This window comes from Aristolochia californica, unplaced genomic scaffold, assembly GCF_029961685.1.
Source record: "Aristolochia californica isolate CCGP_79_NKW_82.1479 unplaced genomic scaffold, dmAriCali1.0.hap1 SCAF_3, whole genome shotgun sequence".
Taxonomy (NCBI): Eukaryota; Viridiplantae; Streptophyta; class Magnoliopsida; order Piperales; family Aristolochiaceae; genus Aristolochia; species Aristolochia californica.
Window position 1 is genome coordinate 11,900,334 of NW_027181992.1, and position 112,413 is coordinate 12,012,746.

Sequence of the window (112,413 nt, forward strand, 5' to 3'; positions counted from 1 at the left end):
AAGTGATATGATTTCAAAGTAATGGTAAAAAATACAGCTCTATGCAGAAATGGCTTTTCAAATACACGAATCTAAACTTCAAAGAAAATTTTATAAGTAAGATGCACCTAGGAGTGGCTATGAAGGCCTTTGGAGTCCAGTTGTCATTCTTCATGGCAACACCAACTTTAATAGATGAGATCTCAATGTTCTAAAATTAAATTATTGAGCGCAAAAAGAATATTTTATCCTTATGAAAATTTGATAAAAAACATGAATATCATCTACATACATAACAAATAGTGCCACACCTTTATTAGTATGCTTGACATATACAGAATGGTTCACAGAGCACCTTGTGAACCCAAATCAAAACATAACTTGTTAAACCAAGCTCGTGGAGATTGTTTTAAACCATATAAAGATTTCTATAGGTGGCATACCAACTCCCCCTCATCCACATATCCAAGTGATTGCTTCATATAAATCTCCTCCTTAATATCGCCATTGAGAAAGACATTTTTCACATTAAGCTGATAGATATACCATCGAGAGTTAGTAGTAAGAGATAATACAAGACGTACTTAATTGAGCTTGGTGATAGGTAAAAAAGTTTCCTCATAGTCAAAACCATAACGTTGAGTATAGTCTTAGGTTATGTGTCAGGCTTTAAGGCAGGCCATAGAACCATCTGGATTATGCTTAACAGTAAAGACCTACTTATAGCCCACTGATTGTTTATCGGATGCAAGGAGAACAAGTCGCCAAGTTTTATTCTCATATAGGGTTGACATCTCTTCATCCATAGCTGCTTTCTGTCCTAGATACCTAAGGGCCTCCTGGTAAGACTGAAGAATAAAAAGAAAAGAAATAGAGACAAGGAAGTGACAACAAGATGGAGAACCAAAAAACACGAGGAGGAAAAGGAGAACTTACCTTAGTAGGATCTGGAGACTCCACATGTTTAGTATCAACCAATGCTTCAGGGGCCGGAAAGATAAGTCATCACAACCATAAACTGTTGAGTCGTCAATACGCACAATAGGCTTAGGAAACTCATTAGCAAGAGAGAAACCAGGCGGGGCACTAGTGGACAACTAAAAAAGTTGCTCTTCAAAAAATGTCACATCTCTGGATACAAGCATCTTCTTGAGAGAAGGTTTGTATGACGCATATCCTTTCTGAGTACGAGAGTGGCCCAAAAAGATACATTTAATAGTCCTTGGGTCCAATTTAATAGTATGTGGAAATGTGACATAAACAAACCAAGTATACCCAAAAACTCTCACAGGAAGGGAAAACATGTCGTCACCAAGAAAGAAGTGGGAGCATGATGTCTTATCCTTAAGAACTAAGGAAGGCAACCTACTGATGAGAAAATAGGTTGTAAGGATAACATGTGGTCAGTATAAATGAAGCATATGCATATGGTGTAGAAGAGCTCGGGCAACCTCAAGGTGTCTATTTTTTTTCAGCCACACCATTTTGTTGTCGTGTGTAGACACAAAAAGTTTGATGAATGATTCTTTTATCCTTGCAGAAGGATTGAAATTATTCCAACATCTATTCTTTTGCAATATCTTATCGAATAACTTTTAAGGTGGTATTGAACTGAGTAGAAATCATAGCACAAAAAGATTTAAAAGTAGGTAAGACCTCTAATCTATCTTTAAGTAAAAACAACCATGTAACCTGGGAAAAATCTTCAACAAATATAATAAAATAATTTGAATGAGAAGCATTAGAGATGTTTAAGGGTCCCCACACATCAATGTGAATTAAGGAAAAGGGAGCAACACCTTTAGTTTTGCCTCAAGGGGAGTAAGTACTTTGTTGGTGTTTATTCAATTGTCAAATTTTACAATTCAGACTAGAAATGGAAAGTAAGGAAGGAAACATATGTTTAAGATACTGTAAATATGGATGGCTTAATCTATTGTGCCATTGAAGAGCCTTGTGCTGAGAGCTGGATGTGGTTGTGACTGCTGGCAGATTGAGATAGTAGAGCCCCCCTTGTTTACAGCTTCCACCAATCACCTATTTTGTCTGTAGATCCTAAAAAACACAAAAAGTACAAGAGAAGGTAATGGAACAGTTAATTTTTTTTGTTAATTGACTAATAGACAAAAGATTAAAGGAAAGTGGGGTACAAAAAGAACTTGTAAGTGAAGTGTATGTGTAGCAAATGTGGATCTCACCCCATCTACCATTGTTTTGGATCCATTGGCTGTAGAAACAAACTAAACAGTCAAAGAATGAAAGATAAAACTCAAAAGATGGAGAAGGTGAAGTAGTCGAGACCATACTTATTATAGTAGTAACAACAGTAGAGGGAGAGGCCTTGTTTGGGGCAGGTACCATCATATGCTTTATCTTCTGAAGTAATTCAAAGTCTTGTTCAGAAATGGTCTTCTTGCCTTTAGGGTTCTCAAGTTTCACCTCATTTGTATCCCTATTAGCTGTGGACACTTGATTTGTTGTAATAAAATCTGGTCTACCATGAATTTTCCAGCATGCATCAACTAAGTGGTTTGTGCCCCCAGAGTAAGTACAAATTCAGTAGTCAAGTCTGGTGGAGTTTTGTCCAGTCCTACCACCTCCCTCCGTTAGTATTTCTACCACGTTCCCTATTACTTGAACCTCTACCTCTCTTACTGGAGTACATAACTGATGAAACATCAGTTTGTGAGGTGGAGGATGGATATGGGATTCATATTAATGTAGTCAATATTTTATCAAAAGAGGGAACAACATCGGAGCTAAGAATTTGAGATTTAGCTACCTCAAAATATGATTTGATATTAGTAAGGCAAATAACGTCTGATAAAGCTATTCTTTTGTTTTTCGTGAACCGCAATATCAGTGTAATAGGGCTGAACAATTTCCCATTCTTGAATAAGTCCCCTAAATTGGGTAGTATATTTTGCACATTCTCCCCATGTTTAGTATTATACATTGTTTGAAAAACATCATATTATTTTTGTAAGCTATTACCACTACAATATGACTTTGCACAAGTATCCCATACATGTTTAGCCGTCTCAAAATGAACGACATTATTTGCAAGACTTTTCATATTGTTAATCATCCAACAAAGAACTTGTGTATCTTCTTTAAGCCATTTCATGTACACACTATCTTCTTCATCCACCAATGGTGGCAGCTTACTCGAGTGACCTAGTAAATCTCTAGTAATAAGGAACCATCTAACTGATTGAAACCAACTTAGATAATTTGATAACCCTTTCAAAGGAACCCTAGTGATTTTAAGAAAATACTTTTACCAACCATTGTAAAACTTTAACTCTTCAGCCATATATGAGCTAAGAATAACTGTCAACTTTACACTCTTGTCTTCTTCACACATGGGAGTATAACTGAACCAGATAATAGTAACTCATGTAGACTCTTCTTCTTGTGGAATAATAAGAACTCAACCAGAGAAGCTTTAAGCTAGGTTGATGTCAATACCGGAACGGAATGGATGGTAATACTTTTCTACTGTAATGAATTGCAACCTGAAGCTTGACGACTACTGCAAGGACGTCTAAAAAAATATAGAACAAAAACAAGCTCTTAAACTTAGCCTATGTCAAAATCAACTGCAATATATACTTAGTAAAATCAAGCAATGGCAAAATAAGTAAATTTTGTTTGGGAAGGCGCCATAATTCAGAATAAGGAAATATCAACTTGACCAAGGGATCTCAGTCAGTTCAAGGAAAGTTTCTGAAAATAAAAGTGATCTTCATATTTAAGGAATTCTTTCCAAAAATAAAAAATGAATAAATACTTTAAGTATAAAACTGAAAGACTCAACTTGTTGGAGTTTGTTTTGATTTCCAAAACTCAAACTTCTTCTTTTCATGCAATGAAGAATAAGAAGAAAGTTATTATTTCTATTAGTCTTTCTTCTTCTTTCTTCCAATCACTCGTCATTCCATATTACAGTCACTTAATGCAAGTTTATGATTAAAGAAGATTCTTCAGGTAGTAACAAATCAAGTGACTGGTTCTCCAAGCACAACACTCTCAACCAGCCACAAGTTTCTAGAGAAAAAGAAGTTGCAAGAAGTACTGTAAAAATAATAATATTGGTCTTCTTCAAACCAAACAACTAGTCGTTATTCTCAAGAATTGAGCTATGCATGCATGGATTAGGATAACTTCAAACTTTTTCCTCATAAACCTTATGAAAGAAAAAACATGATTTCTGGAGCATTCAAGTAGAGAAAAAAACCTGGGAGAAGAGTACTTAATTGTCCCTAACCATTCCAGCACAAAACCAAGGAGAAGAGAATCCAACATTAATCCGAACACTTGATCTTCAAGTCCTGAAAATACTACTCTGATATCATATTATTTTCAGGAATCGATAACATTAAAATCTTCAACTTTAAGGTAACGAAAGAGAAAGGAGAAGAGAGAAGATGAGAGATAGTGGACGGCTGAGAAAGAAAAAAAGAGAAAACAAGAACACATTGAGGAGAGAAAGAAGAAAGGATTAGAGTTGTGGACTTAGAGCACTAATCCTCTCTCTTAAGCTTTATTTATAGAAGTCAATAATATAATAAATACAAGTATATCTTTCACCCTAATAAGTATGAATAAGAGATAAAAGATCATAAGATTATTACATCAATGCCTCTCAAACTTGTCCATATCTTCTAACATATGGTCCATAATTTTAGTTAAGAAAAACAATACAATAATAAGGCAAATTCTTTTCTAAGCTATAGTTTAGTACCAATAAAAATCAACTATTTGAAAAAAGCTATTTAGCCTTAGGGATGGCCGCAGGGCTGGTTATACAGAACCCAACTCTGCCCTTGCCCGAAACGTCATCTTTATGGCTCCTAACATTTAGCCAAGTTCCCATTGCCATCTCTATTCACCATGGGGAAAATCTTCCAAAAGTTAAGAATATTAATTGATGTAGTGTGTGACCTTTGACACCAAAAACTTGTATTTTCCAACTATTATTATTTATTTAAAATTATAAAATATAAAAAAAATCACAAATTAATAAAAGCGCGTAACACCAGGCAGGAGTAAAATTTTTAACATAAATATAAAATTAACAAAAAATAATTAAAGAATAACGATATAGATATTATAATTCATTAAGAAGATAATTAAAAAAATGTTTAAAAAGGAATGCTAAGTAGAATATGACTAAAAACTGATATTAGAAACACATACTTAGGTATAGAAGTATAGATCAGAAGAGATAATAGGAAAATGAAGGATAGAATTCTCCAAGTCTTGCCAACAAAGGTAAACAAAAAGTAAATCTAACAAGGTGATAAACTAACAGAAATATCAAAAGAAAACTGCAGAAACATCTTGGATATCTTTCATGTTCTTTTTGTCCAATACATAAGAGTTGCAGCTCAAAGTTGCTCCTTGTAATTTGCTCTAATCTCATCGTAGTGAGCATTGTTGGAGCTGTTAGGCTTTAAAAACCCAGGAATATTTGACTCTTTTCCCAGCAGTTGCCCAAAAGAAGATTTACAACACTATTCCCAGATTAGTAACAGGTTCCATTATTTTCATATTCACAGTTGTACCTACAGCAAACAAACAAACAAGGTACTGCAAAGCCAAACACTTCTATACATATTTACATGAGCTCAAAGAATATAAGATTGATAACCTGTTGTCATCCTCAATAATCCAACTTCTAGAAAGTTTCTTCAGGCTTTAAAAAGTTGTAGAATTCCAATCGACTCATTTCTCCCCCATTCACTGGATCAAATTGACAACGGTAGAAGCTGCAGAAAATGGCATAGAAAAATGATATATTTAGGGATATCGATAGAAACAAATTACTCAACCATATCCAACAGAGGAAAGAAAAACATACCTTCCATCCATGCCAAGAATTACAATAGTATTCTGTTGCCCAAAAGCAACAATGTATTGAACACCTTCTTGCAAGCGAAACTGCGCAACCGACCATTCAGAACTGAAGTACTTTGGTAGCACGCCTACAAGAGAACAAAAAGTGTGAGGAAAGATCCTGAGGCTGTAGAAATAAATGCTAGTGGAAGCTCTCGGTTACGCCATTCTAGTGGTCCCAGGTTACAGCTTCAAAACCAATATCCAATCAATCTTGTAACTTTTCAACAAATAGATGGACTGTAGAACAAATTTGCTTGGTGTTTACCCCAAGTATGCAGAAAACTTATCACTTTCCCTCAAGAAACAGAAAACAATGACTGACTCTTTTATTCACTTAAAACACAAAAGCAATGGTTGACTCTTTTATCCACTTAACAGTGAATACCTTTAATAAATGAGAGAGATGATGAACTAGTTGATGTCACCAGGAGATTGGGGTCAGAAGAAGTGCGTGATTGATCAATTCCTGGTAATCCCAGGTTAACCTTGAGATTAAAAACATGGACTGTGCCCTTGTCACTTGATACTGCTAGCCACCGTGCATTAGCAGAAAATGCAAGACTGTATATCTCAGCCCTGTCAGCACCTCTTCTTACCTGTATAAAACATCCAGAAAATATTCTAGATATCATATAGCATTCATAGTTTAATACCGTATCTAGCTCACAAGTAAATCAGTGTATCAGATATGTTAGCCGGTTCTTCCTCCCCTTGTAATGTTGATTAGGTTTTTCCCTCCCTCGTTTGTGTTTGACAAATTCTTTGTCCTTTTCAAGGAAGAAACCTTTGTCTTAGTGAGACTCATACCCCAGACCTCCTAATAGAAACACCCTCCCATGTAGCCATTGAGTTAAAAAAAAACCCAATTCACACTTCAAAAATTCATTAGTCCAAAGCATATCACTATTTCAATTTCTTTTTTTTAAAAGTCCCCAGTGGTTTAAATGTAAAACTGTTTAAGAAAGAAAAAAGTGGTTTAAGAGTAAAGAAAGCCAATAGACCAGTGCCATAATTCCACAAGATACAGAATACCTGTACCAAAACGTTTCAATTTGAAAGGAATCATATAAATATTTTTTCACTCAATCCATTCCCAGTTCTACATATTTAACCAATTTACTTTTGGAAATCAGGTTGCTTCAGATTAAAAAAAAAAAAAGAAATCAAAGACTCTTGAAATCCCATCACAACAACAAATACACCTAAGAAGGTAGATAGCCTTTCTATATTTCCACTCTTAACCATTTCACTCAACCTAGAACAATGAAATACAGAAAAACTTAAACAGGATGAGCAACAAAATGAAGAGAACAAATGATCACATATAATCGCAACACTACAAGCAAACTATGAAATGGAAAAACATAAAGGTGAAAGAAGTACAATAATAAATATTCTCCACCAGATTTGTACAAGAGCTCAAAAGTCATCAAGAGTTGAGAATAAAGATATCACATCCAGTGTGTCAGCAGAAGTATTATTCACAAGTTAATTACAGTATAGCTAAACAAACAAGAATTCCCAGCACATTAAGGATAACAACATGAAACTTCTCTAAGCTGCTAAACTTCTGACTCCCAGCAAATAAGCACAAAAACAGTAAGTGTACTGTTACATTGATTCATAACAACAGCAGGAAAAGTTAAACATCACTGGTTGCCATTGTTTTTGGCACAAGCTTATCTTCAAATAGGTTTTCTTAACTCGCTCTTGACTTCTTCACCATATGATGTACTCAAGATCTTAAATATTTGAAAATTTTCTTTCTAAGAAGAGACTCCTCAAAGCCAATATAAAATAAAGTTCAGATCATAGCTTCATTTGTGCATGTTCTGCAAAATTGTAATGCCATGATGATAGAAACTAGAAAGACCATGTGTCGAGAAGAAAGGCAAGTTCCTATCACAGTAGACTTCAAATGGATTGTTCCTTAGATGCCATAAGGAACAACATTGTGTGCATCTCACAAGGACACCAGGTAAACCTTTCATAGTATTTTCAGTTTCCTGGAGCACAAAAAAAAGCCCCTTACACTCCATAACTTTTGCATCAGAATACCACAAACAAAATAAAAGGACAAAAGGAATATACGTGTTACTATCAGCTTATGTTTACATGGAAGTAATTGAGCTTCCTCAGCCCGGGAGCATAATTTGTTTGTCCAAGAGAGCACAGCACCAAATGATGAGGTAGACAAACTTGTCCTCCTTCCCTCTACCCTTTTCTATTTAAATCCACTTTTTTTCCCATCTACCATTTCTTTTTTTGTCCCATCTTTTATCTTCTGTTCAGTTTCATATACAGCTAGCTTTTCAACAATCTTTTGCAAAAAAAAAAAAAAAAGTTTGTAACTGAACAAACATTTAATAACATTTTTGCAAGTATAGTTGTTCCAAGAGAGAGAGAAAGAGCTCAACTTCTTCTACAAAAGTGCACCACAGAACACACTCAGAAACAAAATTTTGCAATATCACATAATGCCACGAAAGACTAGTACTCATATCCAAACAGAGGATCCCTTAAAAGATGTAACGAGAAGCTTTAGCCTCAATGCTACATTTCAGAAGGTACCTCTACTCAACCCAATAAATCAGTTTATACCAGAACTCTCAATCACTACAATCTAAGCAAGATAACCATTACTATAACAAAAATCGAGTCAACATCCCCCACTACCCACTTAAACATACCCTAAATCCTACACTTCCACACCCAGAGCATATTACAACTAAAATCAAGGAAATTAAAGCATAAAAAAGGGTTCTTAAAGCAGAAAAGTGAATTAGACAATATCTCATGCTATTCTGCACTACCAAGTAAAATGCATCTACAAAATGCTAGGAGTGCATAATCGGTACACATACATGACTGTCATTCTTTAGATGCTTCCCAAAAGGCATCTACTCTTTAAAGATAAATGTCATTCTCCAAAATAGAATAATCAGCATCAAGTCCATAGAATGCTTCATAGTTTAATCATTCTTAACTGTTATGATATTAGTCAAGTTGGTATCTGACCAGAATAATATACCTACATGGGAAGGAAATTTAAAACAAAAAAGGAAATCAAAGCTAGGTAAAGTTCCAAAGATGTTTTTAAAGAGGCACATTTTTTTAAGAATGTTGATTACACAAAAATCACACTCAAGACTTGAATCCCAAAACCTCAAATACAATAAAATAAATTAAAATCAAAATTAAAATTAAGACTAAAAAAACTAAAGCTCAAGAGCTTAAATGACAAAAGGCATATATTTTTTTTTTGACTTCATCCCTTGAAGAGGACCTTCTGTAACCAATAAATAGTTAGTTTGGATTTGCAATGTGTTTCATGAGAGAATTTTTTAGACCATATCACTGGATTTTATTAAGTGTCACCATTACATCTAGAGGTTTGCTATCACATTAAGAAGGTGCAGGGAAGGAAGGCAATTGGAACATTTTTTTTATTCAGATGTAGGCGTATATGATATAGCCAAATCACAATAAAAGAATGAGTTTGAATAAAAGGTCTTCAGTGAAAGAGCAGCAGCGAAAAATTACAGATGATCATTTGATGCATCTACAAAGACATTAAAACGGAGAACTTCATAATAAAGGGAAACATAAATCCCAAACACAGACTTTTGGTAAAAATTAACTTCAAATATGAATATAGCCCAATTAAAAATTCATTCACGAATATCCAGGACAAAACTGCTTTGGTTAAATGACAATCAACCTTTCAGACACCATATTCTCAGTTAGCAAAGACTATGTACAGCAAAGACACTAGAAGGCAGCTAACTGTAACCAGCGGATAAATTTTTAGTGACATCCTGTGTTAGTGACGACAATCCCTAGAAATACCAACATATGGAAGCGTTAATTCGGTAAGAGCTGTGCTTCAGGAGTTCCACTCGAACTCATAGCCAAAACAGCATTCAATAAAAAATGTACAGGCAGGCGGGAAATAAGATGACATTAATTAGCAAGCAAGTTCGCCAAAAAAAATTGGAGAGGCCAAAAGAGCATAAAAAAGCTGGAATAACTGCGTACCTCTTGCAGCAGCGCCCCATCGAGAGTATGGAAAACCCTAACCAAAGTCCCTTTAGTGCTTGCCGTAGCAAGTAGCTTGCCATCCTGCGTGAGCGCAAAACATGCAATCCTAGAATCGTGGGCCATAATAAATTTGGTTCTCCTCAACCCGTAATGTTCTACCCTAATCTGCCCTTTCTGCATACCAGGGCAAACAAGTACGAGCGACCCAGAAACCTGTGAAACGGCGCAGAGCCCTTTGGGATTTGGAATCGTCTCAATTTGGTGCAAGAGCTTCAGATCCGCAAAATTATAGACAAAAATCTTCTGCTCAAGAACAACAATTATGCGGTCCCGCCGCAATCTCACAGCCCGAACCTCAGAGCGAAAAGAGAGCTCCCCAATGCATCGGCTTTGGTGGTCGTCCCAAATCATGACCTTATTGAGAGGGTACTGCGGGTCGGGCCCACCCCCCACAAGTGCGAGGATGTTACACCGGAAGAGCATCTCGACGACCCCGACACCCCCACCGCGGTGGTCAAAGTTCCGACGGAAGATCTCCCGAAAGGGGTCGCAGTTGCAGATGCGAAAACCGTGATCGGTGCCCGCCGCAAAACATCCCTGGTCCTGATTGAAGGAGAGATGAAGGAGAGTCGGAACCAACGAAGACGACGAGGGAGAATTATCAGAAGTAGGATTACGACATTCGGGTTCGAAGGGAGATGTTCGAATTGGGGGTGGCAAAAGAATATTAGAAGGCGCAGATTCAGACTCCTCTTCCACGGGGTCCTCCGGCGCAGCAACAGTCGAGTGGGGAGATTGAGGTTGGTGATCGAGGTGGGGGTCGGGGACGAAATTGGGGGAGGGAGTAGGGTTAGTGTCCGAGTGGGACCACGAGAGGGGAGGAGAGGAGGAGGGCATGGAGAGGGCAGCCATATAAGGAGGGGAGAGGTGAGCTTTCAGGAAATTTTACCGGCAACAACGAGGCATCGGAAGAAAATGGAGAGAAGGATTAAGGGAGACGGAGGAAGGTTCCGGGAGGAAGAAGGGAAACGCAAAAATACTGGAGGCGTGAATGACAAAGGGATGTCTCCCTCATGATCAAAGCAAGGTAGGTACGGGGAGAAGGCCGTTTTGGTCATTTGGCTTCAGTACTTTGAGGTCAGAGCCGAGTGGAAAGTGGAAGCATGAAGGCTTTTTTGGTTTTTATCAGCTAAATGATGAAGAATTAGAGAGGAGATTAAAGAAGAAGGTGGGTAAGCGAATCGAGAATTCGTCAAACCCAGAGTGAAAGTCTCGATTCCAGGCAGCGCCGCCTTTACGAATTACGATGAGAGGGTTAGCTACTTGTCGTTAAAACTTAAAAAAGATTAAACTGTAATTGCCCCTCTAAATGTCAAATCACGGCACTCTCCCTGCACAAAACCCTCACCAATTTAGACATAGAAAACGCTGAAAATGCATTTCTAAATAGAAAAGGGCTTATCATTGCCCTCATGGTTTTTCCCTCTCCACGCCCTCTTCCTCCGCTTCTGCCAACGGCGTCTAACAGGCAACTCTTACTCCCTCTCCTCCCCTCTCCTCTCACTCTCTCTATGGCTGAACCTGCTTCTTAGACTCGGACCTTTGCAAGCTTCGCAAACGTACCCGATGTTCATATATCGCAGGACCTGTTACGACACTTGTCGTATTCCTCGATCTCTGCTCCGCGTAGTGCCCCCTAAAAATAGTGCTTCACGGCGTTTCTCCGGCATCCATTTTCGAAAGAAAATAGCTATAAATACAGACGTAGACTTCCCATAGGGGGACCTGCAGAACCAAACTCGCATAGTCGCACTAGAGGCACTCAACAAACTCGGATCTCCAGTCTCTACCCCCCCTCTTCCACCTTGTTCATATCGTCCTCATGCCGACGCCCAACAGTGCCGCAACTCCCCGACGCCTCGCTGACTTTTATAGCGAATTCTAAAAAGCCTTAATTATCCCCTCCCTTCATCCGATGTTCTGAAGAAGCCCTTTCAAATCGTCGACGGCCAGCCTAGTTCCGCCGCTGGAACCCTAAACCCTAAACCTTGGTTGAGCCTCTCTAAGATTTGATCTGTAGTCCTTCTATACTTGATCCAGCTAGTACCTAATTCCTTTTTTGTTTGCTTTTATCTCTCTTTACAGAAGAAATCGCGAAGATCCTTTCCAAACTAACGGGGAAAATGATTTTTCTCTCGATGATTCTCATACTGCTAAAACTTTCCAAACAGGCCCTAATAGAATTGTTACAAGAACAAAGATATTTTCACCATTTTATATCGATTCAGGTATTGTGTTTTTAATTGCAATTTGTTCTTTCGATAACTTAGTTTTTCCTGTATTGGAACTTTTAATTTTATTAATATATTTATAGTTATATCTAACATTTAAGTCTTAAAATTTTAGGTTACGTTAGTGCTCTTAGTTGGAAATTTATTTCTCAAACAAATTATAAATATTTTTTTTAGGATTCATATGAGAAACCTTTATATAAAATCCTATTAGTGATTTACTAGAAAACTACATGGAAAATTTTAGGATTTTTTTTTATGAATAGAGCTGCTTTTTTCAAGAAAATAAATAAAAATTAATAATCAATCTTATACATTACTATACTTATCCGATAAATTTTTAATAAGATAAAATTTAAAATAAAAAATTACCATAAAAATTACTTTATGTTGAAAGTATAACAGCATCAAATGTTAAATATTTATTTAAATTTGTTTATATGGTTTTTCGACTCTATCTTACCTGGAAAATTATATGATTTTTTGGATTTTTGTGGTAAACAATTCCAGTTAGAAAAGTGTTTTTAAAAAATATGATGCACTAATAATCCCTAGAAACGTATTTGTGCTAGAAATGCCTTTCTAGCATTTCTTGAAAAAGGCACTAATAAGGCCTTATTTACCCCTATTTATTCAATTTATCCAATATAAAATGGAGCATATACCAAGTAACAATATAGATATCAAGTAATCGAGGGCTCATCCAATACGAAACGCCATTTGGTGCAAAACATGTAAAACGTTATCTCAGTCGTTCGATCATGATCAACGGTGAGAGTCGTTTCGCATGTTTCGCACCAAATGGTTTTTCATATTGGATCAACTATATCAAATAACCAATGCAAGTAATTAAGTCATTCTCACACATTTTGTTGAACTTGCATTAACTATAAGAAGCAAGCTTGTTTCTACCACTCAATGGGCACCTTGTGAAAGCCCTTTTTGCTAAAACACCATCCCAAAGGGTAGTGGTGGCTTCGAATCAAGTCGGCTCGCGAACAGCTCGGTTCGATTCTATATCCCTGGATTTCGAGCCGAGTTCGAGATCCGGGAAAAGCTCGTTTAAATTAACAAGTCAAGCTCGACCGAATCTAGGTTCGGCTCAACAACTCGCGAGCCGACTCGTTAACAGCCGAGTCGGAACCGAGAGCGGGGGCGGGGCTCTTCCTCCCCTTGTCACCGTTTAGCCCTCCCGTCCGTTGTTGTCACCATCGACAGCTGCTTGTCGGTCGCCTCTGTAGCCGTCTGTTCGATTTTTCCATCCCCTTGTCTTCGCCTCTGTTTCCATCGTCGCTGCTTCCATCGCACCTGTCATCCCCGACGACAAGTCCTCACTGGCGCCATAACCCCCTTCCCTCCACATCGTCTCGGCGGAAAACCAGAACCAGGGAGAAATAATTTCTCCCCCCCCCCCTCTCCCGCTACACGAAGATGATTTTGCACGTGCGAAGAAATTGAAAATACAGTTTAGTAGAAATAAGTTTTTAGGGACTATTAGTGTCTCATGTTTTTTATAAACATTTTTCTAATTGAAAATTTTCATTAAAAAAATCATATAATTTTCTAAGAAATATTTTCCTGCCAAGATGGGCTAGAAAAGCTTATAGAAATTTTTGAATAAGTATTTGACAGTTGACGTTGTAATACTTTTAGTATAAGGCAATTTTTATTGCAATTTTGTGTTTGACATTTTATTTGATTAAAAATTCATCAATAAGTATAGTCATATATTAGATGGATTATTAATTTTTATTTATTTCCCTAGAAGAGGCAACAAGAGATCCATTTAACTTTCCTAAGAAAATTTTAAAATATTTCTTGTAATTTTCTAATAAGTCACTAATAGTAATAGGATTTTATTTAAAGTTTTTTTCGGAAATATGTATCATAGGAAAAACATTTCTAGTTTTTCCTAGAATATAAATTTTCAACTAGGGGCACTAAGGAAGTCATAGTAAATTTATGGCGAGATTCAAAAATTACAAAACAAGCTAGACAATAGTTGGAGTAAAAAAATTAATATTGGTGAGTTTTAATCCATTATTGAAATTCAATCCTGAACCTCCCCTATCATTCTTTTTTTTTTAAATGTATGCATAATTTTATGTATAATTTATTTGACATATATTTTATATAGAGTATTAAATGTAGGTTAAGCACGAACTCGGCTAGAGCTCGAGCTCAAGCTCGAACTCAGTTAAAATTATTAGGCTCGAGTTCGATTACAATTTTAGGTTCGAGGCTAGGGTCGGCTTGAGATCGAGTTCGAAATATTTAAATCAAACTCGGCTTAAACAAGGTTCAAACTCAACTGGATTCGATGCCCTTATGCCCAATTTTAAGTAGAGGTCATTCCCAATTTTATGTGAAATGTATGCATAATTTTATATACAATTTATTTGATATGTATTTTTTGAAAAGTTTTAAATGTATGTTGGAGCACAAACTCGAGACATGTATTTTTTGAAAAGTTTTAAATGAATGTTGAAGCTCGAACTCGATAACAATTTTAGGCTCAAGCCTAGGCTTGACTCGAACTCGAGTTTAAAATATTTAAATCAAACTCGACTTGAACATAGGCAGGTTTGGGCTCGGCTCAGCTCAATGCCACCCCTACGGCAAAGGGACTTGTATATAGCATATCTATGTCGAAAATCATTAAAGAGAACTTGCATGAATTATTGTGTTACATTCTCATATACATGCAACAACTCACATGGTTAGGACCATTTGGACATAATGTGTGTAGGGAAAGAGGGAATTTTTATGTCGAAGTTGGGACAAAAGATTGGGACAACCATGGAGAAAGAAATAGGGCTTTTGGTTCATTTGGATTGAGGGACAAGAAAGAAGTGGCAAATTGGGGTTTATGTGCTACATTGGGTCACACAACTAGGGTTTGCTAGGAAGAGAACTTACTCTTGGGAAGACTAGAGAGAGATAGGCTCGATTAGGGTTTTGAGATGGAGTTATGGGAGTGACTCAAGAGACTATAAAGGATAGGGGAGTTTAGGGGTTTTTTGGATTGGGAAGAGATTATAACATAATTTAGGATAAGTAGGAGTTGGGAAGGATTCAGGACGCTTGGGAGAAAAGATAGAGAAGTGGAGAGGGAAAATAGGGAGGATATGGCTAGCTTGTGAGAGAAGAGGGAATAAAGGAAAGGTATTTTGGGTAAAGAGGAACCTATGAGACTCTAGGGAGGGTAACTAGCATGGGGGAAGGTAATGAGGGAGGTAAGGACTCAACTATAGAGAGAGAGAGAGAGAGAGAGAGAGTAGGGACTCTTAAATGGACTAAGATTCTAAAGGTTAAGGTGGTGGAACTCGTGGATGGAGAGGTGTAGTTTAATTGTATTAGACTACGGTTTGAATAGGGTGGCTGACTAGTGATGAGAGAAGGCTAAGGTAATGAACGAAATCAATGGAAGATGAACCTAAGATAAATACCTTTGGCATAGGGGTCTTCTCCTTGGGTGGATGGCATAATGGGTGCTGAAGGTGGAAGGTGTTGCCAAAGACATGCATTTGCCCAAGACCATCCTCCTTAAAAAATTGTATTCAAATTGGATAGCTCAATGGCTCAATAAGCTTACATTATACCTACTGACGACTAGATCGATTAATTCTGATTTCTATCACTTGTGGGACTAAAACTAGAACTTTGTTTGCTCCTTGCTCCACCTTCTTGATTCCCCAAATCTAGACACCTCTTGAGAAGATAATCCACGTGTCGTTTCTTTCTTGGTCCTCCACTCTACATTTAGACTCTTCTACCTAACTTATATAAACTCTGACTAAACTTTCTATAGTTAGACTTGATCCTACTATTGGGCCCATGCAAGGGCAAATTAACTGAGATTAATGAACACAATAACTTGACATTGAACAGTTCACCAAACTCAAACCTGTTGGTCTATGTGGTTTTTCAAGAGGGAGATGAATTGAGAATCTATGATAAAAAATTAAAGCACATGTACTGCTAAAAAAAGTTTGACAAATAATAAACAAACACACACTATAGGAGGATGATTTTTTGTTCCCAATATTTCCCTAATAGTAGTCACTGCCTAAAAAATCTTTCCTCAGGAAAATTCCACTAATTGCTCTATGAGCTGAAAATACAAAGATATTCCATGCTCTTTTTAAACCACGTGTAATCCCTAATTACACAAATTGATAACTCCCAAAAAGATTCAAAATAAACTAGATTCGACTCTAGTAGGCACACCTTTTTTAGATTACAGGCTCAAGAATATCAATTCTTCTAGCTTTAAGGTATTAAAAAACCTCTAAAAAATGTATAAAATATAAAAAAACTAACTTACAATTTTCTTTTCAAAGAGATAGCCCTTCTCCAAGTGAGATCCAAGCTTCAAAATCTTTATGCATGTACAACAAATTGTTTGGAGTTTGATGGAACTTTCAATCCAAAGAGATTTAAGAGAAAAAGATTGTTTTAGACAATTTTTAAAGGTTATCTCTTCTAAAGGGAAAAATCAGAATTTTAGGCTCAAAAAAATATTTCATAGGTTTGGTATGTCAATAGAAGTTCAACTCTTAGTCCTTTATGAGTTTGGGGCCCTATTTATAAGTTTCCTAGTCAAACTAGTTATCTTTTATCATTTTCAAAAGGCTACAAAAAGTGTTACTCGATCACTGAAAATGTACAATTGATTAACCATGTATAACGACTACATTTTTTAGTTCCCTAGGCTTGTTGATTAGACAAAAATTTCAACTTATAAAAAATAGCATGCTGATTGATCAATCCAAGTCGGTTGATTGATCATGGTTTATGGGGTTGGCTATACAATGCTTGGGATGATCGATCATAAAATAGGGTATGATTAATCATGTTTTATAGCTCATATTTAGCAGCTCTCAGGATGTTCGATCATAGATAGAGTATAATTGATCATACTTTATGCGCTCTACTAAACTGCGTTTTGTATGATCGATCATGACACATGCATGATTGATCGTGCTTTATGCCAGAATGATATATTAAGTTTTAAGCATGACGATAACATGGTTAAGGGTTTTGCAAGTCTAAAAACATTTTGATGCATTGATTAAACATGGTTTTGAAACATCAAATGCCCTAAAGCTCCATAATAAAAATATATTTAAGAATCAAAGTTTGGTTGGATATCTACTTACATGCTAGAGTTCTTAACATTTCCTATTTGACTTTTGAATCTAGTCTTCAAATCTCCGCACATATCTTTTGTGTAAGTTCTTTACAACAACAATCTTTAAATGTGTTTTTGCTTTGGGTCTTGACTTGGCAACTTGATTGAGTATCTTTTTCTCTTGAGCCTTTGCCATAGGCCTCATAATATATGTGTTGGAAAGCATGTGTCTAAAGTATATTGATAAAATTATTAGTAGCACACTTTCGAGGTACCCATTTTATTATCATCAAAGTAATGGAAATCAATATGATTGTATTATTGATTTAACAAACCATCCTCAGTGGATAAGCTTTTAAATTTCTGCCTATTGAAAACCACTATATCAATGGCTAAATATAAGTGACTTACTATATCAAACACAAAATACACTTACCCGAGTGTTCGTCTACTAAACGAAGAAAGGAAGTCATTTTTTCTCAAAGTAACAAGCTCCTCAATGCTTTTTATGCAACCAAGCAATAGGAATACCTTTAGAAACAAACAGAAAAAATAAAGAAGACTAAGTTGTAATGAGAGGAATTGACTATAGGAATTACCAAGAGAAAGAGATTCACAAACAAGAAAACCACATTCAAACATATCCACAACCTGATGTCTAGTTCAATGACCAAGTAAGAACTCAATTTGTTTCTCAATAACAAAGCATTTTTTACATTTTTTTCTCAACATTGGAGCATTTTTTCCCAAATGTTGAACCCCATTCCCTAGAGAGATTTGAACTCAAAAGCCTCACAATGGAACCCTCCCCCCACTCTAATTGAATTCATTGGGTGACCTTAGTAAGGCAGCATTTTATAAAAAATTTATTCAAAACCGATTACTAGATAATAATTTAACATAGATTTCTTTAACTCAATTACTAGATGGCTTAAACATAACATCTTTTTGATTCACCCTACATGATCCTATTTTTAGGAACTATCAATATGTAAAAATGAACTTGTTAAAAGAGAACTAAAGTGCACGCAGAGAACAAAGATGAATTGGCATGGCAGTTATGATATATAACAATCTTGGATATAAATATTCCCGATAGAAGTTTCTATCCAAAGCAATATATTGTCAATATAATCATCCTCATCTAGGATAATAGAAATCCTTTTGTCCTGCATAATTGTTGCTTCCAAAAGCAATCCTAAATGTTCAATTGCACTCCTTAAAAGGGAAATGAATGAGTAGCTTACTTGATTTTTCTCAAAACTCCAAGAACCTATTTCAGACCCCACCATGATGTTGTTAGGAATTGGACACCCTAATTTCAAACTAATGAGAACAATAATAATAATTGCGAAAGAAAGAAAGAAAAACAAGCACGAAAAACACATAACAAGATTTATACAGTTTTGCCTCAAGGTGAGACTACATCCTATCTTCCGTCGTTGTAGTAATCCACTATGAAGATGAAATAGTTTATAAGAGAGATCGCACACACTTACAAGTGTTTTCTCTAAGCTCTCTCGGGCTGCAACTCCATCTCCATCTCGGTGATGATGATCGTCAAGGTGATAAACCCTAACAATGGTGCCCTCATATATAAAGAGAAAATTAGGGCAATCGGATTACAACTGTGAAACCCCCAAACTATCCTTAATGACACAACAATCAATATATCGTGGACCTACCCGAGGGCTCCGCCCCAGAACCCCCAAGAGAGGGGCTCCTCGCCTCCCTTCTAACCCCACGGTGACCTTACCGCGAAGGTCGATCCGTGTCAGAGGGTAAGGTATTAATTAGGCTCCACAACTTAACAATCTCCCACTTGGAGACTAATCCTTTATCAATACCTCCTCTGCAATGACAATAACCTCTCAATCCTTGGAGAGAAGTTCAACTGAAGTTGCACATAACTTTAGTTTCTCAATTGTAACAGTCTTTGTCAACATATAAACTGAATTCTAACTTCCTTGAGTCTTCTCAAGATATGACTCCATCCTCTAGAGCCGATCTGATGAAGTGATAACGCACCTATATGTGCATTGTTCTAGCATGATAAACACGATTCTTTGCTAAATGAATAGCACTCTAATTGTCACAATACAACACATTTTCCCCATCCTTAAGACCTAATTCTTCCCAGAAAGGCTACAGTCATACCATCTCTTTGTTGGCTTCGGTCACGACAACATATTCTGCTTTAGTAGTTGAAAGAGTAACTATCTTCTACAACTTAGAGACCCAACTAACTACTGTAGCACCCAATGTGTATACATATCCAGTGGTACCCTTCCTGCCATCAATGTCTCCAGCCATGTCAGCATCTACATAACCTTGTAATCACAAATCTAACTTTCTGACATATAAGGTTGAGTCTACAGTGCCTCTCAAATACCTAAGAATCCACTTCACTGCTTCCCAATGTTGTTTACCCGAATTACTCATATATCTACTCACAACTCCCACTGCATGAGCTATGTTTGGCCTAGTGCACACCATGGCATACATGAGACTACCAATAGCAGAAGCATAAGGTACATTGGCCATGTTGGCTAGCTCCAACTCTATAGAAGGGGACTGCTCCTTAGATAGCCTATAGTGACTAGCCAAATGAGCAATCACTGGTTTTGCATCATTCATCTTGAATTTGTTCAACACCTTCTTCACATATTCTTCTTGTGACAGTTTTAAGACATCAATGTCCCTAATAATCCTCATCCCAAGGATTTATTTTGCAGCACCCAAATCCTTCATTACAAACTTCTTGGACAACTTCCTTTTCAATTTATCTATTTCCTGTTTACAAACACCTACTATCAACATGTCATCAACATATAGCAGTAGAATGATGTAGTAGTCATCAAGCTTCTTGACATACTAGCAATGATCCATTTGGCACCTCAAGAAACCATTATTACTCATAAAGGTGTCAAACTTTTTATACCATTGTCTTGGAGCTTGTTTAAGATCATACAAGCTCTTTTGAAGTTTGCATACCATTTTCTCTTTTTCATGTGCTTTGAAACCCTGTGGTTGCATCATGTATATTTCTTCCTCCAAATCACCATGAAGAAAGGTTATTTTTACATCCAACTGCTCTAAATGCAAATCATCATTTGCCACTAGTTCAAGCACTATTGTAATTGTAGTCAATTTCACTACTAGAGAGAAAATATCAGTGTAGTCAATGTCTTCTTTTTGTTGAAAGCCCTTTACCACCAGTCTTGCCTTGTACCACTTGCTGCAATCATGTTCATCTTTTACTCAATACACCCATTTATTCTGCAAGGCCTTCTTCTCATTTGGTAACTCGGTCAACTGTCATATCTGATTGGATAACAATGAATCCATCTCATCTCGCATGGCCAACTCCCACTTGGTTGATTCATCAACTTACACGGCTTCCTCATCACTCTTTGGTTCAGCTTTATCAATCAACTGAGTATAATTCAGTGAAGGGGAGTACCTTTATTGTGGTCTACTAGTTCTGGCAAATCTCTTGAGTTTAGTCATATGAATGTTCTGATTTACTTCTGGGAGTGTGTTTTTTAGGTCTTCATGAGCAATATTCTCCATCTCAAAAGTTGGAAGATCTCTCAACTAAATCACTTCAAACTTCTTGTCTTCATGACTTGTGCTCTCAAACTTTGTTCTCAACTTGTCTTTATATCGGGCACCTTCATTCAAGATCACATCCTTGCTTCTGATAACCTTACGACTTTGGTCATCGTGACGTTGGTCATCCCATAAGCGATAACCAAACTCGGTACCACCATAACCAATAAAGAAACATATTTTAGATTTGGCATCAAGTTTACTTCTAACAGCAGAATCATTGTGAATATAAGAAACACAACCAAACACTTTCGAAAAAGAAAGGTTTACCTCTTTGCCGCTCTAGACCTCTTCTGGTATTTTGCAATCCAATGGTGTTGAGGGACCTTTGTTGATCAAATAGGTACCGATGCTAATAACCTCAGACCAGCACATCTTTGGCAATCCCACATGTAATCTCATGCTCCTAGCACTCTCGTTCAAGGTCCTATTCGTCCTTTCATCCACACCATTCTGTTGAAGTTTTCTAGGAATGGTATTCTTCATCTTGATTCCATTATCAGCACAGTACCGCTTTAATTCTTCAAATGTGATGCCACTGATGTATTTTCTGTCATCTTTAAATTAAAAAGTATTTTCATGAGATGTACCTTATTATTTGTCGAAGTCTTATCATAAATGTCGGATAGAATCTTCATTATCCCCATGTGGTTTTCTCCGACGCCATGTTGTGAGCAACATTCTTCAACATTGTTAACCAGACTACTCCCAACACCTATCTATCAAGGAGATTCCATTCATTATCTTTCATACTTTATGGTTTCATATCCAGAAGTAGTGCATGCAGCTTTTTACTATACAGATAATCTTTGATCTGCATCCTCTAGAACACAAAATCCATTCTATCGAACTTGTTGATTCCAAGTGTCGATCCTTCTCTGCCAGCAATTGTTCTCAATCATGAATCAAAGCTCTGATACCACTTGTTAGGAATTGGATGCCCTAATTCCAAAAAAATGAGAGCATTAATAATAATCGCGGAAGAAGGAAAAAAACACGAAGAACACACAAAAAGATTTATACAAGTTCACCCCAAGGTGAGATTACATCCTGTCTTCCGCCCCAACAGTAATCCACTATAAAAATGAAATAGTTTACAAGAGAGATCGTCCACACTTACAAGTGTTTTCTCTAACCTCTCTCGAGCTGAAAAATCCAGCTCCTTATCGGTGATGATGATCATCAAGGTGATAAAACCCTAACAATGGCACCTCCATATATAAAGAGAAAATTAGGGCAATCGGATTATAAGTACCAAATCCCCAAACTACCCTTAATGACATAGTAATAAATACATCGTGGACTCACCCAGGGGCTCCGCTCCCCTAACCCCAGGAGAGGGGCTCCCCACCCCCCCCCTTCCAACCCCCAAGGTAACCTTACCACTAAAGTCAATCCATGCCAGAGGGTAAGGTGTTAAATAGGCTTCACAACTTAACAAATGTGCTATTCTTCATGAACATGGAAAAGGCTAAACAATTCTCTAGTATATTGGGAACCAACCACCCATAAAGATACATGAAAATTCAAATATTTTAAAGTTTTGTTGGGCATCGCTGTTGCATTTCAAACAATTAGTCGAGGGCTCCTGTTGGTGCCCAATATGTAATGGCACAAAAGTGAGACATCGATACCTAGTGCTCATATCTCAAGCAGTTGAACCAATTATTATAAAACCCAAAGTGAACCAATCAGTTGGACCAAGTTTACTTAGTCCCCTATGCTTGTTATGAGTCAAAAGACCTGGAGAAAGAAAAAAACCGATTGATTCAACCAGATTTGCCAGTTCCACTTGCAAACTTGGAAATCCAGCCATGCAACCAAGCCAATACCACGTAAGGGACGAGCAAAGGTAAATCCACCTTTAGAAATACAAACCAAGCAAGGCTTTTTAACTTGGAAGATATTAAAAAAGACCAAAACAATCTAAAATATCAAATTTATCTTAGTAACAAAAAGTAATATATAACCAAAAAGTATAACCATGCAAGCAAGATCCAACCTATTACACCTACACCTCTACTTACAAACTACTATTGGTTGGTCACTTCCTTGTACATTTTCAATAATTTAATATGACTACTGGGGACAAACCTCAATCATCAAGTAAGATGTTCCAACCTTGTTTGTTGATTTAAGAATGTTCTTACAATACTTACAAGTTATTGTACGATTTGTCTCATCTCTACCAAAATCACCGCATACTTTGGACCACAAGTTTCTTCTCTTACTGAAAGGTGTCGATGATGAGCTCGCCATGTTACTCCTACCATCAACATACCCAATACTCTAAGAACCTACTACTCGGGTTGAAAATTGGTTTTGGTCACTTACACATTGTCATTAATTGTATGTGGCTATTGGGACAAACCTCAGTATGCATACTCAAGTAGCATCTTTCAACCATGTTTTTTTTTATTTAAGAGTCTCCTTACAATACTTACAAGTTGTTGTCCCATTTGTCTCCTCTTTGTCAAAACCACTTCATACTTTGGACCTTAATTTTCTTCTCTTACTACAAGGTACCGATAATGAACTCATTGTATTACACCTGTCATCATACCCAATACTTCTTGACATTGTATGAGAAACTATATGAGAAATCACCATGTAAAATAAATAGATATAAAACTCAATCAAAACCCATGTGGTGGATTCTAAACACCCGAATCTCCTCGCCACATGGTTATACATTCTCATGTCACTCCAACAAACTAGTGGAAAAAGAAAGAGAAATATAAACAAACACAAAAAAGTTATTCCAAGACATTATAATGAGCAACTGCATAGGAAATAAGATTACAAATAGAAAAGGAGAATGAGGGTTAAGCGCAAAAGAAACAATGGTTAAAAACTGAAATTGATCGTCATAAAAAAAAAAAACTATTCCCTTGCCAGAGAGACAGGAGAGGAGGCACTAATTGAAGCAACAACTAATTTAACAAAAGATAAATGAGAAAGATTGTAGAGAATCAAAGCCAAATCAACAGAAGCATAATTGATTGAGAAACATAGCAAATAGAAATGAAAGCATGTGTAGAACATAAACAAAAAAATTTAAACTTAAATGAAAAAGAGAACAAAAATACAAAAAGGCAAATGAAATCAGCAATCAAAACTAAATCAAAGTACAGAAAAATGAAATCATAGTTGGAAAAAAGGAATATTTGGCAAATGGATAGAAGATCTTGCTTTACTAAATTATAGAACTAAAACTTTTTCTTTTAGATTCGATACTGCCAATAAAAAAAGAAATTGGACAACTTTACAAACAAGTCACATTGAGAGCAAGAGAGAAAAAAAAAAAGAGTCTTCAACATTAGTGGTAGTGAGTTCTTTTTCAATGGTAACGGAAGTGGGAGCAACAAAGGCCAAAACAATTGATTGGACAAGTTGGGAAGGGAGAGGAGGGTTGGATGACAAAGAGAACATAAGTGAACAGGGAGGAAAGAGGAGAATTTGGTCATTACATTAGCTAGAAATTGGGAGACAAAGGGAAGACCAATGGGTGAACTTCCATGACTTCGACAACAATCTACTCGGAATGGAAATGAACTAATAATCAAATTTTTTATTTTTACTAACTATTTTTTGAAATAATAATAGTCAAATTCTCATTTTTTTTTCTTTTCTAGGGGTTCTCAACTTACCCTAAAGATGGCTTTCGAGTTTAGAATTTGCTCCATTGGCCTTTCACAAAAGTAAATGGTGTCATAAGAAAATTGTAACAGACGAATATCTAACATCTAATTTTAGGAATTGGGAGACTACCATCCAAGTTGTCTAGCATATGGAATACTCTTGTTATCCCCTTCCAGACCATATTAAGAAGAATATGGATAGTGGATCCCTTGACGAACCCCTCTTGTTTCCTTAACCCAAAGGAGGCACCATTTATGATTGACATCCAAAATGTCCATGGACAATCAAACCCCACCTTTTCAAGTATGTGATCAAGGAAATTCCAAGAGAATCAAATGTTTGTCATAGTTGAATCAAGGCCAGACCACAAAGGCATTGTGGATGAAACCCAACTTGACCTCCAAAATCTCCAACTACAACCAAACCCCCACCTTGGTCAAGGAAATCCCAAGAGACATAATCAGATGCTTGTCATAGTTGAATTAAGGCTAGAATAAGGCTAGAATAATAAAATAAGAATACGAAATATAGTGTGAAGACACAGAAGAGAACTAAAACTAGATGAAAGAGAAGCTTTTGTAAAATTGTGATTAAGAGTAATATCTGAATGTCTGAAAGGTCAGGAAAGTATTTAGATTTGTTGAAAAATAAAATCGAGTCAGACGGATACTGCAACCAAACAAAAGAAGATGAAGCAAGGTATATTCGACGACGGATTCCACAAAATTCGATATTCTCTGTCTAGGTTTACAAGTAATTAATAAAGCAAATGAACAGAAAACGGAGAACGCATCGATCAGAAATCAAATCCTCCGGCATCATCGAACCCACCATCGTATCCATTATCATAGTCGGCGGCGTCGGAAACCATGTCGCCGATAATCAGCCCTCCCAAGGCGCCACCAAGTAATCCCGCACCAAGCCCCATCCCAAATTTGTTCTTCCTCGGTGGAGCCTGTGGTTGCACCACCGGACCTGGGTACCCGTACCCTCCTTGAGGCGCCGGATTCCCGTAACCATACGGAGGAGGAGGAGGAGCCCCATAATTGTAGCCAGCAGCATGCGGCGGCGGCGGCGGCGGATAACTGCCAGTCGGAGGATAGGGTCCGGCAGAAGGCGGTGGGTAGGGGTACGCAGAACTGGGACCAGGCGGGTAGGCCATAACGGGCTCGTCGCTCTTCGAAACATGGGCGGCGGTAGGCGGCTGCTCAGTCACCGGAGCGGTGATCTTCTCGCCAAACTTGTACGAGAAATTCAAAACCCCTTTAGGCCTGCCAGAGGGTCGCCTGACTTGATAACTGACGAACTGCGGAACATTGCCGCTGCCCGGAGAATCAAGAAGCTCTTTGATCTGAACATGAACCTCACCGACGTCGCGATCGCCAAGACCCCGTTCAGCCCGGATCAAGATACGGAGGCTGAGGCGATTCTGCTGCGCCGCGGCCTCGTCAACGGAGTACTTCATGGGGAAGTTCCATGTAGGATTCTTGCCCCCTTCTTTATCGGTGAGCGTCCGCTGAGTGGTACGAGGATCGCCGCCGAGGGAAACGACGGCGTAGACTTCCATCTTGGAGATCAGGTTGACGTCTTTGAGGTCTTTGGCGGAGACCAAGGTGATGTCCAGCGGCCTGTATTCCATGGTTGCCGAAGAATTAATCAAAATCACAGTTTACTAATCAGAACTGGATCTGTGATCGAGTCAAAATCAACCGAAACGAGAGTGAAGAAGGGAGGAGGCAGAAAGACGGGTTTGTGAATTGAAAAGCACAGCCGCATACGAAGAAAGGGAAATTTTATAGGCGTCTGGTGAAGAAGAGGGGAAGAGGTTTCGACGGTTCTTGAAACCGACCTGGGATTCTGGGAACGCGTTTCTCGTCTTCATCTTCTAGATTTTTATTTGTTGGTTTAAACCGCGGCGTCCGGCTTGAAATCCCTAAAATGCCCTTGTTTGATTCTTTCGGACTAAGGCGGCAAACGGGCAACCGACGGGCAACCGGGTATTTTTAATTTTTTTTATCCATTTATCTGCACGTAAATTTATTACTTAATATATTATTTCAAAATTATATAAATATAATTTAAAAAATTGAAATAACATCTACCTATCTCAAACCACAGTTTTCTACCCAGACTCAAAGCTCAACTCAGTGTCCAAAAATTCCAACCAGAGTTGCCGACTCACCAGATGAGGATCTCACGAGTCAACACAGTTTGTGGAATAAAACTGTAACCCAGGAGACGAAGGAAATATTACTTCAATCAAGGAAAACAATAGAAAGACCCAATTAGTTCTTCCACTTGATATACAATAACAACAACAGCAACAACAACAAGAACAGGGGGCCATCGTCGTATTAATGAACCACAAATTGGGTTTTGCGATTTTACACAAAAGACAGGGATTCCACAATCCAGACGTGTTGGCATGTCGAAGTCTGGATTCTCACAAGCATTTTTCTGATTTCCTATCCTTGTTTACAAAGGGTGGTAAGGTGCATATCCGAGCGAATGCTTGACATTACTTACAATATCACTGCACCTCACCATAAGACTCAACATCTGGTACGAAAAGTCCTCTTTATTTCCTGCATCCTTAATAACATGAGCTTTACTGTATTGAAAGGTTCCACGATTCTCACTCAAGGAAATTGTAGTAGTCTCAGGTTGCATTCGAGGAGGATTCGCTGCTGACGTTTTTGTACTTTTACTACTACTGATATTATCTAACGAACTGGTAGAAGCTATCCTGTCTTCACCACCACCCACCACCGTGGGCTCTTCCCTACTGCTACTGTCTTCACCACCCAGTAAGAACTTTACACGCGGGCTCTCCTTGGCCATGGAAGGCGTTGTGTCGTCCCCAGTTGGCTTCTTTAGGCATGATTTTAATTGCACTGCTGGACCTCGTTCTTGATATCCCATAGGCCTTGCCTCCACAGAAAAATCATCACTGCCACTATCCTCTATCCGCTGTTTGCCTGCTTCAGGTGGCTCGGCAGCTGAGGCTTGTCCTGGCACCTCATACTCTTTCAGATTGTAGGTCACCTTCTTATGGCCAAAGAGAGTATTGTTTCGGGTAGCATAGTTGAATGCTGCTTGAGCGTCAGACTTGTGCTTGAAAACTACACGACAGGTTGAAGATTTCCAGAAGATTCGCATCCCAGATAGATCCAGAGGCCCAAAACGAGCAAACCTCGCCTTCAGCTGTGGTACTGATGGAAGCATTGTTCGAGGGGGGAATTTCAACACCAACGATATCGGATCTGCTGGCCTCACAGGGGCGGGATCTTGCTTCCTAATCAAGTCCTTCACAGGCTTCACAGTGGTTGGTGTTGTCATCTCTTTCCTCTCTCCTTTCTGCCCATCCATCACCTTCAAGGCAGATGCCTTCTTTTCAGAGGCCAATGCCTTCAGTTTATTGAGTTTCTTCAATCTCTTTGCCGACATTTCTTCCTGACGATCAGAGGGGCCACGCTTCCGCCCCATTTTGGTAGGGTCATCAGGCCTCGGAGGATGTTTCAATAGCTTGGAAGCAGAAGATGACTCTTGCTCTTCTGCATTCCCAACAGCAGACTCCTGTTGCACTTTCTCTGATGTTTCATATTCACTAGCTGGTTGTAGAACTAAACTTTTCTGATAAATAAGCGAACGGAATTTAAGAAAAACGCCACGAACAACAGTAGGGCTATTACATTCAACACCATGGAAAGGGTCAAGAGCAAGGGCTAACAGGTCTTCAACTAGTTGTGGGAAATCTAGATTCCCCATATCTAGCACCAGCTGTGGGAGGAGAGGACTGGCAGAGCTTGAAGTACCAACAACCTCATCTTCTTTCCTCAAAAAGTCCATCTGAAAATGCGCTCCATTGTCTAAACCAATACCAATGGACTTCCCTGCTCTTTTCTTCAATGATTCCTCATCCACCATTTTAGGCTGCTTCTGACGATGATCCATGTCTACTTCAAACCCTTGACTTTTCTTTTTCTTTTTTTTCTTCCTCTCCCCCAAAGAAGCACTCTCAGAAGGGAATTTCTCCAGAGGGCGTTTAAGTGCTGTCTTTGTCAAAACCTGCACATTGCCTGACGTTTCAGATACCTTTGTTCCATCCCCTTCTTTTGGCTCAGCTACACTATCTGCAGTACCAGATGATTCTGATGGACCCACAATTGAAGAGGTACTTTTCATTCCAACCTTCACTGGATCCGTTGTTTCCAGCTTCAAATTCCCATCCATTACACTTTCTTGCAATACAGGATCACCAGCATAAGGCAACGCCTGATTTGCCTGGAGACGACCCACACGTACAGCAGGAATATTCACCTGAGACGTGTTCAGCATATCTGAGGAATTGACATTAGTAGCAATCAAGTCATTTCCAACAGTTTGAATTTCTTGCACTGTTGGTACTTTAACCAATACATTACTTTCATGATCTATAGGAGTTCTCTTCTGAAGAACATAATCAACATTGGCTTGAACCACTCCTTGCCCATTTCGCACATCTCTACGTTTAAATAAGTATTTATCTTTCTTCAAAGCATCCTTCACTTTTGCAGGCTTCAAAGAGTTCTTCTTCTCGTTCAATGCTTCAGCAATTACCAGAGGGCCACTTAAAGGAGCTGCAGAAGACAATATGAAATATTACTTAGTGAATAAAATTTTTAATTTCTTTCAACATTTTGAAGTGACAAGAGCTCAATAACAGTTAGATATGCATATGAAATTCAGTTAAAAGAGTTAATAAACCAAGCCTTCAAGACAAGGGTGTACAAAATACCCTCGAATAAATTAGGTTCAAATATACCATTTAAAAAAGAAAAATATGAGCTAAAATGATAGAGAGCCGCATATAGCTTCGAAGTGGTCAATTTAACTGACCTGTCTTCTGAACCTCACAAAGGCAGTACTAAGGGACCAGGACAGATTGTTTTCACATCCAAAACACAAGAACCTAATGCACTCAGAGATCTTTGAAAACTATAAATACGTAATTATGGGTGATATAAAATGGAAAAGGTGACTTCTGGCCACATGCCAATCTGGTCAACCAAGCACATTGCAGCTTATGCAGTTTACACACGAACAACAAGCAAATAACAATAGTAATACTAACAGCAATTACAAGAATAATTACAAGATTGCCGCTTTCTAAAACAAGCAGAAACTATATAACTTTCTCAATGAAATTAAAAGTGACATCTAATTTCCCTTAGCTATTCTAAGGGACAGCAAAACCCTAGCCATGCTCAAGCTCAAGTGTTTCAATCAAGATCAGCTTCCATTTCAAAAGCTGTCTACTAGCATCACAAGCAAAGCAAATAAATCAGTAAAGTCTTCTTTTACACATGCAAGTAAAGAAAACACATCAGCTTAGCAATACTTCTCGAGCACAACTATATGTGATGTCATGAAATCTCAAGAATCATTGAGATGAAATGTACACCAGGTTAGACCATACCTTGAAAATAAATCTATAAACCATATATAGAATATAATCTGACTATGTATAGAGAGATACATCAACATATCCATTCTAAAAAAGTAGAAATTCCTCTACCCCCATAACAAATTGCAAATCACTCTCATCCCCCATGTTTCAAAAGTCATTACATACAACGCCTTGGACGAATTTACGGTAAAATTGAAACTTATACCCTTACTTTTAAAGACAACTACCCTACTTAAACCCACTGTCACAGTATAATAATGTCCATTCCTCAATATACAAATTTATCTGAGTGAGCATTAGATCTTACATATATTATCAATTTATTCAACATGCATACTTTTTCCTATGCTACTTACTATCTATTTGAAGCTGAAAATTAATTAAATCAGTGATTTTTTATTGCTTTAAAAGCTCACGTTTTGATCATCACTTCGGATTTATATATACTCAATCAAGTGGTATTTTTCTCTCTCAGTAATATATTCACACCATTTTTTCAAAAAAAAAAAAAAATAGCTGTCTAAATCGCTTCAAACATCATTTTGATGGGATAGTTAATTTAGTGATGTCTTGTATATTGTAGTCCCATAGGTTGTTTAACAAACTTTGGTGTCACATAAGAACCTCATTTTAGCCTGCATGGGTGTAGCCCTTAACAATAGCATGACATAAAGTTTACCATGTTAGTTAGAAAATTGTAAATGACAACCTAAAACATGCCAAGTCTCGGACATGGTGACCACTGAAACTTAGGATTCAAGTAGATTCAGGGTCGAGAGCAACCTGGTCCCTGCCTGAATGATCCTTGACACATATTCGCACCTTGAAAATCGGAGACAACTCCGAGGATATGCTTTCTGTAACATCTGAGTCAACAAACCATGATAACCGCCAAAAACTTGTGGTATGGAAAGAGTCCATAAACCAAAGCCCCAATATATTAAGAAACACTCCAATCCCAATGAATTGAGTCTATAAAAACTAATATCATATGGAATGTAGAGTAGTACAGAACCCAGTATAAGAACTTGGCCGCTTCACTCAAGCTCCCCCCCCCCCCCCCCCCCCCCCGCAAAAGAAAAAAATGGCTGTAAGGCGGGCCCTCTTTTGGTGTCAAAGCACATTTGACAGGCCACCACCGTTAGCTGGGTCTCCACCCAAAATTATCCACAAGTACAAATCAATAAAAAGGACTCACATGTGTGGTATAAAAACTTGGGCTGGACCTGTCCACTCTAAACCTCAAATACAATTACATCATTTCTACTACAGTCAGAAAATATATTAGTCAAAGTAAAATAGGAAGCAAAACAAACACATCTGCCAAGTTCAGTGCATTTTAACTTTTAAATCCAATCAATTCCCACAATCTGAAAATTTTAGCCTTTTTTTGGAAAATGGTATTTTTTTCTTTGAAAAAGAAACTTTCTCATTTAACTCAAGCTAAAACTATAGAGCTAAAAGTAGTGATTGTTTTAAAAAAATCACTTTTCTTCAGATCAATTTTGTTAACTTGCGGATCTAGTCTCTTTAGTAAATCTGAACAATGAACAACTTTTTTAAATGGAACACTGAATAATCTAAGTGCTGATTATTAAAGAATGCCAGTTTGGAACATATAATTCATAAAACTACTTTGTCATTTATTTATATAAAAGGAGCTGGTTAGCTAAAAGTAAGTTATTATCCCCATGAGACCAAATACAAGAAAATTGAGAAGTAATTTCAAGAATTCCCCGAAGAGAATCCCAATGCCGCCACAGGGGTGAGGACACCTTTTCGCACCAACCAATTACCACCTTCGAGTCCCCCTCAATGTGAAGAGGACCACTATAATGGTCTTGGAAAATGCAAAGCCCGTTGAGAAGACCTTGAATCTCAGCTGTTGTTAAGTCAACAATGCCTAGCATACCAGCATATGACAAACACTGATTGCCTAAGGAATCTGAGATAACACCCCCAAAACCAGCCATTCCGAGAATACCCTAAGAAGAACCATCAAAATTTAACTTTAGGAAACCAGGCTCCGGGGAGGTCCATTCCTGCATGACCGGGGTCTTGGTTCCACACCGCATTTTTGCAATAATGCTCCCATTATCTCGGATAGATGAACCAGCAAAGGAGGAGAAAGGCTTCTTTGAAAGGAGCCATGTAGAGATCTGACCAGAAACACAATCAACCACCCTTATTGCAGAATTATTTCTAGCATCAAAACGCCTCCAGTTACGTTCATTCCAAAGCCCCCACGGCATGAAACTAGTGCATGTGGATATCAAAAGCTTTCCAAGCCCAGGGAGGGGAGTACCAATGAGCATCTTGCTGAAAGAAATCAAATCCACTGACGCACAAAATTGCAACCCCGTCTTACTGAGGATGGAAGTCCATACCTTCCACGAAAAAGAGCAATGAAGCAGAATGTGATTGACTGATTTGACCTCAAAATATAAAGGGCAGAGAGGGTCAATAGTTGGGTATCCTCTTCTTCTGAGCACGTCTGTCGTGAGTATCTTTCCATGGTAGGCACTCCATACGAAAAATTTTATCTTTGGTGGGGCATAAGATGCCATGAAAAAAGAATCTCATGATCCCTTTGTTTTGTATGCCAACCATTGATGAAGTTGTATGTCGAGGACACTGAGAAAAGACAGTTTTTATCAGGCCACCATATCATCTTGTCAACAGCTAAAGGCCTTAGACTGCAGGATTGCAGAGATTCCATCAACCTACTTCCCTCCAAAGCCTCAATATCAGAGAGACCCCTTCTAGGGTGTAAGTTCAAACCATTCTCTTCAAAAGCATCAGCAATCGATATTTCCCTTTGCAAAGATAGGAGGAGGAGGAGGTTCTTGTACGTTGACTGTAAAGGCTCTTGACCTGTCCACCAGTCCTCCCAAAACTTTAAAGATCTTCTGTTACTAACATAGAATCAGGGATCTGCTCGTCCCCCCCCCCCCCCCCCCCCACATGATAAGTTTTTCATTTGGTCTACTTGCAAAAACAAAATTTGGTCCACACGAAGTTGTATGTCGAGGACACTGAGAAAAGACAGTTTTTCTCAAGCCACCATATCATCTTGTCAACAGCTAAAGGCCTTAGTCTGCAGGATTGTAGAGATTCCATCAACCTACTTCCCTCTAAAGCCTCAATATCAGAGAGACCCCTTCTAGGGTGTAAGTTCAAACCATTCTCTTCAAAAGCATCAGCAATCGATATTTCCCTTTGCAAAGATAGGAGGAGGAGGTTCTTGTACGTTGATTGTAAAGGCTCTTGACCCGTCCACCAATCCTCCCAAAACTTTAAATATCTTCTGTTACTAACATAGAATCAGGGATCTGCTCGTTCCCCCCCACGTGATAAGTTTTTCATTTGGTCTACTTGCAGAAACAAAATTTTAACCTCTGATGCTTTAATTTGTCGGGGTACCACTATCTTGGACCCTCATTGCACCTTTTATACAAATACCCCAGAAACAGCATCACATGTCCTTCTTTCATGTCAGTTTGCCTATCGAGTCTGGACATCCCTCTTAAACAAAATTGGCCTTCAATTCTGTGCCTCGGGAAACATAGCTGACACTATCCTCTCCCTAACCAGTTCAAAGCTCCCAAAACTAGGGAAAATGATCTTATCTTGCTGTATTGGTCATATTATTTGGGCTCTCTGGAAAGAGCGAAACAGAAGGAAATTCAACTTCAAATCTTGTCCTATTGAGGTTTTAACTGAGCAAATATCCAATCAAATCTTTGTCTAGCTCTTAAGCAGAAAAGAATTCAAAGTATTCAGTTCCTCCAACTTTAGAGGAAGTTGGAAATCTATTGCTGAGATGTCCTTGCCACTCACCCCCTGCTATGGCTACATTGACCCCCCCTCCACCTGGCTACACAAAACTCAACTTTGATGGCAGTGCTTTAGGCTGCCCAGGTCCTGCAGGTTTCGGTGGTGTTATCTACAATGAAAATAGTGATCTCCTCTTCTCATATGCAGGTCCCCTTGGCATTTCAGATTCTACTACTGCAGAACTATCTGGCCTTCTGCACGGGCTAAAAGTCTTCACTAGCCCCCGTGGCGTCATTGGGATATGTTCAATGAAATTTATAATTTACTTTCTGGTTTAAACTGTAATTGGAACCATATTCCACGTTCTGCTAATCACTTAGCAGACTCTCTGATTGCCTCCTGAAGTCCACCAAGGAGAAAGACAGCCAAGTTTCGCAGATACCATTTCCTTCCAGAGATTAGAAGAAACATTGTTGAACTTCCAAATCCATTTTAAAATCATGGCTTGGTTCATATCCTTCAATTTCTGAATCCCTAAACCTCCCATATTTTTTGGCATGCAGACAACCTCCCATTTGACCAAATGATACTTAAAATTATCACTCGATCCTCTCCATAAAAATCTTCTTTTTAACCTATCCATGGTATTGCAAATAGAAACAAGACAGGGCATAAAGGATAAAGCATAATTTGGAATACTTGCGAAACAAGACTTCAAGAGAATGAGTCTACCAGCTTTGCTAAGAAATAGATATAATGATCTCCAAATTGGAGATAGACATCTCTGATTGCCTCCTGAAGTCCACCAAGGAGAAAGACAGCCAAGTTTCGCAGATACCATTTCCTTCCAGAGATTAGAAGAAACATTGTTGAACTTCCAAATCCATTTTAAAATCATGGCTTGGTTCATATCCTTCAATTTCTGAATCCCTAAACCTCCCATATTTTTTGGCATGCAGACAACCTCCCATTTGACCAAATGATACTTAAAATTATCACTCGATCCTCTCCATAAAAATCTTCTTTTTAGCCTATCCATGGTATTGCAAATAGAAACAAGACAGGGCATAAAGGATAAAGCATAATTTGGAATACTTGCGAAACAAGACTTCAAGAGAATGAGTCTACCAGCTTTGCTAAGAAATCTGCCTTTCCAAGTTGCCAGACGGGTCCCCAATTTTTCCACCACAGGATTCCATAGACTTTGGTTTATGCGGCCATTGAAGAGAGGAAGGACAAGGTAGGTTGATGGGAAGCTAGCGGTTCGCCAACTCTAGTAATGTCGGGCAAATATTGAAGCCCATAACAAAAGTTTTCCTCCAATTTACGTTTTGCCCCGAGGCAAGTTCAAATAGGCCCAAGACAACTTTGATCCTTCTAGCGCCATCCATATTTCTGCTCCCAAAAATGATAGTATCAACTGCAAATTGAAGAATGGGGATTTTGAAAACCTGTTGAGTGCTGGTTGGGGGGAGCCACCCAAGATTCACCGTCGAGTAAAACATAGAGGAAAGAAATTCCCCAATAATGTTGAAAAGAAGAGGAGAGAGCAGCTCCCTATCTAATCCCCCTTGTCCTTTTAAAACAACCGCATATGGAGTCATTAAGAATGAGAGAGTAGGAAGCCGAACCCACACAACTCCTAATCCAGAATCTCCATTTTTGGCCGAATCCCATTTTTTACATAAGTTCATCTAGAAAAATCCAATTAACCCGATCAAAAGCCTTTTCCAGAACAAGCTTGAGGGCAATTCTTGGCTCTTTGCTACGAGTGAAATGATCAATGAGCTCAAGTGCAGCCATTGTAGAGTCAAGAATTTCTCTCCCCTTGAGAAAAGTGCCTTGCCCGCGGTGGATGACGATTGGGAGAAGGGCTTTAGCCGATGTGCCAGAATTCTTGCAATGATTTTGTACGCACTAGTGACCAAGCTGATAGGACGGAAGTCTTCTGGCTTTTCAACATTGATATTCTTCGGTACCAGAGTGATGAAAGTGGCCCCAATGCTGTGAAAGGTGATACTATTCCTATAGAAACCAAGCAGCATAGCGGAAATATCCTCTTTGAGCAATGGCCAAAAAAATTTTAGAAAATCTTCATTGAAGCCATTTGGGCCAGGTGCAAGATCACTTTCCATTCCCAATACAACACGCTCACTTTCAGCAGCAGAGAAAGGGAACTCCAATAGGGAAGCAGTCGCAGGAGAGAGACAAGAGAGGCTGATGTGTTGAACTTTTGGCCTATCTGAACATTCCTCCGAATATAGATCTATGAAAAAATGAATCAACACATTAGTTATCGAGGTCTGACATGAAGTAAGCTCATTATTAACACATAGAGAGGTAATTCAGTTAGACCTCCATCTTGCCGATGCGACAGCATGGAAAAATTTTGTATTCGCATCACCTTCTTTCAGCCGCTTAAATATGGCTCTTTGCTTCCATCTAATTCTTTCTTGATACAAAATTTTATTTAAATCAGAGTTCGGAGAAATTCGGGAAGCGAACTCAGTAGGAGATAAGTACCTTTGCTCCTCCACCTGGTCCAGATCAGCAATCTGAGAGAGGAGAGTAGCCTTCGTGGAAGCCTAAGAGGAACCACGACTTGTGGCCCATTCCTTCAATTTCCCTTTTAGAGATCACAGTTTTAATGGAAAGGCCCACTCTCTCGGACCTTCACCCCACCAACCATCAATAAGGGATTCAAAGTTTTACACAGAGAGCCATGAGTTTTCAAAATAGAACGGAAAAGGCCCCCATTTCTCGAAGGAGGTAGATAGCATGATAGGCCAATGATCTGCGCCCGTCTTATTAAGCACCCTTCCAGAGACGTTACCAAAAAGTTGATGCCAGTCAGAGCAAGCCAAAAACCGGTCCAATTTCGAGAGGATGTGTGGTCTCTGGCTGTTGGAACAAGTATAGCTTTTCCCGGAGAGAGGAATCTCATCAAGATTACACCCACCAATGAAATCCGAAAACCCCTGCATAGAAGCAAAAATATGATTTGACGGGGGTTTCTTCTCATTGCAGAAACGGATGGCGTTAAAATCTCCCGCAAAAATCCAGGGGAGATTGATTGAGATCCACAAGCTCATCCCAGAAAAATCTTCTCTCCCGATATCTAGTCAGGCCATAGACTCCACCTAAACACCATATATTGTCGGAGGAGTTATCTCGGAACTGGATTCCAATAGAGAAAACGTCCTCGGTAATATTGATAGCATTCAAAATAGTAGAACCCCAAGCTACCAGGATGCCACCAGAGTGACAAATGGAATTGACAGCCACCCACTTAACTGAAGGGCATGCCCACAACTCCCTGGCAATGGAGCCTGTCATCTCCTAACATTTCGTCTCTTGGAGAATCACAATTGAGGGCCTATACTGGGAGAAGAAACTTGAAATCAAAGTGCGCTTCCGAACAAAGCCAATACCTCTAACATTCCATTATATCAAGATCATTTGTTACCTCTTTTTTGTACTCCATAAGTGGAGTTGTCCCCAGGCAACTGCCCCTTAAAAACTACTCCCATCAGTCGTGCCAAATTCATCATTTGTTGTCATGTATCATCATCATATCTATGACATTCAACTTTCATCCACGAGTCAGGATGAGCGCTCACATGAAAAGGGTGGAGGAGGAGGTTTTGTGACTTGGAGGGGGGGAGGAGGAGGCTGAGTCCTAGCCGGACTGGCTTCATTGTGAATCTTGGCGATGTCGTTTCCTTAGGTATGTTGCTAAAACAAGGGGAGAAGTACAGAGCTTGGGAACGGGGTTTTTGAGAATAGACACAGGATTGAGATGGTCAGGGTCTCTGGTTTCCAAATTGGGAGGTAGAGTGCTACACCATTTGGACACGTTGAGGAGTTGACTCTTGTTCAACAAAAGTACCGAGGTGGCTGTATTTGGGATTTTGGTTCTCTAGGAGTTGGGTGTTCCAGTCGCCGAAGGAGGCAGAGCTTAAAGAAAGGGGGATGCCATTAGGCCTATTTTCGATTCCCATAGAGGGATTTATGTTCCACGCCAAGTGATTCCCCAAATGATCTGACCCTTTTGCAGAGGGACAATCTAAGTTCGAGGTCTATGACCACAAGATCTTGCCAAATGACGCATGAGCTTCCTCCATTATCTCCTCGATATTGCGGCCGACAGGGGGGTTGATCTCAGGAAAAGGGTTTAGAACAGTTATCTCACCGATTTGCTGATTTTTCCCATCATTTAGTGGCTTGAGGCGCAGCTGACATTTTTGCAGTGAGTTCGAATCCCGAGCAGCAGCGCCTTGGGCGGAGATGAGGGGACTGGGGGTGGGGGGGACTTTTTTGGAAAAGCTGGCATTTTTGCAGTGAATGTAAATCCCGAGCAGCTGCGTCTTGGGCGGAGAGGAGGGGACTGGGGGTAAAGGGACTTTTCTGGAAAAGGGGTTTTGTGAGTAGGTTGGTGATGGGACTGAACGAAAGGTTTGAAAATAGAGGGGGAGAAAAAGTAGACATTGCCATATAGGGATTCGGGAAAGCCTAGGTAATGTATTCATGCATTACAAAGGATATGATAAAAGAAATATGGAAACATAACCACCATGGACAAGTGAAGGGGAGAAGAGGAGTTGGCCACCAGTATATTACAAGGTTATTTTGCCTGTCTCAAACCAGAAAACATTATTATCTCTGGGCACCCTCTCGCACAACTTTTAACACGACCTTAAAATATCAACATCGATCATTTTGAGAATACTGAGGTCAACTAAGCAAAAACCTTTACTGATGAACCTAGATAACTGTGTTAATATGAGGTACACAACAGAGAACTAGTTACCATGCAGAGTTGGAAAAGAAGCTTATCACTATGTTATGATTCAGTAAAGTGCATATCAACCATTGCTGACAACATGAAGACTATTGTCATGTCACTCCCTTTGCAAAGATGAAACTATATTTCATAAGTGAGAAATTAAATACTAACCTACTTGAAATATATTTTCTGTATTCAGCTAGACCAATATCACTGCCTTTGCAACCTCCACAGTTCTAGCTACTCCTAAGCCCACATAATATTACGGAAAATTTAACAAAACCACAGTCAATCATATTTATTTGACAAACTAGTTTGCCTAAGCTAGAAGACCTGCCCACAAAGTCAGTTCACAAAAATTAGCCCACAACAGGATGTTATCATTTCAGGATGGGAAGAAGTTATCTTTAAACCTGTAGCACAAAAAGCCCATGGGCTAATTCCATCCTGAGGTAGTTTAACATACTAGTCCTGGAACAAGGCTCAGACCAATTTAAGTAGAACTAACTTTAGGGATGCTTTTTTGCTTTTGCTATTTTTTTTTAAGGGTGCAAGAACAGATTACATTGAGTCATCTCAAAGTATAAGAACATAAACAAGATTAGCACAAAAGTGTTCGCCAAAAAAGATTAATTTTCTCAAAAAGATGACCCACAAAAGACAACCACATTTTCATAGAATCTCATCACAGAGTATCGGACTACATTTTTTTTTTAAAAAGTTATAGATAGCCACAAAATAACTGCACATAATGACATCTTGCTATTGGCCTAAAGCAAGTAAAACTACGCTTACCAGGTCATCCAATATAAAGTGGCAGTAAGATCATACAAAGATCTACTATACTAAAGCAAGTAAAACTATGCTTTCCAGGTCATCCAATATATAGTGCAGTAAAATGATACAAAGCCCTATTGGACTAAAGCAAGCAAAATTATACCTCGAGGTGGCACCTTGTCAGGCTGTTCCAACACCCCCAGTGAATTGCGAGGAGGTCGAACTGGCTCCATCCCAAATGCCTGTGCATAGGTTTCATCAAACTCCTCAAACACAGCCTTACGATATGCACGAAGTTTGGCCATATTCTGCATCCAATCAATACTCCTTTGCTCAGAATTTCGAGGACACAAAGCCAGGTCTTGCACAAACATAAGTGTTTCACTCGGACAAAAGCTGTCTCTGGCCTTCTTGATTTGTTCACCTGAGTAAATCCCACCAGGTTCATAGTCATCCAAATCAACAACAACATATCCATTAACATCCGTGGGTCTAAAATTGAAGGGCTTTCGACACCGACAAACCAAACCAAGAGCTTGTCTTCTACATGCTTCATCCATGGCCTCTTCGACAGCCTTCAAGAAGTTCCTAGAGTTTGTTTGATGAGACTTTTCAGCATAGTGGGGCTCAAAGGGGACAAGCTCAGCTGGGTCAAACCAGCCATAACTACTATCGCCAAAGAATGCAACCAAGACATGACCCGCTCGTTTAATACGGCGAACGGAATTAGAAGCAAAAGCCTCACTTAAGATGTGACCAGGCCACCAGGGGTGCGATTTTACCTTGCCCCACACCATATCACCAGGTTCAAACCCATGGGTCCAGAAGTTAGAACCCGTAGGACTTCCACTAAACATGGAGCTCGAACGATAGGAACAAGTTGCTGCAGTTTCCATATCAGTCTCCATTCTGTATATCCTTAGTGCCACATTTCTTGATTCATGATTAGTATCCGCGTCTTCAATTATAAGTCCAGTTTCAAAATTTTCATGGCTATAACAAATATCCACATCCTTAAGCTCAGAAATGGTACCTTCAGGTTTCATGAAATCACCTCTGACATCGAGTTCCGTAGCAATCACTGTCTGATTAGGTACTTCTCCCTCGTTTTCTGGAGTTATAGCTTCCATGTCCCTCACGGATGAAGCCCTAACTCCTCCAGTTTCCATCTTAGAACTTGAACACTCCGTTTGACATTTTTCCAACCTGAGTTTGCCCTTTTCTGGCCCCACGACACCCTCCAGCATCCTATTATCAGAAGCAGCAGACTTCTCAACTGTCTCGATTCCAAACAGATGGAGATCAGCTGCAAAGCCAGATTTTCTTTCGATTTCGCAGTCATTCATCACCGATATCATGGCGAAATCGACGTAGGCATTACAACCCTAGGGAACAATGGGCCAGAGAAGCCCACCTATAGCAAAGCAGTTGGAAAGGAGGAAACAAAAGAAATATTTCTATCTTCCAGACTTGTCTCATCTGACGAAATAGAAAACCTCGCGCAATCCAAAAGGGGACAGGAAAATGGAGGTTACCGGCAAAAGACAATTTGATATCTCAGAGTGAAAAGAATGGGGGTTTTCCTCAGCGAGGGTTTGGGAGCATTACAGGAGAAAGAAGGGGAGTTATCCGCTGGAGGCAACTTCTAAAGAGAGGGGCGGCCCGCCCACGCCGGAGGAGGAGTCGAGTAACTCGACTCAATGGGTATGAGCCGTGTCCACTCACCTCGCCGGTGCTCCGTGCGCATTTGCTCTCTCAAATGACAGGCTCAACAACCCTATGCACGTGACCATGGTTCCACGACCGGTATCAAGATCCGATTAGGTCGACCCATGAAACGAGTTGAACCAGGCTCGTACCGGTTAAGGCCGTTCTGGCTCAGATTCAAACCAGGTCAGAGGGCTCTATGCAAGGGAGCTAGAATAGGTGTGCGATCCGATCCTAATCAACTTAAAGGTTCAAACAATTACCAGTTGAACCTAGGAAGTAAGTAGAGAGGGGTACCCTCCCCACACTATAAGTGGGCTTCTCCTCTCCTTTTCAGATAAGAGAGGCGATGGTCCCTCTTATCCTAATGGAAATGTGGGAAAAGCCCTATAAGTGGTTATAATTATTAATTACATAATGCCTTTGACCTAAGTTAAGTTGTGTTTGAATGTTTTTATTTTTTTCTGAATAGAGTATTTAGATGGTCATATTTAGAATTATTGTTTCCTTCTCTCCACAAATGGTTTTGCTCTTGCTTCGTGTTCTTTCCGTCCCTTCCATAGAAAACCTAACACTCACTCCCTTTCTTTGGGAATATGTCGATAAAAAACACAGTGAGAGAGACCTTGGTTTACTTCATAGCCTTCTTCATTGCTGAGTCCCAAAAGGGATTTTATTTAGTAACCTAGCCGGCTTGCGAACTGAACTACGACTGTAGCTCGATTACTTAAACGAGCACAAACCTAAAGTTTGAACTCGATTCAAATTGCTTTCAAACCGAGCTGGTCCGAGCCAAACTCGAGTCATTCGCGAACTGGCTCGATTCAATACCACCCCTAAGTGTTGGGGCCTCCCCCTCCCTCTACTACAAAAGTGTCAAGTCACTACTATGTAGAGGGGAGGGAGAGACCCTCCTTTTCTCTTTTGTCCCTAGTAGGGAGTGTCAGGCTTCCCCCTCATTTCTTTGCCTCTTAAATAAAAATATCAAGGTAATTAATAAAAATAAAAGCAAAGGCAGTGTACCTTTTTTTTTTTTAGGCGAAAAGACTAAATGATCCTTTATAAAGTACAAAGTTATAAACACATGACATTATTTAAAAAAAATGGTCATTTAAAAAAATATATTGGATCTATCTTCAACCAGCGAGTCAGTCAAACTTTTTGTAGTTTGAATTGTTGCGGTTGTTCACATAAACAAATTCAAAAGCATGCTTAGGTTTACATAAAAAATTAAGCGTAAAGACCAAAGAAAGTTATTTCCCAATCAACTTCTCCCACATCATCAAGTCTACCCAAAAGTGAAAGAAGGGGGGTTAGTGCACTTTGTAAGTGCTGGGGGAAGTGGGAGGGAAAGTGTAAGTACTTTCCCTAGTGAAACTGAGAGGGAAAGTAAAGTACTTGTTTGTGTTAGGGTGCACAATGGAAAGTGCAGTGTAAAGCACTTGTTTGTGTTAGTGTGCACAATGTAAAGTGCAGTGTAAGTACATGTTTGTGTTAGTGTGCACAATAGAAAGTGTAATGTAATGTGCAGATAGATTATTTATTAAATAAAATATTTTGATATATCTGACTTTCAAAAAATTATATTAATATTAATTAATAAATAAAATATATTAAATATAAAAATTAAACAAATGTTTACTTTTATATTATTAAAATTTTAAACAAGTTTTAATTTTGTAATATCTAAATATAAAATAATTCTATAAAAAGGATATTATAAAATATTTATTAACTTAATACATATTAGTAATATCAAAATAATATTAATTTATTAACATAATTTATAAAAAGTAAAATATTTACACAAATACTTACTTTTATAATATCCAAAAACTTAATGCAATTATTATATTAAAAGTGTTTAAATTCTCACTTTTCAACTAACGTATATACATACTTATATTTATTTAAATTCGTTACCCAGTGTACAACACAAACATCGTAATAATAAAAATAAAATAATACGAATATAACTCAATCACCTATTTAATATATAAAAAAAATACAATTGTACATACAAAATACAACACAAAAAATATTTAATGTCTTTAAAACATAATAGTCAATAAGTTTGCCACATCTGAATTGCTAATACATCTAAAAAATATGATGTTCTTGTATATTGTACTGCAGATTCCCTCTAAGTACTTTTTTGAGTGTCTACATCATCCTCAACATCATCACCACTATCACTGTCTTCATTTTCATTTTCATTGTTATCTTCACAATGTTCTCCACCAAAATCATCACTTGAATCATCTTCTTCATCTTCAAATAAATCCATGTAATCTTCTATGCGTATATAATTATGCAATATACAACAAACAATCACAATTTTTACCTGGACATCAAAATCAAAGGAGGAGCATCTTTTAATATCTTGAAACGAGCTTTTAAAACCCCAAATGTAAGCTCAATAGTGTTCCATAAAAGATGAGTGTCTTCGATTAAATAATTATCTTTCATCCATAGGAGTATTATCTCCAAATTCTTGCAAGCAATAACGAGTCCCTCGATAGGGAGCCAAAAACCCTGGAAGATTTGCATATCTAGCATCTATCAAATAATATATGCCTACAATAAGATATATATATATATCTATTATAATCTAATAAAAATAATAAATTTAAATAGACTATATAGAGAGAAGTGATGCTTACCTTCAGGAACATAAATTTTATCTCGTTTGGTTAATGCTGACTTCAATACACGTGAATCAGCTGTTGATCCCTCCCATCCAACAAGTATATATGTGAATTGCATGTCAAATGTACATGTTGCCTTGACGTTATGTGAGAGGAAACCCTTCCTATTCCAAAATCTTGTTTGTTGATCAAACGAGATATGTACTTTAATATGAGTATGATCAATGGCACCAATACAATTCTAATAAAAAAAATTCATTAATACAAAGATATATTTGATAGTAACTAAAAATTATTCATCAAACAACTTTATATTTACCTTAAAATATGGATAATAGATATCATTGTTCAAGATCTTTAAATATGGATAATAGATATAACTGTTCAAGATCTTTGAATGAGCATGTCTTGAAGGTCATTTAATGTAATAAGATTGTAGTTTGATAATAACATCTAACACTTTGTTAAAATATGTATTAATTGTCCAATTTGATCTTTCAAACTTCTCTGAGGTGAGATTGTACGATTGTAGTTGACTAACAGTGATACAAAAATATGCAAGTTGTTCTTCCACATATATTGTCCTTGTTGTAAACCGTTTTTATGAGAAACGGTTTTCTCAAACGTGGTCTCAAATTTCTGGCAGTTGCAACTCCCTCGGTAACACGAAGCCATGAACCTTGATGGGAGGTTGGCTTCGGTTAAGAATGGTCTTCGGTCCCCTGTCTCATCACGCTCATTCCCCTTCAGTTCAGTGCCATCACCGTGAGTGCTCAGAGATCGGAAGCGTCGAGAAAACAGAGAGAAGGAATTTGAAGCGTATGGAAGGAGGTACGATTTATCTTCCGTTTAATTCATAATGAATTTCATATTGTTATTAGAAATTCATGTTTAAGACTTACACTTGTATCAAATAAGAGTCCTCTATTTTTCAAGATTCCAGCCAACTTGAGAAAAATAGTTTGATTCATCCTATACACTTTTTGAAATTTAATAGGTGATCTTTGTAATGCTTTCTTTAAATATCGTGGATCACCCATATGATAAGAATGTTGTACTTGCCTTTATATTCATTTAAGTATGAATTGACAAGGACAGGTACAACTGTGTAAGCTGCAATACAAATACATATTTTCTCCCTATTTGGTAGGTTATCCATGGGTACTTACAATACTAGACATTCAATAATGAAAACATGGTTCAAACACATTCAATTATTTATGTCTGAACATGTTAACACAACCTGCATCATTAAAAAAGTCTCAACATCTACATATTGAACACAAATAATAATAATTTTCAACCATTTTGTCATACAAAAAACACATTAAATTTTTACCCACATTTTTTCATACTACATACACATTCACAGTTTACTACAAATACTCAATAATCAACGTCATTCATACAAAATCAAATGTGTCTCGTTTATATAGGTTAAAATTCTCAACATCCATGTAAGTCTATTACATTGCATTGAATTTAACAATCAACCAGTCATACTAGTCTTCTTGTTTCATCTTGACAAACATATACTTCTTATCTTTGGTGTCAAGTAACTTTGGGGCACAAAATTTGACTTCTCTGGGCAATAGCTTCGAACCATGAATGTTGTGCATCGACATGTACGTGACTAAAGATATACGAAAGGGTTGATGACATATTGTTAATGGCCTCAACGACTATGTTAGTATTTTCAGCTAATGGTTTGGATCTCTTCCTACACCTAGTAGCAGAAGTTCTACCCTTAGCATTTCTTTGTGTTTTGCTTCTCAGAGTAGCCTCACTTGGAGACTCTATACTGTTAGGTATTGGAATCTCCCTAATTGCATCATCTTCATTTATGCCCTCAATCATTTACCCTTCTGCAGTATTTGAAATATTGTCTTCTGACTCAACACTTGTTTGACTTGTTGTCCCCATGATAATAGAATTTCCAACAACTAAAGCCAATTTTTCATATAGTGGACAACCTGCTGCCTATACTTATCGACTTATTTGTACGCCTACATGAAAAGTTATCACTAAAATACTTAAAATCCTGATTAATAAAGCAAGAAACGTAACATTCTATATTACGTTTACAAAACTTTATGTAATCTTGCCACATTGTCTTACTTGCAGTGACTTTTTAGGTTGTTGGATCCCACCCAAAGTCGCTAGTGTTGAGGCATGTACTCAAGATCTGGTAGATTTTTTTCCAAGTCCACATGTAGTTTTTGAACTGTTCAAGTGTCTTTTGGTTCATTGTGTCCAAATTAAACATACAGACACAATCATTGAAAACTTCATGTTTTCATACTCTATTGGGTAATTTGTTACCCAAATTGACTTGCTCAATGAGCAAATCAAGCATTTTACTGCCTTCATCGCACGTCCATGTGTCGTATTCTCTCTTTGTAGTTTCATCCATACTATTTTTACCTTTCCTCCTTCCAGCCATCTAAAACTCATAACAAGTAGACAATGAATCAAGAATAACTTGTAAGTGCTGAAAAAGGAAAGGAGAGGAAGGAAAGGTTTCTGGTCTGTGGTTTGTAACCGAAATAATGCATCATGTTTGTTGGTCTGTGGTGGGACATAATTATTTGGAGGTGCTGAAATGCACATAATAATTCAGCATTCTCTTGTTTCTCCACTGATCACCTCTGATACAAAATGAGGTTGTCATCTTGACTGTATCTACAACATCTCATGGTTGGACCTTATTGGTTTTGCCTACTGAATATGGAAGTACTGAGTGGACCATAAAAGGATAGTGCAATTTAATAGAAGATAAATCTAGTCAAATTCCTACTTGATAGAATTAGTCCCCACTTAGATGTTAATTTGTAAATTGCACATGATCCACTTTTCAAATTCATGGAGGGGCAGCATGATCGGCAATCCGGTTGCTAAGAGCCACTGAGTCACCCTCAATAATGGGGAGGCTGAGAAGGAATAAAGCCTCAAGCTATGAAAGAGGGCATGGATTTCCATCTGAGTAGAATCAATTGAGCCAAGTGGGGTACAATATACAAGGTTGATCTCCCCAAGGAAGTCGTATAATTTAATACTGTTGATAGAGCTTATTGCAGTATAATGAATTTTATTGGACCGAAAGAGAATATGATGAAAGCTGGAAAACAAAAAAAGCTAGAAAGCATCAAAGAATTTGGTGGAGAAAAAAAATAGAATTTACGAAGGATACCACTCCGATAACTTTATTTTTCACCCCAAAAAATAAAAAACCAAACCAAACCAACATTACTCCACTCTAAAGCCTCAAACATAGAAACAACAAAAGAAAAAGAATGGAAAGCATGAACCGAATAACATGGAAAGCAGAAAAAGGGAAGATTTCCAGGAAATGTATTTGAGAAAAAATTCCCGAAAAAAAAAACTATGGAATTTCAAATAGCAAGCATTGAAAGGAAGATGAACTATTCTGAAAATGGAGCCGAAAATTAAAATGAGAGGCAGAAGAACGATTCAGAAACAAGAAGAAGACTAACCTTTGATTTATAGGAAGAAGGGTTTACCCTAATTTATTTCGAATCGAGCCAGAAAGGTTGCTGAGGGGGGAGAAAAGTCGCTGAAGGTTGTCGATGTCGGGGACGGCGAGAGGAAGAGAGGTTCAACGAGTGCCGGGGAGAGGTTGCAGGGGGGGAGGATTAAAATTGCCGAAGGTCACAAGCGAGAGGTTGTAGAATTTTTTTTTTCCACCAGTTTCCTTTCGACAGCCCGCCCGACAACCCGATGTAATTGACTGAGGGAAAGTGAATTCAGATCTTGACCCGAGTAAATTTATTTTCCCTCGGGTTATGCCTAAAACGAGAGAAAGTGAATTACATTTGTAATGTACTTTTCCTCCTAACTTATAGAGTATACTAACGGGTTTTTGTAGAGACCATCGTTTTCTCTTTTGTCTTTCATAGGGAGTCCCACCTTCCTGCTCCTTTCTTTGCCTCTTAAATAAAAATATCAAGGTAATTAATAAAAACAAAGGGAGTACACTATTTTTTTATATTCGGGGGAAAAGACTAAATGCTCCTTTATAAAGTACAAAGTTATAAACACATGACATTATTTAAAAAAAAATTATGGATCTATCTTCAACCAGCGAGTCAGTCAAACTTTCTGTAGTTCGAACTAGGGGTGGCTTCGAACCGAGCCGGTTCACGAGCCGCTCGAGTTCAGCTCGGTTCCAGCTCAATTCGATTAGTTTTATATCGAGCTCGAGCTCAAAAATACGTTCGTTTATATTAACGAGCCGAACCCGAGCAGAGCCAGGTTCGGCTCGTTGGCTCGCAAAACGAGCGGGTTCGGCTCGTTGGCTCGCTAACCGGCTCATTTTAACGAGCGGCGATTCGGGAATCGGGGGAGCTCTAAAAACATTTTATGGACAGAAAGTCCCGTCTCTTCCCTTCCGTCCTACCCCGTCTGGAACCCATACTTCTCTGCCATTTCCATGCCGTTTCAGCGTGATTTTCTCGCAAAAATCATTGTCTGTCGGTGGGTATTCATGGGAAACGGGGGATTTTGGTCTTCATATCCCTCGTTCTCCCTCTCCCTCTCCGATTCTTCAATCTCTGTCAAAGACTTCGATTTTTTGGTCTTCCCCTGCAATTTCTTCCTATTCTATCTTCTTCCTCTTCGATTTCTTCATCCGAAGTTCTTCCTCGCCGACGAATGAAAGCCACGGTCCAACGGGAGGTAAGATTTTTATTTAATGTTTTTTTTTGCGTCGCCGACCTAACCCTATAAAATCTCTAAATCTCGTTTCATTTAAGTAGTGATTCTTCATTCTTTGAAAGGTTTTGGAGATATCCCCGAACGGTGAACACTCTCTATTTCTGTAAGTGTTGATTTTATTTTTTTTCATTTTTATCTTCTGTATGTTTTCTTCCTCAGCAATTTTGGAGTTGATTTTTTTTTTTTCATTTTTATCTTCTATACGTTTTCTTCCTCTGCAATTTCGGTGTTGATTTTTTTTTTAGTACGTTTTTTTCCTCTGTGATTTCAGTGTTGATTTTTTTTTTTTCATTTTTATCTTCTGTAAGTCTAGTTACCCTTTGGTTGACAAAACTCTGGGGTTCGTTGTATATGTTCCAGATAAAGTTAAATACATCATTTTAATCAATTTTTTACCTTTTTTCCTCAATCAATAAGTTTATCTCGTATCGTTTTCTATCATGTCATTTTTTTTAAGCACGAAGAGAATTTAGCAGACCATGTAGTTAATTCTTATCTTATTAGTCACGGGCCTAAATTTTGACCTTCCAATTTCAATCTATATTGCTATCAGCGGTATTGGTTTTAAATGCATAAAATTTTTGTTCTCTCTTTAGAATTTGTTTAAGCTGAAAAGGATCATTCATCCTTTGCTCGGTATTGCATTTTGTACAGTCGTCATTCATATGTTGTCTTATATTTGGTATCCTATACGATTTTCTTGTGGACAAAGTCTCAAAACCCTTCTTCTAGTCACATTATGTGGATTATCAACATTTTCAATGTACAATGCACATCTAATTTTGCTAGTTCACTACTTATATTGATCTCTGTTCATATAGATTGTGTCCATATTAATTATATTTTATCTGGTAGTGGACTTTTTTTATCCAAAATGCAATGACTAGTCTTTACCTTTTTTCTGCAGCTTTTATTGTGACTTGGTGCTGTTTTTTTTTTTTCAATAACTTGAGAGAATTAAAATTTCGATAACATGCTCTTTGAATCAATTGTTTAGACAAAAATCATGTCCTAACTGCAAAATTGTAAAAAAAAACCCTATCTGGTGTGATCAGAGCTTGTTCTTTCTTCATGTGTCTTTTTCTTATTCCTATGGAACTCTTCCTCTTCCTAAATATAATATTGTGGTCCATAAAACAACCATAATAATTAAATTGTTGTTCACCAAAACAAAAATTTTTTTTAGGCATATGGAACTCAACCCAATTATGTTATGTTAGACTAGTAACAAGTCTTGTAAGTATGTATTCATCATACATATTAGATCAGAACATTTCAGAATACAGTACATAATTTTTATTTTTAGACCCAATATTTCGTTGAATTGATACGTTAGATACAGACTGATGTAAATTATCTCTCTTTTTTGCAATCGATTTGTATACTTCCTCTTCAATTTCTTCATCCAAAGTTCTTCCTCGCTGACGAGACGAAAGCAACGGTCCGACGGGAGGTAAGATTTTTATTTAATGTTCTGTTTTTTTTTCGTCGCCAACCTTACCCTACAAAATTTCTAACTCTTGTTTCGTTTCAGCAGTGCTCCTTCATTCTTGGAAAGGCTTTTGGAGATATCCCTGAACGGCGAACACACTTTCTGTTTCTGTAAGGTTCGATTTTTTTTTTCATTTTTATCATTAATTTCTTGTTATTGAGGTTGTATTTCATCAGAATATTAGAAGAGAATGTTGGTATGCTTATTTCCTTCTCTTATAAGTTTTTAAATTTATATATAAAAAAGGATCGGTATATTGGACTGGAAACTATTGGGTGCAGGGCTACTGGCTCAAAGAGACCCCGCTGCATTGAAAGACAAGGGTTGTTCCCGATTGTCACAACGTCACGTACCTTCCTCTACGAATAGACAAGTATCTTAAATTATGTGTAGGATCTTTGTTGTTTGGATAACTTTCTTTTCTCTATGTTTTTAATTTGTAATTTTGTTTTTTTGTAGAAGTAAGAATGTCAACACCTCCTCAATTGACATCAATAATTAACACTAGTTCTAGTGTGACTATAAATAGTGACTCAACTCCACCAGAGTCACTACCCTCTGTCATAGAAGTGGACCCAGATGAAATTACCATAAATGAGGATGAAGGTGACTTTACCCATACTTCAAAAAGACAAAAAAAGTCTCATGTGTGGTTGGAATTCAAAGAAGTATCACTTAATGGTACAAAAAAGGCTCAGTGTGTTCATTGTAAAATTAATTTGAGTGTCATTAGTAGTGGAGTGACCACACATATGAGTCGACATTTGAAACGTTGCACTAGTAGAAAAGTGGCAATGAGAAAACAAAAAACCTTAAACTTTCAACCAGTGGGTGCGGGATCTAATGTTGTTCAGAGTCCATCTGGACTTCCTTTTATGGATTTTGGAGGAAAATACGATCAAGCTAAAATGAGAGTACTCCTTACTCATTGGATTCTTATGCATGAGCATCCATTCATGATAGTAGAAGAGGAGGGATTTAATTTTTTAATGAAGATGGCAAATATGAATTATGAGAAAATATCCCGTAAGACCATTAAGAAGGAGTGTATGGAGGTGTATGAGGCAGAAAAAAAGAAATTGAAAATTTTGTTAAAAGAGATTAACAAGATTAGTCTTACCACGGATCTTTGGAAGTCCCAAAATCAAAAGATTGAATACATGGTTATTACTGGGCATTTTATTGACAGTAATTGGAAGCTACAAAACGAGTCTTGAGTTTTGTGCATGTTCCTCCTCCTCGTCGTGGCGTTGATATAGCAGATGCTATTTACAAGTATTTGAAAGAGTGGGAGATCGAAAATAAAGTTTTTAGTATTTCAGTTGATAATGCTGCATATAATGATGTTTGTATCAGAGTTTTGAAACAAGATTTTTCAAGGAAAAAAAAATTGGTGTGTGGTGGAAAGTTGTTTCATGTACGTTGTTGTGCTCATATTTTGAACTTATTAGTCTAAGATTGTCTTGTTCAGATTAAGGATATCATTGATAATGTGCGTGAAAGTATCAAATTCATAAATCTGTCTGAGGCTAGACTTCGCACTTTTTCTGAAATTGTACAACAATTAGAACTTGGTGAAAAGAGGTTGGTTATTGATTGTCCAACTCGTTGGAACTCCACTTATGACATGTTGTCTTCTGAATTAAAATTCAAAGATGCATTTTCTAGATTTAAAATTAGAGAACCAACTTATGGTTGTTTGCCAAGTTTTGATGAATGGGAAAAGGTTGACATGGTGTGTGAGATCCTAGAAGTTTTTAATACAGTTACTAATATAATTTCTGGGAGTGACTACCCTACTTCTAATTTGTACCTTAGTGAGGTATATAGGGTAAAAGAAGTTATGGATTTTCATTCTACAAATGAAAATATTTTCATTAGGATAATGGTTAGTAAAATGAAAGAGAAATTTGAGAAGTACTGGGGTGAATGCAATTTATTGATGGCTGTTGCTTCAGTTTTGGATCCAAGGGTCAAATTAAAGTTGATCGAAGTGTGTTTTCCAGTGATATATTCTAAGGAGGATGCTACAATGAATATAAATGTAGTTCGACGCACCTTATATGAGATCTACGATGAATATGTATCTTTTTATAATGTGGATATTAGAAATGAAAAGATTGTTTCAAGTACTAGCTCTATGGGTGTTTCCACAAGTCGTAGGCCTTCATCAAGTTCAGGTTGGTCAAAGTTAATGAGTTATATGAAACAAAAGGATATAGTTAATTCACCAAGGTCAGAATTGGAAATTTATCTTGAAGAAGGTGTATATAGTTGTGAGGAAACTTCACAATATGATTTTGATGTTTTAGAATGGTAGAAAATGAATCATATGAAATTTCGGCTATTATCTAAGATGGCAGCAGACATCCTTGTAATTCCCATATCCACAGTAGCTTCAGAGTCTACATTTAGTGCTAGTGGTAGAGTAATAGACTCATATTGTTCTTCCTTGGCACCAAATACAGTTCAAGCTTTGATTTGTGGCAGTGATTGGGTTCGGGTTCTTCACGGTGTAAAAAAAAATCAAAAGGTAAATTTCTTTGATTAATTATTTATTATAAAAAAATTTAGTTTATTTTTTGTTTTATTTATTAAAATTTTGTTTTATGATTACAACCTGAGAAGAAGAGTGTAAAGATAATGCTACCAGCTACATGATTTTTCATGTTCCTCTCATCATGGTAATTTTAATATTTTTACATTAAGTAACTAGTAGTGGAACAATATTTTTTTTTATCTGACAATATCTAATTTTATTTTTTTGTTTTTGTCATAGGTGGAGATTTTGCTCATGCAGGGACGCATATTATTATTTAGCATTAAGAGAAACAACTATAGTTTGTAATTTTATAATGGATTTATAGTTTTTATTTGGGTGATTGTAAATTGATAGTGATATTTCATTTAATTTTGTTGTGTTTGATTATTGTATGGAGCTTATTTATAATGTTATGCAATGTATGAAGTGTTTAGACTAGTTTATGGAGTGTATAAATAATTTCATGGAATTTATGGAATGTATAGATAATTTGATGGACTGTTTATGGAATGTATAGATAATTTGATGAAGTGTTTATGGAGTGTTTATGCAGGTATTATTATACAGGTTGTATATATATTGATTATGCCCAATTTTAAGTAGAGGTCATGCCGAATTTTATACTGGTATTATGTACATAGATTATATTCAATTTTAAGAAAAAGTTATGCCTAATCTTATATATGTATTATATATATAGGTTATGTTTAATTTTATGTAGAGGTTATGCCCAATTTTATGTAAAATATATGTATAATTTTATATATAATTTATTTGATATATATTTTTTAAAAATTTTTAAATGTATGTTGAGGCTCGAGTTCGGCTCGAAGCTCGGCTCGAGCTCGGTTAAAATTTTTGGACTTGAGCTCGATAATAATTTTAGGCTCGAGACGAGGCTCGGCTCGAAGCTCGGCTCAAAATATTTAAATCAAACTCAGTTCGAACATAGGCAAGTTCGGGCGAGGTTCGGCTGGATGCCACCTTTAGTTCGAACTGTTGTGGTTGTTCACGTAATCAAATTCAAAAGCATGCTTAGGTTTACATAAAAAATTAAGCGTAAAGACCAAAGAAGTGTAGGCTTCTTATTCGTTTTGTTTTGTAAACTTGCCGCCCCAAATCTTCTCGTCCGAACAGCATTGCGAAACCGACCGACTCCTTCAGAGGCGGCGTGGAAAGGAAGGTGTCTTCTGTTTTCTTTTTCTCCGCAAAAGCTATATCCTGCGTGCTTCTATGGGGGTTCGCCTTTTTCTCTCCACGTCTGGCAAGGCATCCAGGTTTCCCTTCCTTCCAACTCATCCCTTTCTCGTGTGACCTGAACAGCAGCCTGATTTTCTCTTTCGTTTTTTTTTTTAGTCGAGTCCTTCTTGCTTTTGTATGCCGTATTTTATGGTCCGTTGTATTTAAAAAAGTATCCAATTGATGGGAATGTCTTGGATATTAGTATCTAATGTTGTCGGTTGCGCAGGATATGCTCTTCACTTTAGAAGGGGTTCACGTTAGAAGTTCTTCAAGTTGTTAATCTTTCCTATTTCTAATGGTTTTTCCGAGGACTTATTTTTATTTATTCTGCTTGCTTTTCCTTTCCTATACCTTTTCTTTTGTGGGCTTTTTGTTTTGAGAGGCCTTTTAACGTGCCTTGTAGATTATAGTGGCAGTGCAGGCGGCTACGGTGGTGATGGAAGAACATGGACAGTGGAAACGCGCATTTATAGATGCCACCGCGGGGGCCTTCTCTGGCGCTATTTCTCGGACGGTGACCTCACCTCTGGACGTGATCAAGATTAGATTTCAGGTCACATTTGGATTCTTTTCTCGTGCTATTTTTATTTGCATCGTGAAGGGATAATTTTTTTGGCAGGAAATTGCATAAGTTTGATGAATAATAGGGAGAATTTAATTTCTCAGTGCGAAAAAAAGAAGTAAAAACTGGTTGTGGAAACTAAAGTGAATTGATAATGGTGGGAATCGTTTCCATCAAAGTATCTCGGTTACGAAAATAGTATAATAGCAGCAAAGATTTCATTCTCCTCAATGTAGTACTTTTGCTCTTAGGACATGAACTTGGACGCTCAGATGAATTATTGAAACCAGCGTTGATTATTGAAGCTTTTAAGGCAGACAAGTTATTAGGTAGTTATACTTATAAGTATAGAAGCTTAAAAATTCATATCCATCTGTTTACTTTTATAGTTTTCATAGGCATCAGTTGAAAGCTTCTATGCATTTATAGAAATCTTTTGCAGCTGTATTGCTTTTAGTCTGTTTAACATGTAAGTAGTCTCTAGTTGTGTTAGTGCACAGCTGGACTTTAAGATGCTTTCTGTCTCTGCCCATCAATAATACACTTATTTATGTTTCATGCCTGTAGCCTAACATATGGTATAGTTTTCTCTCTTTCACTGTCATTTTCCTCTTACTGATTTCTTTAATCTACTCTCTATTACATAGCTTTTTAACTCTTTACCCATAACTGTTTACAGGTTCAATTAGAACCTACTACTTCTTGGGCTTTGCTACGCAGAGATCTATATGGAACATCAAAATACACTGGAATACTGCAAGCAACTAGGAACATCTATAGAGAGGAGGGTTTGGCGGTATAGTCTTCTGTTATGCATTTATATGGTTTGAAAGATTGTCAGGGCATATTGTTTGGAAGATTTTCTATTATAGGAATACCGTGCACTCTGTTTGGAGTACCTTGCAGTATATAGTAATACATAAACCAGCTATAATGAGAAATCAGCTTGAGAGATTCTTCACACCAATTTTACACAGTTCCCATATTTCCACATTTAAACAGTTTCTATGTTTCAACTTTGTTTAATTATCATACATATCTTTTTGTAAAATAAGGTAATAAAGAGTGTTGAGAGAGAGAGAGAGAGAGAGGAAGAGAAGGAGAGGAGAGAAAAGGAGAAAGGGTAGCTGCTGCAAGAGAGCAAGAAGAGCTCTCGTTAGGGTTCTAAATCACATATATAGCTTAAGTGAAAACAGGTACAAAGACTAATATAACTCTCATACACTTAATCCCTGATAACTCCTAGATTACACCTCCAAATTACGTGAAACTCAAACTACCTAAAACACTCGAGTGTGCTGAACTAGATAGGACCATATATAGGAGGTGTATACTATGTGACATTATCAAACTACCCTTTGCATTGTTTTCAACTCAAGTTGATGCATAAATATCCATAAACTCCAACTTGTTACAAAAAGTTCCAAATTCATGTTTTTCTAAGGCCTTGGTAAACATGTCAACGACTAGATCACCAGACTGAACATAGGGAGTAACTACTTCCTTTATCATTGCATCTCAAACAAAGTGACAATTGACTTCTATATGTTTGGTTTTCTCGTGAAAAATTGGATTTTCTACAATGAAAATAGCAGCTTAATTGTCATAGTACATGGTCATGTGCCCATTGCTTTGTAGGTTCAATTCGTAGACAACTAATCTCACCCACATCAATTCACTAATAGTATGAGCTACAACTTTATATTCAACTTCAACATTGGAACAAGCCATAACATTTTGTTTCTTACTCCAACTTATCAAGTTTCCACCTAAGAACACACAATAACCAGTAATTGACTTTCTATCCAGTTTAGACCTAGCATAATTTGCATTTGAGAATGCTTCTATCTTTAGGTGATCATAGGGTTTAAAGAACAATATTTGACCCTTCAAATATCATAACATCCTCTAAGCGGCTTTGAGATGTACCTTTTTGTGGGTGATCCACAATAACTGTAGTATAGAACAATTTCCTAATTAACTTGCGATACATGGTCTAGTCCTTTAGTTCATCATTGTTCTCAGTGTGAAGATAATGACCAACTTCCATCTATAGTGCCTTTGTCCCTGATAGGTCATACTCCTGTAACATATCATTCACAAATTTTCTTTGTGTAAGTACGAGTCTTTCCTTGCTTCTAGCTACTTCAATTCTAAGCAAATGCTTCAAGGAACCCAAATCTTTGGTTTGAAAATGCTCTAAGAGATGCATATTTTATTATTTCAATATATTTTGTATCACTCCCAGATAAAATGATATCTCCCACATATGCTAGCAGGACAACAACAACAACAAACGATCTCTTCAGGACAAATAGAGAATAATCATACTGACTACGAGAGTACCCATAAGACATAACAACCTGGCTGAATTTCTCAAACCATGCCTTTAAGCATTGTTTAAACCCATATATTGCTTTCTTGAGTCTTCACACATTTCGAATCTCCTCTTGAGCAACATATCTAGGAGGTTACTTCATATACACCTCTTCATGTAGGTCACAATATAAGAAGGTATTTTCTATGTGAAGCTGAAACAATTGGCAATGCTTGTTTGACAGCAATAGATACAAGAATGCATACTAAGTCAGGTGAGCAACAAGGAAAAGGTCTTAAATACATCAACACCATATGTCTTGAGTGTAACCATGAGCTGCCAACCGAGCCTTATATCGCTTTATTGACCCATTTGCCTAGTATTTCACGTGTATACCCAACGAAATCTAACCACGGTAGCACCCAAGGGCAAGTCACACAAAACCCATGTGCCTCTATTATATAATGCCTCCATTTCAACATCCATAATTTCTTTCCACTGAGAGGAATAAAGAGCATCCTGCACAGAAGAAGGAATAGTGCATGAAGACAAAGACTAGGCAGAATACTTTTTGTACTGGTGAGACAAGGAGTCAAGAGACAAAATTAGATAATGAATGTCTAGTGGACTTACGTACACCTTTTCAGAGGGTAGTAGGAAGGTCTAACTCACTTACCTAAGGATTTTTAGATGGGGAAGATTCTGGATTAAGCGGGAGAGAGGGAGCTGCTTGGCACTCAATAATATGTCTTCTATGATACTCTTGTAATGGTTTCTCTGGAATAACAACTAGTGAATGGGTAGGATCATCCTCTACAAGAGTTGGAGCAACAATTTTTGGATGTAAAGAGGGAGGAGTAATCAATGACAATTGTAGAAAAAAAGGGGATATTTTCCAAGAATGTGACATCAACATATACAAATGTTTTCCTAGTGGAAGGACAAAAAAATTTGTACCCCTTTTGTGTACGTGAGTACCCGAGGAAGATACAGTTCACTGCACAAGGAGAATTTATCTGTGGAGGAGCCAAACACATGAGTGAAATATACACACCCAAAAACATGAGGAGACAAGGCAAATAGAGTAATTGAGGGCATGAACAACTGAATGGGAACTTTTCTCCAAGAATAGAAGATGGCCGTGTTAAAAATAGAACATGCAGTTTGAATTGCATGACCCCAATATGTCTTGGGAACATTCATATGAAGAAGCATTGCATGTGCAACTTCCAATAGATGACGGTTCTTGTGTTTAGGTATCCCATTTTGTTGGGGAGTGGAACACACGCGAAGACTGATGAACTATTCTATGATTTTGGTAGAAAGTGTCGAACTTGTGATTCATAAACTCCAAACCATTATCAGTACAAAAAACACAAAAAGATGCATCAAATTGGGTCTTTATTTCGTTGTAAAAGTTTTGAAATACAGTAAATATTTCAAACTTTTCCAGGAGGAGATACACTTAAGCACATTTACTGAAATCATCAATAAAGGTAAGAAAATGCTTGTGACCATTGGACACATAACATGGTCCCCATACATGTGAGTGGACAATTTCAAATAAACTTGTGCTTCTTGTTTTGATAAAGGCAAACACATTCTAGAGATGCTTGCTTGGTTGATATGAGTTGTCTGAAATGATGAATTGGAAGGCAAATTGGGAAATAGTTGAATCAACTTTGCTGGAGATGGATATCCTAACCATAGATGTCACTGGAGTGGTGAGACTACAATATGAAGAGCATGTGAAGGAGCCTGTGAGTGTTCCTCTAGATGATATAGTCCACCTCTCTCACATGCAAAACTAATTGTCCTCCTTATCGTGAGATCATGAAATACATAACGAGATGGGTAAAAAGTTATAGAACAATTCATAAACTTAGTGAGATGACTTACTGACATCAAATTAAGAGAAAATTTGGGAACAAATAGCATTGATTGGTGTGACATAAAACCAAATTGAACAAGTGTACCTATTCCCATAATTGATGACATTGACCCATCAGCAAAGGTGACATATTTAATGTCAAAGGACTCCTTGAAGTCAAAGAACAGGAAGGCATACCTGACATATGAGTAGCGGTTCTTGAGTCCAGAGCCCAAGTCGATGAGCGAGACACATGTAGAGTTGATGTACCTGAATTGGCTAAAGTGGCAGTGGGTGGTAAAGGCTGAAACTACGAATGTTGTAACAAGGGTGGTAGCTGGCAATTGTGCTATGCACTGAGCTTGTTGTTGCATCTCAATAGATGCCCTAACAGAATATTCATCCGCTCTGTAGTACTATGTGTAGTTGTCCCTTTTGTTTTTTCAACTCGCTTTCAGCAATAGTGAAAGGATGAAAATTGCTTATCTCCTACAAAACTCCAAGCAGCCCAATATAGCTTGTAACTGAACGTTCACCTTGCTTGAGACTAAACAATTTAGCATACAACTCATATTCATAGAACAAATTGATCTCTTCAACATACAAAGCTTCTAGTGACAACCACATTTCTTTTGCAGTTTTGCAGTTCATAATTTAATTCCTTAAATTTAGAATGAATACTATTGATTAGTCAAATCATTAATTGACTGCCATCTACTTTCCAGTTATCATTCCAAGGGAATTGGAGGGTCTTCCCTGATGAATTTAGACCTCCTCTTTGCCTTGAGATAAATCCAAATGGATTTTGACCAACTGAAATAACTTTCCATTCAACCTCTCATAAGCAATCAAGGTTGAATCTTTTCTCTCTTCTCAAAAAATTAAGCAATCAAGTTTCCATGCTCACTTCACTAGAATCAGCCATAGATACCAAGAATAACAATTACAAACAATCACAATTTCTCACCAAGCAATTGCCAGCGTAGACACTATGGACCCACTTCTCAAAGAATTAGGGTTTTCGCAATTTGAACACCTATTCCCCCAAAATCTAGAATACCCTAAAGATTGATGGCAACACTTAAAAAATCTCAAACATTAGGCTGATGTCAGCCAATCCAGTGGTGACACTGGCAAACGAGCCCAGTAATGGGCTGCACACCAGGCAGATGGGAAAAATCCCAGGTTAATAACCCTTTAGGGCATTAAACAATTATCAAATTGCTCTAGGGGCAGCAGCAACCATTAACCCTAGGGTTATAGTAGAGAAAGAGTTCAAAAGATCAGATTTTTATTGATCAATCACAATTAAACCTTAATTTCGCCCTTGTGAGAGATCACTGGCTTTAATGGAGAAGAGGAAGGAGCTCCACTCACTTGTAACCAGGTCTTACCACTCTGATACCATGTGAAATAAGGTAATAAAGAATGCTGAGAGAGAGAGAGGAAGAGGAGAAAAGAGAAAAAGAGAGGGTGGCTGCTGCAAGAGCGCAAGAAGAGCTCTCATTGGGGTTCTAAATCTACCCCTAGCTTAAGTGAAAACAGGTACAAAGACTAATTTACCCTCATCTAGTTAATCCCTTATAACTCCTACATTACACCTCCGAATTACATGAAACTCGAACTACATAAAAACTCAAGCATGCTGAACAAGATGGGACCATATCTAGGTGTATACTATGTGAAATTACCAAACTACCCTTCACATTGTTTTCTAACACTTTTCTTATACCAAGTCTTAGAAAATTAAACCAAAATGTGTGGAAAGAAAAGCTATCAAGCCAATGTCTTAGACTATAGGACTTTCTTCTGAAGCAAGCAACTTCTCACAGAATCTTGTTAGTCTTGTGGAAAGGTTTAAATTGAAGTTTCATTCACAAATCTTTTTGTTTTATGTCAATTCTATAGCAAATTAATCTCAATTTTTTTTTATTTGTTATTTTTTTCATTTTTGCCTCAAATGTGTTCAATGTGGTTACCCGTTGCAGGGATTCTGGAGGGGTAATGTTCCAGCACTGCTTATGGTGATGCCATACACTGCGATTCAGTTCACTGTGTTACACAAGTTGAAGACTCTTGCTGCTGGCTCATCGAAGACAGGTCTGTTTGTTGTTGAAAACTTCCCATATACATTGGAGATGTCTGTCCATCTGACAAGTAATGACTTGTACCACTTTGCTATTTCATATCATGCTCTAGAAATGATGCTAATGCTAACATCAAATAATTACTTAAAACTATGCCTGTGGCATGCTTCTAAGCTATAGTGCTAGTTTTAAGCAGCAGTATGGTGAAGCCTTATCTCTTGGCTTATTGATGTGGCAATTAGCTGTGTGTGTCAGATTTTTAAAAGGCTTATACAATGCCAACCTTTCTGTGAACAAAGCACAAAAACTTCCATGGACTTGACTCTTTCTACTGCTGTTTTATTCCTCATTTCAACTCTGCCTACTCTCCTTCTATTGAGTTCATGAAATCTGGCCCTTTCAATTCGATATCTGAAGCTGAGATGAGTTTTTTTGAGGTCAAATCTAGATTTCCTGCCCCATTTTTTGTCTAGACTTTAAGAAAGCATTTGAAGTCTAGCATCAGTTAAAACATGAAACTCAGCTTGATTTAGTGAAAGGTTCGTTGATCCTAAACTTCACTCGAGTACCTATGACGTATTTCTATTGTTTGGTTCAAATGCTCGACAATTGCATTCTACAAATAGAGTGTTCTATACCAATGTAAAATATATATATATAGTGTTTGGCGCGCCATGGGGATTAGTTATCTGAAGAATTACTCTTCATTTCGAAGCACAAATCTGGCTCTCAAATTGAAATGTTAGATATAGTTAACTGGAGAGCTTCTTGGCTGCCATGCAAATTGAGCATTCGGATCTGACATTTTTTTATTGATCCATATTAGGGTCCTATTGTAAATAGTGTTCCTTTAGGGGCTCAAAATGATTAGCTATTTGATGACTATTTATTCAAAATGCTAAATTGTATAGCTTTACTCTTCTTTGAGATTGAAGATTTTATTAGGATATGTGCAACAAAACACTTTGGTTGTGGAAAAAAAACTTTGCTAGTGATTGCTGTTAAGGTATAGTCCCACATAGATTAATGAGTACAAAAATCTTGAGTTTATTAGTTGGCTAGTCATTTTGGGATGGGCCTTGGACCCAACTTAACATGGTATCAGAGCGGGTACTCATATGGGCCTGCACCTAAACTATCTACTTATAGAGCGACAAAAGATGGCCTACACCTAAACTATCCACTTGTAGAGCTACAAAAGAGGGCTTACTCCTAAACTGCCTACTCCTAAATTATCCACTTGTAGAGCTACAAAAAAGAGGGTCTACACGTGAGGGGGAGTGTTAAGGAATAGTCCAACATAGATTAGTGAGTCCAAAGATCTTGAATTTATTAGTTGGTAAAGAGGTTTTCTAAGTTGGCTAGTCATTTTGGGATGGGCCTCAGACCTAACTTAACATGGTAATGATTATTCTTAACCAAAGATAAAAAAGAAATGAAGTGTTTTATGATTTTAATAAGTATCTTGCTGCCAGGTTTAGAAGGGTAATGTTACTGATGCTATACTTTACTTATCTATACCCGTATCTGAGTCACCTTGGACAATTTTAAGCCTGTTTTTGTTGTGTGTATAGAGTACAGAGATCCGTGGGCATAGATTTGTTGTTGTAGACCGGTTCTTTCCGATAGTACATTTAATTGCTTGTGTGATTATGGATGTTTCACATAATGCTGGTTTATTTTTAGAGAAATGGCTGTGAAGTTCTTTTAATTATTACTTTTGATGGGGAAAATACATTTAGTGGCTCTACTCGGAGGAATTTTTGGGGGCTATTGGAGACTAAACTACATTTAATGTAGTTCTTGCCTCCCACAGACAGGTGGATTGTGGGGGCCATAGGGGTCTGGTTAATTGGGAAACTTGATCTAACTTTTGAAGCTAGAAGCTAGAAGCATCAAATTTGAAGTGTAAAGAGGATATTCACAAGCAGTGGATGCTGGTTACTTTTGAATTTGGGAACTATATGTTCTGGCTAACATATTTTGGCACTTCTTGTAGAGAATCCATGTTTCTGTCATCTTTCTAGATGCACTAACAATTGTATAGTAATCAATAGCTTGCTATGATAGGTTGCTATTGGCAAAAATAATACACTAAGCTGGATGAATGGACCATTTGAAGTTCATGAGAAGATTTATGGTAATGCCTACTGCTTGTAGCTTCCTAGTCATATGAGCGCTTGTGATGTTTTTTATGTCAAACATCTTATTCTTTATCATGGGAGTGGTTCAAAGGAAGAGGAAGGTTTGGCCTTGAGGACCAGTTCTTACAATTCTTGGTACACGGTTGTATATAATATAGGAAATATGTTTTAGTGGAAAACATGTTCAAGGATAGGGAAGAGATCAGATTAGAAATCCATTTTAGTGTCAGTCCGTTTTAGGAAAATTTTCAGTAACTATCCTCTTTAATAGTTGCTTTGTCTTAAAACTCAACAAATGTCTTCTTTTAAGAGTCTCATTTTAGAAAATCCTTTATTAGTAGTTGCTTGTTTGCGTTTAAGGGGATTCAAAAGTCGTCATCAATTGGTGCAAGAAGTCTTCTAAGACTCCTTGGAGGCACTGGGATCTATTTGAAGATATCTGTAATTTAATTTCTCATTTGCAATATAATTGGAATTATATTCCAAGATCCGCTAATCACCTAGCGGATAATCAGGCTAAATTAGGTGTTTCCCTCCAACATCTTGTTGTGGAGGAAGTCCTTGTTCTGTAAGGTATTTATATATTTTCTTGTTTTTTTGTAATATATTCACACCTTTTTACTTAAAAAAAAAATTTGCTTGTTTGGGAGCCTAAATGTAGCAACCATATAGTTAGTATGTTTTTTCTTAACAAGCTACTAGAATTTTGTCTATGGTCAGTGTAGAAAGTTAAAAAAAATGTTCAATTTGATTGTTGTTAGATGCATTTTCTAAACCCTTAATCTATCAACGTTAATGCCAAGCATAATAGGAAACTCAGTTCTTGGAGGTTACAAATAAGGGTTGAAGGAGTATTATGCCAAGCGTAATATAGGAAACTGAGTTCTATATTTTTCTTAGTTTTTGTTTTCTGGAATTTTTATTTCACATCCAACTCTAGCTTTTAGACTGGCTGTGAGACAGTATTCTGTATCCAGCTAATATAGGATTTTCTGATAACTATTATGACCATGTGACCCCGTCGGAATGGCCAGTGTTACTAGAAAGAAAATCCTTCATGTTTCTTTAGTTACTTGATGTGGAAAAGCATACTTGTTTGGAAGGTTTTTGTCCATTTTTCTTCGGCCTAAATGCTTGCTTTTCTGTCCAGAGGATCATATTCGACTGTCTCCTTACTTGTCTTACATAAGTGGGGCACTAGCTGGTTGTGCTGCAACGGTTGGATCATATCCGTTTGATCTTTTGAGAACTATTTTAGCATCACAAGGTGAGCCTAAGGTATGACCCTCAAAATCTCTGCTCAGCTATTCATTCTGGATCACTTCGCACTGCTGCTGTTTGGACTCACATTATGATAGTGAGGAATTTATGTGTTTGTTTCTTCATTAACTATGAATTGGTGACACCATGATTGATAAAGTCATCTTTATCTTTGAAATCTACATCGGAAGCTTGTCCAGAGATCCTAGATATAATGATGCTGGACATTATAATGTGGAAGAGGTAGTTGAAAAATACTCAAGGAGACTGAGTTTAAAGAGGCCCAAGTTTCCTATTCCAAGGTTAAGTTCTAAGAACAGAAAATCTCAAATTGGAAAGTCCACAAGCTACAATTTCCTATTTCAACCTTGTTGTAGTAGAAAGAGAAAATTAAGGTATCTTGCTGGAGTTAGAGGTTCTAACTCCAAGGGTTATGGGCTGTTTGATGGAAAGCACCTTAGATAGCAACTTGTTGTGATAGTTAAAAGCTTCAATTCAAAAATAAATATTTTTTTAAGTAGTAGTTTCCTGTTTTAAGTTTTAAGTCTTTGTTTCTATACTAGTAAAGTCTGAAGTTAACAAATCTACAATTAGGAAAATGATTTCTATTGTTAAATTCCTTTCCCAGCAAACAAAACTAGATTAAATTCTAATTAGAGGCTATCCTAGAATGGACGACATAGGAGTTTCATGTTTGATTTTTTTGCCTATTAAAGGGCTTCATATGTAACAAAGAAACCATCTTTTGCTGATTGAATGAAATGCTGGTTTTTGTTCATTGTTGGATAAACTTATCCTCTTGTTTTATTATTTGTTTGTTATTTTTATTTAATAGCTTCAGAAATAACACTAAGTTTTACCAATTAAACTTTAGACCAAATTATAGTTTTCCAAGTTTTTGTTGAAATCTAGGGTACCATACTCTAGACAAAGCTATCAAGTTTATTATTTTTTTATCAAAACCATTGTGCTGTGTCACATAGAAGAGTCTTCCACTTTTCCTCTATCATAGACATAAAAATAGACATATTCATTTCCCTTGGATGTTCATTAATGTATTTCCTTTTAGTTTATGTATTCTGAGGGTGGGTTGTGTTAGCCTCTTTCTTGTTTTTCTTCTATTTTTTAATGAATTTAAATCATTCTCAAAAACATTTTTTCTCTATCAGTGAGAATGGGTTTGGCTTCATGCTGTGAGGTTTTAACAAAGTTTTATGCCATATCGGAAATTTTTTCTACACTTAAATGTCTTGTTTATCTTTGTCCAGGTATACTCCAGCATGAGATCTGCTTTCATTGACATAGTTAAGGCCCGTGGGTTTCAAGGATTATATGCAGGATTGTCACCCACACTTGTTGAGATCATCCCTTATGCAGGCCTCCAGTTTGGGACCTATGACACGTTCAAGCGTTGGACTATGGTATATGAAGTTCTGTTTCTCTGCTCAAAATGTACATTATGAGTCTTTCAAATGATAGAGTTTGGCTTCAATTTTCCAGAAAAAAAAGAGGAATAAGTACAAAATGTTACATTTCTTCCTTTGCAACTAAAAGCTTTCTCCTTTGCTTACTTGTCCTGGTTCGTCAAATTCAAATTTCGTGGAGAAGAAATGGTGTGGGTGCTCTGTTCTTATTAACAGAACCTTGCAACTAGCTAATTATTGAGGTTGTAAAAACTAGTTTTTATATGGAGTTTGGTGGCTACTGAGAAGTACACCTTTGTATCAATTTATGCAAAGATGTTATGTCCATGCAGGAAACTTAGTATGCTGCCAGTGTTTGTCATTGAGGTCAATTGTGCACCTCTGACACCAGATGGTTCTGTTGTACGTCACACTTAAGTGTGGAACCATTTCAATAACTATCTATTGATAGATTTCTTAAATTCTTTCTAACAAGTAACATACTGGTTTTAACATACTGGTTTTTCAAATTCTTTCTTAACTGCTTGGTATTTGCACTTTTTTAATAACATTTTTACTATTATCTCTGTTACTTGTAGGAATTAAAGTGAATATGTTCTGACTATCATCTTTCTTACTCATAGAAATTAAACCAAATTTGGTCTGAAGATGAGAGGCTTTCTAGCTTCCAGCTTTTTTTGTGTGGCCTGGCAGCTGGGACATGTGCGAAAGCAGTCTGTCACCCCCTTGATGTGGTCAAGAAGCGTTTTCAGGTAAATCTCATTCAATCGTGTGAAGAACCTGATGCTAGTGTACCTTTGGAGCTTTTCAACTCCCAAATGATGGCTTGATATCTTAGTAATTTTTGTAAAATATGTAAGCCCATGCATTTATCAAATTTCATGCTGAACTTATTAGTTCTTTTCTTTGGGGGAACGATCTTAATTGTTTAAAATTTTACATTGATAAGAAGAACATATTCATTTTATAGTGAAGATACTGCAAAACATGTTCTACTGTTATGTTGAATCACAACAAACAAGGTGACAGGACAGTGTTTCATGGTATTGCTGGCTAGTTACTACAAGATTCAAGTTCCTTACTGTAAGGTTTCTTAGAGGAAGACAACAGATGGGATATAAAAAAAAATAAAAAAATTGAATGTCATTGGTCATGTTAAGAGGCAGTATGTGGTCACTGAGCAAGGGTGATTCAGTTCCATTCATCATTGCTTGATCTGTCATTTACTAGATGCCCTCCATTGGCAAGCATGTCATGGCTGCAGCTTCCAACTGAAGGTGGTCATCAATCGGGGATGTGATACAAAATGTGACCAATAGGTTAATTCTTAAATACACCAATATTGTACCTCTTTTTGTAATGACTTTGAGCTGGTTGTTTCTAGTATCCCTCTGCTTAGGTTTTTTAATCAAGGATCAAACATTATTTTCTGACCCACTGGATTAGTTTCTGTCATTCAATTTCTTTTGTGTTTAATTCTATCATATGGTTATGCTAGTGTTTCATTTTCTGGATTATAAATGAGAGATGACTTAGCACTTGTGTTTGCAGATTGAAGGACTACAAAGGCACCCAAAATATGGGGCCCGGGTTGAGAATCATGCCTACAGAAATATGTATGATGCCCTACGCCGCATCCTAATGAAGGAAGGCTGGGCTGGCCTCTACAAGGGTATAGTACCTTCAATAATCAAAGCTGCCCCTGCTGGGGCTGTCACTTTCGTGGTATACGAGTACACATCCGATTGGTTGGAGTCCTCGTTAACCTGATGAAATTTTTTTTTTTGTCCAATCTTCTTTTTCTTTCAGTATTTATTATGGAGTCCCATTCTTTCTTGTTGTAACTGAAGTCGGATCTTGAGAAAGCCAGAAATGGCGTTATAAAAAATGCCATTTTGCTCAAAAGGGTTTAATGGATCAAACGCGCCGAGTTTAGTGGTCATTTTTAATCATTCTATTTGGACTGTGGTTAACTGTGGCAGTAGAATGTTGAAAGCTTTAAGAATAAAATAATTATGAGATATCTTGTACCTATAGAAAGAAATATGCCAAATTATGCGGCGTTGTCTCAAAAAGAACGGTGAGTCGTATCAAAACTGATATGAACCATTGACATGCTGCACTGCTAGAAACGATACCTGAACAACTACTAACTGTTATATGCTTCATGGCTTCAAAAACTGAAACATCATCGATCTCTTTATTTGCCATCATTTGAAAGAACTGAATAAATGGATAAGAAAAGGAAAGAAGGCTACTCATGGATTTATAGTAGGCATTATTCACGGTCTACTAACAATTTCAACGTTACGACTTCTGAGAAGAGGGTGATCCTGCAAGCCAACCCCACACACCACCTGAGTTCTGCTTCTCTTTTGCCGTCAAAGCGGCTTCTTCAGAGGCAGCTTTTTGCCGCTGCAGCAGCTCAAGTTCCTTTTGCAACGTCTCCATATTCTGTAACTTCTGTCTCAACTCAGCAACGTCAACCTGAATGGGGAGACTTTTAACTTTCAGTTGTCTGTAGCAAAAAAAATTTCGACAGAATAGACAACATAGATCTTATACATTTAGCAGCAATTAGGTACGTGTCCAAGCAGAAGCGAGAATTGTAAGCGTAGTAAAACAGAGAATGGGGAAAAGGATATGCCATACACACACAAGAACTGGAAGGTTTTATATTTGGAGCAAAATTATAGATGATGGGTTAGGATTGTAGGATGAGACAAGTGACAGCTGCCATAAACCAACATACAAAAACTTCTACAAACTGTCAGTCGGCAACACAAAGCAGCCTTTCAGAAAAGGATAACGAACTTAAAGTTAACATCTTAACCTATTTGACACTGACTTTGCAAGTGCATTATCCAGCCTCTTGAATAAATCAGGATACCCTTCAGTTTCTGGATTATAATATGCAGTTCAAGTCCCAACTGGAATCATAACTTTTAGCCAGGCTAGGAAAAACCACAAGCAGTGAAAAAACAAACTGCAACCAATAGACAGTAAACATCCACTGACCGTCACTCACCTGTATGTGAGATAGAACTGCCAAAAGCAGCAATAAAAGTGTTGGCTTTCTTGTAGGGTCCAGCCCCATGATGAATAGGACCCAGCCCCTCCTTAACAGAAGAGGTACAAAACAGGAATAACTAAAGGTACCCTTTTGAAAAAATAAGGTTGAAGGGATAAAGTGAACAGAGAGTTTTCTCAAGAGAGATAGCAGCAACATTGAGGAAGAGAGGAGAAGAGAAGAAAGAAAGAAGAAAAGATGGTTCCTTTTGCTAGATTTTTTTCAAGGGAAAGGTACTTTACACTGTTTTCTACAATTTTGAGGTAGGTTTCTCCACTTATATAACTCTATTTGCAGTAGAAGAACCAGATTCTAAATAAACAAATTCAAACTCGGAAACGATTTTTCTCATCCAGTTGACATTCTCCAAGCTATTGGAAGAAGTTTTTGAGGGTTTAAAATGGGATTGGAAGTGGTTTTGCTTCAAGGCTGTGAAGTATCTAGTAATTCCAATTTCAAATGTCACATTTTCTCTCCTAGACATTGTAAGCCTCAAATTTTGGGTAAAAACTTGAGAAAGATACTTTGTAATCTCTTCAATTGATAGTGGATTGCTCTTGAAGTTGCGCTGTGGTCTTTCCCATAAATTTTAAGGATTTTCCATGTCAAAATTTGGTATCTTTGATTGATTGTGTGCTGATTTTTATGGTTTGACTTTACTAATGTCCTTTAAGGTCATCTAGAATAGTTCATTTGGGTGTGCATTTTATTTGTAATGTTGTGGGTTATTAGAGATTAACTCCAATTGACACACATGGAAAATTTTGTCACGTCTTTCCCATCAAGGAGGGTCCTACATACTTACCAGGAATTACTCTCTTTGTTCCTTTTTGGCTTTACAGGAGGATGTGGGGATATCAAGTAATATACAGCTTTCAATGGCAATATGACCAAATTTTACAGAAGGATGTCTACAGGATCAAGAAGAGAAAAGCTAACTGTCAGCAAGAAAAGTCATCAAATAAACAGATGGGGCATGGTTATGAGAACATATTAAACACATTAGAATCTTCCTACCAAAGCAAGGTTTGTATGAGAGTAGTAGTGATATACCCCCACCATTGACAGCACTATGTAATGGACAAAGGTGATTTAAATAAAACACCCATTAGTACCCTGCCAAACTACATTTGTCAATCTTTCACTATTTCTTGGAAGCTCAGTTACCAATCCAAGGAAATGAAAAACAGCAAACTGAGAGTAGCATGTATCCAGCCTAATTTAACTTCCCCAAGAAAAATGGCCAGGAGCAAATACTAAGTCAACACAATTATATATTAAAGGTCTAACTAGTGAATCATAATAAGGTCTAAAGTGCAAACCTCAAGCTTAAAACACCTCGACTGCTCAGCTGCAAGCTGACCACGTACAGATTGGAGCTCCTAGAAGAACATAAAAAGATGAGAATATCAGATTGGTGAACAAAATGTAGTATTTAAATCAGTATGTGGCTAATATCCGTAAAATCAAGAATTTACGATTGTCTTTTTCCAGAATAGAGATACAGAGTGCTCAATTGGTGAATCCTGCCAAACTCTTAACATAAACAGAATGACCAGAAACAAAAGAAAAATGCTGCTGGTCAGGACAACATCATCAAGATTGAGGAAAGAAATATGTTGAAGGCACCTCAGCTTCTCAATAATATAAACCCAACAACAAACTTTTGATGTTGCTACTGACAAATGATGGAAGAATGCATGTAATGCTTGCTCAAGGCAGTCAACATTCTCATCTGCCAAAGGAATTGTACTAGTGAGAATCAACATTTATCAATCCATGTCAAAATTCTTTTAGGTTCTTATGCCATGCTCAAACCCGCAAAACTCCATTTCAAGTGATTATTAAAGCTTCAGAAATCAACATTTTGAATTGAGATCTTCCCTAACTTACTATAGTTGATCACCCCTCAATATCATTAACCAAATGGTCACGAGATCACCAGGAAGATTTTCCATTTTACAAGTTAACTCCTGAATCCAACCTGAGAAACAGTGTGTTTCCTAACGTAGGAAATGCATCTTCGTGAAGTATGTCTATACAGTCAAATACCATTATGTTCCAATCCTGCTAGGATATAAAAAAAAAAAAAGGAAAATACCTAGATCATAGCACAACATATTGCAAACATAGAGATAAACAGAAAAAAAGAGAAGTAATATAATCAAAATACTAAAAAAGGGGAAAAAGAAGTCAGAACAACAATAGCAACTGATGAAATTGGATGGAGGGAACTACACAAATAACACATTTGAGAAACTGCTGGGTAAACTTAAATGCCTTAACAAGAAGATAAGATTCAGTGATTTGATAGGATAGCATCATATGCAAGTCTAATTTTAAAGCAAATGGTGCTTACCTTGGTAAGATCTGCATTCCGTGCCTCGGCTTCAGTAAGCTCCTGCTTCAGCTGAAGAGACTGCATCTGCTCTTTGGAAAGTACTGCTTCCAACTCCTCTTTTTCAGCTTTAAGGGAAGCTACAAGTCTCTCACCACTTTCCTCACTTTTGATGTTCTGAAAAAGAAAATAGTTCTCGGTGAACGTTAAAGATAGGAACTATCCAACCAAGAAGCAAACAAAGCCACTTATCTTCAATAATAAGCAAGAAAGCCTTTACAGCATCATGAATTTAGACATTGTACAAGCTTCAAGAAAACATCTTACACTTATCAACAGTGTCCTAACCTAGCTATGTAAGTTTTTGTTTTGTGGGTCACTTTGAAAATTTGGTTTAACCACTAACAAGAAAACAAGAAAAAGAAAAGAGAGAGAGAGAAAGAAACAAGGAAATAATATTAATCTATACCACAGGTTCTGAGTCAGTGTTGTCCATTACAATTTCCCTGATCTTTCCATCATGACCTGCTTCAAATTCAGACTCCATATCCCTTGTGTTTGATGTGGGAAGAAATGCAGCAACACTATCATGGATAGGTCTCTCCATCATATTTGATTGTAAAGTTGATTTGTGACTTGGTTTCAGAACATTAACCTGCTCAGAAGGGTAGAACATCAATGAAGATATTATTAGAGAAAGAGGTTAAGTAATAAAAGTTGCTACTCACATCATTGCTGTACCTCCCATTATATCCTCCAAATGAGACAAGAATATCTTCACCATTATAGGCGCTCACAACCAAACTCAGACCCTACAGCAAAGCAGTTCTGCAGCATAAGCTACAAATAGAAAGGATATTTACCAGTAGCTAGATAGGTGGAACTGATCATTTCTCTGTATGAATTATAGAAAGGTTATTAAAATGGTAAGTGTTTTTCTCAAAAATCAAGGTAAGTCAATAACACCCCGTGCAAGGTTTCTTACTCAAGTAGAAAAATTATAACAGTTCGAATTTGATTTTCAAGAACACCTTCAAATCAGTTACCAACAACAGGTTCCAGTTCCTTGAAACTGTAGGATGCTGAGGACCATGTCTCAAATCAAATTGGATCAGTTTGCCATCACTATATTATTCTTATGACTCATAATTGTAACCAGTAAAAATTATAACTTGCCAATGGCTTTGCAGACACTGCAATACAACTGGTCTCATCAGATTTCAGAAAGGTCAATACAGTCTATACTGAAGCTTTGTATTGGATTTCTGGAGTTCTCCTAACATGGAGATCCATGATTTGGCACTTGAAAGAGGAAATTAACTCACAGTTTTCTCACTTTCTGAACCCAGGCAATCACAAGCTTGGTAAGGGTTCAATGCCCAATCTGCAATATGCTTTCTAGCAGAATAGCTAACTTAATGCTTAAAAGAACTTCTTAAATAGACCACCTAACATTGTTGATCACACAATTCCTTAATTACTTAAAAGAGGTGCAACTTCACATTATCCTTGTTGAATATGATTTTTCAGAGGAAGATGATACCTCGCTAGCAACAGGCACACGTCCTTGGACAGTGGCCACAACTGACCAAACCAATGTTGACATGTTAAGAACTACAGTTTCAGACACACCTGCAGAGAACCAGGAAGGTATTACCACTCTGAAGGGCTGCAAGTAGCCAAAAGTACAGTGCTAATACACCTGATATTTACAAAAGCTTACTGACATGCGTTCACTTTTATCCATAATGGACACTATGGCAGGAGGAACTTAAACATGATCCTTTCAATCTTGATGAAGAACGCTTTGTAGTTCAAATTTTAAAGTTTCTACCTTCAATCCTAAGAACTGAAGTGTAATTAAAAAAAAAAAAAACAGGAAAATAAGATAATCAAAAACACAGAATGTTACCACTCTTATTATCACCCCCTCCCACAATGAACCAGTTCTCGCCTATCGTGACACCAGCATGCCCAGCCCTTGGTGATGGAATCTCACCCTGTTGTGCTGGTCTTGTCCATTCCATCTACACCAAAACCGTTTCCATTTAGTATTCTACTAGTAAAGCTTTTCTCTCTAGTTTGACATTTAAATAGATATACTTAGAGAAATTTTAAAAAATATAGAGAAGGGTCACTCACACTCTGTAGGTCAAGTACATGGAGATCATTAAAGCATGTGGCATGTGAACCACCACCAAAGATTAGAAGGTATCTCTCTGCATGTACTGCAGCAGTATGGTCAGACCTTGGAGAAGGCCGTAATCCACTGAGAAATAAAGCAAAGAAAAATAGGATCAGATAAAAGCAATAATGAACATTAAGTGCTAATAGTCACTAAAACCTTTTTGCTACTTAAAAAAGTCTACATAAAGGTCTGTTTTACTTCAAAAAAAATTTGTGCCAGACATGTTATGAACTTCCAAATGCTAATTTTTTTTATCACTTACACTAAACCCAGATTATACAACCTTGCTCTTCCAAAGGCCGTTTTTAGACTAGGAGAATTTGTATAATTTTATACGTCTATGTGAGTGTATATGTGCGTGTGTTTGTGTGTGCAAGAGACAGAGAGAGAGAGAAAAGCAAAGGGCATCATATGTACACACTTTTACTTCACATATACAATGCTGTAATTATCATTTAAACATATCAATTCAGTCATTAGTGATTTGAAACAACATAAGGAGCCAAATAAAGAATCAAAGAAAATTAAGAGAAAATAGGAATTTTCAGTAAAAATCAAGCTCGCGAGAAGAATTAGATTGACTGGCAAAATTGTGTCATTAAACTTTTAAGTTGCATAATTCAGGCAGGAAAATAAAGTGGCAAAAGAGTCATCTGTGTTGGGTAAAAAGAGCTCAAAGCTTTCCAGAAAGACTCACATGGCATCAATATCATCCCATGTCATGGTTTCCAGGTCAAGAATGTGTAGATCATTCAAAAGAGATCTCTTGGCATCTTGACCACCAAACATGACTAAACTTGTACCAACTAGTGTAACTGACTGACCACCTCGAGACACCTGAAATAAAAATACCAAGCAACTAATGGGTACCATAATTAGGGAAAACAATCCTAATAGCTCCCTTATATTTCAAAAGTTAACAAATACGAAATGCAGTTAAGAGATTACAGACCAAGAGGTACTGAAAATTTTAGCAAAATGAAGAATGACTAAACGTACAAAAATTCAAATAAATGAATTATATATAACCACCAAATGTAATACATAGATAGAAAATGCAAATTATTCCTAAACGCTCATTCTTCTCATAACTGCTCTCAGACCAGGTTCACAGCAGGATATCAAGAATTATTGTCCACAACAAAAGTGACCGTATTAATCAGTTTGCATGGACCAAAAGAGTAGACATCACATTTTGGTAACATATCGAATAATGAATATAAAAAAGCAAATATCTCATGTCTAGACCAAGGAGCTATTGTACAATGGTGATCTAGACCCAGTCACAAGGCCTCACGACTTGGTATCTTATGAACCATTTTTTTGAGCTCTCTCCACATAATTAGGTCAAAATAGTTACTATAAATTTCTCTGGAGATGAATATTAGTTTCCTCATGTTAAGAGACACCCACGTGTGTAGGGGTAGCATGGCTAATAAATAAGGAGAACTTTCATAGAGATGACATAAAATTGTATTTATGCAAGCTGGTATATGTCATCCTTATGTTTTTTTTTCCTTTTGAAGCATGTAACCCTAAGTGCATCGTAGTCATTGTACTCACCTTCACACAACTATAAATACAACCTCAAGACATGGGGTAGAACATTTAAGCTTCTTCCTCTTGGCTCAAATTCGTCCTTACACCTCTCTCTTTTCATTCTCTTTCTCTCCCTTGGTTTCTTCTCTCCTTTCTCCCAAGAGCTAGAGTTTCTCTCTCTTCTCCTTCCTTTGAGACCTTTTGTGTTTATGTATTGGCCCTAGAAATCAACATGGTATCAAAGCAGGCAAATATCTAAGATGGAAAAGGAGAAGAAGATGGAGAAGAAAAGAAAGAATAAGAAGAAAAATAAAAAAGAGGAGTTTCTCATTTTTTCCTTTAGTCTTCTTTCACAATTCCTATTTTTCATTGGATTTCGCACTCTTACTAGAATGTTCATATAGCAAATTATATACCGTAGGAAAGATCTTTGAGTCTAGTTTCCAACTCAAAAAGAATCATTGAAATCAGATTTTTCTAGAAAAAAAAATCAACATCTGAAGCATCAAAGGTCAAGCAGCATAAAAGTTTCGTGTAGCAACAGAAAGTCTCAACTTCCTGAACGGTTTGTACCAACATTTCCCATTTTTGTTTCTTATTCCAGTTACTGGTGGATGACTAATAAGGCCAAGGCTGAAGTAACTCCATCATCAATAAATTGACTTGTTAAAACTGCCAAAGGATCTGTTATAAGTCAACTCATCAACAATGTCAATTGCTGCCTTGGAACACAATGAAAAAGTACCATTTGAAGGTTGACCACGTCATGTGATGAAGCACCATGAAACTATAAGTTTGGGGAATACAAGATGGTGGGAGCATAACACTTCTGAAGGTTTTTGCTGGATTTTAATGTGGGAAGACGAAAAGTAGAAGAGAAAGTGGTTTGTCAAAAGAAAATGAAAGAAAGGGGAATATTTAGTCATGAAAATGAGAATAACTTGGTTTCTCTTCAAGGGAAACTGATATCCAAAATTTTCATGAGCAAGATGACTGATTTGGGTTGAATTGGGACTAACCTACTCCTAGCCATCCTTCACATACAAGTAGTTCACAACAAGAGGTTAGTGGGACCGACATGCAATGCGCTCCCTTAAAATGACTCATAAATCACAGAAATGTCTTTATCTCCTTCAACAAACATCAACAAAGTTTCTCTCTTAAGCCCATTCAGAGGCTTACTCATTCTGGCCCTAGCCCATGTAGGGGCCAAGGACACTTAAACCCACACTATTACAATATAATTCACCCTAATCGCAATGAAACATAAAACTATCCTACCAACAAGAATCCTAAGAAGATCTCAAAGAGCTTATGGGTAAACCCATCCATCCTCCCAAGATTACCTTTCATGCACTTTTCCTCAGTCTAGTGGAGGATTTATTCATGCACTTGTGCACATTTCCTTTTCTTAGAGAGAGAGAGAGAGAGAGAGAGAGTTGGAAACTTAAAAAATTTTCATCCTTAAACAAATGTACCAATGAGAAAACTGCAACACCAAAAGACCCATTAAAAGAGAGTCTATGCATGTCATTCGAAGAGGGTGATAATTGTCAAACGCCTAGCCAATACAACCTAAAAGACCGGTCTGTTAAGTGCGGAAAGCCAAGTACCTTACCCATCAGTGGTGGACGGAACCACCTAGCTCTGAAAATAACAATATATATTGCTTAAACCTTTTTCAATATAAAAAATCAATGTCTATTTTTGAGGTATTTTCTCATTTAAACAGGGAAACTAAATTTATTCAACATGATAGTTCTCACAATGAAAATCAAGTTCCAAAAAATACCGGTGCCTTTCCATATGTCCTTAAGTTGGACCAAGTCCAAGTGTGGGGGTCGAATTCCTTCACTGCAAGAGTAAATCCAAAACACAACAAACTTGAATTACAACAATCTACCATAAAGCAACAAATTATACTTCTGAATGCTGTGATTACTTTCAGGAGGAAACCACTTCCTAGCAGAAGATGGTGAAACTAATTGTTCATGGGCATCAGAATGAATAATGTCTGAGAGGCTAGGAGATGGTTTCCACCAAGAAAAATTAAAAAGAAAAGAAAAAAAATATCCAGACCAAATTATTTCAGCCAGACCAAATCCTGAGAAATCAATTATAGCGAGAACAATTTAAAACCTGTAACAGTCTCAGAAGGATCTTTTGTGTGTCCAGCAATAGAAAGAATCTTACTTCCCCATGCTACCTGCATAAAATATGAAATAATTAGACAAACCAATAAAAGAATGGAACAGAACTATATAGTTGCATTATAGCTAGAGCATATGCCAGTAACTATCAGGACATCGCTCCTACAAAAAGACCACAACTGAAAAAGTGAAGGTCACTCATGCTTACCAAAGAGTGGCCAGCACAGGGAGCCAATGACACTAGGGATAACGACTCCGAAGGCTCAGCAGCTACCTTGGCATCCACTTTGGACCATGTCAAGGTTTTCAAATCCAGAACCTGAAATCATCAAAACATATGTAACAGTTCACCTAAAAGGAAGAAAAGGAAGTAGTAGAATATGAGGGATTAAACATAGCGTTTCTAAAAAACATGCCTGTGATTTGGTCATATAGATTAATCTTTTTTCATTGTTCCAGTATATTTTTTTAATTTTCATTGTACTTTATGCATCTAAATGGACTCAGTTAGGAGCAAAGCATAGAGAAGCCTTCTGTGAAAACATACCTGGAGGTCATTAAGATAGCGACCATTATGGTTTCCCCCAAAAACATACATCTTATCCAGAATTACGGCTGCTCCGTGCTGCAAACATGCGAAGTCACATTAAGGGGCACAGAAAAATAGTGAAAATAGTAACCATTCTTAAAGGGATAAAAATCATAGTAAGTGGGCAAAAATCAAGTACTTCGTATCGTGCTTTAGGTCGCTGGCCTGATACAGACGGTGCAATCCATTGATCATATATTTCAACTGAACCCAGGCCCTCCAAGACAACATCTTTGTCCTGAGTCTCCAGACTCCCATTTTCTGCAGAAATAGTCTTTGGCTCTGGAAGTGAGCTCCCATTTGGAGTAACAGATTCCAGCCTTGAATGCTGAAACAGAATGTAAATCTACCCATTAAAGAGCATGCTAAGAAAATAGGTGTGTTAAACTTTCACTTACCAAAGAAGTTAAAATAGTACATTCCTATGCATGAGATACAAGCGCAATTCATATTATAGCTGTTGGATTTTTGGATTGAGCCCGGTTCCATCCCAAAATAACTAGCCACTTAGGAGGCTTATTGCTCAACCTTATAACCTATTAATTTTTCTTCTCATTTTTCAATGTCAGATTTTTTCCTTCTCAACACTCTCTTCACGTCAAAGCTTACACATAACAGGCCCGAGATGTGGGCACAAACCCTCTAACAGGTACACAAACTCCTTCATGGAGCCCACAACACACAAACTCTTACCTTATGGAGCCCACAACTAGGGGTGGCATCAAGCCAAAGTAGCTCGCAAACTGTTTGAGCTCAACTCAAAAAAAGGTCGGCTCAATTCAGTTTTTACTTGAGCTCGGCTCGAGCTCAAACTTGAAATAAGGCATGTTAAATATAACAAATCAAGCTTGAGATTTTCCAAGCTCGGCTTGTTAGCATAGATTTTTTTATGAAAATACCCATGACTCTAATTGCTCTCGTCAATTCCCTTTTTAGTTGGTTGATAGTTGCTCTTTTTTACGTCAAACCTCAAAGATGATCGATCGTTCAACCCTTTTGGGTCCCTCAACATCTAATATTGTTGTTTGCCAATGGAATAAACACTATTAATGGGGTGTTTGCTCTTTCTTTTAGCTGGTTATTATACATTAGTATGCTCTATTGCAAAGTCTTGGACTCCTCTGTGATAGCTTGCACTTCAACGGTACTAAGTTCATCACAATATTCTCTTTATTTATTTTTATTTTTGTAGTTTTAAATGTAGGTTGGAGCTCGAACCCGGCACGAGTTCGAGCTCAACCTCGGTTAAAATTTTTGGGCTCGAGCTGAGATCGAGTTCAAAGTATTCAGATCAAGTCAAAACTCGAACATATGCAGGTTCAAGTTTAGCTCGACTCAATGCCACCCCTACCCACAACACACAACTAACCTGGTTAGAACAAACTGGATCTTAGCCCACACAAACAACCTACTCTGATACAATGTTGAGTTTTTGGTTTAGTCTGATTTCATCCCAAAATAACTAGTCACTTAGGAGGTTTATTCTCCACCTTATAACCCATTAACACTCAATAATAACTTTTGACAAGATGGTTGCACACTGATTGAACATCAAAAGCTTGCATGGATAAATCAACCAATTCTCAATCTTTATAGAAAAACAAAAACATGCTACTCACATTCATCTCCACATCTACAACAGGCTCAACAACAAACTCAGGAACTCTTGAGTACCAGGCTGGATCTTCTTCCTATTGCAACAAAAACACAAAATATATATATATATAAGATAAGTTTTTAGACATAAAATATAAAACTGAATTACAAATATTAGAACCAAATTTTACAACACAAATTGGTCATCTTCTTAAGAATACCTCTAAGATTTTCACAAAGAGGCGCATAGCTTCTGCAGAAGCCATGTTTCCAAGTCCATGCCAACTGTTAAAAAGAAACATTATTTAATCGAAATGACAACTCCTAAGAGCGCAAATAAGGTTTTTAGAGGAAAGTGAAATATAATCACTAGAACTGTAAACAAGTGCCTTAAAATTCAAGATGTTAGTTGATTTTCATTTAAGCCCTTTTTTCCCAAATTAAATTTGTTACAATCTATTAATTTTTGCTGTACATAGTTTTCAGCCTTTTTGTCCCTAAAGGAAAACAATGTTTCAATATTCATACGACATCTGACCAAAATAGATAAAAGACTAGAAAGAACCTTAAAGGAGTAATGAGCAAAGGACTTAACTGTTGAAACCAATTAAAAGCACAGACGGCTCAGATATGCTAATACTTAATCCTATTATTACCCAAAAAAGATTTTGTCAGTCCTGGAAGCTAGATACAAAAGCAGGATAGGCAGTCACTCATGACAGTTATTCTTGATAGAGAGTTGCTCATGTGTTGTGTGGCCAGCAAATATGAACTACAATGCACCAAGAGGTTCAATTGAATGTGGTAGTTATATAGCTACAAGAATACTTCTGATGGGGTTAGTAGTATTGAGGAAGGAAAATTAAATTCAGAATTATGATTATTCAAAGAGCGTGAATTCAGTCTAATCGTCTAGCAAAATAATGATTGAGTTTAAGAAAAATCCTTTTAACAACGCTGAAAAATATTATTAAACTGATACAGGGGTCTGAATCATTGGCTTGATAGACTAACTATGTCATTGTTCATGAAAGCTATGAGGATGTGCCTGCTTCTCTAGTCCACCAGTAAAGTAAAGGAGGTGGGGGAGGCTTAAAGACATACATAGACTGATGGATATAGGCAAGAGGTCAAAAAAATGGCTTGGTCTTATACCATGAAGTTAGCTAGTCCAGTAAGTGGAGCATTGGCCAAAAATGCAGATTTCCAGGATCCTATGATGAAAACCGTTACTGAATTGGTATTATAAGACCCAAGACCTATAACACAAAGCTCATCAAGCTGCATGGATTTTCCTTGTAAATAGAACAGCCAAACACTGGTTGCTATCAGTACTTGAAGCTTCTTAAATCACTTTAACATTTGTAAATCAGAAGAAAGCTCAAATCCTCCTCAAATGAGGCAACATTTTACGTGTCAGTTGATATTATGCTAACTGTTCCATATGCCCTGAAGCTAAATGGGCATCCGTCTAGGCATAAAAGGCCCCCTTCCTTCTTTCAGACAGGAAAAATAATTCAGAACATGTACCCTACTTATACTGTAAAAGACAAAGATAATGATGACAAGGATAGTAATAGAAAAAAAATATTAATAAGATAAATAACACTCATTTTATATAGCATCATTAAATCTATAGATTACCTCGTCCATTTGCTGTGCTCCACAGGATTCCAGGCACGAGGTTTCGGAACAGTACAAGGTCCTACTGTCGCCTGCACCAATAAATGTGACTGACCTATTAGATTGGATGTTCAACAATTCCACGAGAGTCCAATTACATGACCTACTACCAGCACATTGTTGACAATCTCAGCAAAGACAAGTATCTAACTAAAGGCCTTAATGCATGGTCTAGGAGAATGAGCTTGTTTGCTGGATCATCGGGAGTCAGAACACAGACGAAAAAAGTCGCCATTTATCAAACAAACTTTACATAACTATGCGTAGATCTACCATCAGAGGCAGCAGATCAATTTCCTCCAGCAATAATCGTCACAATAAAGCCCCAGACAGGCCCCAATTTTAAGATAACGCTCAAAACACTTAGATCTCAACTGTTGTCTGAATGAGGAAATCGAGACCTCATGAATTTATGAAAAAGGACAGCAGATCTGTGAACGATTCAAACGAGTCACGGTTCACGTGCTTACTTGCTGATACAAGCCGTAAAGCAAGAGTGCTACATCGTTGTTGAATTTCGAAATCGCGCCTTTGCTGGAATTCGGAGATCCACCAAAGCCAGCGTATAATGCAGCAGCGTAGAATCTTTCTGGATAAGCGAGGCCAGAGCTTGCCCTCGCCATCGCCATGAACTGAAATTAGAATGCAGAGAGGTGAGGAGTTCTGGAGGAAAAGAAGCCCGGCAGCTGTTTAAAGGTCCTGGGTGGGTACAGACACGTTTACGAAAGTGTTTGCTTCTGTGACTACCTGGGAAGTCAAATGAACAGAACGAAAATGTTGCGGAACCGACGATGATATTAAAGGGCAGAACCAGGCAGAATACGCCGACCCGGGTCCTCCTGTCATCGTGCTCGCACGGTTGACCCTGTTTAGGCATGTGATGAGCGCACCGAGTCATTAGACGTCCCACCTACTGGACCCGTTTGGAGCCTAATGGCTTCTCTAAATCGGTACTAAATGTTTCCATTTTTTTGAAATATTTATTTTAATACTTTAAGAATTTTTAACATAGAGAGGGTGCCAACATCTCTACTTTCTCTTCAAGCAAGGGCATAGGAAGGGCAGGCCCCTTCTCGAAGCATGTTGGATTGAAGGGGGAAAAGATGGGCCTAATTCTCTAGTGAGATGGTGATTGGTCCCTCTTATATTTTTGTTTTTCACTTGTAGGGTAGGTAGGGCCTTCTTAGTTCCCACTTTGATGCACTAGGTTCAAGAGAATTGTTCCAATACAAAAGGAAACTCTATTTCACAAAAAAATAAGAGATGAAAGAGGGTAGGAGGAGCCCCTCCCTTTTGTCCCACCTCATTTCATCATGAGAGAGAGAGAGAGAGAGAGAGAGAGAGAGAGAGAGAGAGCAAAAGATGGAACATCCTCATCTTCTCTTAGGTCACAGGACGTAGGATTCCGAAGGTTCCTCATTAACCGAGAGTTGACTCTCTTCTTGATTTTGATGATAAAAAAACTTAATTGAGTTACAAATTACTAATCTAGTATTTCTTATACTTTTCCCTCAAGAGACATCAATTTTAAGGTCTAAACCATTGAACCAATACAAGTTTATCAAATACCTCAAGTTCCATGGAATGTTAAATAACTCTTGAAGAAAAAACCTTTAGAAGATGAAGAAAAAGTAAAGACTAGAGTTTTAAGAACCACTAAGAAAAAACAAGAACTCAGTCTATGTAAAAGAGCAGTCTATTTCTTCCAAAACTTAAGGTACAATGCAAAATTTTAAGTCATAAAACATATTTTGCATTCAAACATGGTTTTGATAAATGCATACATACATTTTATATAGGTCAAAATTTATTAAGATCATTAATTCCCATCTTTTTAAAAATCTACATAGTGAAATGGCACTAGAATGATCAATCAGCATTTACCAATGATCGATCAACTAGAAGTGCACAAACCAAAAATATAAAGCATGATCGATCAACCAAGATTGATTGATCGATCATTTAGAATATGGCTAACATGTGCCATAAAGCATGATTGATCAACCCATTAGGACTTATCATTCAATAATATCCAGGCAAAGCAAATTCATGTTGATTGATCAATCGACATTAGAGACTGATCGTTCATACAGAACTTTGTCAGTCAAGGACAAAGCATGATCCATCATAACAATGTCATTCATCAATCACACTTGCAATGTATTGCTAGTGGATATTCTAATTGATCGATCATACTTGTATTGCATTGCCATTGTGGATTCCTATTGATCAATCATGTAATGTGCATTGATTGATCAACTTAAAATGTCAAACCCAATGTGAAGATATTGATCGATCATACCATCGATCAATAAGTTACGTTTTGACAGAAAATAGTTGTTACACACGATTGATCGATCATCCACTTTATACTAATCAATCAATGTAAACTCAAGGTTTTGCAAACGGACAAAAAAAAAAAACTAGTTTGACTTTGGCAACTTATTTGTGAGAGTTTGACTGAACGCTTCAACCAAGACCCCTATTGATACTATTTCTATTATTTAGGGAAACTTAAGAGATAAGTTATGATCCCTAATATTCCTAATTACATAAATCATGATTATCCAAATCTACACAAATCAAAGAAGGATAAATCAAGGAAGATTGCCAAATTTTCTAACTCATGAAGGATTCCAACTCGTGTGATGACTCATCATGCCACCTCACGTGGTGACTCATCATGTCGGCTCGTGTGGTCATGGTGGGTCCTACCTTGTAACATGTTACAATGACTATAATGCCTTTAGGTTAACAACCTTACAAGAGAATAAACAAAAATAAACAAGTAATTACATCTTCATGTAATATTTATGAGAAGTCTTCTTATTTACTAAGATGCCACCTCTTGGACGTGTGGGTTTGAGCCTATCTTCTAACACCTAGTAAGAGTGAGAAGAGACAAGAAACATTTTCAACACTCCCCCTCAAGCTCGGAGGTAATGGTACTGATCCCAGTTTGAAATAAATAACATAGACGTAGTAATAAGTTCCTCCGTCATGGTGTCCCAAGGATAAGTACTACACCAGGGACAAACTCTCAAAGGGTATAAATGGGAGATAAGTCAAAACCTACCTCAAATTATTTTGAACAAATACAATGATAATAATGACTAAAAAGGGTAATGTCTGTCATTCACATAATAGAGATAAAAAACCCAAGGGTACCAATAAAAAGTTTCAAAGGACTTAAAAACACCACATAAAAAAAGGACCAACCAAAGCAAAACTCCAAAAAGAATTGGTCGAAAGGGTACGTGAGAGTGAAATAAAATATGATAGGAGAAAGGTTGGCAAATAACAAAAGGGTAATGGGTAACGAGGAAGAAAAGGTGGAGAAGTCGGGGTCATCGTGTGCTTTATTTTCCTAAGGAATTCAAATTCTTCATCAAACGAACCAATGTTAACAACAGTCAGCAAATAATGAATCCAAGGCAAGCAACTGAGGAGTTCTTCGCCAGTAATAATGTCACAATCAAAAAGATATAATAGCAACAACGGAAATGGGACAAGGTTCAAATAACATGTTCCAAATAATGAAAGTCCTTATGAGTAATAAGGACACATGAAATCATTTGTAGCAAGTACATCCTTGAATAAGGAAGATGTGCACCAAATAATAAGCACAAACCAAGTAATAAGCTGCCAATAATCCAAGGTAATAATCAAGTCAAAGTCAAGGATCCAAGTCAAGAGTGAGTCAGCCCGTGTTAAAAAACCGAGTTACGTTGAGTCAATGTCTGACCAATATAGCCAAGTCGTGGGAGGAGTCAGTAGAGTACTCAGAACCCAGACAAGTATAACAAAGACAAAGAGCAAGTGGACCAAGTCAAGCTGACTCGAGTCCGAGTTGAGTTAAGTCAAGACCAAGTCGAGTTGTTGGTCCTTAGATTCGACAGAGTGACTCAGTACCAGAAGAATAGTAACTCGGCTCCTGAAGAAGCATAATTCAGCAGCAAGAATCGACAATAGTAAAGACATATAACTCGATGGGATCAATTAGAAACAGAAACAACTGGCGCAATGGTGTTGATATATGGAAAAGAGAAATATTTCATTTACTTATTATAATCAGAGTACATTAACCTCTATTTATAATAGAGAAAGGTAGTAGAGTCCAATTACAATAAACTTACCTTTGTCCCAATTACACCCAAACTCTAACACTTAAAGATAAGTCCTAGCATAATTAAATAACTCAATATAAATAGAAGACAAACATAACTCAAACTAGAACTCTTCTTTGAGGACGTGACTATAAGAGAAAGATGCCAACTCGTGGCTATCTTTGTGAGCCCCACTTGATCTTCTAACAGGCTTGTGGTTATCTTTGTGAGTTCTTCTTGATCTTCCAACTTATGTGATAAGGATGTTAGCTCATGGTAATCACAGTGGGTCCTACTTCTTATGTGTTTGGGCCCATCATACAATACTCTTAGATATGTGGGTCTTCCTTGGTCGTGTGGCACATTTTACAATACTCTTAGAAATGTGGGTCTTCCTTGGTCATGTGGCCCATCTTACAATACTCTTAGATATGTGGGTCTTCCTTGGTCATGTGGCCCATCTTACAATACTCTTAGATATGTGGGTCTTCCTTGGTCATGTGGCCCATCTTACAATACTCTTAAATATGTGGGCCTTCCTTGGTCATGTAGCCCATCTTACAATACTCTTAGATATGTGGGCCTTCCTTGGTCATGTGGCCCATCTTACAATACTCTTAGATATGTGGGCCTTCCTTGGTCATGTGGCCCATCTTACAATACTCTTCGATATGTGGGCTCTTCCAACATTCCCCCTCAAGCTGGGGGTGAGAGAACATCATGAACTCCCAGCTTGCTGCAAATGATGGATAAGATTTTTTTGTATAAAATGACAATCCTTCATATCTTCCAATACTCCCCCTCATGCTGGTGGTTTTTCCAGTCCTCCTTTGGTTTTCCATGAGGAACAATTGGCATAAGATAAGTGAGAGTAAAATCACTCCAAGTCGAATGATAGTGCTTCGGGCACACTCCTATCTTTTGTAGGTAGTGGGTCTATACGCACTGCTCAAAAGTGCAATAAAACTCCTCCATCACCATGTCCCTCCACAGGACAACGACTCTCATGTGGTAGGAGTAATAAATGTCAATTCAGGGGGGGTATAACATAGGTATAGTAATAAGCTCTTCCATCACAGTGATGTAACATAGATGTAGTAATAAGCTCGTTCATCACTGTGCCCCAACCTGGGCACCGACTCTCACGGGTAGTAGATGTAGTAATAAGTTCCTCCGTCATGGTGATATAACATAGATACTCAGACCACCTCTTCTTCAATAATAATGTCTCATCCAAAGAGACACAATAGTTGCAGTTGAAATGGGTTTAGTCCCATATAACACGACCATCTTCCAACAAATATAACACGAACCAAAATAATAAACTTTGTAAAAGGACCCATGAAATAATCCAATCTAAAAATTTTTTCTTAGATGCACAAGCTTCATTTGTGCTCCCCCTTTCGTGAATATTTTGGTCACATAAAACTTATCCACAACATATGGAATAAAATACCTCTTTCTTGTACTTCTTCTACTTCTCCCCCTCAAGCTGGGAGGTAATGACAGTGACCCCAGCTTAAACCAAATATCATAGATGTAGCAATAAGCCCAAATAACATAGATGTAGTAATAAGGCCTCAAACTAGGGAGAAGTGAGATATTTTCCTGATATAGCAACTCAAAAAGTGATTCAAAACAATTGACTTAAATTCGGATTTTTCAATGCAACAGGATACCAGCATGACCTTTGATTCTTTCAATGCAAATATATCTTTAAATATAAATCAGATTGACATAAAATTTTCTCCTTATGAAACTAGACTTAAATAAACTTCATTCAAGTATAAATTCTCTTCATAAAATATTATCAAAATATAAATAATCTGATAGATTTTGGTCTTTGTAATCTAGCCGAACTAAGTATTGTTTCTCCTTTTGCCATGCATGATAATTGACTCTTCCAAGATCAATATCTCCTTATAAAAAACTCAAATCGAGAATTTGTTGAATAGGTAAGAAAATAGACTTACAAATATTTATTTTGATATGTATATATATATCCATATAAAGTCTCGTTCTTGATAGCATAAAATACCTCGAAAGTTGAAGCTTTCTACTGCTGCTCGAACCTCTTTTGCAATCTGACCTTCTTTGTATCAAATATCGATTTTTTTTTTTGTAGATAACTCAAATAGAGAATTTGTTGAATAAGTAAGAAAATAGACTTACAAATATTTCGTTTGATATATAATTCTCTATATAAAGTCTTGTTCTTGATAACATAAAATACCTCGAAATTTGAAGCTTTCTGCTGCTACTCGAACCCTTTTTTTCTCAATATGATCTTTGCTGCTTCAAATATTGATTTCTCTTTGTAGATAACTCCGATTGGAAAAAAATAGTTTTTCCTTAGAAAGTAGACTCGAATATCTTTTCATCAATATTTAATTTTCAATATGAAAAGCTCAATATAGAGGTGAAAAATATAAAACAACTAACAGGGGTAGGGGCTGAAAAAAATAAATACGAACCCTAATTGCTAGAGATAATAGATTAGAAAAAGGACCTCATTATCTCTGTGGGCTGACCAAGTCAACTCACCTAACCTTTGCTGATACCATGTTGAATTTATGGAAAAGAGAAATACTTCTTTGACTTATTATAATCAGAGTACATGAACCTCTATTTATAATAAAGGAAGGTAGTTGGTTCCAATTACAATAAAACTATATTTATCCCACTTACACCCTTAAACTCTAACACTTAAAGATAAGTCCTAATATAATTAAATAACTCAATTTAAATAGAAGACAAACATAACTCAAACTAGAACTCTTCTTTGAGGACGTGACCATAAGATAAAGATGCCAGCTCGTGGCTATCTTTATGGGTCCCACTTGATCTTCTAACCGGCTTGTGGTGATCTTTGTGAGTCTTTCTAGATATTCCAACTTATGTGATAAGGATATTAGTTTGTGGTAATCATTGTGTATCATACTTCTTATGTTCTTGGGCCCATCTTATAATACTCTTAGATATGTGGGCATTCCTTAGTAGTGTGGTCCATCTTACAATACTCTTAGAAATGTGGGTCTTCCTTGGTCGTGTGACCCATCTTACAATACTCTTAGATATGTGGGTCTTCTTTGGTCGTGTGGCCCATCTTACAATACTCTTATATATGTGGGCTCTTCCAAAAAATGGTTGTTGAGTGCTTCCAGAAATCAATCGACAATAATATTTAGTATCAATCAACGAGATTATCAGGACAGATTGTTTGATCTTTTCGGATTGACAACAATAATCCAACTAAGTGTTGCTACACATATCAATCCAACTTTCCCAGGCTAAGCATCTACAACTTCTAGAATGATGGGAATGAAGAATGCACCAGGTTGGGCAAGATCAACTCAAAAAGACGTCCATGCTGGATGAAAGAGCACTGGGCGACGTCCAACATGAATGAGATCTGGAGATAAGCTAGCCAGCCGAGCAGATAGAGTTTTCATTTAAGATAATAGCAACAAAGATACCAAAAAATCCAAACTGAGTCAAACCAATTCTTTGTTCCACTTCTAGAAATAAGTCAATTGAGATAAATCAACAGTAATTCGGATGGTTCCCGAATGAAGAGGCCAACAAGCTAGATATAGCAGCAACAAAAAATAATAACAATGACATTAGATAAGGAAACAAAAAGAACAACTTCCCAAACGAATCAGAGAACCGACAACTTGGGAAGGAAATGCATTTCTCACAAAAATAGACGATTGCCAATGATCCTTTGATTGAGCTGAATCAATCAGAACCGATCATGTATAATCAGTAGAGAACGATAGGAACAATCTGGGTGAGACAATGGAAGACTTCCAAAAATAAAAACACGTACCAACAGATTGTAACAGAGACGTCTAGACAACAATGAAAAATGAAAATTTTTTGTTGTCATGGAGATACTTATCTGAGACGTTCAAACAACAAGATCAATGCTGGCACAGGAGACAGTACGACTTCCTACAACCAACAGATGACAACAAGCAAGTAGGTCAAACAGAGTAAGTTACAGAGCAATGGTAGCAGTGGTAATGAGCCAATGAACTTACTCCAGTCGTGAGATGTTTGTGAGATGTCGGTAGATTTTATTTTAAAGGTTGTTGAAATTCATGAAAAAGGGAGCAATGGTGACCATGAGATGTCGACAACCTTTCTTCCAAAGGTTATTGTAAATCGTGAAGATGATCAGTTGCTTTGAGACCGAGTTAATGTGAGACTGGATTAAGAACCATGTTGGAGACAGAAGAACTCTGTGTCTCCCTTCATCAAGATCTTCGTCAATACGCAAGTCTCAATTGTATGCCAAAAACACACTTCATGGTGTAGATGATATCATCATCAAGAGTAAGAAGAATCTTACGAAAGGGAGATCACTGAGCAAAATCTCCTTTGCGGCCGAGTTGAGCTAAGTCAAGAGACCTAGGCTCAGAAATTGACCATGTATTTTAAGCAGTTGTCACCACGATCAACAAAAGGAATAACAAAGGATCAAGTCGGAAGGAAAAAATCTTCACCTATTGCTTCTCTTACAACAACGTCTAAACTGATAAAAAAGATTAAACAACCCACAATATGGGTAAAGCAACTTAGAGTGGGCAGCAGTAATAATCTGAGGAGATAGCAAGATTGGAATTCTAGCCACGAGTCCTAAAAATCAATGCTCTGATACTATGTAGATTTTCAGGACTCCATGGATTACATCATGGAGAAAGAAGAAGAACACACCTTGAGGAGAAAAAAAGGGAGGAAGAATGAGATTTTGGATTTGTGTCCAAACTCTGCCCCTTAAGGTATATTTATAACTCATAAAAGCAAAATATTATAATTATGCCCTTCGCCCCAATAAGAGTGAAGAAGAGAAAAAAAAATAAACTAATTACATTACATCAATGACACCCTAATTACATTATATCTTCCAACAATATCTAATAAGAGTAATGGACTGATCTTGAATATCTATATATGCAATAACGACACATTAAGACATGCACATTAACTCAACAACCAAAATACTGACCCATTAGGAGATAATGTCCATATAACTAAAATTGAGATGTCACCAAAAAACTTAAAAACATAATAATTGAAAATAATATCCTTAAAAAATTTAAATTTCCCAACGAAATAGAACAAAAAAGAGAAAGACCTACCAAGGAAGTCAAGCATGATTACAAGAGAAAAACTACCCACAAGCCAACAACAAAGAAAAACAATTTTAATGTTCAATATAAAATAACTAAAATCAATGAATGCAATGTTGTTTTTCACCGAATTTTGTTTTAAAAATAACTAAAATCAATGAGTATATATTATATAAAATTTCCATTTCATACCTTATTGAGTATATATTATATAAAATATCAGAATTACCCTTTTCAATCAAATCTTTCCTATGCACTACTCAAAATGACGAAAATCCTCTAGATGTACTTCTTTCATAAAGCATGATATAAAATGATAAAAATACCTTTTAATATTTTTTATTATATAAAATAAAATATTTCCACCAACTCTTTTATTTATTTATCTTAATTAAAAATAATATTTTTATATTCTATATATCATATAAAATGACAAAATAATATTTAACTCCTACCACAGAATGAACATTTTTTCATTTATTATACCTTAAAAATAAAAGTATAATTTTTAGTTATTTCATTTTAAAAACATAAATTACCCACTTACAATAATTTTTTACTTATACATCATTGAAAGCATAACAATGTTGTTTTAAACTTTCTCATAAAATAATAAAGATACATTTATATCCTTCTTTTAAGGTATTTCATTAGTCGTTATTAAAAAATAATAAAATTCATTAATTTTTGTTTGTTTACCCATTAATCCTTGAGGTAGCTAGTATACGTAATTCAGTAATTATTATTTAGGTTAATTTTTAAACAAGAATCATACATAATGTTGGCCCAATGATTTCTCAAGATGGGGGTGAATTGAGAATAAAAATTAAAATTGAAGTGTTTAATATGTTATTAAGTTTGAGAAAATTAATCAAAAATTATACACCACAAAGAAGACAAGATTATTTGTTTTCGGTGTTTCCATAATGATAATCATCACTCAAGAACCCTAGCTCAAGAAAAAAACACTAATATACTAGTCTATGGGATTAGTTTCAATCCAATCTACCTTGGAGCTTGCAAATAGCTTCTTCTTACAACAATAAGATAACATTTTTTTTCAACGAAAGCTCCTAAAGCAACAAAAAATGCATCAACTATTGACATTAAACAAAACCAAAATTCAATCAGGATTATTCCCCCCAACCCAAAATAAATTCTTGGAATAACTAAGTAAAGTTAATAGGCAAGTAGGATACTAAATCAATAATAAGTGGTGGAGAGAGAGACATATCTGGACTACATTTGTGAAAATCATTTTCACTGTCTAATGTTCTACGTCTTGACTTCTTATCTAACCTTGTGAGTCACAACCTCTCTCACTCGTCTACTAAAAACTAATGCAAATTGTTAAGGGGCTAACAGTCAGGGGATAAACTTATCATTTATGAGATTGTCTTAACAAGTTTGATTTCAAACTCATTAAGTTATTGTGTAAAATCTAAAATTGGCCTATTAGAAAATGTGTCCCAATAAGACACTCAATGAATAGTTATTTTTAAATGGGGGTTTGAGTTTCCAACTAATGGATTGGTTAACCCATTTAACAACTGCATATGAAAGTACATTTCGTTCATCGTCAAATTTTATATTTGTTTTCAAATTTGGAAGTTTGCATATCTCAACAAGTAAACCAAGAATCTACATGGTCCAAGGATTTTGAAAATGATTAGCAAGAGTGCATTGACATGGCTCATAAATCCACTACAAACAGTACACAAATAAAATAAAATAAAAAATATAGTAGGTTTGGACCTCAAGAGAACAAACATTTGAATGCAAACAATATAGCAAAACTATGTAGAAGATGATTGAACTTATGATGGAAGGCAATTTGATAAAGACATTGATGACCTTTGAATGAACATTTTTTTGTAATGCATCAAAGACATAATGTAGAGCAATTCAAAGTGTAAGATGATCTACAAGTCTATGCTATATTCAAGAGCCAACAAAACATTAAAAATATAAAAAAAATTATACATCAAATCAACCAAATGCAACAAAAGAGAAGATCTTATCTAAATGAAATAACAACAACTTGTCATTGACACTCTCAAACCTCATCCAAATTATCCAAATCATTAATAATTGTTGAGAGGGATGAACTCTCTTTTAGTGTAATATAACAATTTATCATCGTGTTCAAATTATTATAATAAAAATTAAAATATAAAATTAATAAATTTTCATATTTTACATTGCATTTCTCCTGTCATATGAACATATTATAGCATCTACAATATTTCATTGCATAAAACATCAATAGTAATCAAAATTATAGATACTAAGATTGTTAATACATCACATGTCATTCTTGCCATATTATGAGATCTCATTGCATTTTATTTCCACTAAGTCGAAATATCAAAGTTGTCCTTACGGAACCTATTTGATATTTATAAGTCATTTCATCCATGTAATAATCCAATTCTAGCATCAAATTTTAGTTGATTGATATTTTTTTAGATAACATTTGCATTGGTCGAGTACTTACTTGTAGGAATGTAATATTTATTGTAAAGATATCTCAATCCTATGTGAATATATTGAATCTTAATTTCTACTTCTTTACGGTAGATTTTCTCGAATAAAAAGTTCATTGACTTGAACTTGATTTTTAAATTCAAATAAATAATATGACCAATACTGGTTTTGAACTCTTGCAATATTTGTTTAGAGGAAATAAAGTTTACAAATCTCAATAAAGTAGATATTTGTAGTTGAGCTTTTTGTTCATGTGAAAATCAATGATACTTCATAGAAAATTTGTAGAAATTCATATACAAGTTGAAATTCTTTTCCATTTTCCATTGCTTATGAGTTTCATCTTATTCAATTAATTAATTAAATACATCATTAAATTCCAATATTGCGCTTAACATCTCTTGATTTTCAGAACTCCATGGATTTAGCTCTTGGAGAAAAAGAGAAAGGGACTCATTGAGAGAAAACCAGAGGAAAAAGAGAATATAGACTTGATGATCCTAACCCTCCCCCTGAAGCTCTATTTATAGATTAATGAAACTACTGTATTGCAATAATACCCCTGAACTTAGGGTTTATGATTTTAACTCTGGAACTTTAACTTAATTACATCAATGTCATCTCTATGAGATGACCCTTCATTTATTATCTTGCCATCATTGTATGTGTGCCTATGGGCCTTCTCCTTAATATGTGGGCCTTGAGCCGTCTTGTATATATCTTGGATGCATGGGTCTTCCTTGGTCATAGCTTGGGCCCATCTTCCAACATACTTGGATATGTGGGCCTTCCTTGGTCATGTGGGCTTAGGCCCTATCTTCCAACACTCCTCCTCAAGCTAGGAGTGAGAGAATTGCATAAACTCCCAGCTTGTTGTAAATGGTGTATAAAATATTTTTTTTATAAAATGGCATATCTTCCAATATGCCTTCATCTTCCAACACTCCCCCTCACACTTGTGCTCTCGTTCATGAGGCCCAGCTAGCATAATATCAATTAGAGTGAATCACTCATAGTCGCTAAGATATTGCTCCATACTCCAGTCTTAACTCATGTTGGATGTAGGGCACACTCCGTCTTCTATAGATAATGCATCTATCGGCATTGCTCTGAAGTGTCCACCTCCACCTCCGTATCCCTCCACATGACAATGACTCTCAAGTAATATATGACATTAATGGGGGGAAGTAAAATAAATGTAATAATAAGTTCTTCCGTCATGGTGTCTCAACCTTTGACATTTTATATTTTTGACAGGGTATTAAGTTCCTCTGTCATGGAATCCCTACTGGAAATACTTTTGATATTTTTGATAAGGTATTAAGTTCCTCTGTCATGGAATCCCAACAACAAATATTTTTGATAGGGACAAATAAATAATGGTATAAGGCCACCTCTTCTTCAATAATAATGTGTATCCAAAGAGACACAATAACAGCAGTTGAGATGGGCTTGGACCCATATAATACAAACTAAAATAATCCTTGTAAAATTGACCTATGAAATAATCTAATGCACATATTTGTACTAAATAATATGCTGACCAAAGACAAATCTGTCGATTCTTCAAAGTAATAATCCAGCAAGAGAAAAAATTTACCCAGTCGTGCTGAGTCAAATAATAGACCAATATATCCGAGTCGTGGCTGAAATATGTATAAGCTTTGGTCTGGACACGTATATCGAGGTAAAAAATGGCCTGAGTCAGATTGACCCGGACCGAGTTGAGTCAGTCCGAGTTGGTCGGGGTTGACTCGGTCTGGCAGGTGCAGCAGCAGTAAGTGGTTGCTGGGTTGTTGGGTTGACCCGATCCGGTCTCGGTTGGGCTGGAACAGGCGCTGAACTGGTGCTCAATTAACGCAAGTTTCCTAACTTTAATGTTGCTACAGTATCTTCTTTCCCCATCGAGCAGCGGAAAACAGAGGGAAACTTTCCGAATAACAGCAACATTCGGACCGAGGATCCCAGAGAAGTAGTTGTGAAGGGAAACTTTCCACTGTTAATGGAGTATCAAAAATGGTAGGATTTAGCGGAGAATCAGCAACAAAGATATGATTTTCTGAGGGCAACAACATCCAGCAATGTCGGAAAAACCAGAGTAGGCAATGAGTCAAAAAACAGCTGGACCCGAATTAAGTAGCAGAACATCTTCTTCCCCTACGCCAAAGATGGTGTATCTTCTGTTGATCCAGTCGGAGTTTCTTCCCGTAACTAGAAACTCTTGACGGTCCTCTGCGCCGGTATAACCGCCTACAACCGGCTCAAATACTTTGGCCTCTCCGAACCTAGCCTTCATGTTGGTCTCAGTGGCCTCGACAACGTTGCCATGAAATTCACCAAGTACTTTGGCGCCAAGGTCTCTGCGAAGAATTTAGCCACGAGGTTGGAGATTTTCTCATCTACTATAAGCTGAGAGACGAGGTACTCGCTATTACGCTGAAACCCATTGGGAGAAAACTGGAGGAAGAAGAGGTTATGGACTTGATGTCCTAACCCTCCCCCTGAAGCTCTATTTATGGATTAATGAAACTACTATATTACAATAATACCCCTGAACTTAGAGTTTAGGGTATATGGTTTTAACCCTATAACTTTAATCTAATTACATCAATGCCATCTCTATGAGATGGCCCTTTATTTACCATCTTGCCATCATTGTAAGTGGGCCTATGGGCCTTCTCTTTGATCTGTGGGCCTTGAGCCCGTCTTCTATATCTCTTTGATGCATGGGTTTTCCTTGGTCTTATGGGCTTGGGCTCATCTTCTAACACCCTTGGATATGTGGGTCTTCCTTGGTGGTGTGGGTTTGGGCCCTATCTTCCAACAACTCGGTCAACTTCATATCACACCAGTATAGAACTATAGAGAGAGAGAGAGAGAGAGAGAGAGAGAGAGAGAGAGAGAGAGAGAGAGAGAGAGAGAGAGAGAGAGAGAGAGAGAGAGAGAGAGAGAGAGAGAGAGAGAGAGAGAGAGAGAGAGAGGTATCAGCTGGGCTGATTGCACTCAAACTGTTTCATCACTTCAAATTGTTGAAGATTTGCGTAACAAAATAAATTCATACAAGGAGCTCTGACCAAATACATTTTGATAAAATAGTTGTATATAAGTATTGCGGAATTGCCCATTCATAGTCAAAGAGTAGTCTTGTTTGATCAGATTTATGTGGTGTCACTGTGTCAAGTTCTTGGATACTATTGTCCCTGTACTACTTATATGAAGCTTTCTATATTTAATGTGATGTTAGTTACTATGGGCCTTCTCTTTGATCTGTGGGCCTTGATCCTGTCTTTTATATATCTCGGATGCATGAGTCTTCCTTGGTCTTATGGGTGTGGGCCCATCTTCTAATACACTTGGATATGTGGGTCTTCCTTGCTCGTGTGGGCTTGGGCCCTATCTTCTAACACTTCCTTTGAAGTTGGGAGTGAGAGAACAACATGAACCACCAATTTACTACAAATGATGTATAAATTTTATTTTTTTGTATAAAATGGTTCATCTTCCAATATGCCTTCATCATCTAACAACATCAAATATGTCCATTTTCATCTAAGTTGGTACTTTCAAATATAATGACTTTTATGGAGTTCAAACTTTATTTAGAATTTTTAGAAATTTTTGTTTCCTTATGTTGAATATCATCTTCTAACAACATCAAATATGTCCATTTTCATCTAAGTTGGTACTTTCAAATATAATGACTTTTATGGAGTTCAAACTTTATTTAGAATTTTTACAAATTTTTGTTTCCATATGTTGAATATTTAAGAAATGAACTAACCCCTATTCCTCCACATTATTTTAAAAAATGAGGTGGATAACAAATTTTGAAACATGAAGAAAAATAGTTACTTTGAAAAAGTACCGAAGGAGAAACTATTGATCGAGTGTTGATGCCCATCATAGTTTAATAGTAACATAACTTAATCAATCTAATAATTCAGCATTTCTATTGTCCAACCTTCAAGAGACAAGAATCAAGGTCTATGCATTTCATATGCCCAACTTTTAAGGTTGTGCAGCCTAATTAACGCCTTACTGCTGTTTCATTAAGGATAGTTAGGGATTTCATACTTTTATTATGGTTGTTCTAGTTTTCTCTTTACATTGGAGGCGTCATGTTCAGGGTTATCATTCGGAGAAGGATCATTGATTGCGACTCGATGAGAGGTTAAAGAAAAACACATGTAAGTGTGTGCAATTTCTTTTGTAAACTATTTCATCTTCATAATGGATTACTGCAGTGGCAGAAGATAAGACGTAGACTCACCTTATTATTGCTCTCATTAGTTTGGAATTAGGGTATCTAATTCCTAACACGTGGTACCAGAGCTTTTGTTTGTGATTGAGAGCAATGACTACCAAAGAAGGATCGACACTAGGAATCAACAAGTTTGATGGTATCGATTTTGAGTTCTAGAGGATGCATATCAAAGATTATCTATACAATAAAAAACTAAACTTATGACTTCCGGATATGAAACCAGAAGGTATGAAAGATGATGAGTGAAATCTCCTCGATAGATAGGTGTTGGGAGTAGTCCAGTTAACAGTTTCAAAGAACTTCGCTCACAGCGTGGCGTCAGAGAAAACCACAGTGGGGGATAATGAAGATTATGTCGAATATGTATGAGAAGCCTTCCACAAATAATACGGTACATCTCATGAAAAAACTCTTCGATTTAAAGATGACATAAAATACATCAGTGGCAAAGCATTTAAGTGAGTTTAGCACAATTGTAAATCAATTGACCTCCGTTCAGATTAAATTTGAAGATAGATTCGTGCCTTAATTCTTTTGGTGTCTTTGCCAAATTGTTGGGAGCCTATGACGGTTGCAGTCAGCAACTCTTTAGAAAAATGATGTGTGTTCGCACAATAATTTTTCCAAGATAGACTACAAACATACCATCTCTTTGTTGGCTTCAGTCACGACAACATATTATGCCTCAATAGTGGAAAGAGCAACTATCATCAGCAACTTAGAGGCCCAACTAACTTCTGTACCACCCAATGTGTATATATATCCAACGCTATTCTTCCTGCCATCAATGTCTCCGGCCATGTCAGCTTCTACATAACCCTATAATCCTAAGTCTGACTTTCTAAAAATATGAGGCTAAGTCAGTAGTGCCTCTCAAATACCTAAGAATCCACTTCACTGCTTCCCAATGTTGTTTACCCGGATTACACATATATTTGTTCACAACTCCCACTACATGACCTATGTCTGGTCTAGTGCACACCATAACATACATGAGACTGTCAATTGAAGAAACATAAGGCACATTGGCCATGTAGGCTCGATCCTGCTATGTAGAAGGTGATTGCTCCTGAGATAGCCTAAAGTGACTAGCCAAATGAGTACTCACTAGTTTTGCATCATTCATTTTGAATCTGTTCAACGCCTTCTTCACATATTCTTCTTGTGACAATTTCAGGACATCGATCTCTCTAGTAATTCTCATCCAAATGATTTGTTTTGTAGCACCCAAATCCTACATTGCAAACTTCTTGGACAACACCCTTTTCAACTTATCAATTTTCTTTTTGCGAGCACCTGCTATAACCATATCATCAACATATAGCAGTAGGATGATGTAGGAGTCATCAAAGTTCTTCTCATAACAGCAATGATCCCGCCAGATATCACAAGAAACCAATACTACTCATGAAGATGTCAAACTTCTTATACCTCTGTCTTGGAGCTTATATAAGACCATACAAGTTCTTTTGAAGTTTGCACACCATTTTCTCTTTTCCTTGTGCTTTGAAACCTTGTGGTTGTATCATGTAAATTTCTTCCTCCAAATCACTATGAAGAAAAGTTGTCTTTACATCCAACTGCTCTAAGAGCAACTCTTCATTTGCCTCTAGTCCAAACATTGTTCGAATAGTAGTCAATTTCACTACTCGATAGAAAATCCTGGAGTTGTCAATGCCTACTTTTTGTTGAAAGACCTTTACAACCAGTCTTGCCTTGTACCGCTTGTTGCCATCGTGTTCGTCTTTGATTCAGTAAACCTATTTATTCTGCAAGGCCTTCTTCCCTTTTGGTAACTTGGTCAACTGTCATGTCTGATTAGATAATAGTGAAACCATCTCATCCCACATGACCAACTCCCACTTGGTTTATTCATCAACATGCACGACGTCCTCATAACTCTCTGGTTCACTTTCATCATTCAAAAAAATATAATTCAATGCAAGGGGAGTATCTTTGTGGTGGTCTGTTAGTTCTGGCAGATCTCTTGAGTTCAGTCACTTGAATGACCTGATTTACTTCTGGGGGTATATTTTCCTAGACATCCTGAGAAATATTCTCCATCTCAATTGTTGAATTTAGGACCCCTTTACTGAAATCTCGAGCAAGGTGAGAGAGGAAGAAAGAAAAAAGAAAGAAAGAGAGAGAGAGCTCTCGGGTAGAGAGGAGAAAAGAGAGAAAAAAAGAAAAAGAGTGTGGGCTAGAGAGGAAGTCTTTACAAGAGAGAAGTGGAGAACTACTTCACTTTCTTATTACTAATTCGAGTACAAGCACCTCTATTTAAAGTAGAGTCCAAGTACAATTAAACTACCATTCTCCTAATCACATCCAAACTATAATTCTGAAAGATAAGTCTTTCATAATAAAATAACTCAACATAATTAGAAGACTAACATAAATCAAACTAAAGTTCTTCTATGAGGACGTGATCATATGATAAAGATGTCAGCTCGTGGTTGTTATTGTGGGTCCCACTTGATCTTCCAACTCGTGTGATAAGGATACCAGCTCGTGGTTATCTTTGTGGATCCCACTTGATCTTCAAATCTTCTAACTTATTCCAACTCATGTGATGACTCATCATGTCATCTCACATTCTCATGGTGGGTCTCACTAACTCGTGCAACCATGGTGGGTCCTACATTGTAACATAAATAATTGGAAGATCTCTCAATTGAATCACTTCAGACTTCTTAGCTTCATTACTTGTGTTCTTAGAATTTGTTCTCAACCTGTCTTTATAAAGGGCACCTTCATTGAAGATCACATCCTTGCTCCTGATAACCTTACGACTTTAGTCATCCGAGATGCGATAACCAAATTTGGTACCACCATAGCCAATAAAGAAAACCCATGCCCCACCTGAGTCCCACATAGGAAGATTTGTAGAATGAGTTCTTCTTATTATCTTTTGATTTTCAGGACTCCACGGGTTACATCATCGAGAAAGAAGAAGAAACCACATTGGAGAGAAAAATGGAGGAAGAATGATGTTATGGACTTATGTCCAAACCCTTCCCCGTAAGCTCTATTTATAATTGATAAAAGTATCATGTTACAATTATACCCATCACTGTAGTAGGAGTGAAGAAGAGACAATAAACATAAACTAATCACATCAATGACACCCTAATTACATCATATCTTCCAACCCACCCCCTCAAGCTGGGAGGTAATGGTAGTGATCCCAGCTTGAATCAACTAGCATAGATGTAGTAATAAGTTCCTCCATCATGGTATCTCAAGGATATGTATGACACAGGGTACAAACTCTCAAAGTGTAGAAATGGGTGATAAGTTGAAACCAACCTCAAATGATTTTGAATAAATATAGTGATAATAATCACTAAAGTGGGTAACACCTGTCATTTATAAGACGACGATAAAAAACCCAAGGGTACAAATAAAAGTATGGAAGGACTTAAAAACACCCATATAGATAAAAAGGAACCAACCAAAGCAAACCTTCAAAAAAGGTTGGCCAAAGGGGTAAGTGAGAGTCAAATAAAGGAGGATAGGAGAAGTCGGGGTAATGAGCAAGATAAGGTGTAGAAGTCGGGGTCATTACAATAAGAAGTCATACACAAGAAGAAGTCTTACAAAGCCACAATTATTATAGGAGGTCTCACATAAGAGTTTCAGTTTAAAAGTGTTTTAGTCATGTTAGTCTTCTATTTATATTAGGTTATTTAATTATGCTAGGACTTATCCTTAAGTATTAGAGTTTGGGTGTAATTTGGACAAGGGTAGTTTAATTATAGTTAGGCTCTACTACTTTCTGTTGAATTTAGGATCCCTTTTCTGAAATCACGAGCAAGAAGAAAGAGGGAGAAAAAAGAAAGAGGAGAGAGAGTGCTCTCGGGTAAGGAGGATAAGAGAGAAAACGGAAAAGGAAAAGAGAGAGGTTAAGCAAGAGAAGAGTTCTTCACGTGAAAGATAAAAACTTAAACTCCCTTTCTTAATTATAATCCATGTACAAGGTCCTCTTTTTTATAGTAGAGGATGTGGTAAAGAATATGTATAATTACACTTCATTCTCCTAATTACATTCAATCTCTAACTCTGAAAGATAAACCTATCATGATAAGATGACTCAAAGTAAACCAGGGGTACCTTCCGTCTATCCTCGCGGAAAACAAACTACTGATTTTCTAGTTCTATCTCATCATTATTGGGTTGTCATTTTGGGAGGACAAAAGACAACATTCAAAAGCCATCGGAATCATATTCTTAGACTCACGTTGTTATTGGCACTAGCCTCACTGGCAATTTTTTCCGAAGAACATCTGGTATTGATCTCTACTTCGCTGGCTATCAATCTGAGATCATATCTTTGTTTTAGACCTTGTTTCGGAAGTTATCTACCGAGTTGTTGTTTTTGTCTTACTGTCATTCCAAAATTATTTCGTTGGATTATTTCCTCTGACGGTTTTATTTCTGTTCTCAAACCACTGAATTATCTTTGCTCTCGTCAAAGCATTTATTTTTTAAATGTTGAGCTGGTTGGAAGTTTTATCTTCGGATGTTATCTTCAGAAAATATACGTGATATCCAACAAGTTATATGTCCATCCGAAGCCTGTGATCAGCTCAAAAAATTTTTTGGAAACTTACAGCTACTTCTCCAGGATTTTTCTACTATCTTTGGAAATATTACGGCAGAGATCATTCGGCTGGAACATTTATCCTTTGTTGGTCTTTTTTTCTTCTCTGGCATCGCCTCTCTCGTTCGCTACTGTCCCACTGTTGCGGAGTTGGCGCCGCAACGAAGATGACACATCGTTGCCGAAGAAGACGCACTATTGATAAAAATTTCCTAAATTAGGAAAAATTAAATCTTGGTTCTAAGTCTTGCGCCAACCCTCACCTGTTCTGACCCAACCTGGACTGGGCCGAGTTTTAGCGAACCAGCGATCACTTGATATTTCAAATTTCATTGAGTTAACTCAAGCCAACTCGGTGTGGGTCAACTCAGTGAATCAACTCAAACATGGCGCACTTATTTTTTGCATTGGTATATGTGTCTAGGACATAAGTTTATACATATTTCTATCGTGACTCGGTACTTTTTCTCTTGTTGGATTATTATTTTGAAGTATTGACAAATTATTCCTTAGTCAACAAATTATTGGGTACAAATACTTGCATTAGATTATTTTATGGGTCATTTTACAAGGATTTTATTATTTTGGTTCGTGTTATATGGGATTAGGCCCTTTAAAGCTGCTGCTATTGTGTCTCTTTGGATGAGACATTATTATTGAAGAAGTGGTGGGCTCAGTATCCTTTCTCTTACCATCCTTTATTTGACTCTCACACATATCTTTGGGCCAACTTTTTGAGTGTTGCTTTGGTTGGGAGTTTAAGTCCATCACGTATATAGGTGTTTTAAGTCCATTGAGACTTATATATATATATATATATATATATACTTGTGGGTCTTTTATTGTTGTCTTGTCAATGAAAGGTATTACCCACTTATCACGTATCACGTCGTCGTCTTGTGAATGACAGGCATTTATCACCCATTTCTACCTGTGAGAGTCGGTACATGAGTTGGGACACTGTGAGGAGGAGCTTATTACTACATATATGTTACCCCTTTAATTGGCATTTATTACTCCTGCCACTTTAGAGTCGTTGTTCTGTTGAGGGGCACGATAATGGAGGAGTTTTTACTACACTTCTGAGCACTACGTATAGACCCACTACCTGCAAAAGATAGGAGTGCCACTACTTGAGAATGATACCAACATGGGTTATGACTGGAGTATGGAGCGATGCCATACAGTTTGGAGTGATTTTACTCTCACTTATCTTATGTCAGGTGGGCCTCATGGAAGAGATCACCAGTGTGAGGGGGAGTGTTGGAAGATATGGAGGACAACCATTTTATAGAAGAAGATCATATACATCATTTGCAGCAAATTGGGAGTTCATGATGTTTTCTCTCCCCCAACTTGAGGGGGAGTGTTGGAAGATGGGCCCAAACCCACACGACCAAGGAAGGCCCACATATTTAAGAATGATGAAAGATGGGCCCAAACTCACACGACCAAGGAAGGCCCACATATCTAAGAAAGTTGAAAGATGGGCCCAAACCCATAAGATATGGATCAACCATGATCACACGAGTTGGTGGGACCCACTATGATCACGTGAGTTGGCATTATGAGTCTTACACAAGAAGAAGTCATACAAAGCCACAATTATTATGAAAGGAGGTCTCACATAAGAGTTTCAACTTAAAGGTGTTTTAGTCATGTTTGTCTTCTATTTATATTGGGTTAGTTAATTATGCTAGGACTTATCTTTAAGTGTTAGAGTTTGGCTGTAATTAGGACAAGGGTAGTTTAATTGTAGTTGGACTCTACTAATTGCCTCTACTATAAATAGAGGCTCATATACTCTGATTATAATAAGTCAATGAAGTGTAAATTCGACAACAACAACAAAATAACGTTGTAAACCGACGAGATACCATCAATAAGTTGATCTTCCATAAAAAAGAAACATGTTTGAAATTCTAAAAAACATAGCAATGAGTCCTAAAAATCAATTCTCTGATACCATATTGATTTTCAGGAGCCCATGGATTTCCTCGTGGAGAAAAAAGAAGAACCCACGTTGGGGAGAAAAAGGGAGGAGGAATGAGGTTATGGACTTATGTCCAAACCCTTCCCCTTAAGCTCTTCTATAACTAATAAAAGTATAATATTATAATTATACCCTTCACCCTAATAAGAGTAGAAAAGAGATGAGAAACATAAACTAATTACATCAATGATACCCTAATTACATCATATCTTCCAACATTACCTACAAATAGGGAGTTGCACAAGCAATGTAATCATCTTTTATCAAATAACTCACTTTTAGCTTTGACTAATTATTGACCCCTACCATCCATGGAGTCTTGACTCACGATATAAAGGTTATAAGTGGGTAGCCCCCATCAAGGGGAGTCTATCTTCATCGAGGAGGTTCTACCCTTGGCAAAGGTAAGCTTATTTGATCTTCTATCCCTTTGTCTTAGTTTTACTTTGGTCTTGTCAAATTAGTGATAATATTAGTTAGATATTGAGTAGCCTATATGATACATGTGACAATTATTGTCAGTAAGTGAATCAAAGTCTTAATTGTTTGATCGAGATTTTACGAGATTGCTTAAGTATTCCTATCCATGTGCATAAATCAATTATAGTGACTTGTGTTAAGTAGTTTAGTATCTTAAGTGTTAGTTTTAAGTGAGTGAAGTTTGCTAAGAAGGGTAGATTTTAAGGAGTGTCTCCCTAGCCAAGTCTTTTGCATAACTTTTCTATTAAAGTATCCTAATCTTTCTTAAGTAAGAGTTATTATTGATAGACTCTTGACAATGTCCTTTATCAAAAGATTCTATCATATCTATATAATTGTCTAGCTTCTTTAGAATCCCCTCCCCCTCCCCCTTTCCGTCCCTAGTGTCCTTTGCAAGTTGGAGGGGGTGTAAAAGTAAGAGAGGGGTGAGAGAGGTCCCTCCCCCACCCCCTTTCAGTCCCCAGTGTCCTTTGCAAGTTGCAGGGGGTGTAAAAGTAAGAGAGGGGGTGAGAGAGATCTCCCCCTCCTACCATCATTATTTTCGTTCGGCTATGGGATGCTGACAATGGGAAGGGGAGGCCCTCTCCTACTCTCCTTCTCTACTCCAACCAACGACCAAGGGAGGTTTTCTCCGTCATGGTTTTAAATTATAAACAAAATTTTTTATAAATAAAATTAATTTTAAATATATATGTATAAAATTTGAACATATTATTTTAATTATGTTTAATTTTTTTAATTATTTAAATAACATATAATTTTTTAAATAGTAATATTAGTATTTAATAATTTATTTATGCTATGAGTACATATTGTTGGCCCAAATGGTGTCTCAAAATGGGTGTGAATTGAGTATAAAAGTTAAAAATCAAGTGCTTGTAGTGCAACTTGAAAAGTAAATAGGCATAAATAAAAGCACATGCACACAACTACAATCAAACAATTTTTTTTTCTTCTCAATGTTCCCTTTGTGATAATCACCACCCAAAAATCCTTCCTTTGGGAAAATTTTACTATCTAACTCTAGTAGTGAAAATATAAAGAGATTAATCGACTTTCTTTAAATCAAGCGTAATACCCAATTACACTTATTCCAATCTCTCCCCAACAGATTTTCATACAACTACATTTCAGCGCTATTGGGTAATTCCTTTCCAAATTCAGGGTTCCAGAAAACCTCTTTTAGAATAAAGTAAAAATAAAAACGAGAAAATGAAGTTTGTACCATCTTTTTGGAGAGACAACCTTCTCCTAGTGAGATCCTGTTGAATTTTTGGAAAAGAAAGATAATTCTTTTACTGGATTATAATTGAGTAAAATGAGCCTCTATTTATAATAGAGGAAACAAGTAAAATCACATTACAAATAAACTACTCATGTCCGAGTTACACCCAAAGTCAAACACACTAAAAGATAAGTCTTAAAATAATTAATTAACTAAACATGAATAAAAAACTCACATAACTAAAATACAATTTAACTAGGTTATTTAGTGGGACTTCTTTCCGTGAGACTCTTGTAAGACTTTGCCATATGAAGTGTTGCTTAGTGATACTTCTTGTTGTGAGAGTCATGTAATTCCACACCTATTGTTCTACAGATACAAACTTCCAATCTTTTAAGCTCATGGAATGAAGTATGTGGAACTTGATGGAACTAGGAGTCCCAATATATATGTAGAGAATTTTGAACTAAAAACAATTAATTTTTTTTTCATACAAAAAAATAAAATTATAAATTAAGCCACAAAAATCTTTCTTCAAAGGATTAGTATGTGAATATATGTGCATTACTTCATTAGGAACTACTTTGGGATCCTATTTATAATTTATTGGCAAAAATATCTTTGTTAGACCGTTGTACAAAAGTTACATAGAAGCATTGATCGATCATACATTCATCGATCAATCGATCTCCAATTGCTATATTTTAGAGTTTCTATGGCATTATAATCGATAATAGCATCAACCAACCATTTTACAACCCTTTGCATATTTGCTTGACCAATTATGCTTTATACCATTTATCAATCATGCTTTTTGTTTTGCCCTAACAACATTTTATATGATCTATCATGCACTTGAAATAATCATCATGCTTTTGATTTTTGCATTTATAATCTATCAATGTACTGTAGATGATCGATTATGCTTGTTGGCAAAGTAGACAAATAAGATATAAGCAAAATTTAGGTTAAAACAAAGAATTGGAATTTTGCTTGCTAGCTTCTTCATGTAAGTTCTTATTCGTAGTAACATTTGTTAATGACTTTTTACTTTAGGGGGGGGAGGGATCAACTTGGTAACTTGATTGTTCACTATTTTGTCTTTTTTGCCATTGACCACATAAATTTATACTAGAAGATATGTGTCTAACATATACTAACAACACTCTTAGTACTCTTAGTAGCACAATTTTATGCTACTCATTATGTTATCATCAAAGTAATGGAGACTCAAATGTTTTAGTCACGAGTCTAGCACATATAATTTTTTTTATTAAATATTAATATTATTTGATGATTATCATATAAATAAAATATATTATTTAATAGTTTAATTAAATTAATTAGAAAATTCACAATTATTGACAATTGCTTAGTTATTTGAATAAAAAATAATTACTAATTTAATTCATAATCGTATAAAATTATGTTATAGAAATTTAAAATTCTAATACATTTATAACTACTTAATTTTATTATATATTTATTTTAGATATAATACTAATTAAATAAATAATTAATAATTTAGATAATTTTATATTTAAGTTATCAAATTATTTGGAGTAGTCAATAATTAAATGGGTATTTTTCTAAATTATTTACATATTCTATTTTATTAATGAATTCCTTTGACACTTTCTATAAAATTATTCTAATACAAAAATACGTTTTATTACACTTCGTACATGTACATTCTATATAGAAATTAGATCATTAAATGAACTATTTTCCAAGTGCACTAAACCCAAATCATGTCCTAGAGATGTTTTATTAAGCATTTGTGAAGGACGAAATCTGTAGGCAAAAGGGGAAGCTGAATCAATTTTGTAGTATGTTCTCAATGCACACTATTATAAATGTTTCTGTTTGGTTCATGTTGGTTCTCTTTGCTTGATTTAAAACAATTTTGTGCAAAAGTAGGTTGTCTCATTGCTTTTCTAATGAGTGGCTCATGTTGTTTGATGGTTATATATTTGTTGTGTAGTCTGTGTTGTGGAAGGAAAGTTGCAAAAAAAAAAGGTTTTGCAAGTAGACATTGGGAAGTACATCAAACACAAAAATTGGTACTTATCAAGCTGCTGGGTTGGTGACAAAGTGCTTGATATGCTACATTTATGTTGAATTAGTGACTTCGAGCTTGATATGCTCAAGTGTGGTGAAGCTGAACAATCTCAGAGCTTTCTTTCAACCTTTAGCCTAATTTGAATCATTGGCAATGATGAGAGAGGGAATGAAACAGAATGTGTTCTTCAGTTAGAAGGTTTAAGTAGAAAAAATGAAGCATATATGATTCTTTTTGAAGTTTTACTTGAAATGAAAGTGGTTTGTAACTTAAACTAGACTCATTTTATATAGTTGTGGCGATGATGGTCAGAGTTTGCAGTTTATCCCTCTACTGGAAGAAAAACTTTATGTCTGTGATTCTTTTTAGTTACTTTAGCTATATGAACTATCTAAAATCAAATGTTTGTTGTTGACAACTCGTAGTGCTTCTTCATGTGGCCTCCTGATGAGTTTTTCATGTACTGCATTGCTATTACAAGTCGACAATGGTAGGTTTACTGGAAAAGGATTAGTGGTAGTGATCCCTCCCCATAAGATCCATATAGGAAAGAGAACTGAGACAATTACTAAGCTTATCATTTATGTTTTAATGGAGGACAATTTATCCGTTGACAACATTGTTTTTTTACTAGATCCTCGAAATGAATACAACAACCTTTCCCAAAGAGAAATACCACAACATGACAACACTGTTATGCTTCCTATAGAATATGATTCATGTAATGATTTTGGTGGAGAAGATTGTCAAAATAACAATGCAAATAAAGATGAAGATAGTGATAGTGGTGATGGTTTTGAAGATGATGTGGACACTCAAAGAAGTACTCAGAGGGAGTCTGCAGTACAATTTGCAAGAGCATTGTATTTTCGAGATGTATTAGCAATTTAGATGTGGCAAAATTATTGACTATTATGTTTTAATGACATTATATATTTTTGGTTGTATTTTGTATGTACAGTTGTAGTTTTTTTTATATTAAATATTAGATTGAGTTATATTTGTGTTATTTTTGTTTTTATTTTTACGTTGTTTACGTAGTACGTTGGATAATGAGTAGTTTAAGAGTGTTAATTTAAACATATTTAAAATAATAATTTTATTAAGTTTTTTTATATTATAAAAGTAAGTATTTGTGTAATTATTTTAATTTTTATATATTTAGTTAATAAATTAATATTTTTTTGATATTACTAAAGGACTAATTTTATATAATAAAATACATTTTTTATATAACTATTTCATATTTATATATTACAAAATTACTATTTGATTAAAATTATAGAAGTAAGTATTTGTTTAATTAATATATTTAATTTATTAACTAATATTAATTTAATTTTCTAAAAATTAGATCTATCAAAATATTTTATTAATAAATAATCTCTCTGCACTTTACTCCACATTTTCTATTGTGCTTATTAACACAAATGAGTACTTTACACTGTATTTTACATAATACACATTAACACAAACAAGTACTTTACACTGTACTTTTCATTGCGCACATTAGGGGAGGTTAGTCCACAATGAAGTGGAATGAATTCCCCCCACAATACTTAGTTCATTAAATAATGGCATTTGTGTAGAATGAATTACATTGAAGTGAGATTACACCACTTCATTCGTTCAGGCAAAAATCGAGGAAAACTAATTCATACCTATTTTGCGAATCAATCGATTGAAGCGCGTTGCTCCTTCTCCTCTCCCCCCGCGATCCTTCAACAAAGTTTTTTTTTCTCCTCCCTCTTCCCCCACCCTCGTCGGCCTTCCTTCCTCTCGGCCTCCCTCTCCTCTCCCTCTCGACCTCCGTCACAGAGCATGGGAGGCCGAGCTTCTATCACAGAGCCTCTCGCGCCGCCCCCCCCCCCCTTGTCGACCTCCCAACTTCTCTTCTCTCTTAGCCTCCCTCTTTTCTCCCTTTCGGCATACCGTCAAAGCGTCGTTGTTGCCTGCTGAGGAAGACGATGTTTAATTTTTCCTAAGTTAGGAAAAATTAAACCATCGTCATAATTGGTTTAATTATCCAATTAATTAAACCATTAGTTTTTTATTTTTTGTTAATATATTATTAATTAATAATATGTAAAAAATATATTATATTATATTATTGATAAATTAATATATTTATTTATTTATTATGTATTTTTTATTTTGTATTAAAATAGTGAGTTTTAATGCTAAACTATATCTTATGTTATTACAAAATAATTTTTTTATTTATTATTTTCGCTTATGTTATTTGTAACTTTTTTATTTATTTTAAATAATTTATTCTAGTCACATTTATCATTGTTTTAATTTATAATAAACTATAATCATTAAGTAATATAATATATTTTTCATTAATTAGGATATTAATATATTATAATACTACACGTTAAATCACTTATAAGTGTAGTAACCATATTTATTTTGTTTAATTATCTGTTTAGGTATATATTATATTTAAATATACTATAAAAGGTTACTCATTTTCTTCTTTATATCATACTTTTCATTTGGGGACACTAACACTGGAATTTGTTTTCTAGTGCACTTGAACTCGTCTCCATTATCACCCAAAGATGAGTTGAAGTTGAATCAATTCATTTAGGGGGAAAATTTAATCTTCATCTTCAACTTATGCATCTACATGATCTTCATCTTCGAAATGGGTGTTAGTGTGGACAAGTTCATCTTTGAAATCTTTGAAATAGGGTGTTAGTGTGGACAAGTTCATCTTCATCTTCATATTCGAAATTTAAAACCATTGATTTTATTGATTATAAAAATAAGTTAATTAAACCAAGTGTTTGAGTTAACAATATTTTAATTACCACTATTAAATCACTAATACAATAAAGTAAATAAAAAATAAATATGATTAATGAATAAAAAAGTATTATATTAATAACATAAGATAGATTTTTTTACATGGTATTAATTAATAATATATTTTGAAAAAAGTTGAAAGTAATTAATTAATCAAATGCATACTTTTATTATATTTTATTTACCAGAGACTTAAATATGAAGTTTAATATAGTAATAAAATTGAACAAAAATAATAAATAAATACATATACAACTTTATTAATAACCTAAAAAAAGATTATTCTAATAACGAGTTCGTGCCTTTAATATTAAAATCATCAAGTTACAAGTTTAGTGCATATAAATGACGCATGTTTAAAAGTAATAAGATACAACCATCATTTATCATTCCACATGGAAGTCGATATAGCATCTCGAAATTGTGTGGCTCTTGTGGATTCTAATACACTCTGCCTCCAAAAGCATGTTACTTGGCTACCCACATCCTCAAGACCATCACAATCGTCGTTGTCTGTCTACATTTTACATAAAATTGGACATGACCTCTACATAAAATTAGGCATAACCTATATATATAATACATGTATAAGATTGGGCATAACCTCTTCTTAAAATTGAGCATAATCTATGTATATAATACCTGTATGAAATTCGGCATGACCTCTACTTAAAATTGGGCATAATCAATATATATAATACCTGCATAAACATTCCATAGACACTCCATAAAATTGTCTATACATTCCATAAACACTCCATGAAATTGTTTATACACTCCATAAAATAGTCTAAACACTCCATACACTGCATAACATTATAAATAAACTCCATACAATAATCAAACACAACAAAATTAAATAAAATATCACTATCAATTTACAATCATCCAAATAAAAACTATAAATCCATTATAAATTTACAAACTATAGTTGTTTCTCTTCATACCAGTTGTTCCTCGCCCATTTCCCCCTATGAACTGATCTCCAAATCTTCCCCTTGATTGATCTTTCTCTTGTAGAGGAGGCAACTCCTTCAATACTGCAATTATTACATCATCCGCATTGCCCTGACCTGTAAGTAAGAACATCCAGAATAAATCCGTGATTATGGTAAAAAAAAAAAAAAGGGTCAATTCTTTACTAGTTTACTTTTAACATTCTAAAAATTCTGAATAGGGATATAAATATTGCCCTGATGAGACATTCTGAAGCAGGCCTTCGGACTCAAAAGTCTCCTACTCCAAAAAAATAAGATTGGAAAACAAAATCTTAGAATAGTAGTTGAAATGGCATTGGTTAACAAGTTCTCAACAATATCAAAAGTAGGATATATCAATTACAAGTAGCTGTCTATAAGGCAAATAAAATACAACACTAAATTAATAATAAAAATTAGGGTTTAGACTTACCTTATGAAATTTGAGGAAAATCAAAGCCGAAGGGTTAAATCGAAACCACAAAAAAAGAAAATACCATGTGGTGGATATGTATAACACCCGTATTTCCTCACCACATGGCAAAAACATTTCATAACACTTCAAAAATCCTCAACAACATTCTAAAACATTCCAAAATTAATTAAACTATTTTCAGTACTGCATATGCACTAAACATTGAGAAAACACACACATCAAGTCCAAATTCACCGAACACCCCTGGTAGAGCCCCATATAACTTCGTAGTCACTACGAACTGTACCTCATCAATGATGGGGGTCGGGTTTCGTTGGCTAATGGACGCCCGTGTAGGCGACTCAGCCTAATTTGAATTGGACTACAAAACCCTAATAAAACCTAAACCATAAACCATCAAACCCTAAAGTCAAACCCTATCACCTACTAAACTCTAAACCCTAAATACTAATTCCATAACATAGTACCCTAAACCTTAGAAGCCCTAAACCCTAATTACAGGACCTTTAAATACCGAGCACCAAACCCTAAAAATAATCCCTAACACGAATCAAGAATTTAGACCCTAAACCGTAACCCTAAATCCCACAATTATGCAGAAATAACCCCCAATTAGGCACTGAAAATAAATTTAAATCAAATAAAGCACTAATTTAATGAAAAAAATTAGGGTTTAGGCATACCTTCTGAAATTTGGAGAAAACCGAACCCGAAGGGTGAAATCGATGCCGAATGGGGAAATCGATGCTTAATCGAAGTAGAAATTAAGCAATCGATACCCAAATGTCCAAAATCAAAGAAAATAGAACGAAATCGAAAGGTATTTTCGGGGGAAAAGAGAGTAGCCAGAGAGAGAAGGGAGTGGGAGGCCGAAAGGGAGAAGAGAGGGAGAAGACAAAGAAGAAAGGGAGGTCGGGAGGGATAAGAGAGAGAGAAGTGAGAGAGAGCAAGTCCGAGAGAAGAGAGGGAGTCACGGAGACGAGAGAGGTGGTGTGAGAGAGAAGGCGAGGCTGAGAGAAGACAGAGAGAAGACCGAGAGATGAGGCCGGAGACGAGAGGGAATTGAGATGGTGGTCGAAGACGAAAATCTGATCGATTTTATGGCAGCAACGACGTCGGGGGCGCAGGGTGACGAGAGAGAGAGTGCGGAAGAGAGGAAGAAAAAATGAGAAATGACGATGCGAGAGGGGGGGTGCGAGAAGAGAGAGGGAGAAAAAGCTAGCGTCGCCCGTCCTTCAATTCAAAGAAGATCAA

General features: G+C 36.7%; 5 protein-coding genes across 9 annotated transcripts; 1 reads left to right on the forward strand and 4 right to left on the reverse strand.

Annotated features, from left to right (window-relative positions):
* Positions 1-1,834: 1,834 nt before the first annotated feature.
* On the reverse strand, positions 1,835-11,234 carry LOC137959748 (autophagy-related protein 18a-like). Of its 4 annotated transcripts, none has more exons than XR_011114072.1 (6): positions 9,922-11,234; positions 6,269-6,479; positions 5,846-5,969; positions 5,636-5,753; positions 4,220-4,313; positions 1,835-2,034 (listed from the first exon to the last, which is right to left on the reverse strand). XR_011114072.1 is itself a non-coding variant. In XM_068807089.1 (5 exons), the coding sequence occupies exons 1-4, from the start codon at positions 10,834-10,836 to the stop codon at positions 5,663-5,665; spliced, it is 1,341 nt and encodes a 446-aa protein (XP_068663190.1). In that variant the 5' UTR covers positions 10,837-11,234; the 3' UTR covers positions 5,302-5,549; positions 5,636-5,662. The 4 variants fall into 4 exon arrangements, 2 of the variants coding, with proteins under 2 accessions (XP_068663190.1, XP_068663188.1); XR_011114071.1 differs by lacking the exon at positions 1,835-2,034 and adding an exon at positions 3,258-3,526; XM_068807089.1 differs by lacking the exons at positions 1,835-2,034; positions 4,220-4,313 and adding an exon at positions 5,302-5,549.
* Positions 11,235-25,285: 14,051 nt separating this feature from the next.
* Positions 25,286-26,465, reverse strand: LOC137959791 (protein SRC2-like). Its single transcript, XM_068807146.1, has one exon. It carries the CDS (start codon positions 26,240-26,242, stop codon positions 25,400-25,402), a length of 843 nt encoding a protein of 280 aa, XP_068663247.1. The 5' UTR covers positions 26,243-26,465; the 3' UTR covers positions 25,286-25,399.
* A 377-nt stretch (positions 26,466-26,842) lies between these two features.
* Positions 26,843-41,079, reverse strand: LOC137959800 (PWWP domain-containing protein 1-like). Its single transcript, XM_068807156.1, has 2 exons — positions 39,556-41,079; positions 26,843-29,222 (listed from the first exon to the last, which is right to left on the reverse strand). Exons 1-2 carry the CDS (start codon positions 40,748-40,750, stop codon positions 27,079-27,081), a joined length of 3,339 nt encoding a protein of 1,112 aa, XP_068663257.1. The 5' UTR covers positions 40,751-41,079; the 3' UTR covers positions 26,843-27,078.
* Positions 41,080-53,591: 12,512 nt separating this feature from the next.
* LOC137960127 (mitochondrial thiamine diphosphate carrier 2-like) lies at positions 53,592-67,410 on the forward strand. Of its 2 annotated transcripts, none has more exons than XM_068807628.1 (8): positions 53,592-53,792; positions 54,161-54,310; positions 54,999-55,115; positions 60,495-60,606; positions 63,888-64,015; positions 65,266-65,418; positions 66,045-66,173; positions 66,973-67,410. In XM_068807628.1, the coding sequence occupies exons 2-8, from the start codon at positions 54,194-54,196 to the stop codon at positions 67,189-67,191; spliced, it is 975 nt and encodes a 324-aa protein (XP_068663729.1). In that variant the 5' UTR covers positions 53,592-53,792; positions 54,161-54,193; the 3' UTR covers positions 67,192-67,410. The 2 variants fall into 2 exon arrangements, with proteins under 2 accessions (XP_068663729.1, XP_068663730.1); XM_068807629.1 differs by having other exon boundaries at positions 54,168-54,310.
* A 183-nt stretch (positions 67,411-67,593) lies between these two features.
* Positions 67,594-81,328, reverse strand: LOC137958848 (acyl-CoA-binding domain-containing protein 4-like). The gene is made up of 18 exons (XM_068806025.1): positions 81,045-81,328; positions 80,536-80,606; positions 79,113-79,176; positions 78,915-78,986; positions 77,435-77,623; positions 77,254-77,331; positions 76,915-77,025; positions 76,696-76,762; positions 76,349-76,410; positions 73,715-73,854; positions 72,972-73,098; positions 72,742-72,856; positions 72,373-72,461; positions 71,558-71,641; positions 71,299-71,484; positions 70,851-71,006; positions 69,814-69,873; positions 67,594-67,908 (listed from the first exon to the last, which is right to left on the reverse strand). Exons 1-18 carry the CDS (start codon positions 81,201-81,203, stop codon positions 67,729-67,731), a joined length of 2,010 nt encoding a protein of 669 aa, XP_068662126.1. The 5' UTR covers positions 81,204-81,328; the 3' UTR covers positions 67,594-67,728.
* Between the last annotated feature and the right edge of the window lie 31,085 nt (positions 81,329-112,413).

Excerpts from the sequence above, each read along its gene's own strand:
- LOC137959748 (XM_068807089.1), bottom strand. The coding sequence starts at position 10,836 with ATGGCTGCCCTCTCCATGCCCTCCTCCTCTCCTCCCCTCTCGTGGTCC. Across the intron at positions 5,970-6,268 it reads ATCTCTCTCATTTATTAAAG|GCGTGCTACCAAAGTACTTC; the intron begins GTATTCACTGTT and ends GTTCTCTTGTAG. Across the intron at positions 5,754-5,845 it reads ATTCTTGGCATGGATGGAAG|CTTCTACCGTTGTCAATTTG; the intron begins GTATGTTTTTCT and ends CATTTTCTGCAG.
- LOC137959791 (XM_068807146.1), bottom strand. The coding sequence starts at position 26,242 with ATGGAATACAGGCCGCTGGACATCACCTTGGTCTCCGCCAAAGACCTC.
- LOC137959800 (XM_068807156.1), bottom strand. The coding sequence starts at position 40,750 with ATGATATCGGTGATGAATGACTGCGAAATCGAAAGAAAATCTGGCTTT. Across the intron at positions 29,223-39,555 it reads TGACAAGGTGCCACCTCGAG|CTCCTTTAAGTGGCCCTCTG; the intron begins GTATAATTTTGC and ends TGTCTTCTGCAG.
- LOC137960127 (XM_068807628.1), top strand. The coding sequence starts at position 54,194 with ATGGAAGAACATGGACAGTGGAAACGCGCATTTATAGATGCCACCGCG. Across the intron at positions 60,607-63,887 it reads TGCTGGCTCATCGAAGACAG|AGGATCATATTCGACTGTCT; the intron begins GTCTGTTTGTTG and ends TTTTCTGTCCAG. Across the intron at positions 65,419-66,044 it reads CGTTCAAGCGTTGGACTATG|AAATTAAACCAAATTTGGTC; the intron begins GTATATGAAGTT and ends TCTTACTCATAG.
- LOC137958848 (XM_068806025.1), bottom strand. The coding sequence starts at position 81,203 with ATGGCGATGGCGAGGGCAAGCTCTGGCCTCGCTTATCCAGAAAGATTC. Across the intron at positions 76,763-76,914 it reads CCTGTGCTGGCCACTCTTTG|GTAGCATGGGGAAGTAAGAT; the intron begins GTAAGCATGAGT and ends TATTTTATGCAG. Across the intron at positions 71,642-72,372 it reads GTGTGCCTGTTGCTAGCGAG|GGTCTGAGTTTGGTTGTGAG; the intron begins GTATCATCTTCC and ends GCTTTGCTGTAG.